Source organism: Rattus rattus, chromosome 16 (assembly GCF_011064425.1).
Source record: "Rattus rattus isolate New Zealand chromosome 16, Rrattus_CSIRO_v1, whole genome shotgun sequence".
Lineage (NCBI taxonomy): Eukaryota > Metazoa > Chordata > Mammalia > Rodentia > Muridae > Rattus > Rattus rattus.
This window is the reverse complement of record NC_046169.1, coordinates 5,465,662-5,609,840: the sequence shown is the minus strand read 5'-3', so window position 1 is coordinate 5,609,840 and position 144,179 is coordinate 5,465,662. Positions and strand designations below refer to the sequence as shown.

The 144,179-nt window shown below is 48.7% G+C and overlaps 2 protein-coding genes and 1 long non-coding RNA gene across 3 annotated transcripts; 1 reads left to right on the top strand and 2 right to left on the bottom strand.

The window, feature by feature from the left end:
• The first annotated feature begins 36,002 nt into the window (after nt 1–36,002).
• Mtus2 (microtubule associated scaffold protein 2) lies at nt 36,003–80,864 on the top strand. The gene is made up of 9 exons (XM_032886382.1): nt 36,003–36,221; nt 47,869–47,935; nt 58,867–59,081; nt 65,543–65,648; nt 68,234–68,307; nt 71,579–71,677; nt 73,434–73,553; nt 76,368–76,465; nt 78,089–80,864. The coding sequence occupies exons 1-9, from the start codon at nt 36,138–36,140 to the stop codon at nt 78,300–78,302; spliced, it is 1,077 nt and encodes a 358-aa protein (XP_032742273.1). The 5' UTR covers nt 36,003–36,137; the 3' UTR covers nt 78,303–80,864.
• Nucleotides 80,865–83,553: 2,689 nt separating this feature from the next.
• Nucleotides 83,554–86,169, bottom strand: LOC116885277. The gene is made up of 2 exons (XR_004386000.1): nt 85,622–86,169; nt 83,554–85,287 (listed from the first exon to the last, which is right to left on the bottom strand). It is a non-coding gene; the product is annotated as an uncharacterized LOC116885277 (long non-coding RNA).
• Nucleotides 86,170–86,598: 429 nt separating this feature from the next.
• Slc7a1 (solute carrier family 7 member 1) lies at nt 86,599–118,172 on the bottom strand. The gene is given in 13 exon segments (XM_032886507.1): nt 86,599–88,474; nt 89,815–89,923; nt 90,438–90,604; nt 90,865–91,082; nt 92,759–92,861; nt 95,770–95,909; nt 96,883–97,018; nt 97,021–97,104; nt 97,672–97,790; nt 100,479–100,641; nt 102,735–102,893; nt 106,852–107,239; nt 118,069–118,172. Coding segments are annotated over 12 exon segments (1,872 nt in total). The 5' UTR covers nt 107,222–107,239; nt 118,069–118,172; the 3' UTR covers nt 86,599–88,370.
• Nucleotides 118,173–144,179: the final 26,007 nt, after the last annotated feature.

Here is a 144,179-nt window from a genome sequence, read left to right as displayed (position 1 = left end):
GCCCTAACCTGATTTGTGCAGCCGGTAGGGTGGCTCGTAAGAAACTGTGACTGGGGCGAGATTCAGACCACGGGAGTGTATTCTGGATTTAGAGCAAACTCCTGGCCCTGACAGGTTCAGATTAGCCCCACACATGAGGGGATGGGAATCGGCCTGGGTAGAGAGGAACCAGAGGGCCCGGATGCTTCCCTCTTAGACAGCGATTGGCCAAAGATCAGCCATGAGCCCGATTCCTTGCTCACGTACTAACCATGTATGACACCAGACACAGAGAAAACGTTCGATAACAAGAATCAAGTATCTGGGGCTCTAAAAATCATGGCATGAATCATTCATTGAAAATCAGCTATCTGGCCAGGCAATGGTGGTGCACACCTTTAATCCCAGCACACGGGAGGCAGAGGAAGGCAGATGTCTGAGTTCCAAGACAGCCTGGTCTACAGAGTGAGTTCCGTGACAGCCAGGGCTACACAGAGAAACCCTGTCTTACAACAAAAAAGTAAATAAATAAGAAAGGAAGGAAGGAAGGAAAGAATGAAAGAAAGAAAGAAAGAAAGAAAGAAAGAAAGAAAGAAAGAAAGAAAGAGAAAGAAAGAGAGAAAGAAAGAAAGAGAGAAAGAAAGAAAATCAGCTAGCTGTATGTTGTGGCTAGCAAGTTACTCATGCAGTTCTTTGAAGACTGGGAATTTGGAAGTAGAGACCTCAGGGGAAAGCAGGATCCGTGCATGACACTGATAAAGTTGTCGGTGTGTGCAGCCACAGTGACCGTTGAGATCCACCACCACAAACCCTTTTAACTAGCAATAGCTAGTAACAGAGAACGCGGTCGCCCACCTTAGTGCTCGGGGCTTCCTTCCTAACGCCTCAGCCCTGGGGACTGGGATTTGGATAAACCCTGACAATGACTGAGGATTCAGGTGCAGTCAACCAGGAGTCCTGAACAAGGACCTTTTCACTGGGCCATTCAGTGTCACAAAGTAGCTAAGCTTATTCCGTTGGTGTTCTTGGGTGGCCTCTGACATGGATAAGGTTGTCAGTTGCTAGGTGCCCCCTAGAAGGGAACCGTGAGCTGACTGTGTGCATTAAATTAAATACTGGAATTTTGAGTACACGGATAAAGCAACATAATAATAATGCCAATTTAAAAGTGACTTTTATTGGTAGCATTTCACTGGCTCCTTTTATGGTATATATTTTTGGTGTGTATCATACTGAGTATAATGTTTTAACCTAATGATAACTACCCTGGATAGTTTTATGTCAACTTGACACAAGCTAGAATCAGTAGAAAGGAGGAAAAACCTTCCTTGAGAGAATGCCTCCATAAGATCCAGCTGTAGGGCATTTCCTTAATCAGTGATTGACAGGGGAGGGCCCCGCCCATTGTGGGCGTTCCTGGGTTCTGTAGGAAAGCAGGCAGAGTAAGCCATGAGGGGCAAATCAGTGAGCAGCATCCCTCCGTGGCCTCTGGATCAGCTCCTGCCTCCAGGCTCCTGCCTTGGTTGACTTCCCGTCCTGATTTCTTCCTTCAATGATAAAGTTTGGAAAATGTGGAAGTATAAGCCAAATAAACCCTTTCCTCCCAACTTACTTTTTGGCCACGGTGTGTCATTGTAGCAATAGAAACCCCAACTGAGATAACAACAACACTTTTAAATATGGTAGGTGCCAGGGTCGGAGAGATGGCTCAGCGCATATGAGCACTTGTTGCTCCTGCAGAGGACCTAGTTTGCCTTTCAGTCCCCACATGAGAGCTCGCGACCATCTGTAACTTCAGGTCTAGAGGACTGGCTGCCCTCTTGTGGCCTCTGTGAGCACTGCATGCATATGGTGCCTGTACCCATGCAGGCAAAACACCCACGCAATAAAAAATTTAAAATATATGTGGTAGGTTATGGAATCCTTTCCAGACAAGAGTAAATCTGACGGTTAAAAATATAAGACAGGAGGCCGGAGAAACGTCTCAGCAGTTAAAACAGAGAAAACAGTAGCAAAATAAAATAAAAAGCTTTATATATTTTATATGTTAAATATACAGGCATAGGGGTTGGGGATTTAGCTCAGTGGTTGAGCGCTTGCCTAGCAAACGCAAGGCCCTGGGTCCCCAGCTTAAATAAAGAAAAAGAAAAAAATATATAGGCATATAATTATATAGTAAATATATAATTATATTAATATGCATTTTATCTATGAAATAGATAAAATATATTAAATATATATTAAACGCATGCTCATGCATACACACACACACACAGAGCAGTGTGACAGCCTTAGTTTGCTGGTTTCCTTTCGCTTCTGAAGGAAGTGTCTTCTGTCAGACAGGCTCCAGGTGCCGCGTGCCACAGCTCATTAACTAAAGTACTAGGATGTCCGAAAAAGCCGCCAGCCATCTCACAACCGAGAGATGACAAACAGCCGTCTTGGGGGAAAGGGAGCCTTAGACCCAGTCTCTAGAGGGTCGCAGCAGTAACATCTCTCCGAGCCTCCTTCTCCGAGATTTTGAGAGAAACTGGGTTTTGCTTTCTAATACTGAGAATGCTCGGTGATGCATGTGCAATTCCAGATTGAGCGGTCTAAAACTCGTGCGCATACTTTTTTTGGAATAGAACATATTTTGATCACATGAAGACAATTTGGGAGGTGAAACTCCACCTGAGTTCCAGAAATTAAGGTATGTTGCCCATGAGGTCCCACCACAGTCTCTGATGACTTAAGGGAAGGAGGACCACATTACCATTGTAATGCTGAGCCTGAGTTACCTGGCGTGGGGGGCCAATCGTGCTTCACCTTGCCTTGGGTACCTCTGTGTCAGACACTGCATCTGGGTTTTGCATCTTGCTGACTGGGGCTTTGGAAAAGGGTGAAGATCAGAAGAGAAAGAAAGAGCCCCTAAAAGTCTTGAGGTGACACAGGGACATCTGCCTGTACACAGGAAGACCATGTCACAGACACCTGGACACCTGCAGGCTCTCTGGCTGCCTGTGGGGGCAGCGTGTCTCTGTGCCTCAGTGGAGGGATGGTAGTCCATGGGTCCTTGGCCACGATGGCCTTGTTTACCATGAGCTCTTTCCTGGGGCCTTTCCGTCCTTAAACTTCAGCCAAAAAGGCCCCTCTTCTGTACCTCCTTAGCCCCGCCCTCGGCCCCAGGAACCCAACTTCTGGGTCATTCTGTGAGCTATGTCACCTCCCATTTACCTCACAGGAGCCTTGTGAGCCGTGTGGGGAAGGACGGCTTCCTTCACACTGCCATGGGAACAGAAGGTGGCTTCCGGCAGGGGATGAACTGCCTCGCATCTCTGGAAAGATTACTCATTACGTAAAGAAGATTAGAAGCAGATGGAGCCGGTAGGGACCTTGGACCAAATCTGGTAGCCGTGGGCATGATATGACGTCACACTGGGGAACCCCCAAGACATTGGTGCAGTGAGAACTAAGCCCCAGGAATAGATGTTGTCGCTTGACCTTGACAGTGAAGAGCAAGGTCACGAGCGGAACCGTGTGAAGGGCAGGAAGGGGCTTGCAGGATTATTCTGATACCAAGGGAGGAGCCGCCATGTTCTCAGAAGCCTGACTTCTACCGGGTTGATGCTGGATTGATTTCCCGGTAGACACTTGTCTAAGTGTGATAAGTACATAAAACAGATTGCCTATAAAAAGCGTAAAATGTAATGTGAAACCCCACAGCCGATGCTAACTGTATGTAAGTTCATTGTGAGGAAACTGGCTGTCGGTCTGGCTGCTTTTGCTCCGGGATGCTTTTATTTACAGCGTCTTCAGAATAATGTGTATACATTGTTTCAATCCCCTCTAAGAAACAAGGAAGAAAGAAAAACTCCTCTCCTGGCAGGCCTAAAGAAATGGTGGAAGCTGAAAGAAATGGGCTGGTGTGTTTGTTATTGTTTTCTAAGCATACACTTTGGGCTTGAAACCAGGTAAACAAAATAAATAATTTAAGTCCCTGCCTATTTTGTCTGTTTAATACTTAAAACGACTAACCACGGGCAGCAGTTCCTTCCCTGTCCCACGGGCCTGGGGGAGCCTCCATGACAGGATGTAGTTGAATGGAATACCACCGGTGACTCCCTTCCTTTCTTTGTAGGTTACCCAAAGCAGAGGACCACGGCTCCCCGGAATGAGGTCCCACCCAAGCCTGACCTGCAGGCCCGAGAGGCCGAGCGGCAGCTGACCCAGCGACTGAGGGACAGATGTGAGTGGCAGGCCAGGCAGCTGGGTCTGGCTCGAAGGGAGCTGAAGAAAGCCATCCAGGGCTTCGACGCCATGGCCGTATCCGCTAAGCATTTCTTTGGAAAGGTGAGGCTTCGTCTGTGAATGTTAAAGGTCTTCTTAGCCCTTCGGGCGCTTGAGCTAACGATGGCTGTCGGAGAAGTGTGTGTGGTCTCATTAGGGTTTGGGGCTAGAGTCTTGTTGGTCCTATGGAATCTCCTGTAGCGTCCTAGAATATTCTGGGAGCCCAAAGCTAGCTAAATCACCTTGATTATGAAAGAGAAAGGTAGGCCAAAAAGGAAAGACGAGGAAACATGCAGAGGACTTAAGGAGCAGATGTTTTGCTGCTTATGGGAAATACACTTGGGCGGGCCTGAACAGCAAGCCCCTCTGAGCCCTACAGCATGGGCTCTAGAGAACACTTCCCTGAGCACTTTCTCCAGAAGTGTGGAATGTTGGTTTCGTGTGAGCATCAGCAGATGGCTGGCGTCACCTGGATGCCAAGGTGTGCCCGAGGATGAAGGTGAGTATTTACTTTGGAGATTTGACTAAGATGCTCACCCTTGTTGCTGTTGCTATAATAAAACAACTGAGAATGGGTAATTTACTTAGAAAAGAAAAAAGGAGAGAGCCAGTTCATTTTCCCTCAACAGCTCTAGAGGCTTGCAAAACCAAGAGCATGGTTCTAGCAGCTGCTGGGCGTCTGGGGTGGGAGTGGGGGGTTGCTCAGGGCACTTCACATCCTGGTGTAGACAGATGTGGCTGGGGAGGGGGCAGCATGTGGCAGAGAGGGAGCAGGACCAGGGAGCGGAACAGACACGCATTCTCTTTCAAGGCCCCACTTTGCAGTGCAAGGCCACCACATTTCAGCAGGAGGCTTTGGAGGACCAGCCATACTCAAAGCCTAGCAAGCCAGCGAGCATTCTGAGCTCCATGTGGACCGTCTGGTGTCTAGAAACGGGAAGAGGTACAAAACTACGGAATCAATGCCTCCCCCATAAGAAGGCAAAGGGGCTACAACTCTAATTTGAAGTCAGTAAAAGGGGACATTAAGTTCTGCGGTGTACACCGCTTCTTCCTTGGTCACCCGAGCTGCACCGTACTGGGGTTCTGTGCCCTTCTGTCCCCTCCCTGACCTCTTGTGCAGAAACCCAAACCTGCCCATTTTTTCCTCAGTCTTTTTGTTTTGTTGTTGTTGTTGTTGTTTGCTGAAAGCTGTTGTTAGCACAGCATCACCTGCTGATCTGTTGTTTAGAGGGTTGGTAAGCTGCAAACATTGGTTTGTACCAGGATCCCAGCCTCCTCCCCAGCTAAAAACCGCTGTACCAGCAATGAATGATCAGTTTAGAGTCCCCGTCTGTTTGGACTGGTCATATCGGTGTCAATGAAGAGTACCAAGTATCTACAGTCCATCCCTACAGGAATGATGAAAGTTATGAGTATCCCCAGGTGTCAGGAGGCATCTCGCCGTGGCACATGTGGGACGTTGGTCCTGCAGAAGGAGCCGTGTGTTCCCTTTGGTTGGATACAGACTTTTCAAGGACTGTCAAGTCCTCAGTGGAAAAAGAAGTAGGGTGTTTGCTGAGCTGGGTAGCTACAGTTACACCATGACACTACCTGCCTGTGACCCACGTGGCCTCCTCAGCGTCTAACCAAAGCCTTGATGTTTTCTATGATCGTGTCCCAGAGCACTGATAGATTCATTGGAAAGTTGAACCTTATAGCACCATAGCACATGAGAAGCCACTGTGCCAGAATTAAGGTTCCACTCACATAGTTTTGCAGTTCTGTGCCCCAGAAAACCTCCTCGCTGACCACAAGTTGCTTTCCTCCGTGGCACGCATAAGGCCGTTCAGTTAGACGCCCAGGAGGGCTATCCCCACAGAGCCCATAGCGGTCTGAGCAGCAAAGTGTGGCAGAACAGAGAGGCACCGTCCCGACCTGCAGAAATGCTACCTGTGCTTCTGGGGACCTAAACAGGGCCCTGCGCTTTCTCTCTCTCTCTCTCTCTCTCTCTCTCTCTCTCTCTCTCTCTCTCTCTCTTTCTCTCTCTCTCTCTCTCTCTCTCTGTGTGTGTGTGTGTGTGTGTGTGTGTGTGTGTGTGTGTTATCCCCCGTCTTTGTGTGTGGACTTCTGGCTACACACTTCTGGGCATCTCTCCCAAGTCTTGGCTCTCTCCACGTCTGATAGGACGGGTTCTGCTTCCTTGTAAGGTCACCATGAGGATGTAGTGAATTGATAGGTAAAGAAACGGCATGGGACTACTTGGGAATGGTCTTTTGTGAGTGACAGGAAAACCACCATGTGGCTTCTGCTCTCGGGAGGGATTAGACCTGTCCTGTATGTGGGGAGTGGACACTAAAGCTGGTCACTCAGATGCCCACACAGGCCGTGCGTCCCTGGTTTGACATCTGAAATATGAAATGTTCCGACACCTGAAACCTTTTGAGGACTGACAGGGCACCAGTGTGAAATTCCACACTGGAGCTTCTAAGACTGGCTGCACTTTTTAAATATTGTATAAACCTACCTCCTCCTTATGCTTAGAGAGTGAGAAAGAATCTTAAATGCATTTCATGTTCAGACTTGGATCCCATCCCCAAGAGAACTCATGTGCACCATAAAAACATTCCCGATGCTGGAGGATGAAAGGGAAATAGTTCCATCCCCAAGCATCTCGGGAAAGGAATACTGACTCTTTACGCTCGCCGGTGGTGTGGCTGGTCTAGTGAGTTCAGTCGCTATGGTAAGTTTTTCCTGAGTGTTGAATATATCTGGAAGGACATACTGGAAATTCATCTCACTCCTGGGAACAGAAAACCTCAGACAGACTCCCTGTCCTGGCAGAACAGTGGTGGGAATTGTCAGCTCTGAGAGCCTCAGCCCAGAGCCCAGGGATTCTGAGACTCAGGGGCCAACCCAGCCTCACACCTGCCTGCGCTAACAGCTCTGCACCCGCAGCCGCTCGTGTTCCTCACCAGGCCAAGCAGACCTGCCAAAAAACGGAAAGAAAAAAAACCCCATGGTCTCAAACCTCCAGAGGTGTGGTAATGAGTGTGACCCTCCTGGGCTCACTTCCCAGGGTTCCTCTGACATGCTGGAATCGGTCTTGTTTTGTTGTTCATCCAATTGCTGCCCTGTAGCACCCCCTGGTGGTGAACCTGTGAAATAGCCCAGACGGCAGTCCTGAGCAACACAGAATGTTTCACACCGTAACATGTTTTTCTCTAAGCTAGTTCCAAAGGATATAGTAATCTCATTACATTTACTGCCTTTTATTATGGAAACAAACTCTTGTTTTTAGTTAAAGTATTTATTTAAATTACTTTTTAACTTTTTCTCTCACAATATTACGTATCAACTGCATTGAAAACAAGCTCTTAATACAGAAAAGCGGAAGTAACAAGACCTCAAATCCCCATAGTTGTATTTAAAATTTATTAGTATTCTACTCTCCTAGCTTTGTGTATGTTTTTTTAAAGATTTATTTATTTTTATGTATGAGTGCTCTATCTGCATGTACACCCCAATGCCAGAGCGGACATCAGATCTTACTATAGATAGTTGTGAGCCACCATGTGGATGCTGGGATTTGAACTCAGGACCTCTGGAAGAGCAGCCAGTGCTCTTAACTGCTAAGCCATTTCTCCAGCCCAAATTTGTCTATGTTTTATTGTTAATACTTAGAGGTAAGTTTTGAACATATTCCACCTGCCACAGTGGAGGGGAGAGGCCCATGGACGGCTTGGAAATTTTGAAAGTAGGCTGGGTTCACAGGTAACAGCTGAGCCCCTGTTGACTGACTGACGGTCAGTGCCTGAGATTCTGGAGACAGTATTCCAACCCTCACCGAATTCTTCCGGCCGGTATAGCGGTCATCCTTGTGCGACATTTGGGGAAACTGAGGACAACATAATGAGAACAAAATGGAGCCAAGAGTCTTTGCACCCTATATTAAAGCCTCCCCACCCCCTCCCAGCCTCTCCCTGTGCCTCCATGAATGTGAGAAGGGGGCGGAGGAAACAGAATCACAGTGAGGTACTAATTAAAAGCTGGATAGTTATACCTGACGCTCACAGGAAATGCCCTAAGGCCATTTAGCCCTATTGCCCTTAAAACAGACCAAGCGAGAAATAGTGTTCCCGAGGAGTCATTGGGAATGGAGGGGCATGCAGGGGATAGGGAGAACCCTAAGATCTGGAGTGAGTATAGAGAAAAGCTGGACATACTTGTCTGCCTCCCAGGTGGGGAAACCCTCCCCCTCCCCCCTCCCCCTGTCCCCTCCCCTCTCCTTCCCTCTCCCCTCCCCCTCCCTCTTGTTCCAAGCTCTTGGTGAACCGTTGCTAACTTCTGAACACAGATTCAGCCTTGGGCGCTGTTTGAAAATACAGCATCCCTCAGTGAGGATGGCTGGCCCCTCAGGGAGGAGCCTCCCCAGTGTCTTCATTAAAGCCCCACAGCACCTGCTTCCTTCTCCAGTCTTCAGTCAAGCAGGCGAATGCCAGAGCAGAGGTTGGAGGAGTCGTCCCCTGACCAAATGTTTGCTAGCTCTCGCGATGTTCAATGCAGCAGGATTTTAAGTTGGGGCTTCATCGGATGAGCCGACCCTGAAGGCAAGAGAGAAGCTGTATTCCACAAGTTGAAGGACATCCTGTTCCGGGGGCTCCTCCCTCCCACTCCCCTGCCCCACCCCCAATGTGTTCTTGAGCTGAAGCAGCTCCTTCAGTCCTCGGTCTGTCACCACAGTGCTTTGCGCCTTCCACCTTGACAACAGTTCCCAGCCATCATCTTCTCGTTCTTTAATTTGTCTGAAGTCACTAAACCTTTAGAGAATGTGACGACTTTGGTTGGCCTGTCTGACATGGGCTGGCAGAGAGCATGGTGGGAGCTGTTAGCAAAGTGGTCCACACAGGCAGATTGATGACTGCCTAATGTGGCAATGCAGGAAGCCTGTGAAATACATGTGTCATGGAAGTAAGTCCCCTGCAGCGAGGTGCCTGCCTTTCCTCTTAGGAGTCCAGCTTAGAGGAATTTCACAGTCCGATCTTCAGATACTAAAACGTTCCCCTAAATCCAGAAGTAGAAATCCCCCTAAGAGACTCCTGTCCTAGGATGTCCGTCAGGACAGCAAGGAAATAAGCCCAGAGCAGGGTCCCTTGGGCCTGCTTGTGAAGCCCCTCAGTCCCATGCCTGACGTAACCTGCTACTACTGTTGATAGCGAAAACCTCATAGTTAGATAGAAATCAACACCAGACCACAGTACAAACCAGTTGCCTCGCTTACGTGTTGTTATTCATTCTTCCAATGAGATGATGTCCCGTTTAGCACAGATGAACCCTGTGTGGGGAGAGAAATGGGTTTCAGTGGCCACTTTAGAAACCTGGCTTGCCCGAGCAGCAAAAAGCTGCTCAGAGGAAAGCCTGTGCCTTTCAGATCGCCTGGGCTGTAGAACTGGGTGCCGTAGAGCAGCCAGAGTGTGGCCGGGCACACAGTCACGGGGCCGTTCTACCGGTTATAATCCGCATTAGGTAACTTCAGAGGGAACTGTCAGGCCTAGGGATGTAGTCCTGTCCAAAGTTCTACTACCTGGTAGGCTAAGACCAGAAGATTGACAGAGTTCAAGGCCAGTGGGGCTACATAGTGAGCTAGAGAGAGAGGGCTTGTCTCATGAGGTACAATACATGTCACCAACGGGTGGCTAAACAGAAATCATGAAAGAAACCAACTCCAGGGAGTTCCATGGACGTGCTTATCTAGAAATGACGGAAGAAAGGAAGAGTTGACAGCAGAGTGTACACAGAAGACCCAGGAGAAGCCGGGACAGGGTCTTAAGAGCCATGTCTGTTCCCTATGCAGGACCCAGGGTGTGAGCAAAGTCCTAAAGGAGAAGGGAGACATGGGAAAGGTTGAGAAAACAGGTGACACAACTCTGAGGAGACAAATTGGAGAGAGGATTCCAGGCCAGGTTCCAATTATTGGGTAAAAAGATGCAGAATTAGGAAGTGGCTAGAATTTTGTATCTGAGAGGCGTGTGGACAAAGAGAAAAGAGTTACTAAGTTTCCCTGGCTCCCAGCAGAGCCTCTCTTCCACCAAGCTAAGCCTGAGAGAAGTGGCAATGGCGCCACCTAGTGGACACTGTCTGGAAATGACCGTCTGTGCTCAGAAAAAGTCACATCTGGGCTACCTTTCAAAGGAATTGCAAGAGTGTCTTCTCTGTAGTCACTGACGGGCGACACAGACCTGCTTATCCCACACACTTACTTGTAACTAAGTTTGAAAGTGGAAACACACAGATTCTTTCCTCTTCCGTCTTGATCCTGGCAAATCACTAAGATATCAAGATGTGTGGACACCACATGCCGTTCGTCTAGGGGTCACTTTGTAAAAGTAGTTATGTATCGCGCAAAGCCAACCCCCAGTCAGAAGACCCACGCCTGTAATTCAGTATGTGGAGAGGGATGGAAAACATGTCACAGAGGTTAATTCAGCTATTATCAATAACCACTTTAAATCAGAGTAGCTTGAACACCAAAAGACGTGGGTGGTCAGAAGCTATTTAGCGAATCCAGCTATGTGATAATTACAAGAATCTCCGTCTCAATGAGGTAAAGGGGTGAGAAAGATTCACTATGCTAACACTATTAAAGAAGAGGCAGAATGGATATATAATTTAATACGTTTTTAAGTCTTCAAGAATTTCTTACAATGTCATTTGATCATTTACATGGGTACACTAATTCACACTAAACTGATGTCATGGCTTTTGTCCACTTGGTACAAGCCTAGACAAATGTAGGAGGAGAGAATCCCACCTGAGGAATTTCCACCATCAGATTGGCCTCCAGGCACATCTGGGAGCATTTTCTTGATTACCAATTGATGCAAGAGGCCCAGCCCACTGTGGGCGGTACCATCCCTAGGCAGATGAGCCTGAGGCTATATAAAGGAGGCAGCAGAATAAACTAGAGAAAACAAGCCGTTGAGCAGCATTCCTCCCTGGCCTCTGCTTCAGTTCCTGCCTTGGTTTTCCTTGATGATAGACTGTGATGTGGCCATGTAAGTCAAACAAACCCTTTTCATCCTCGTGCTGGGATGGGGGGTGCTTATCACAGAAACAGAAACCTCACTAGAACAGCTGCCTTGAAACCAAGATGACTGTACACAATCAGCACCTCAGTGAAAAAGTGTCAGTTACCCAGAACCCAGGGAGGGCATGAAGCTGGCTGCTTATATCACAGGCTGGCTCTATTGAGCTCCAGTGACATATGTGCACCCATAATGTTCAGTTAGTATGGACCCAAGAGCCGTGCCGCGTCAGACTAGAAACTGCTTTAAACATGTCTACAATTTAGGGGGAAGGTAAGAATAAGCCCAGTGTGTACTGGGCACACAGCCCTCCCCTTTGGGTGTGTGTGAACATGATTTCATGTAATCTTCATGGTGAAGGTATTTTGAACCCTGTTTTATAGATAACTTGGCTACCCTTCAATCAAATCATGTCTTATGTATTATTTTAGTCATCGTGCATTTAAGCAAATGCCTGCTAGGTCTCAGAATAATAAAATGGAAATGACACAGCATCTCTTTTAAGAAAGGCACATCCCCATGTAACACTCATGGAGCCCCTCACCCAACTCCTGCAGCAATGTTGGAAGGTAAGCAGGAAGCCAGAGATGTGGCCACATGACAGGAAAACACAGGGAAAGAGGATTTTACTCAACCGAGGCCAGTAAACAGGTACCTTAGGGTTTTATTGCTGTGAACAGATACCATGACGAAGGCAACTCTTATAAAGGACAGCATTTAGTTGGGGCTGGCTTACAGTTTCAGAGGTCCAGTCCATTATCATCACGGTGGGAAGCATGGCATTTTGTAGGCAGACATGGAGCTGGAGGACCCGAAAGTTCTACATCTTGATCCTTCAGAAGGAGACTCTCTTCTGCAGGCAGATAGGAAGATCTCTCTTCTGCACTGGGTGGAGCTTGAGCATAGAACCTCAAAGTCCACCCCCATGGTGACACACCCACTCCAACGAGGCCACACCCACTCCAACGAGGCCACACCCACTCCAACGAGGCCACACCTCCTAATAGAGCTAGTCCCTAGACCAAGCATATTCAAACCACCACAACAGGAAACTGGAGACTGTGCTGATAAACTCTGGAGACCCCCTAGAAAGAACGGTGAGTGTAGTTAGTTAATAGCTCGAATCGCATCGTTTGCACTTGCTAAGGTGGGTTAAAAGTGTCTCCCCAGATATCCACTAGAAAGGGAGCCATGTGAAGTTGTGGCTGCCTTAATTAGCTGGGTGGTAGTGATTACACTGTTCAGGCACAGATGTTAGATTGCACATGCTAATTTACAGTGTTTATCTGTCATTAATAATGAAGCTGAGGTGGGGATAAGACGCACAGCTCCTGCCTCCAAATGTGGTCTTCGCCTTCCGCTGCTCTGTGGTATTTTATGGACACTGATGGGCCACGTGGCACTTGCAGTGTGGTCAGAATGGCGAACAGGGGAGGTCTGTTGTCAACAGAATGTGTGAGTCACCGACTATAAGTCTCTACTTCTGGCCCAGGATTCATGGAAAACAATAGGTCTCTAAAAATGTCTTTAAAACGACGACTGGGATGGGCATGATGGTGTATGTCTTGAATCCCAGTAGGTGGGAAGCTGAGGTAAGTGGATCTCTGTGAGTTCAAAGCCAGCCTGACCTACATGCTGAGTTCCAGGACAGCCATGGTCACGTAGTCTCAAAAACACAAAGAAAGAACGATGAAAACTTCCCAGATGGGGTTGGAGAAATGTCTCAGGGTCAAGAGTGCTCGCTGTCTTCCCAGAGTACCAGAGTTTGGTTCCCGGCACCCATGTCAGAAAGGCTCACTGTTGTGGTAAAAATAAAAAAGCTGTGGAACCAGTTCCCACATGTACCCCGGCAGTCACTAGTTCTGGCTCCAATAGGCCCTTGGAACTATGGCTAATTCATCTCAGATTAGTGTCTCTCCAGGTGACTCTCTGCTAGCCGCAAACTCTCTGGTTCCAGCCACCCGGTAAAATCAAGACCCAACAACTATAACCCAACAATCAGATTTACTTGTTAAATTCTCAATCCACAGTACATCTACACAACTCACAACCAACTGATAAGGATATAAGGTACCTACCCAGATAAGATATAATTTGCCCATCTGGAAAACACAAAATTCTTTACACATCCGTCCCTTAAGAATAGTCATAGTAACCTGTAATATGTGTCGAGAGGAATCTTAACATCCACCGCCATGTTCTCTCGGCTGCCTCCTCCTTGCTCTGGTTCCTCTGCCTCTCTAAAACTTTTCTCCCGCCCATCCGTCCTTCTCATCCAATGACAGGCCCCGTTCTATCCTATGCCTGCCTTTACCTGCATAATGACATCAACCTACAGCTCACCACCGCCCATAACTGCAGAACCCAGCAGATCAGCCCAGTCTGGCCTCCGTATGAACCTGCACATACGTGTCATATGTCCAGATGATTTCTCGTAAATCACAGTGAATCTCTTTTAAAAAGAAAACCTACAGATTCAAGTTCTGTGTGCTTTACATGGCTCAAAGAAAGCTATACCCGTTTACCAAACTGATAAACATAGAAGAAAAAAATAAAGAAGAAAATGGTGGTGGTGTCAGCCACTAAGAAACACCCTTGAGGGCTGGAGAGATGGCTCAGTGGTTAAGAGCACTGACTGCTCTTCCAGAGGTCCTGAGTTCAAATCTCAGCAACCACATGGTGGCTCACAACCATCTGTAATGGGATCTGATGCCCTCTTCTGGTGTGTCTGAAGACAGTGATAATATACTCACATAAACTAAATAAATCTTTAAAAGTAAAACACCCTTGAGCCCCATAGTGGGCACTTTCTAAGAAGGTTCCTTACTTATGTGCATGGATTTTTTACCTGCATGTATGTCAGAGGGGCATACACACAATGCCGACAGAGGCCAAGAGAGGGCACCAGATCCAAGTACAGGTGGTTGTGAGTGAATTCTGGGAACCCGCCAGTGCTCGAACCCCTGAGCCACATCTCACTCTGAGAAGGAACTGCTAATGTCGCTAAAAGCATGCAATGTAAGCGTTTTCTGGGGACCCTTTTGGCCTCAGTGATAATCACTCATCAAGAGACTCAAATGATCATATGTAAACATCGAAATCATTGCCTTAGACGTCTTTTCATGACCAGTCAAATTTGTTCTCAACATGAGTAGTACTCCACAGACCTACCATGACAGGCACAAATATTGCCCCAAATTAGTCAGTGTGGCTGCAGCATTGGCATAGCTGATGAATATGCAAATTATCTTTATAAGTACAGGCAGATGATGCCGTCCCTGGAAGAGCTATCAAGAGACAGAGGCCAGGAGTGGTGGCTCAAGCCTTTTATCCCTGCTCTCAAGAGCCTAAGGCAAGAGGTTTACTTTATATTCAGGCCAGCCTGGGCTACGGAATTCGATCTAGGCCAGCCTAAGTTCTGTCTCAAAGAAACCAGGAAAGAAGAGATAGGATTTTAAGTACTTACAAAAAATTCATCAGTCTTTATCATGCTTGCCAAACATTGATCAAACATAAGGAATCTATCTACTTTCGCCTGGGTAACTAAACATTGGTAACTTCTCCTCCAGCCATACGGTGAGAGCGGATGGCGAGATGAGCCTTATGTGTTTGTGATTCTGTTTCTTGGGTGCGTGGATTATACGTATCTACCCTGGCAGGTTGAAGGTACTCCGGAGATTTTTGGGTGACCTTTGAATGGTCAGATCACCAGAATAGTCAGCTCCCAGATCCTGGCACGGTTCTAGATGTGAAGGATCTGTGTGAGAGGGAGGAGGAGGCTGCCAGTGCCTGCAGACTGTCAGACCCTGTGACTGAGCAAGCGACCGTGATGTGTTGAGAATGAATGTCCTGGACGTAGTCAGAACTAAAGTACTTATGAGTTTGCAGGGTGAAGGACTCCTGCATAGACACCAGCAGTCTGACTTGGGATAGAGTTTTGGCTTGCAGAATGCTAAAGAGATTGCATTTTCTGTGCTAAGCGAGAGAGATGCTTGGGTATGGGGAGATGGCTTGGTGGCTGAGAACATATCCCACTCTTAGACCCTGAGCTCAGTTCCCAGCACCCAAGTCCAGCACAACTCCATCAGAACCAGGGAATCTGACGCCCTCTTCTGACCTCCCTGGGCACTGCGCTCCCATGCACAAACCCATACACAGACACGAGTACAGGCAAAGAATTTAAAGTATTTTTTTGATCTTTAAAGAAAAGAGAGAGAGAGGTACCAAGGAGAACTCCCTTCTATCCAGGAAATTAGGGTACCAGAGGAGAAAGGGGAACAAGATCTGAGCAGGGAGTAGGGAACTGGTAGTAGGAATCTGGGGTCTTCAAAACCATCAAGATTTAATGAATTCTTCTGAAAAGAATATCTTGAGTTACCAAGGATCTGGGATGGTCATGATGCAATTTATTATTTGCTGAACGTATACAAGCCCGTGAGTTCTATCTCCAGCACAACACACACACACACACACACACACACACACACACACAGAACTGCTGGAGAACACGAGTGTGGAATTAAAAGTGAAAATGGGTGGATATTGGTGAAGAATCAAGTCTTAAAAAATTAAAAGTTGGGACTTGGGATGCAGGGAGCTGACGAGAAGGGTCAGCAGGCAGTTTTGGAAAATGAGGTGTGCAACCTTGGTGTCTTAGTCAGGGTTTCCATTACTGTGAAAAGACACCATGACCAAGGCAACTCATAAAGGACAACATTTAATTGGAGCTGGCTTACGGTTTCAGAGGTTCAGTCCATTATCATCATGGCAGGAAGCATCCAGGCATGCACGGTGCTGGAGGACCCAAGAGTTCTACATCTTCATCTGAAAGCAGCCAGGAGGAGGGTCTCTAAGGAGAAGACCCTACAGTGACACACTTCCTCTAGCAAGGGCACACCTCCTCAAATAAGGCCACATCTACTCCAATAAGGCCACACCTCCTAATAGTGCCACTTCCCATGGGTCAAGCGTATTCAAACCGCCACACTTGGTATCAACATGGGTGGCCACAGCAGTAGCCTAGCACAGGCTACTGTTGCTAGGAGTAGGGCATGTTAGTGGGAGAGGCTTAGAGTTCTCCCTCTCCCTCCACGGCCACACACAGCCTCTCCACATGAAGTCCATGCGATGTTTCCAGTCTTAGGGACACTAGAGTGGTGAGGAGACCCAAGTCCATAATGAGGAATGTTCAGGAAAAGATGAATCGCTTGGAGAAGGAGGGGAGGCAAGTCCATGCTTGATAGGAAACCCTAAGGTTTGCCTACTGATAGAGAAAATCTTGTAAAAGGGGCAGGAAGCAGCGTCTTCTGCAGTCTACCTAGTTTGGCTAAAGGACTAGAACTTATTTCTGAGTATGATATGGGTTGTGTATGGGGGGATGGGCATCAAATGAGTGGACTCATGGGCTAAATAAGTTCTCAACCTGTGGACCATGACCCCTTTCACAGGGGTCACCTGTCAGCTATCCTGCATATCGGACATGTACAATTCACAGCACTATCCATTTTACAATTATAAAGTAACAATGAAAATAATTTTATGGTTGTGGGTCACCACAACATGAGAAGCACATGTTAAGGGGTCACAGCATTAGACATTAGGAAGGTTGAGAACCATTGGTCTAAATGATAAAAATAATATTAATAATAATAATAATAATTAATAATAATAATAATAATAGCCTGTCTGTCGCTTTGCTAAAGAGAGTGGTTGACCCTAGATGCTCATAGGACCTTTGTGTCACCACGTGTTACAAATACTTTTAAAGACCACTTCTCTGCATCTGATGTGGTTTCTATTGCTGTGAACTTGCAGAAATAGATGCAGAACGTTGGCTGGGTTCTAGCGCATGAGGCCTCCGAGCTGTAACAGACAGCTAAGAGCACGAGAGGGTCTTCCAGACAGCGGGAGTTAAAGCCAGAGGCCAAGGGTGCTGGTGTAACGGTGGACGCACAGTTGGGATTTAGCATCCAGCTCTCCTCTGTTCCCTCTGTCCCACTGTTTATTATGTATAGAAGTGTTTGCCTGCGCGTATTCCTGTGAGCCGTGTGTTTACAGTGCTTGAGGAAGCCAGAAGGGGGCATCAGATTTCCCTGGAACTGAAGCCACAGACCATCATTGTAAGGTGCTGGGAATTAAACCTGCGTCCTCTACAAGAGTGCGCTTAACTGAGCCATCTCTCCAGCAGTCGCCTTCACTGTTCTTTATAGCGACCGTACCTCAGCCTTTCCTAAGGTGCCCCTTTGGAGGGACGGCCTCTGGCCTCTGGCATGTTGGGTATCAGACCAACTTGTTACTAGGACACTTGTTACTCTCAGCCGGTAGACGACGGTCTCAGAGGTGAACACATCCCTACTATCAGGCGTTTATTTTGTTATCTGAAGTGACGTGTCTTACACTGGCTTCATCTCTGTAGAGAGCACGTTCAAGGTGCAGATTTCCCGGGAGGAAGGGGATTCCTGCATCCGCATCCCTCCCGCTGGGAGTTGCTCTGATCCAGCGACTTGTGATGTGTTGATCTCCTCAGTAGCTTCCTTTTCTGATGGCTTACTTATTCTCCTAGAGAGAATGCCTGCGAGGAGATGGGTTCATGGATGCTCGGCCTTTACCACGGAGGGAGGAACGAATGGAGTTTACGTGTTAACGAGTAGCTTCCCACACCGGGGGAGATCTGTGCCTCTCCATGTGTGTAGTCTCTTCCAGGAAAATCAACATTGATTTTGAGAGGATTAGTGAAGAAAAGAGAGGGCGTGGAGCAATCCAAAATTAGCCTCTGTGGCTGGAGAGTCCTTTCTGCAGCCAGTGAGATGTAGCCAGAGTCCTAAAAGGACAGGCATCTGGGATTTTGTCCAGATTCTGGGGGAGCCGGTGCCAAGGGGCAGAGAGCAAGGAGCAAAGGCACGGAGTAATTATATGGCACACAAAGGAGCCTGGGCACACGGAGGTGACACTTAGAATTGTGACAAGGAAAAGGTGCAGAGGACTAAGTCTCCTATGTATAGGTTTATGCTGCGATGCTTGTACCACACACCAAAGTTCAGTGCATGCGCTTCCTGGGTCCATCCTAGCATCTGGGCAGGTGCTAATCACACACTGTTTTAACCCTGCCCTGACTCATGTCGCTCCCTTAGACAGATGAGCTCCTTTGGCTAAAGTAAACCGGAGCAGGGCTGGGAGTTGAGGCAGGGACGCTAACACTGCGGTCTGTGTTCTCCGTGGCATTCTGCAACCGTCTAGTGAACCGAACCGGGACTGAAACTTAGTCAGAGAGCGTGAGAAGAGACACAGTAGAGAGAGCACAGTCAGGCCTGCTCACTCCCCCGCACACAGCACCTTCTGTTTCAATGCCTTTGTCTGTAAAATCAGTCCATTAGGAGGGAAACTCGAGATAACACAGGGAAGTGGTTTGAAATACGGTCGCACCATGGGGATGACTATCTGTCCCAACTCCATCCAGTTCCTGCTCTGAGATGAAACTATTCAGGGCTGGGGATGTAGCACAGAGCCAGCGGGTTACCCCTTGTGCCCTCTTGTGAGGGGGTTGATCAGGTCACAGGTGCCAGTACGAAAAGCGATTCCGGGGAGGATGGCTCTCTATGGGAAGTGGAGTAGGAAGAAAGGGGTCCTGGAAAAACATTGCCAGAAGGCAGAGTCAGAGGGAAAAAACCACCACAGTGGGAAGAGTCCTAGCAGCTCTGTGGGATGGGAAAGCACCTAAGGAAAGTAGGTGGAGCCCTGGGCTGGGGAGTGGGGGTGGGGGGAGCAGGGCCTTGTAGAGCATGCACCATGATGGGGAGTGACAGGTCCTCTCCACCAATGAAACGAGCCATTTCAAGCCAGATTGGAGTCTAGAAAGACAGGTTTATTGGGAAGCAACTCTCAGGTGGTCCCAAGGAAGGAGGCCAGGGAAGTCGCCATGGGGTGGGAGGCAGAGGCGAGGGGAGAAAGAGCAGGAGAGAAAAGCTCAGGATCTGAATCCCAACAGGGAGTAGGGAGTCTGGTTGCTAAGAGGAGAAGAGAAGCCCTTGAGTGGAGGATGCCCTGAGCAACCATACATCTGGACAGCATCTGACAGAACCCAGAAAGGACCCACGGCAGGAGATTGCGTGGCTGCAGGTGCAGGGCCTGGACCCAAGCAGGGGTGTGGAGATGGGGGGAGTTGGTGGGCAGATGAAGTGATGTTTGGGAAGTAAGTTGGGTGGGTATGGGGCTATGGCTGGAGGAGAGGAGCAAAAGGAAGAGAGGTGATCTCTGCCTGGGGACCTCCACCAGAGAAGCATCCCACACTGAAGTGATTAGACTCTGGGCACATTGTTATTTGGGTTCCCGGAGTGCTCTGAGATATAGGAGACATGACGGCAGGTGGATAGGGACAGTGCCCTCAAAACCATCAGCTAGCACATTTCACCTGGCACGGAGTCTGGGAAGGACTGAGTCCCTGTTGTGGCCCCTCACGGGCCACATGTCATGAAGACACACAGCTCTTTCCCTAATGGAGTGGACCTCGTTTGTGAGATTAGATCAAGCCACAGCATGTCAGCAGAAGTAGATCCCCCAAACAAGGGCACACTCTAAACGAACGGCAAAGCCTCCTGGAAAAGGGCAGCCTCAAAGAAGAGAGGCCTGGCTGGGTAGAGACAGATGGAAGGGAGGACAGCAACCCAATACCCTGCGTAGGAGAACAATAGATCGCTGTGCTCTTCTGGGAGGCAGTGGGGTGTAGACCGACTGCTTGTACAGCGTATCAATGGGTGATGTTGGCTCTCTGAGTCCAGCCATGAGTGCAAACATTTGCTCTTGGGTTGGAGAGATGGCTCAGCAGTCAAGAGCACTTGTTGCTCTTACAGAGGTCCTGGGTTCAGTTCCCAGTGCCCACATGAAGGCTCACAACCCCGATAACTCCAGTTCCATGGAATCCAACGCCCCTTCTGACCTCCGTGGGCTCTAGGCATGGTGAATACGTATGGGTAAAAACACCCAGGCTGGTAAAATAATGTAAAACTACAAGTAGAAACAATGAGTTGACTTCCTATTCCATCAGCTCATTTTACTATCGTCCCAGACAGATACGGCAGGTGGCAACCATATGTCCAGGCGACATGAAAATTGTGTGTGTCTATCACTTCCCACCCCATGGAGGGCTTTGTAGTCAGAGCAACGTTGTTAAGTAGATGTGAGTACCCAAAGGAAAAGGAGAAAATGCATCTAATTCGGTTCTGTCTGGGGATACTGTAACAGAATACTTGAACCTGGGAAACTTACAATGAAGATAAATGTTTCTGTCAGTTTCGAAGGCTATCAGGGTGGTGGCATTAGTGTCTCCCATGAGCGTTTTTATTGTAGCACACAGGGAGGCCAAAAGAAAACCTACCTTGGAGAGCCTTTTATCACATTAATCCACCGTGACCTAAATACCGCCCGCTAAGTCCCCACATCCAAATTTGGTGGAGTTGTAGATTAAGTTTGCGATATCTGAATTTGGGAGAATCAAGCTCAAGCCAGAGTAGACTTTTTCATAATCTGAGGTATCCGAGTAGCCATCTGGATGCCCTGCTGCAGGAGAGAAAGGACAGTTTCCCCGGGGCAAGAATCGGGTAGGCGTACTGCAAGAGAGAGTGAATGAGTGACTCCTGAGACACTGCCCGTAGGCTTCAGTCACCGCTCTCTGTGAATCTCTGTGTCGTAGGATTCACCACGGCTCTCTGTGAGTCAGCGAAGGTTTATTTTGATTGGCAGCTTTAGAAGTCTCGGCCTTTGTGTGTTGCTGGGGGGCCTGGGGTGAGGGAACGCTTCATGGCAGAGAGAGCTTGTTGAAGCCAGTGGCTTAGCTCATGACTGCCAGAAAACAAAACAGAGAGGAAGGGGCTGGACCCCAGTGTCTGGTCAGCCTCTCGCCAAGGCTCCACCCCTCAAAAGTTCTACCACCTCCTCAGTCGCATGCTGGTTAGTTTCTGTCAGCTCCAGTCTGAGAAGAGGGAACCCCAACGGAGGAACCGCCTCTGTCAAAGGGACCTCCAGGCACAACTGTGAGGCATCGTCTTAACCAATGAGTAATATGAGAGGGTCCAGCTCTCTGTGGGTGGTACCACCGCTGGGCAGGCAAACTCAGGCTGTGTAAGAAAGCAGCTGAGCAAGCCATGGGGAGCAAGCCAGTGAGCAGCATCCCTCCATGGCCTCTGCATCGGCTCCTGCCTCCAGGTTCCTGCCTCCAGGTTCCTGCCTCCAGGTTCCTGCCTTCATGTTCCTGCCTCCAGGTTCCTGCCTCCAGGTTCCTGCCTCCAGGTTCCTGCCTTGTCTTCCTTCCACAATGGACTAGAAGCTGGAACCTGAAGTAGGTATTTCCCACCCCCAGCCCCAGCCCAGCTGCTTTTGGTCAGTGTTTTATAACAGCAACAGAAACCAAATGAGGACAATCCCCATGGGCTAGAGTGACACCTTCACCACTCAGACACAGGGCTGTTGAGTCTGACACTCTAACTCTGACAGCCTCCAGTCTAGGCTTTCTGCTTTGTGTCCCTGCCATGTCAGCCCCGCTGTCCAATTCCCCCCTCTTTAAGGTGACAGAAACAGCTCTCGGTCTGTGTTTTAGATCAATCCAAAGGTGCTTACACCAGGGGAGAGGGGGTGCACACTCCCCTGGAACACCCAACGAGGCCTGAGCTGATGAAGGGTTCCACCTTCTCCGTCTGTGAGAAGGAAAGGAACCACAGCCCCCGGGAGGCCCAGAAGCTCCCAGGTCCCTCAGCTCGTTACTGCCCTGCAGAACCGCGCACTGCCCACTTACAGAGAAAACACTGGTCCTTAGCATCCTTGCTTTGGGGCAACTTACCCATGGGGAACACACAAGTAGTTCAGGGGCAGATTCAAGGCTCCTCTTCAAGCAACGTAACCTACATTGTATATTATTAAACCTGGAAAGGAGATAGAGTTTGAAAAATGCTTTTAAGCTAATGAACATTTTTGGTGGTTCTTTTTTTTTTTTTTTTTTTTTTTTCTTCATGGGAAAATCCCCAAGGCAAAGGGGAAAAGTACTGGATGTCTTCATAAAGCATCTCCTTTGTGTGAGTATATTCCATGAGATGAAATGTGCCGGTAAAGAGAGCTTTTCTTCCGGTGGAAAAGAGGTTTTAAATAAAATGAAGCAACACTGAGTTACATTTCCTTGCTCAGGCCTGAGGGGGAAGCTATGCCCATAGCACTGCCCGTGTCGTCTGAACTTCATAAATCACCATCATGCCTCCCTCTTGGTAAAGTACACCACCTCTGTGACCCAGGGTCTGACCTGTTCCTCCCATTCTATCTGGAAGGCAATAGCTTTGGGTAGAGATCGCAATGTGTGCTTTTTATGCTTGGTGTGCTGTATTAGAGCACATAGCAAATTGAACATGGTAAGAGAGGGTCATAGTATGATACATATATGATATTGCAAGCCCATTAAAAACTGTCTGGATCCCCCCAGAAGCTTGGAGATTAAAATAAAGTCACACACACACACACACACACACACACACACACACACACACACACACACCTCTTATTCTCAGCAACAACTGTGTTCTGATTGGTTGGTTCCTCGTAAACCCTGACATTTGAGGACTTGAGGACCCTGCAAAGGTGCTGACATCTTGCTGGGGGCATCTTGCAACAGACAGGGCTTCCAAGAGACACAGCCTTGTCAGAGGCTGGGAGATCAAATGTGGCAGCTCCCAGCCCCAGTCCCAGCCATTTGTGCTGTCTTCATATAAGCCACTTGCCTATGACAGGTACTTCTAGCTGACAAAAGACCGGAATCTCTTGCTCTAGTAATGTTGGTAACCTAAAAATATCTAGCTGAAACAATACAGTTGGGGGCTGCCCTACTGGGCCATACCACTAGTGCTAAGACTCATTTAAATCCCTTTCCTGGTTAGAGTCATCTAAGTCTTAGTTTTCTTCAGGGATTCCTGGTGGCAGGGACACTTCTCTGGGCTTCAGGGTCCAGCAGGGAACATGATCAAAGACTTTGAGGTCACTGCTAGTTGCTATGAGAGACCATCTCCGGGACCTCCTAGAACAGGTTGCAGATGTGACCACCAGGTCATGCCCCCATATTCTCCCAGGGGTGACCCAGAAGGCCTCATCTTGTCTCACTTCTTCTGTGGCTGTAGAGTCTTCTCTGGGGACAGTTTCTGCTTCTTAAGTGCTAATGCTGCTAGCTGGCACAGGTGCCTGAGCTGTCCTGGTGACCTCACTTGTCCTGGCAGAGAAGATGGCCCAAAATCAAATGTGCCAGGGATAACTAAGAGGGTTGTACTGGCTGGTTTTGTGTCCACTTGACACGAGCTGGAGTTATCGCAGAGAACGGAGCCTCCCTTGAGGAAAAGCCTCCATGAGATCCAGCCGTAAGGCATTTTCTCATTAGTGATGAAGGGTGGGTGGTGCCATCCCTCGGCTGGTGGTCTTGGATTCTATAAGAGAGCAAGCTGAGCAAGCCAAGGGAAGCAAGCCAGTCAGCAGCATCTGCATCAGCTCCTGCCTCCCAAGTTCCTGACCTGCTTGAGTTCCAGTCATGACTTCCTTTGGTGATGAGCAGCAATGTGGAAGTGTGAGCTGAATAAACCCTTTCCTCCCCAACCTGCTTCTTGGCCATGATGTTTGTGCAGGAATAGAGACCCTGACTGAGACAGGGGCTCTCTTGTTGGCATTTTCTTCTTGTCTTTTTCTGTCCTTCAGAAAAAGGCAGGGCTAGAGAGCTCTCTTTGACTTTCCTCAGTTCCACACTATCTCCACAGTGGTCCGGCAGTGATCCCAGGATTCTCCATCACTGAGGTTGTGATATGGGCTGCTAGAACCCTCCGGCTACTGATGGCTGTTTATCCTCCTAAGCTTTAGGCCTGGAAGCATGCCTTAGTTCAGGGCTGCTGTGTGGGAGGTGAATCCATGGAGAAGCAACAGGACCCAGAAAACCACCCTGTCATTTAGGACGATGCTTAGCCCTCTGGAAAGAGACAGGGTCATCTGAGCCTTCTTGTCAAACCTTTCCTGGTACCCTGACAAGTCAGGCAGAGTGAACGCCATCCCTCTACCTCAGACACGGAGCCCATGTCATCGTCCTGGCAGGCACAGAGAGGCCCTTGGTAAATATGAGGGGGATAAAGGGATTACATGCAGAGGACGGCTTTGAATAAATGAATTGATTGAGCAAATTTAAAATTCAATTTGAATCATGCGAGAAAAATGAAGAAAGCAAACAAGACCGTGTCAAGGTTTGGGTTTCTGCCAGGTACAATCTGTCCTTCTGTTGAAGAAAAATCATCCTGACACTTACATGATAAGGTAGGCCTGTTGGGATAAGCATCAGGACTTCTGCAATAGGGAGAAAGATTAGCTCCCTCCATGACAGCACCCAGCTGAGGATTAATAGCCAGCGAGCCAATGGGTGACAGGGTGGAGGGGAGAAAGTCACTAGGAAGGGAGATCCCTACAGAAGGCAGGTTCGTGTGATCAGATATGAGGGGGTCGTGCTATAGCTCTCACCCAAGGACAAGACTCCATAGGCAGGACCCAGGCAAGGAGGTCAGTTAGAGTTTGTTCTGGTATCAAGCTGTATCTGTCACAGAGCGACAGATCTGTGTCTTTCTGAATGCAATGATGGGGTTGATGGAGGATATCAGAGAGGGATCTCATAAAGTACAGGAAGCAGAGGGCACCCTGAATGAGTGAAGCGCTGAGAGAATCTGTGTCGTGACATTGGCATAGCCATGTCAAGGAACCTCAAAGCCTCAGACCCACACAGAAATGGCAAAGTCTTCCTCCGGTCCATGTGAGAGTATTGACAGGGTGGTGTGTGGGAAAATGTCTACCATAGCTCTCCCTCCCCTTCCCCATGTTGACAGTGTGGGCTGAAAATTCCACTGTAGCTCCCCTTACACATACCTAACCCTATGGACTGGTGACTGCTCCCAAACAGAGATGGCTCCTACCCAATTAGCTAAACTTGCCCCCAGTTTTTGCCGTATATAATAACCCTGCCTCTGTGTTTTATGGGTGTGTAGTAATCCCCCCTCCTTGTCCAGATGTGTATAATAACCCTACCTCCCTGTCAACTCTATATAGACATGGTGAGCTTCCAGAGTGCTGTTGTTTCTCCAGCAGAGAGCTTAGACCAATCCCCTGTGGTCCTATCTCTTGCTTCTCTCCCTTTCTCCTCTTGCCTTTCTCTCCCCCTCTCTCTCCTCTCTCTCCTCCTCCCCCATCTTGTATATGTTTATTCTTTGTTCCCTTGCTTACCCCACCCCACCCCACCCAGGGCCAGGTCCAAGTCCCCGGAGGCTGTCCAGGATGCAGCAAGAGAGAGAGAGAAATATTGAAACTATTAACTTGAAATGTTAGAGATAAGGGGCTCAGTACCTCGATATACTCAGCAAATGGCCTCACCAATAGAATGCATCAAGCAGAAGACAGAACATTAGGGATGTAAGACAGAAGGAATGGGTTAGAACATTCAGACAATGACAAACGTAAAATAAAGAAGGAACTGACTTACAAGGTCAGTGGGGTTTTCTAAGCCAAGGAGAGGAGGAAAGAAGCCATGCAGGTACAGGAGATATTTTTAATGCCAAACTAGACCAGGCAAGAACTTTCAGGCATTGTATTATAGAGAGATCTCTACATGTTAATAATGTAGTGACCTAAATGCCAGTAGGCAAGTCAACCAGAACATACACACACACACCCAAAAATCAATGAAAAATCAGAGTTAAGTGACATCATAATTTAAGTGGACTCAAGAGTTATAAACAGATTGACACACATAGTAGGACTGGAGTAGACATCTACCAGGGAGATTGATACACATAGTAGGACATCTACCAGGGTATTTGACACAACAACCAAAAAGCATGCATTCATCCCAGCCGCCCAGGGCAACTTCCCTGAAGTAGCTCACATTTGAAAATATAAGCCAAGACTTAAACAAACACAAGAAAATTAGGGCTGGAAAGATGCCTTATTAATTAAGAGCACTGGCTGCTCTTACAGAGGACCTAGGTTCAATTCTTAGCACCTACATGGGCAGCTCACAACCATAGTTCTGAGGACCCTGATGCTCTCTCTGGGCTCCTAATGCACTACATATGTGCTTTGTAGCCATATAGACAAAGCACTCATGTGCATAAAAATAAAGAAATCAATATTCTTTTAAAAACCAGAGAAATCTCGGGGTTGGGGATTTAGCCCAGTGGTAGAGCGCTTGCCTAGCAAGCGCAAGGCCCTGGGTTCAGTCCCCAGCTCTGAAAAAAAAAGAAAAGGAGAAAAAAAAAAAAAAAAACAAAAAACCAGAGAAATCTCAAATGAAAACTCAATGCTTCTCAAGGTCTTCAAAATTAAGAACAAGTCAAACCAGTAATTGAAGAATCGGTAATAAGGATGAAAGCAGGGATTAATGAAATGGAAGTAAAAAGGGCAATTAAAAACACCAGCGAAGCACACACAGTTGGTCCTTTGGTAGGATAAACGAGATTGGTAAATTCTGCACTAACCAGAAGAAAGAGAAGATTCGACTCACTAAGGCTGTGGTGCAGAAGGAGGCATCACAACAGACACCGAGGGCAGTCAGAGCAGCATTAAAACATTATTTGAAAAGCTATTCCAGTAAACTTGGAAAAAAGAAAAAGATGGATGAGTTTCTAGATATACCCAGATTAAACTCAAGAGTTATAAACAGATTGATACACATAGTAGGGCTGGAATAGCAACAAAATGTCTTCTACCAAAAACAAACAAAAAACCGGAAGCTGTAGCCCAGATGGATTCACAGCTGAATTCTACCAGATGTTTAAATGGCTGACACCAGTGTTCCTTGAACTGGTTTGTAAAATAAAAGAGAAACAATACAAAGAAATGCTTCTAGGTTAATTTTATGAGGCCAGTATTTTCCTGCCATTAAAATAAGATAATGGCACAATAAAGGAAGAGGGGAAAGGAAGGAAAATAAAATTATAGGCCAATCTTCCTGATGCACAAAGAATCAAAAACTGTCAATAAAATACTTGCAAACTGAATTCAACTCCACATGAAAATCATCCACCACCACCACCACATGGGCCGCAATCCAGCAAGTATGACGGTTCAACGTACCCACTCAGCCATCTTGCTGGTCCCCCAGTTAAGTTTTATTTATCCTCAAAGAAGAATAAAATTAGCCAGATGTGGTGGTTTAGTCCCAGCACTCAGGAGGCAAAGGCAGACAGATCCCTGTGAGTTTGAGGCCAGCCTGGTCTACAGTCTATAGAAGTAGGTCCAGGACAGCCAAGGCTACACAGTGAGACCCTGTCTCAACCCCTCTCACCCCCCCCCATAAATTAAGAATATCATTTCAAAGAAGAGTGAATAAAACTGAAAATCATTGTACCAGTCAAACTCAGGACAAATCAAGCATGTTTTCATTGATTTGCAGACCCTGGATTTTCTATAAATAATAACAGTATTCGTGTGTCCATATAATCCAGTTGTGTGTGTGATGTGTAAGCTGAAAGGAGATTCAAGGGTTGAGTGGGGAGGGAGATGACTCAGGAGATGGGAACGGAATGGAAAAAGGGGAGGGGGAAAGGAAGGCCTGTCACTTGGACCTCCATGAATAAGGAGGGTGGAAGGGAAGGAAACTCAAACGCTGTGTTCACTCCCTGTTTGTGGAATGATGTCTTAACAACTGTAAATGCCATTTAATGGTGCTAGTACAGGACTCGATTTCCATATTCAGACATTCACCGTGGCAACTGGGTGGAGGATAGGATTGCAAGAGAGGCTCAAGGGAGTGACAGGTCAGTTTGGAGGCTGTTGATACACCCTTGACATGGTGACAGTGATGGGATGTGTTAGGTAGCGTTGCTGTCACATGACGAATACATTGGCATAAGAGGGACCTGGGGAGGAAAGGGTCCATTTGGCTTATGGGTTGCAGTCCATCACTGAGGGACACCAAAGCCGGAACTGAAGCAGAGACCATGGAGAAATGCTGTAGGCTTACTCGCTACATTTCTTATAGAAGCCAGGCCCACCTGCCTAGGGATGGTACCACCCACAGTGGGCTGAGCCCTCCTTCATCAATTAGCAATTAAGAAAGTGTTCCTCAGACATAAACATATTTGCTCTGGGCAATTCTTGAGGCCGGTTCTTCAAGCTGAGGTATCCTCTTCCCAGGTGACTCTAGGTTTGTTTTAAATTGACAGCTGAAGCTAACTATGACAGATACTTATCGTGAGGGTTGTGTCTGATAAACAGTGTAAGTTGAAAATATTGGCCTGGGGGTAAAATGTTCGTTACACTCCAGCACTATACACATGCTATTAAAGAATATCATAAACCAGCAGTGCATTTATCATACCTAACATAGGTGCCATCCTACATCATACCGTAGATGTGACTCCTGTCATGGCCATGGGGCTAACTGGAAGCTGGAGTCATTACCACTAGCCAGCATCACCCTGGAGGATTGAGCTGCATATGGCCAACTCAAGGAAAGATACAGATTCAAGAGACATAGTAAACAAAGTTTCTACTGAGTGTGTGTTGGTTTCATTTCGTTACAAAGTCAAAAACCTGTGAGTGGAGGCACTGTCCGTCAGGGAACACATACTTCTTAGGCCACCCATGGGAAAGCTGGTGAGAAATGAAAGCCGGGAGAGGGGAGGGCCCTCTTGGCTGTCAGTTCATGGCGAGTGAACTGACATGCTATGTCCTGGAACAAAGAAGACTGGGCCCACCCTCCGCTGAGGTACAGTCCAAGCCACAGGCATATTAAACATATTAAAACGTCGTCGTAGTAAACAAGCCTCCCATTCTCCACAGCAAGGCTGGGCTTATTAATCAGGTTGCCTGAAATCTGTGTTTTTAATGAGGCCACCAGCTATGCCGTGTGGCAACTCAATAACCCCTTTGGGGCTGCCCCTCCCCCTCCACACCTCGTTGTGCTTAACAGGCTGTGTTCAGAAGACAGGCCCATAACTCTTTTTGACAGAGTGTATGGATATATTCATCGTGTAGGGCGAATGTTGTCATGTCATGTTTGCAAAGTGTGATGGCTTTCTGGTCTTTGAAAAAAAAATTGGTACCTTGCAAAATTTATCATTAGTCTATCAGGAAAGAGAGCGAAAATGCCTTTGTTGGCGTCTCTTGCTGTCAGATGTGAAATGAAATAACCCAGTTTGTGCTTCTATCCTGACGGAGTTCAGAGTCTGTCTCTACAAGCTTCGGGAGACAAATCGGAGTTGTTTGCGGACTAACAACCACGTGGTGCTGTGTGGTTGTGCCCAGCGGTGGCGAGGGTGTCATTCAGACCTTGTACTAATTACTTTTCCGTGGCCGAGTTAAAAATACCAGGATGAGTATCTGTCATGCTCTGTCTTAAAAAAAAAAAATCAAACTTTTAGAAAGCTTGTTTTTCATGTGTATGAGTACCTGTATGTATGTGCACATGTATGTACAGTGCCTGTGGAGGCCAGAGAGGGAATCAGATCCCCTGGAACTGGAGCTTCAGAGGGTTGTGAGTCACCATGGGGGTGACAGGAACCAAACATGTTCTTCCCAAACATAGCTAGCTAGTGCTCTTGACTGCTTCCATCTTCCCGGAACCAGCAGCACAAGCCTTTTAAAGAGCCAAAGGCCAGCTTGTCCCTGCTTTCAGGAACCGGTGAAGCCACAGTTCCAGTTGTGTCAAATCCCAGCTGTCCAAGCCCTTTTCTGATTGCCTGGGAGCGGCTAAGCCTCCACAAATATGGAAGCATGTGGGGGTCCCTGGTGTTTTGTTTTATTTTGTTTGCTGTACTGGGGATTTGACTTTGGGCCTCACATAAACTAAGTGCTTGTGCTAGCATTGGGCTAGACTGGCAGACATGGAGAACTCTTATTCAGAATGTAACGCCTTTCAAGCTCCCCCACTTTGCCACCATTGTCGAGGACCAGTTTCTCTTCTAAGTTTCAGTGACACTGTTGCTCTATCCGGAGTCAAGCCCCAGCTTCCAAAGGTCCCAGAGAAGAAGCGGTCTCCTCCTTACCAGCCCAAGGCCACAGCCTGATTTCTTTCTCAAAGGATATTTTTCAATGGGAAGGATCTCATCCTTTAAGGGGCTCCTCCTTCCTCCCCAGGGTCCTCAGGAGATGACAATGGTGTTCATGCACAAGAATCTAATCGCCTTCCCCACCCAGAAGGAGTCCTTGCTCCTACCCAGCAAAGAGGATCGATCCAGATCTATGGCAGGAAACATGTATGAGAGCTGCTGATATCTTGAGCCAGATGGCAGGAAAGACAGACAGACGAGCTGTGTGTCAGAGGGCACGGGGCCAACATGGACTTACTCTGTGGGGTAAAGCTTCAGTACGCTGAGTCTCTGAAGAGGTTAAATGCCATTGACTGAAACGCTGGTGCTCGCCATCAGACAGCCAGAGAATGCAAGTGCCACCTTCCACAACAGTCTCCTTGGGTTCTACTGTAGTACCATGGTTTTATTCCAAATCAGCTCCCCAAAGCAAAGGGGTCAGCCTTTAGACTGCCTTTCCCAGGGAAAGTATATGGCCAGGAATTGAAATAATGAAGGAACTTATTACTATCCAGCCGAGGCTCAAACCCAGGCTCTCACGCATGTTGAATACCCAGCTGGGGAAAATAGTTGATATATAGATTTCAGCGAATAATTACAGAAGCCTAGACATCCTGTGCTTCCTGACACCCCCACAGTCACACATCTGCGGGACCGTTATCCCCCCATGATTGAACTCGAGCCCAAGCCAGACCTGAGAACAAATGACTGCAGATTAGAGAGAAGCCAAGAGGCAGATCCAGTTCCAGGTCTGCACAAGCCGGTGACCTGAGGGAGAGGATGGGGGTTGCTACCCAGATGGGGCAAGGTACTGGAACCTGATTGAACCCAAGAGCAAAGAAGGAAAAACAAAAGAGAGACCGGCAAAGTGTTCTCATGAATTAGGTATTGGAGGCAGAAGACACAGTGCCATTTTATTAAGTGTCTCTCTGGTGGCGTTGTAGCTAGATAAGGAGAGTCTGTAATTTTTACCAATATATACTAAACTAAGTAAGACTTTGCTTTAGAACACTTACGAGAAAGAGGGGGTAGTATTAAAGAGAGAGAAGAAAAAACAAGATGGCTTTTTGATTTCTTAAATTTTAACTCGAGCTGTGCAGGAGCCAGGCTAACCCTACCAATGAACCTTTCTTATTGTTCATTTTGAAAAGGGTTTTTGCCCAATTGACCAGGCCAGACTTTAATCTGCTCTCTAAACCAGGCCAGTTTCAAACTTGCAATCCTCCTGCCTCAGCCTCCCAAACACCTGGGTCCCTTGTCATCAACCCAACCAAAGACCTGATAATTACTAATCTGGGTGATGAAATCCTTGAGGAGACTGGCCCACACCTTTAGTCCCAGCACTCAGGAGGCAGAGGCAGGCAGATCTCTGAGTTTGAGGCTAGCCTGGTCTACAGAGCGAGTTCTGAGACAGCCATGGCTACACAGAGAAACTCTGTCTTGAAAAACCAAAAAGAAAGGGGGTGGGGGGCCGAAGAGATGGCTCAGCGGTTAAGAACATTGACTGTTCCTCCAGAGGATCTGGGTTCAATTCCCAGTGCCCCACATGGCAACTTACAATGTCCATAATTCCAATTCCAGGAGATATGATGCCCTCACACAGACATAAATGCAGGCAAAGCACCAATGTAAATAAAATAAAGATAAAAATAAATGATTTTTTAAAAATGGATAAAGCAAATAAATGTGCCCAGGTTTTTCTAACTGCACAGACTGTTTGCCTCCAAGAGAATACAAGCGGCCATTTTGATTGTGCTCTTAAAAATACACATAAACTTTTGCTATCGAAACTGTCTTTATCAGGGTCCTGGTTGCTGAGAGACAGAGTCTCACAGTGGAGCTCAGGCAGGTCTGGAACCTGCCAGCTTAAGTTGGCAGGAAACTTGCAATCCTCCTGCCTCAGCTTCCTGACAGCTAGAATTACAAGCATGTGCCACCATTCCTGGCTTTAACTGCATTAGCTCTCTTTAAATACATAGTTCAGTATTGTTAAATACATTTTGCTATTTTGCAATATCAATGTGTGTGCAAACTCAGGAAGGCGTGGGCCCCTACAGTGCCTTGTGATCTTGTAAAAGAAAGAGAGAGAGAGAGAGAGAGAGAGAGAGAGAGAGAGAGAGAGAGAGAGAGAGAACAACCTGAAACTCTGTGACTGCTGAACAGACATCCACCCTCTCCTCCTGCCAAAGCTGTTGCCATTTTGTCTCTGAATTTGCTGACTCCAGGTACCTCAAACAGCCCCACTCTCGTTGAGACCATTTGGGAGACATCGTTGGACATGTTTCTGTTACTCTTGGAATCTTTGGACTCCGTGGCATGACCTGGGCTTTCTATTACATGTTCTCACACATGATATAACTCCATATCTACATATAACTTCATGTCCCGATAATGTCCTAAATCGTAACCAGGGTGTGAGCTTAAGTTTCGTAATGGCTTCTGCTGTCCCTGTGCCTCAGCCTTGCAGAGACATTTCCAGCCTCCCCTTAGCCCCTAAGTCAGCTTATTTCCTTCCTAGGCTAATTATGGGCTCTCCCGGGCCCTGCTCTCCACCTCATTCCCCTGCTTCACCCCAGCCTGGGAACACAGATTTAGCTTGGCCCACATAACGTGTTCCCATGTGGGAATGGTCCCACGAAGGTCTTAAGAGTTGTGGAACAAAAGAAAGTCAGAACTCAGGGTGTTTTTCAAATTGAAAGCATCAGGGGTTCGCGTTAAAGGAGGGAAATCCCTGCTGTAGGTCTCAGATGTGACCTGGTGACAATCCCTAGCTTTCGAGTTGGGGGAAGCTGGGAGTTGGTTAGGACATTCCAGAAAGTCTCACCTGTTAGGCCAAGGTTATTGGGTCAGCCACAGAGATAGCTAAGGCTAGCTCAACGATTCGACTCCGGATCTGCAACATTCTGACTCAACCTGATTTCTAATCAGTCAACTAACCTTACAGAATCTTTAACATGGTTTTGGCTTTTTTTTTAAAGTATGTTTTATCCACAGTAATGTCCTCAACCATACTGTAATACGCATCAAATCTCCATTTGAAGTTGGTGGTGTGGCTCAGTGGTAGAATGCCTGGTGTGCCATGGATCTATTGTTCCAGCCCTCACCTTTTCTCTCAGTCAACTCCTTGTATTAAGCCAAGGTTTTTGCTTTTTTTTTTTTATATGTTTTATTCACATGTTCTTTTAACCTTCTTCCCAAATCTCCATTTGAAGGACCCTGGGGATGTGGTTTTGCCTCTTAACTCCTATCCACACTGCTTTTTCTTCCTTCTATTGTCCAAGACCACTGCTTCATTGATCTTTCTCCCCTGTTTTGAAAGTTCTTCAGGAAGGGGTTGGGGATTTGGCTCAGTGGTAGAGCCATACTGCTCTGACCTAGGTCCAAGACCAGGTCCTTTGTTCAATCCCCAGCCCCCAGGTTTTAAAAAAAAAAAAAAAAGTACCAGGAAGTCTCAGGTTCAAGGTCAAGGTATGTGAGCATCCCTCCCTCTGAGGGCCCGGCCCACCTCATCTCCACAGAAATCTCATGTCTCAGTTACTTTTTTATTGCTATGAGTAATCACTATGACCAAGGCAACTCATGAAAGAAAACATTGAATTGAGGGCGCGTTTACAGTTTCAGAGGATGGGAGGCTATAACCATCATGGCGGGGAGGCACAGCAGTAGGCAGGCAGGCGTGGTGCTAGAGCAGTACCTGAGAGTTTCCGTCTGACCCTGAAGCAGGAGATAGAGACTGTGTGAGACCAGGCCTGGAATGGGCTTTTGAAACCTCAACGCCCACTCTCAAATGGCACACTGCCTCCAACAAGGCCACACCCGCTAATCCTTCCCAAACAGTTCCACCATCTGTGGCACAGGCTTTCAGATATGAGCCCCTTGGGACCATTCTCATTCAAACCATCGCACCCTAGCTCACCACTCACCGTAGCCTGGACTGTGAACGTCTCTGCCTGTCCCATGGATGCTTCATTTGAAAGCAAACCAGAAAGTGCTGCTAATAAGAAAACACAGATGGAGAGAGTCAGAATGGAAGAGACCTCCTCTTCCTGCTTCCCACTCCATGAGCATTGGCTGCTGAGACAGAGTGTATCTCTAAAGCAACATTTTAAAGGTATGTGAGTGTGTGTATGCACATGCTGCGTCTGTGTGTGTGTGTTGTGTGTTTTACATGTCATGTGGATACCATGCCTGCAAAAAGGTCATTTTACCCCCTGGATCATAAAGAGGTCCAGCAGCCAGACCATGACACACCCAGGCCAACCATGGCACACAGGCGCTCACAGACTTTGTCCCTTTATCCTTCTCCCCCTGCTGAGCTGTTAGATCTCATTCCTGAAGCTCATCACCAAGGTCTGGCCCCTAATTTGGCCACTGGCTCATTCCTGAGACCGAACACCAAGGTCCAGCAATCAGAGTCCATTGTTTTGACTAACCTGATAACTAAAATACCCAGCCAGACCTCACCAGTGTGCCCTAGCTCATTCTAACACAGACCTCCCCTTTCCCCTGCTAAGCTGTTTGCTGATGCTTCCGCCCAGTGCCAATTCAGCCACCTTGTCCCTCTGCCTTGCTTAATCAAGGATCTCTTTGCGCTTGGCTTGTGCTTGGGAGGTGTTTGGGTGTGGTCTGTGCCTAACCGGGGCCCAGCGGGGAGCATCCCACAATGCTCAGGTCCCTTCAGACCTGGAGTTATGGTCGCTGTGAGCCGCCCCACGTAGGTTCGAGGAATAGAACTCAGGTCCTCCCTCGGAGCGCCAGGTTCCCAAGCCATCTTTTCAACTCTGTAGTCTTGTGGTTTTGTTGAGGATAAGTTCTAGGGTGGCTTGCACCAAGTTTTCTGTAGTTTCTCTACTGAAGAGCTGATCTTGTAAATATTTCTGCGTTTTATTCTCAGGGTTGCATAAATACATTTTAAAGTATGAGGTCTCCTCCTTTGTTTTTCTTTTGAAGAAAATTTTTGCCCCTGCCTCTCCTCCTCATTTTTGAATTACAAATTACAAGTTGACTAGGAAGTTCAAATTCCCTAAGACTTTTTGGCCATTTGCTTAGGGGGAAATAGCTGCCTTTCCCCACCCCCCAGTTTTAATACTTTAAGTACTAAAGATATGTGAATGGTTTGTGTAAGGCATGGTAATTATATTTTTACATTTAAAGATAATTTCAAATGAGGCCCAAGCAATTGTTCTAAGCATGAGGATTTGCACATGAGCCAAGAGCCCTCCTGTTGGCAGCGGACTGGGCTGAGAGACCTTGTCATTGGTCACGTTTATAAATGTGTTTACTCCTTGGCGAGACAGGCAGTCAGGGCTGGCACGCCTCAGCTAACCCTCCACCCTAGGATCCCCGAGGGTCTCCTTTTGTGTGTGCCCTGAGTCCTTTCTAGGCGTGTCTGCGCAGTACGGAGACAGTGCTGGGCTCAGAGCAGCCAGGCTGTCAGCTCAGGGAGATGCCACTGTCAAAGGCTAGGGGTCTGAGGATTCCCAGAAACTAGGTGGCCCTAGGTTTGCTGCTTCTGCTGCTGCTGCTGCCGCTGCCGCGCCGCCTGCCCAGCTCCCGCCCCACTCCCGCCCCTCCCTCGCAGGAGGATTTGCCAGCCGCCCCGCCCTCTCCTCCCGAGTCCTCTTCTCTGCAATCGCTGAAGTTATCAGGAGAAATAAGGTAGTCGGGAGACCACATGGAAGTTGTGACAGCTCCCCGGGGCGTCCCTTTGGGAGCCTGCACCTCGGCTTAGGGACCTCAGCTGACTCGGTGAATGCAGGTGCTGCGGAACCAGCCAGCCAGGATGGGCCACCACTGCTGCAAGCCTTATATTTGCCTTCAGTGCCTGGACAAAACGGTACTTGGCTCTTCCTCTCTTCTCCCCCCTACCCCCTCCTGGGTCTGGGCAGAGAAGGTGTGAGCATCCACCTCTGGCCCCCGCCTCCTCCTCGCATGCCTGTGTGCTTTGTTGGTGAGCAGGAAGCTCCGGGTTCTCCTTCCAGGGTGCTGGATCGTGAGTGGTGCTTACAGGAAAGCGTTTATCCTCCCGGGCTCTGCAGAGCCTTACATAATGTTATGTTCCCGCAGGCTCAGATAAAACTGTTGCATTTTGCAGACATAATAGGAAGGTCTTGAAATTCAAACTGCCAGGGGAATCCTGGGAAGGTTCTTAGTGCATTTTCTGTACCTGGGAAACCTAGGATGTTCTGGTGTGGGAGGGATATGGGTCAGCTTAGGCAAAATGTTTTTGCTGAGCCAGAGCGGAACTTTGAAAGTTTATCCTGCTGGGTTTAAAGAGCATCTCTCGTGGTTGCTAGATGGCCCCTGTGAGAGAGGAAGGCACAGGGGTCTAGGTTGTTTCATGGCTTTCCTGTCACAAAGGAGTGACACGGGGGCCAACACCTGATGAGCCAGGGAGTTTGAGGGTTCACTAGAAAGAAGATTCATAGGCAGAGAACCGAAATGGACTTAGGGAAAGCACTGTAGAGTCTGCAAAGTCTGGTTTTGCTGTCGGCTGCTTCCTGAGGGGTGTGATGTTTATAATTCCATCTCTAGATAACTACTATCAAAAGCTATTCTCTGTGATATATATTTCATCAAAGAGGCATGAAATGGAATCTCATGGGATACAGGAAGCCTGAAATTGCCTCCTTTTTACCAGGTGGCATCGACTAGGAGATAGCTTGGAGTCTAGTATGTGACCAGGTGAAAAGGAAATATATGGTTTAATTTAAAACTCATTACAGGGCAGTCCCTGGGGATCATCTCTGTCGGTTCTGCTCATGAACGCTGACCTCCTGTGGGCTCACACACCATCGAAGAAAACTAAACTTGAAGCTCACTTTTGTTCTGGGGCAGGCATTTCAGGGAAATTTGGCTTTTGTTGGCCAGAGTCAGAACTTAAGTTGTATTTGTGTGTGTGTGTGTGTGTGTGTGTGTGTGTGTGTGTGTGTGTGTGTGTGTGTGTGTGTTTTCAATAAATCAACATACTGGGAAGCATCTATACATTTCCCACCAAAGCCACTCTTTTCCAAGAGATGCAGCTGCAAGAAGAAGTCAGAGAGCTTTATGACAAGAGTTTGCTAAAGGCAAGGTAATATTCTAAAGGTGGTATTCCTAAACCCAGGTCCAAAAGTTCCAGAAATAAAGCCAGGCACAGAGATGGAGCCTCGACTCCTCAATGAGGTGGATAAGGTGGATAGACGCTGAATTCAAAGCCACAAGGACAGCATAATAAGATCCTATTACACACACACACACACACACACACACATATACATTATATATATATATATATATATAGAGAGAGAGAGAGAGAGAGAGAGAATGAGAGAGAATCTTTTAATCTTTTAGAATAGAGAATTTCCAGGTGTCATGGTGCACACCTTTAATCCCAGCACTCAGGAGGCAGGGGCAGGCAGACCTCTGTGGTTTTGTGGTTAGCCTGGTCTACAGAGCCAGTTCCAGGTTGGCCTGGACTACATAGTGAGACCCTAGAGAGAGAGAGATGGAGATCATCTTTTTGGTGTGAGAATAAGTGATCTTAAAGTGAGTCTGCCCTTGTTTTCTGTTAGATCAAATTCCTATAAATAATAATAATAATCATAATAGTAATAGTAATAAAAATAACCTTCCTTATATTGCTATTGTATTTAAGGATTTTGGAAAATAATTTGTTATTGATCTCTTTCAAAGCATGACGTTTGAGGAGCTGTCTTTTGTTTTAGCTTTGAAACCCCAAATTCAGTACTTCAGTTTTCTGTGACAAAAATGTAAAATGATAAACTGTGTTAATAGACCTTCTCATTACTCTCATGCCCATATTTCTTGATTTTTTTTTCTTTGCCATGTTTCAGAATAGTTTTCCAGCAAAATAGCTGCGTATTTGGGCGACTTTTAAAGGAGTGGGACTTCTTTTAAAACAAGAGAAGGCATTGTTTTGCTGTTGCTTGCTCTTCATCAGGATCACATCATAAGAAGTGTGCCCAAGTCCTTCCTTCACTCCATAGCTGTTATGCAGGCACTGTGATGTAGGAGACTAGGTATAGCATTTCATTCTGCCTCATGCTTTGGGCATAGCTGGCTGTGAGTCCTAGTAAACCTCACCCTCTGTTAGTCCTCCCACAGTAAGCCCCACCCTCTATTAGTCATCTCATAGTAAGCCCCGCCCTCTGTTAGTCCTCTCACAGTAAGCCCCGCCCTCTGTTAGTCCTCTCCTCTCACAGTAAGCCCCGCCCTCTGTTAGTCCTCTCACAGTAAGCCCCGCCCTCTGTTAGTCCTCTCACAGTAAGCCCTGCCCTCTATTAGTCCTTACCACCCAGCATCAACACAGTTTGAAAAGTGTTAGGGTGAAGTAAAGTCCGCAGGAAGTTTCCCTGATAGCTCTGGCCCAGCTTGTTATCCCTCCAAAAACAAACCTTTCCTATTGCATCACTTAACTGTGAGAGAGGACATTTGAACTTAAGAGATAACATTTTCTTTTTCAGTTTGATTACACAGTAGCTAAGGTGTTCACTGTAAGATGGTGAGATCTGAAAGTAACTTTGTAAGTCCTTTCCAAAAGGAGGGGAGAAAAGCAGCAGCATGGCTCTCCTCCTGATGGACCAGGAAAAACTGTACAACCTTCCTAGGGAGCAAAAGGAAAACAAAACTGCTAAACAAGAAAATGGTTTTTAAAAACTGTCCGTACTGGGGCTGGAGAGGTGGCTGAGTGGTTAGAGCACTGGCTGCTCTGCAGAGGACCTGGGTTCAATTCCCAGCACCCGCAGGGTGACACATAACCATATGTATAACTGTAGTTCCAGTAGATCCAATGCCCTTTTCTGACCTCTTCGGGCACTGCATGTAGGTTTTGAACATACATACATACATACATACATACATACAGTCAAATATACACCCGTATACATAAAAATAAACAAGTCTTTAAAAGCTATCCATGCCTGTTATCTTACCTCAAGCTCTCTGATCCGTCGTATACGTCACTACTGTCCTCCATGCTGTAGACTATCAAAGGATTTAGAAACATTAAAGGATTAGAAACCGGCCTTTTCCAGTCACTAATTCCCTTGCACTGCCATGTTTTCCAGAGAAATTGCAGGTCGTATAGACATCCATGACACACACATGTAACATAGAATTACACACTAAAGGATAATTAAGTGAAGGTCCTGGCTACCACATGACTGGGAAATAAGTAGGGAAAGAATCATAGGCGAGGCTTGTGGGGTTGAGGCGGAGTTTTTGAATCACTGTAAGGATGGGGTGGGTTCTGTTAGACTGACATGGAGCGGGAATGGAGCTCCGGGCAGAGCTCATCAGGACGGTGTGTTTGCTCTGACGTAATGAAGCACAAGAGGAGAGTTCTCTCTCACAGCGGACTCTGTGGAAAATACAATGCAGGGAGTGCAGAGAACTCTCCAGCCTGGAATCCAGCCTTGCGTTTTCTTAACTTGTATTAATGGAAAACGGTGGATGTGCCAGGGTTTTGTTACTGTTTGGTTTTGGTGCTGGGTTTCATTTTATTTGGGGGAAGGTTGTGTTTGGTTTTGTTGTTTGTTTTTATCAGAGATGCAATCTGACAGGGGAGATCATACTTTGGGGAAGGTAAATGAAAGGAATGGAGAATCCACAAAGAGCCAAAAAGTGTCTTAAGTGCAACACAAATGTATCAAAATTCCCTTTGCTGGCTTCTCGTTCTGCTGCTTGCACACCAGGATGCTCCTGCCTTGCCTGTTCGATTAGCATTCCTGCTCCTTGACCTCATCCGTCTCTGTTTCCAGTTGCTTGTTAGCCATCCAGATGTGGATACCCTTGTTATCTTCCTGCTAGGAAGATGTTCCCTCATTAGCCACCATCTCCCGGGTAAACAAGATGTTTCTTTTAACTAGTGATTCTCCCAGCATGCACAGGGACAAAGACTGGACCGACCTTTTAAGTTCAGTCCCTCCAGTTTCTTTTAACACAGGGTTTGACTACATTGTCCACACAATTAGATATTGAAGTGTATGGAAGAGTATTAAATATGAGTAGCACTTTGTGTCGAGTGGGCTTTTCTTTGTTTTTGTTGTTATATTTCATTTCACAGTAGAAAAGTGGGTCGTTATACAAACAACACCGTAGCTTCGTGTTAATTAGTCGGGAAAGAAATGAAGACTTATTGATCATCTCAACCATTGCGTCAGCACTATCTTGAAACTGTAGCAGAAGGAAAACTAAAGGTTGCCCCATATCTCTAGGGATCCCCTCCCAGAGCTCTGATATACAGAGCCACATTTTTTTTTTTTTAATATTCACACTGGAAAATGAATGAATGGTCCATGCACAGAAAACGGTGGAAATTGCTGCAAGGATACGTGTGTTCTGGGACTAGTTCTCCTGAAGATGCCGAGGAAAGTATCTTCCCAGTGGGACACATTTTACCAAGTTAAGCGAGACTTAAGGGTAAGAGGCGGGACTGTTTCCGGGAGAGCTCCCGGCTTCCTCCCAGCTTAGTTTGTAGGTGTGCCGTGCATGCCGTGTAATTCACAGTAGACAGGTCCCAGTTATGTCCTCACATACCAGAACACTAAGGAAGACCCCTCCCCCCTTTGTTCTCCGAGGCAGGGTCTTACTGGCCCAAGCTGGCCAGGAACCTGCAGCATCTGCCTCCACCTCCCAAATTGTGGGATCGCAGGTGTTTACCACCGCTCCTGACTGAGTCTTCATATTTCCTACTTATTTCCTTGTGTGCACCGGGGTCCACACCATATGGTCGGTGCCTGCGGTTAGCACTTACACAGACCGGGCTAGGACCGTTAAAGAAAGTGGAGATGGCTCAGCAGTTAAACGCACTTGGCTCTTAGGGCAGAAGACCTGGGTTTACTGCCCAGCGCCTACTTCAGGCGGCTCCAACTGCCTGTGATTCTAGCTCCGTGGGATCTGACCCTTCTGTCGGCCTCCACAGGCCCCGGCATTCACACGCATATACGCACACATATACACATAAGTGAATTGGATATAAATACTTCATTTTTAAAAATATAGCAAAGATTATTAGGAGTCCTTGGGCACAGACAGACAGACAGACAGACAGACACACACACACACACACACACACACACACACACACCAGGCTTAGAAGCATCCTCAGACTACAATGAATTTTCATCATTTGTCCTCCTTACCCCTTCCAGACAAACAAGAATTCTTACAGTGAGAATCACAGGACAGAATCAAAAGCTACACAGAACAAAGACTATGGGTTCATCTGGTAGGGTGACAAAGATTCCCAGAAGCCCCCTGGTGCCATTTCGTATCACTGTTTCTCCTGACCTCTACCTAAGGTGGTCCCTTCACAGGCCCTTTTTGTTTCTCCTCTGACCTCGGTTTAAATCTCCAAGACACCCTAGCCTCCGGGGCTATCTCACACTCCTCTGTAACTGCTGGTACACGGGCTTACTCTGAGATGCTGGTTTCTTAGAGGCCAAAACGCCATTCGCCTGGCACACAGTAGGCACTCGGTTAGTGTCTGGAGGTGAATAAGCTTTCTATTTCCAGATTCACTGGAGAGGAAGCCGTCCAGAAATACTGGGATACAGCCTTAGTTTTATGGATTGGTTGCTCATTCAAGAAGGGGCATGGATGGGCGATGCCCGAGTGTGGAGTCCCACGTGTGACGTCAACTAGGAGAGACTGTTTCACTTCCTATTACCACCAGGTCCCTGAGGTAGTGTCAGCCATCTGAACAGATAACACCAGACTAAGCAGGTTAAGGTAACAGAGTATGGCAGACTGGCTGGAGGCTTGGCCACTCGTCCAGTTGCTCCGTGTTACAGGAATGGGTGGCTTCTGGGAAAGAGGGATGGCTGAATTCTCAAGAGTCTGTGGCATGGGGAACCAAGTCTTCAGAAACTGGGAGGCTCTAGGGGATTAGACCTTCTATGGTACCTATGTTCAGGACTGGAGAAGAAGGGTGAATCAGGTGTTTCCTGGTCCCTGACCATCTTGGGTTCCACATTTAAGATTTTATACCACACTGAGATAACAGGAAAGCCGGGACCATGGAGGAGAGGTTCCAACAAAGTGGAAGATGACGCCCAGAAGCTGTGAGCACTGACTTGGGGAGATAAGTGCTCCACGAGTTCCCGTTTGAAGTGAAGCCTGTCTTAGACTAAACAGTCACCGGAGAGGACTGGCCTTCGCGGCCTCTGAAGTGCCTGGACTCTGTCACCAAGACAGCGTGGATGGTCGATGCATCTATATTTAGCGCTCTTGAGTGAACACAGGCGTTCACGGGCTTGGCCACAGTTAGGAATTTTCCACACATTCCCCGTTTAGGAATGTGTTGGTCCGGCCTCCTCCTATGCCAATCCTCCCAACTTGCCTTCATCCAGGGAGCAGTGCAAAGAGTGACTTGGAATCATCGCAGAAGAACTCTTAAGAGTCCCCAGAGCCCAGGGGCCTCTCAAGATCAAGACTTCTGCCAGCCTCTGCAGTTCCCCAAGGGGTGGGGGACACACGCACGCAGCAAACTGAAAACAAGTGGAAGTGGTCCTCGGTGTTCACCTAGACAATGCCGGTCCTAAGGTCACCGCCATTGCTGTCCACTGCAGCTGTCATGACGTCATTCTGGTTCAGCCTTCAGGAATCGCACAATAGCTCACTTGGTTCATAACGCAGAAGGGTTGATGTCATTTCAGAATCGAGCACTTAAGGAAGAAAGGCCCTGACCAGAAGAGGCAGAGCAGGCAGGTCGGCCTTGGCAAGCAGAGCCAACATCTTCAACAGGGATGTGCCCAGGGGCATCAGAAAGGTCCGTCTAGAACCGACAGCGGGGAGCAAACAGCTACCCTATCTGGAGTTACAAGCCCAGAAGGCCGAGGCACCAAACACTGGAAATGTCCCAACATGCAACCCACAAGTCAATTTCAAGGACAAACACGGGTAGCGTAAGCTGCCAGGATGGAGGCGGGGTCAGGAGCTACAGCTAGAGAATTTTCACAGAGCCATATCCAGTGGCAGCTGGCTGCCTCTCCTCCCTTCTGACGTGGGAAGTTACATGACCAAGAGTGCTACATCCAACCCATGTCCAACTTGGCTCTTGAGGTCACACCTACATGGGGAGGGGTGGGAAGAACATTGATGTGCATGGTGTTTGATAGTTGGGCCTGGGTTTTCTATTTCTAAGCCAGCTGGTCCCTTCCTCACAGAGCCCCTGTTGCCTCCCCATAAATAGAAAAACAGTCCAGGGCTCATTGAGAGTACTGGCGAGCCTCAGGACCTGTAGTTGCTACCACCATGTAGTACTCGATCAACTCGGTCTCAGTCAATCAACCACACATCCCACATCAACACTGAAAACATGTGGCACTTTGGTCTTTCTGTGTTTGTTGTGATTGTCCCCTGACTAGTACAGAGTAGCAACGAATCACAAGGAATTTACACCACAGTCAAGATTAGAAACAATGGAGATGTGGTTTTAAAGTCTGGGCATTGGTTTTCAACTGTGGATCGAGACCCCTTTGGGGGTTGCGTGTCAGATATACTGCGTATTCGGTATTTACATTAAGTTTCATAACAGTAGCGAATTATAGTTTTGAAGTAGCAACGAGAATAAGTTTATGGTTGGGGTCACCACACGAGGAACTGTATTAAGGGCTCGCAGCACTAGGAAGATTGAGATCCACTGCCCTAGGAAAATCAGAATGGGATCTCTGCAAATTGCACTGTTTTATAAAGGACTTGAGCATACATGGGTTCGGGTATCCTGGTTGGGAGGGCTCTTGTAATCAGCTCCCACAGACACAGAGGGACAGCTGTGTTTGAAGGCATGGGGAAAGGAGACAATTATTCTATGTGTGGCTAATAGAAAGTGTTTGGTGGAACCTTTATTAAAAAGCAAATAACTGAAAGCTCGACCATTTCCCTTCTGGGGTCCGTTTCCTTCCTGCCGGTCACCTAGAAGGTCCAGAGCTGTTTGCTGTGATGTGGGGGATCCCACCGTGGGACGGTGTTGTACACGTCAGGTGCCAGCTACAGTGAGAAACCAAGGAAAGCACTGGCTTTGGGTCTGAAGTTGGAGTGAGTAGTCTTGACAGTTCACTGTCCCATGCTCTCTGAGTCTTCACTGACAGAGTCTTTCTCGTGCTAGCCCTCAGCTGAGGAGATGCACCCAAGATTGCGTTCTCTGGCTGTGTTTGTAAAGTAATGGTTGTGACTTTTCCAAGTTATCCTTGACATAGTTTTCTTACTGTTTTGGTTTTGTTTGTTTGTTTGTTTGTTTGTTTGTTTTAAATAAAGCAACTACTGAAATGACCCCTCTCCAAAGTACTAAACTGGTCCAAGAGGTTGTCAAGCGGCCATTATAGGTTACAGTTAGAACAAGTTTGGAAGAAAAGAAAAAGTCCTGAGGGCTGGAGAGATGGCTCAGCGGTTAAGAGCACTGGCTGCTTTTCCAGAGGTCCTGAGTTCAATTCCCAGCACCCACGTGGTGGTTCACGACATCTATAAAGGAGTCTGATGCCCTCTTCTGGCCTGCAGGTGTACTTGGCAGACAGAGTACTCATACCAAAATAAATAAATAAATAAATAAATAAATAAATAAATAAATAAATAAATAAATAAATCCAGGTATCAGTCTGCTAGTTACAAATAAAATCATAGGTAACCAGGGATCTATAACACCACCAACCACTGACACAGGCACTGTTGCTGTATTCCATGATGTAACTCATTTAATTACCCCCCTCCCCCGCCACATTCTGACCCCGTGCAGTAGCCATGACACTTGAAATGGAGTTTTCTGAGGATTAGGAAGTCATACGCTCTGTCATTGCCTCCTGAATTCAGAGAAAGCAAAATTTCTGTGGGCTGAAGGAACGACCAAGCTTCACGGACAACCTGGGGAGCCTTCATTGATTCCCACTGATGTAGCAAAATGTCTCCAGCCACAAAGTTGATGTCTCAGAGCTGTGAGGCCGGAAAGCAACACAAAGGCAGTGTCTGACAGGGGCCTACACTCTCAGAGATGGCCCTTCTTCTCTCAGTTATAGAAGAGATATGGTACCCGTGCCATGAGTTTGCTCGTGGTAAATAGTAACTGGACCACCAAGTCACCTCTCCAGATCCCTATCTATGACGACAGAGTTTCATTCAAGCATTTGCAGTATCATAGCAGTACTTAGCAAAGGCCTTTTGGCTGCCCTGAGGCTCTCCCAGGAGCCCACAGTCAACCCTGCGAACCTTAGTCGAGATCAGTGGTTCTCAACCTTCCTAACACTGAGACCCTTTAATTCATGTTGTGCTGACCCCCAACCGTGAAATTATTTTTGTTGCTAATTCACAACTGTAATTTTGCTACTGTGATGAATTGTAATGTAAATATTTGTGTTTTCCAGTGGTCTCAGGTCCTTGTGAAAGGGTCACTGGACCCCCCCAAAGATCTTGACCCACAGGTTGAAAACCGTTGGCCTAGGTGCAGTTCACACACAAGCACAATTGTATGAACTGCCTCTGGTCCCACAGTGCACAGGACCATGAGAGGTGCTGTTCTAGTTCAGTTTCCTGCTGTGATCAAAACAAAACAAAACAAAAGAACTGACCAAAACCAACTTGGGGAGGAAAAGGTTTTACTTGGCTTACATGCTCTTGTCATTGTCCATTGTCCAGTGGATTTTTGAAAGTCCAGGAACTGAAACTCCTCATGAGCTTTTCTTTATGTGGAGATTGAACCAACCTGACCTGTGTGCATTAAACCTCATGGCACCTTAAATGAAATGAAAATGCCATCTGTTCTTTCTGTTTTTACTAGTTTTTCAGGTAGCCACTGTCCTTGTTGGCTTTCTGCTGCCTTGATAAATGAGGACCAAAAGGTGACCTGAGGAAGACAGAGTTTATTTAGCTCACAGTTTGTTTGGGTCACTCCATTGCTGAGCAAAGTTAAGGCATGGACCATAGAGAAATACTTTGCATCGGCTTGCTCCCCATGGCCTACTCAGTTTTCAATCTTAGACAACGCAAGACCATGTGTCCAGGGATGGAATCGCCTACCGTAGGCTAGGCCCTTACACTTCAATCAGTCAATTAACCAGTCAATCAAGAAAATGTCCTCACAGACACCCATGGGCCACTGTGAAGGAAACAATTCCTCAATGGAGGTTCTCTCTTCCTAGATGACCCTAGTCAATTTGACAAAGAAAACTGACCATGAAAAAAGCAAGGGAGGTCGGTAATGATGGGGCATTGCACTAGCCTTCCAACACTGTAACAAAATACCTGACACGATTAACTTAGAAACAGAAAAGGGTAGTCAGTGCTCGCTTTTTGGAAGTCCAAATTTTCAATCAGATGGGCCATTGCTTTGGGCCTCGGGAGGACGTCCTGGATGGCACCAGTGGGGACCTTGAGGCAGAACAAACTGACTGCTGCCTCATGGCTGGGAAGAAGAAGAAGCCAGGGTCCTACGGCTTCCTTAAAGCGCACACTCCCAGTGACTTACAGACTTCCCGTGAGACCCCACCTCTTAAAGATTCACAGTGCCTCCTGGTTGGGGGATCAATTCTCTCTAACACATGGACGTCTGTGGGACATTGACCATGCAGGCACTATATAGACAACAGTCAACTAACACAAGGCCTCAAAGATACCCATGTTGGGTGTTTGGTCCATATTTTAGTCAAAGGAAACTTTTCTGGACCATAGTTTGCATTACAAGTGCATTCTGTTGATGGCTGGGCACTTTCTCTGAAGAGCTCACATCTCTGATTTATGGGTAGTATTTCCTTATTATTAGCAGTAAAAATCTTAGGAATCCATCTGTGGTGAGTCATAGATGCAGACTGCATATGGAGTTTGTATTCCGGTGCTTAACTATTTTAGATCACAGATTGTAACTGATGTAAAAACAAGCAACCACTGAATTACAAGTAGCTTTTTTTGCCCTAGATAATACTTCTAGCATGCAGTACCTCCTATGCCTGGTAGTAATGCCCAGAGAGATTCCAAACCCAGAAGCCTCGGGGTCGGGTGTTATGATGGACAGACATGTTTCATACCAAGGCTTCTGCCTGGATTTTCTTTATTTGTTAGATAACTAACCAGTAATAGACAAAAAAGTAAGCGTAAGGGAACAATTGGTTTTAGAAAAATGAGCGTGTGTGTGTGTATAGTATCATGAGTTGTTCATGGGCAAGAATCACCATCATAAAAAAGCTGAATGAGAATCTGTAGTCTATAATAATACATGTTAGTATATGTAAGTGTAGTACAGAGACATACTTAGAATCATTCAGGGATGATGTAACAGTGTGATTCAGAGAAAAGATGGCTGCCGGCATTATTGTATATCAATGACGCAAATGAATGATTCTGACTTGGTTCTGTTACTTTTTATATAAGGAAAATGGTTCTCGTCTTCAGGAATAGACTTACGTGTTTAACGCGATTTCCTTATTAGACACATGACGATGCTTATGTAGCCTAGAACTAGGCAACTCTCATTTTTCTTTTTTCCTTTTTTTTTCCAGAGCGAAAGGGCCCTCGCAAAAGAGAAAGAGCTGTCGATCGAACTCGCCAACATCAGGGATGAAGTGGGTAAGTAGGGTAACTAACACGAACACCATGTACCGCCGTAGAGGTGGTGGGACCTGGGAGAAAGAAACCTAGCCTTGAGGCAGTCCATGCAATAACCGACTTTATTCAGAGCATCAGACAATTTATAGTCTGAGGGTTAAAAAGGTCACTTGAGTAGACTCACGAGTTTAAGCTATACGCGGTCACAAGCTGCAAATGTCAAAAACATGATTTTTTTCATAGAGGCATATGAACAATAGTATCCGGTTGTAGTGAGTAATCTAAAGTAAACTCCTACCTGCTACACATGGGAGGAGCAGGGAAGCATGCAAAGAACAATTCATGTTTCTTGAAGAAACGGAAGTCACAAGACTCTTTGTCTTGTTCTCCTGGAGTTTTCTCACAAGCACTCAGAATTCCCCTCGAAGGACTCTCCATTCTCAGCCTGCTTTCCGATAAAGACCGTGAAGAATGTCTTTCCCCCGTGTCTCGGTGTGGAACAAAAGCCACCGTGTTTTCTATAATAAGCCAGATCAAACCTGTCTAGGCCAGTGACGCAGGCATCCTTACAGCACAGTGGTAGGTCACTAGGCCTCACAGGGAGCCATAATTCTTACAAGTCCGTTATTACAGAGACAGTTTCTCGAAGTGAGCATTGAGACTAATCAGGTCTTGTTCTTCATGGATGACAGCACACACATCAGTCTCTATCTCGGGCTGTCACAAGCGTCCCTCCCTCTAGGCACCTCCAGAGCTGAGCTACTCTGAGTTATGTGAGATGCGTGTTGCGTGGCTTCCTACAGCTGTATGCACCTCTATGTGAGAGCACTGTCATTTCAAAAAGGGTTGGATCAAAATTACGAGGGATCATATTCAAATGTGTAATCTTTAGCTCATGGGATGGCCTAGTACATTCAGACACTTTGCCAAGATAAGGATGATCCCTAGACCCCCGGAATGTGATAGGAGTCAGTCTTCCCCTCTATGGGAGGTGCTGGCAAAGGTGTTTGCCATGCCCCACCCCTCCCCACGGATCCTTTTACTTTTTCTCTGGGACTGGGGATTAAACCAAGTGCTTTGCTAATGCCAAGTAGCCACTAGAACCCTGAGCTACAGACATTGTAAAAATGTTTTATCTGAGACACCATCTCATTAAGTTACCCAGGATGCTCTTGAGCTCACTCTGCAGCCCAGACTGGCCTGAAATGAGCCACTCTTTTACCTCAGTTTTCTGAGCAGCTAGACTTACAGGCCAGCGTCATGAGGGCCTGAGATGCTCTCCCTTCTCCGTGCCATTTTTTTCCTCTTGCCAACCCACCATTCCGTGTCCCCAGAAATCAGTTAGTGAAATCTAAACATGGCCTTTTCCCATTGGCCTGTTGTTCTATTCACAAGCCAGCATTTCCTCGTATACCTCGTATGATCATGGAAGCCTATCTCTGTGTGTAGGTGTGATTTCCTCCACTGAGTAAAAGAACTTGACCCATCAGGCTACCCTTGGCAGGTGGCTGGCCACACAGACTGTCAGCAGTCCAGCCTTCTGTAGGAGCTCTGGGTTCTCAGGCGAGCAGGACAGACAGGGCAGTAGGCCTCAGCTGTAGCTTTCCCCATTCTCCTTGTTATTGTATTATTTCTCTTCTGTAAGCTTTGGGGCTTCCTTTCTCATTGAAATGGCTCCGAAGTGGTTATTTCTCCTCTCCAAGGATAGCTGGGCCCTTTGAGAACACGGCAAATAGCACGCCATTCTATGCCTTGCCCTACCTCCATGGGATCTAAGCAGCAGGGTCTCCACCCCGAGAGTTGGAGGACTAACCCAGACATAGGTTTAACTGAGCAAGGCCAGCCCTGGCTAAGCCTGTGAGGGGCACTCCCAAAAACCTGAGGCCCATAGGATTGTCGCTGAAGCTGTTAGACAAGCAGCCACCGGAGAAGGAAAAGTATGTCACCCTCTGAGTTTGTTGTCACTGTTTCCATGGAGATTGAATCTCGTTCCTTGAAGCCATCGGGTTCTCTTCCAGTTCACTACTATGGGGTCTTCCTGCATAGACGATCTGTTGCAGCCCCTGCATGAGCAGCAGAGAGTGTCCTTGCTGGGGTCAGGAGCTGGTTTTATTCCTCACTGAAGAGGTCTTTGTTAGGTATTCCCTGAAGGAGCCCTGGGTTCCCCCAGACGATGTGTTTTTGTGCTGACACTTCCGAGAGACCTCCCCAAGGTGACCGGCCATGGTCTCTACAAGAACAGTGTTCCACAGACAGATCAAGTCTACACGATCAAAATGGCATTTCTTCTTCTCCAACTCTAACTGCCAAGATCCCCCTCCTCCACGCCACTCAGCCCCTGAACTCGGAGAGTCTGACCCACACTGTCCTGCAGGCCAGTTCCCGGGTGACAGGACCTGAGGACAGCTGCGAACCTTCAATTGCAACCCAGTCAGTCTCCCAAGGTGACTCCTTACTAAGTATCATGGAGGCAACTCGGGTAGAGAGAGGGATAGAATTCCAGAAAGTTCTGATTCATAGTGACAGCCACCTCATCAGATAGAGCCTTCACACTGACGCTTGGCAAGCAGACATAGCTTAAACTGAACTTTGTGTGCCCTAACACCTCACTAGCACGGTTACTTGGGAGAGAGATGTTTGGGCTGTTGGCCGGCACAGCTCTCCAACCTTAGAGTCAGGGTCGATAATACCACCCTCTGGGCTCTGTTTCACGGTGATTATCACTCTGTGCTTTTTATCAAGTATCAGCTGAAGCCCCGTTTCACCAGATACACTATCACAGAGAAGCATGAAATGTGACTAACGCCAGGCAAATGTCAAGGAACAAACAAGTGTTTCCCAACACCGGGGTGACCTTGGAGCTTTTAAGAGATCCTGGGGGCCCCGTGTGTTGGCTGATGTAGCTCACTTGTCTGGCTTAGCCCCACTCCCCTCCCCAGCTAAGAGGTTGGAGTATGAAGATGGATCTTTGGGGATCCAGGAACTGAAGTTACCGATAAGCCTTCCTTCATTCGGAGTGAACCAGCCTGACCAGCAGGAATCATACCTTGTAGTTTCCTTAAATGAAATCCAAGCAAACAAATGTAAATGAAAACTTCCCTCCCCTGACTGCCATTTGTGCTAGGTTTTTGGTTTTTTTTTTTTTTTTTTTTTTTTCCCGAGCTGGGGACCCAACCCAGGGCCTTGCGCTTCCTAGGCAAGCGCTCTACCACTGAGCTAAATCCCCAACCCCTTGTGCTAGGTTTTACAACTGTGAGAAACACCATGACCAAAAGCCACCTGGGAAGGAGAGGTTCCAGCTTATAGCCCTTCATTGAGAGAAGTCGGACAGGGAGGAGCTCAAGGCAGGAACTGAAGCAGAGCCCATGGAGGACTGCTGCTCACTGACTTGTTTCCAGACTCATGTTTGGCACCTTTCTTATATAGCTTAGGTCTATCTGCCTAGGGATGGCACCATCCACAGTGGGCTAGGCCCTCCTATGTCAATCATTAATCAAGAAAATGCCCCCAGGCCATCTGATGAAGGCATTTTCTTGGTTGAGGTTCTCCCTTCCCAGATGACTTTAGCTCACACCAAATTTACAAAATAAACAAGCTCCCTAGTCATTAAGCTGTTAGGACACACACCTTGGACAGACACACTATCCCTTAGGCATGAGGAAAACATGCGGGATTTGATCCTCTGTGGAGTCGCCCTGTGAGTGATATCGAGCTGGTACCCCAAGATGCAGAAGCCAGCCTGTGAATGTGCTTCTCCTGAATACGAGTATGTTTGTAGCTGGTGCCCAGGCTTTGGGGCTTCTCTGACTAATAGGAAGAGTAGGCTTGACCTTGTTGACCCTCAGGTTCCTCTTCCTCAGCCGATTCCTGAAGAAGCTGCTCACAAGGGGCTCCACAGAGGTGCAGCAGCTAACGTGTAGATACAGAGAGCAGAGATCTCTGCAGGCTGAGCATCTCCCCGGAGGGATGTCTGGCCTCCGGAGAGCAGGTTTTGGGTTGAGGACAGGCCATCTGATGCACTTGGGTTGGGGTGCCACCGCCTTTAGCGATCCCCGGAAACATCTAAATGCAGCCGGATTTGTTTAGTTTTGAGGCATTTGATTTCTGCATTAGTGCTAAGAATAGAAGCAGGGTTCATCTGCCAAACAGGAGGGGAAAACAAGCCCTAGCAGACAAAGCACAAGTCCCTGGCTGGGGTCCATTCATCTCAGCATTCATCCCAGGGGCCGCTCTGCTCCCCAAGCAGATTCTTGCTCCACTGTGGAGATCACCTTTGGGACGAAGAAAGGCAAAAGGGAACGTGGGGCTCTGTCCTCAGCTTATAAATTCTAGAGCTGTGGTCTGCACTTGCTCCCTCTTAAAGAAGAAAGCGAAGCCTTCAGACGTGACTCCTGAAGGGTCCAGGGAGAGAGCCTTGCCCTCAGGAGCGGCCCTGTTGTTCCTTATACCACTTATCCGTTGGGTCCTACGGGAGTCACAGGAGGCGGGGACCGGAAAGAAAGAGAGGGGGCCGGGGATGTTTCTAAAATGTCTAAAAATGCCGATGTTGCCAAAAGCAGGAATAGCTCAAATGTTACAGATTCTAGCATAGGATTGGCCATCTCTAGTCACTCCTGAAATTACTGTCCTAAAGTCCACCAGTAGCTGTTAAAAAGCCCCCATCTCCATCCTCATGCTTGGTCCCCGTGGTGTCTGGCACCCGGTCAGAATCAGCGCTTATGCGTGGACCTCTGCTGTAGTGCCTGTCGGCATCCCCTGGAGTGCCTCTCTCTGGGCAGCAGAAACAAAATATTGGAGACCAAATCCTGGGTAGGTTTTTAATCTCCCAGATGCGTGTTATGTGCAGTGAAAGTGGACAGTCACTCAGCACCCTGAAGAAGTTGAGTTTTGATTTGAATCTGAAGTAGGTGGAGGAGGGTTTGGGGAAATGAGGGAGGCTTGGGTACCCCCACTGTAGCCTAAGGAGGGACCTCCACTCGCATGAAGAACCCCAAGATGAGTGGCTGCATGTGGGGGAGGGTGTGCAGACGCCCACAGATGCCAAGGGCGTCCTATCCAGTTCCCCATAGAGCTGGAGTTACAGGCAGTTGTAAGCTACCCAACATGGATGCTAGAAGCTGAACTCAGATCCTTTTGCAATCTTCCTTACCGGCCCCTTAACAACATACTTTTAGAGAACACATTGGTCAAGAAAGCCAAAAATTAATTTAGAAAATAAAAACAGAACACATCAAAATTTGCTTTGCAGAATTCTCTGGTCAGCATAATTGAATCTTCCCATTCAATCTGCCCCACAAAATTTGGTAAGACACCCAAAATATTCCCACCCCTACGTAGGTAATCAAAAGGTGGTATGGGGAGTGTGTTTTGCTCCCAAAGGTCTTGTCTGCTGTCAGCAGTTTGAGCTTGTTGGTAGAGCTTCAGAGGGACAAATTTTCCTTTCGAGTTGTTCCGCCCAGCGTGACGAGATCTGGGAATCCTGCCCCTCTTACAGGAAAATGAGATGAGAAAAATTCAAATCAATGACCTCAGCCACTCTGATTAAATTTTAATCTAGGAAATGTCATTCCCAAAGTCATTTTGGTTTCTTTCCCAAACAGGTGCTTACTTACCCATGCACAGTTATATTGAACCTACCAGTTCCCTTCATACGCACCAGAGATGTGGTTGCCATGGAAAATACATTACAGCTACCACCACACACACACACACACACACACACACACACACACACACACACACACACACACCACTATACTATTTTTTAGACACTGATTTATTCCACATGGCAGCCATATCCTTTCTGATATTTATAAACTCCTGTTACATCTCTATGTTTAACACATTCTAACCAGCTTCCGGGAGATGTTTATGTTACAAAGGGGATTCATCACCCGGACTCCACGTCACTTTGCTTTTCTTCTTAGTTGCCCTTCTTCCTGGCCTCACATTCAAAAGCCCTTCAGTTGCACCTTGCACTTGACCAGCAATGACCCCAGTGAAGGGTGACTTTGATTCAGTCAGACGCCATGCTGGATGTTGGGGACATGAGTCTATTAATCCTAGCTACTTTTCTGTTGATGTGATTAAAGACTGGCCAAAAACAATTTGGGGAGGAGAGGGTTGATCTGGCTTATACTTCCTGATCCCAATCAAGGCAGGAGCTCAAGCAGAAACCTAGAAGGAGGACCAGAATGGTCTTCACTGGCTTGCTCCCCATGGCTTGCTCAGTTTGCCTAGGGTTGGGACCGCCCACAGTGGACCAACTCCTCCCACATCAATTTCGAATCAAGAAAATGACTCAAAGATTTCCCCACATGCCAATTTGATGGAGGTGGTTCATCAGCTGAGATGCTCGCTTCCCAGATGACTCCAGCCTTGTGTCAAGATGACCGAACAAAACAACAAAACAAAACCCAGCACACAACTAACTCCTGGCCCCATCCCCATGAGATGTAACCTTCATTTGAGAGTTGACGCTTACTCCTCAGTGTCCACCGTGTCATGGTGACTGGAAGTTAGAGCCATTTGCTTGTTGGCAGGAAGGTGGGTTTCTCAGAGAACCCCACACAATGGTGAAAGCAGTAGGGGGCCGTTCTGTCTAGTCTTGCAATGGTTATGAGAATCCATCAGCCAGAACAGTCACCATCTGGAGATGAGAATTCTCTAGCATCCTGACTGAGCGGGCTGTCCAATACCTTTGCCCCAGGCTGCCCACGAGAGAGCCTGTCTTCTCTAGCAGCTTGCCCTGAACTCTGCAGGAAGTAGTGTCCTGGCTTTCTTTAAGTTCAGTGACTGCATTGTTCTAAGTGCAGGGTCCTGGCAGCCCAGTCGCAAGTTCAGCCAGGGTATTGAATGGGCATTTCTGTTATGATGAATAACATTGATACTGCTCAGACTGTTGGTTGTAAAAATGTACAGTCAGGGCTAGAGAGATGGCTCGGCTGTGAGGAACATGCACTGTTCTCGCAGAGGACCACAGTGTGATTCCCAGCACCCACCCATCTGGTGCCTCACAACCAGCTTCAGCTGTAGGGGAACAGACACACTCACACGCCTATACACAGACACACACATATATAACTAAAAGTAAAAATAAATCTCTAAAAATTGACAATATATTAAATCATATATATGTATATATACACATATATAATCAATTATAAAATCCTATGGCATACCATACATATACATCCACACACATACACACATACGTGTATGCACACATGTACACTTGGGCTGTTGTCAACTGCCTGGACACCTGAAAAACCTTGATTCTTCCATGCATGTGTCTAACGTTAGTCAGTGGGAACAGGTCTATGTGGTCTGCTTTGTTCTTTGGTATGTTTAGGGATAGGGACATTGGGGTTAGTTGACGGGGAAATTCATGCCTCTCAGGTGAAATTATGTTCTGAAGGTTTAAAAATACAAATCCTTCATTCCATGCAAAACTAAAGGCAGTAAACACACACACATGTACACACACACACATATACACACAGACATGCACACACACGCGCGCGCACACACATGCACACATACATGCACACACAGACATGCACATGCATATACACGTGCACACACACACACAGACATGCACATGCACATACACATACACACACACACACACACACACACACACACACACACACACACACATACACACACACACACGCTTCGTGTCAGAGAAGAGTCTCCCAAGCCCCATGGCACACATTGAACTGAACAGCCTGGAAAAGAGCAAGACTGGGAGCCTGATGCCTTCATAAACAGTCATTTACTCTCTAGCAACTGCTTGACCTCCTCACTGGCTGGTACAAATTGGGGACAGGGTCACCAGAGCCATGGTAAGACTAAATTGGTGGTGACATATTGTAGGATGGGGGCTCTGTAAATTGTGAAGCACTGAAAATGACTGTGTCTTAGTTAACTTCTGCTTTAGTTAGGGTTTTACTGATCCAAACAGACACCATGACCAAGGCAAGTCTTACAAGGACAACATTTTATTGGCGCTGGCTTACAGGTTCAGAGATTCATTTGATTATCATCAAGGCAGGATCATGGCAGCATCTAGGCAGGCATGGTGCAGGAGGAGGTGAGAGTTCTACATCTTCATCTGAAGGCTGCTAGCAGAATACTGACATCCAGGCAGCTAGGGTGAGGGTCTTAAGTCCACACCCACAGTGACACACCTACCCCGAGGCCACACCTATTCCAAAAGGCCACACCCACCCTGACAAGGCCACACCCACTCCAACAAGGCCACACCTTCCAATAGTGCCACTCCCTGGGCCAAGCATATACAAACCATCACAGACTGGATCCAGGAAGTTTGTTTTCTAAAATTTACCATTGTACCTGGTGAAAGGGGCCCTGAAGTGAATGTTCACCGAAGTTGAAGGTTTTCAGTCCTTGAGTGAAAGCCCTTTCCAAAAACTGTGTTTATTATGGAGATGGATATGACCTGGGTCACTTACAGAACAAATCCTCCTGGTTAAATAGCCAAGCACTTCAGCCACACACAGCCTTTAGCTGCCCTTCCAGAGTCTGGGCACAGAAAGTCCAAGGGAATTAGTGATGTACATTGATGTCATCACGATGCCTTTAAAAGGCCAGGCACCCACATTAAATGTGCGAGGTGAAGGAGCAGGCTCCGTGCAGGCAGGCATCTATAGAAGCCCTTCCTTCCCGAGTATGCATGTGTGTTACCAGTTCTCACGTGGACGGCATAGTTTCTCTTTTCAGAAGCCTAAAACCACCTTGAATCAGTTCCCTTCTTCCCCCTTTCCCTGAAATTCATGTCTGTGACCCCCCTGACTCATACCACAGATACTGTCTCACACAGGACCGGCCATCATCCATCCACTGGCTTGTTCCTCTTAAAGAATACATCAAGCGACAAAAGGCATTTATGACTATCGGGAGACTTTAAATGAATTGGGACTTTTATCTTTATGTCTGCTCCTCCATATATCTCTTCATTCCTCTTCTTCTGAAATACAGGAACAACAGACTTGTTACTGATCCACTGAGCATCCCTGAGATTCAGGTCCCATAAGTGGATAACATTTTTCTCTATGATTGAAGCTTTCTTTTCTCGGGGGTATGTTTTGTAAGGAAATTCTAGAAAAAAAAAAAAAAAAAAAAAAGAAATGGCTTACCCAGGGCTGGAGAAATGGCTCAGCGGCTAAGAGCACTGACTGCTCTTGCAGAGGACCTGGGTTCATTTCCCAGCGCCCACAAGGCAGCTCACAGCCATCTGTAACTCTGGCTCTGGGGTGCCAGATGCCTCTCTGGCTTCCACAAGCCCCAGGCAATCAAGTAGTACACAGACATGCGTGCAGGAAAACCACCTCCACCCATGAAATGCGTTAAACGGAAATGAATAAATAAAGCAAAATGTCTTCTTCTCCAGTGAGGACAATGCAGTGCTCTGGGATGACCCAGCTCATTAGGAGAGCCACAGGATGCCAAGACAGGATGTGGACGTCAGAGATAGCTTTCAGTGACACCTGGTGACCAGCTTCTGTCACCTCCTCAAGGCTCTACAGCCTCCCAAAATAGCATAGCTAGGCCGAGAATGCTATGCAAAGTCTGAGATCGTGGAAGACATTTCTGACTCAAACCATAACAAGGACCGAGTGTGCGGTACAGCCGATGGCCTTCTTTGGCTGTTGTTAAGCTCAGGGGAGTCAGATGAGTTTGAGAAACTGGTGTTCTCTCACCTCAGAGACATTGTAATGGAGGCTGTCCAGGCTCCTGGCTCTGCCCTAGAGGACCTTGCCTTCACCTTGGACTAGTTGGTTACACTTCCTGCTCCTTGCTATCTACTCGACACATAGTAGGGCTACCTACTCGACACATAGTAGGGCTTTTGGGAGCAGCAGTCCATATCCAGGTGAGGGAAGGATACGAGTGCCAACTCCTATTTTCTCGGAGCCAGCTTTCAAACAGCCACAGTGCTCTAGAACTCCTCCCGAGTGTGTCTCCGAATGCGACCGGACAGGCCTCTGGTGGATTAGTCTCCCTCTGGGAACATCTCAAACTTCGCTTTCAGCCACTCCTTTTATTTTTACCTCCAACATTTTCACCAAAAAGAACTCTTAAAGAAGGTAAGTCCATACCAGGCAGTGTGTTCCCCGTCCCCGACATTTTGAAGCGCCATACCGCCCCCTGGTGGTCACAGTTTTATTAATCGCTAACTATGATCATTAAAGAAAGCATGAACCACTGGATGAGGACACCCATAGTCTTAAAAGCCATGGGACCTCCGCTTACAGGAGTTCATTTTAATGAAGAGTGACCCTGCACATGAATGAACATGCTTGTATTGTTTTAATTTTGTTTGCATCGGCAAGTCTTGGAAACAAATGTCAGCAATAAGGGGACAGAAGCTGTTATCAGTAGGAAAACATTGAGCCTTGACTGGGACAATTTCCACAGCTCTGAGCACTGGGTGGCGCCATTGTGTCACGGATCCCCTGAGCGAGCTGGCCCTGTGGGTAAATAGCTAATACACACTAGGAAATTGAGACATTAGTGGCACAGCCAACGAACAACGTAATGGTTCAGGGGGAGAGAGTCTTCTCTGACAATATATTATACTAAACGATTGAGGTGTTTGCGGTTTATTTAGTTCTCTGTTTACTTGTCTTTGAAACAGGGCCTCACTGTATAACCCTGAATGGCGTGGAACTTGCTATGTAGCCGAGGCTGACCTCAACCTCAGAGATCCCGTGCTTATGGTTTATTTGTTTACGTCTTTAATCCGTTTTTGGTGCTGGGAGGGTCTCGTGCATGCCAAGCCAAGCACTCTACTGCTGAGTTACTCTCCGGCCCAGTGGTTCCCAATTCAGTTTTATTCTTGAAAGCTTCAGGAGGGCTTCAGGGTGGGTGATCCCAGCGTCTGCTCCCCACAGTGCTAACATAAGCTTCTCTGTGTTCCCTCGCAGCCTTCAACACCGCCAAGTGTGAGAAGCTGCAGAAGGAGAAGGAGGCACTGGAGCGGCGGTTCGAGGAGGAGCTAAGGAGGTTGGGCTGGCAGCAGCAGGCTGAGGTACAGGAGCTGCAGGAGCGGCTGCAGCAGCAATTCCAAGCCGAGAGCGCGCGTCTGCAGGCAGAGCACCAGGACCAGATGCTGCGCATGCGCTGCCAACACCAGGAGCAGGTGAGAAGAGCCTGCGTCGCTTGCAGAATCACGAGGCTCATTCTGGTTTCTCTGCACCCTGGGATGCTGTCCCTGCGGGCACTATGGCTCCCTCTCATCAGGTCGTGTTAAGACAATCTTCTCAGTGAGAACTTACCTAAGATTGCACTTTTACACTTGCCCCTTCTCAGTCATCTGTTCTGCACGTATTCTTTATGGGCAGAGGGGCTATGCAAACATGTACATGGCGCTGGTTCTTCACCAGCCGCTACTTTAAATGTTTGATGTAGCCTGACTCCGTTACCCTTCCATAAGGCCATTCCTATCCCCGTTTTACAGATTAGAAGACAGAGTCTCAGGGTTAAGTAAGCTACCAGAATTCTCTTGCATGTAACATGAGCAGAAGTCCTCTGTCTTCCTTGAGAGTGCATTCCTGTGACTCCCAAACCCCGTCTCCATTTTTTTTTTTTTTTTTTTTTTTTTTTTTTTTTTTTTTTTTTTTTTTCGGGCTGGGGACCAAACCCAGGACCTTGCCATTTTCTAGGTAAAACTGAGCCAAATCCCCAACCCCTCCATTTTCTTTTTAAAAATCTCATCCTTGCCAGGCAAATGGCAGTCACAGTACTCCATGAGTAGCTTGAACAGGCAGAGACCACTCAGTCTGTCACCGTGTATTACATCTCCTTGGCCTGCCCAGCTAGTTCCCTCTTTCCTGCAGAGGACAGTCTACACAAACAGAATGAGGCCTGGGACCTCACGGTCTGGCACAGGAGCCCCTGTGCTAAGTGGAGATGATGCAGGGGAGATGGGGTCCTCGTGGACACCCACCCTTCAAGCTGAAGAGAAGGCCGCACTGGGAACCAGATGCAGTCATCTCTCTAATCCAGCCTGCTGCCTGTCCTGGGCTAACATCTAAGAAACTGGCATGGTGACGTAGAAGGGTGGGCTCCTGGCTCGGCAGGAGGGTGCTGGAGGGTTTAAGCCCAGGCTGGCTCCCTCCGGCTCCTCTAATGAGGATGCATGTCTGGCATGGGGGCAAATGGGAATTTAATCTGGTTTGAGTTTAATGAGAAAATATAGAGCACGTGATGCTCCATTCAAAATGCGTCTTCTGTAGGTGAATTGCCAAAGCCCCGGTTAACTGCGTCTGGCAGGTGGCTGAATGTAGAGCCTATAACTCCATCCTTGCTCATCTGAGAGACAGACAGCTTCCCACACTTGGTGCCTCTGCGTCCAGCCCCGCGGAGTAGCAAGCCAATTCCAGCATGGAGTCCTGCTCCAAGGAACAGCTGTTTCGCCAAACAACTGGGGCTGTCTGATGGGCAAACTGACAGCCTCCGCCATGGAAGAGCACAGCATCCTATCTCTGTGGAACGGGCAGGAGATAGGATGCTGTGGTCTAAGTGGGCTGTACCTAAGGCTGTAGCCAAACGAGAAAGATCTTAAGGCAGCAGAAGCTTGTTTAAATTGGTTGTTTTCCGGTTGATACGATGCAACACCAGGACCGAAACCAAAACAAACACACAAAAAACAGCTTATGGAAGACAGAATTTATTTTGGCTTAGGGTGACAAAGAGAACAGTCTTACCATGGCAGGAGAGGCACACAGCAAATAGCAGGCAAGATGGCGGCATTGAAAGCTGAGAGCTCACAACCCTAGCTGTACATAGGGAACGGAGTGAGCAGGAAGTGAGGCAAAGGGTTGGGGATTTAGCTCAGCGGTAGAGCGCCTGCCTAGGAAACACAAGACCCTGGGTTCGGGCCCCAGCTCCGAGAAAAAAAAAAAAAAAAAAAAGTGAGGCAAAGCTACAGAAACTCAAAGCCCACCCCCACACGCTTGCCACAGGCTAACAATGGAGGAAGACCTTTTCCTCTGGTTTTTTCATCTACAATACACAAAATCATCTTTTGTTCCCTATGGGAAAAATGGTCTAAACCCATGCAGATATCTTTAGAGGATTTTGACATCTCTTCGGACTGAGCATTCCTACTGGTTGCTTCGTTTCCGTGAGCCCCTGCCCTGAGGAGCCTGGTACCACAGGAAGGGAAGTCAAAGAGATCTCACTGGCAGGAGAGAGGATGCTCTTCAGTAGTCACCACCCCTTCCTACCTGAGGGGGGCGTTCTTTAAAGTCACAAAGAGACATGAAACCTAATTACTGAAAAGCAAAGGTTTGTTCAAACTGTAGCTCACAGGCTTCCGTTGATCTCTTCCTGAACATAATGGTCATTCCTTTAACTCCAATACGGTTTGTTGGAGTTTGGAGGTCAATATTTCATTCATAAAAGCACCTCCCAGAGGCTGAGATGGACAGCCTTACCATATTGATCATAGTAGTCCCTCAGCACTAAATCAAAGACCTGCTGCCCAGCACACCAAGGCACACACCTCGGCTGCAGACACAATGTCCTATTGCCAGTTGGGTCGTATTTACCACCAGGGACACGAGGATTCTTCTGGCATTTAGTCTTTCTGTCTATCCCTCTTTTCTGGAACTCCCCATAGAAATTCGCGTGAGAGATTAAATCCTACCAAGGGCCAGTGAGAGATTTTTCATTTGCCCTGGGCTGTATAAATACCAGGCCCCTAGATAATAATGGTGCCGCTCTTATTCTCACAGACGGTGCTGCGGCTTTCACCCACATTCTTAGTGGAGCAGAAAGGAGAGGTTTTTCCGTTTTTGAAAGATTTAATTTTTTATGTGTATATTGCACGCCTACATGTATTTATGCACTATTGTGCATCCTGATACCTGCAGAGACCTGAGGAGGGCGTCTGATCCCCTAGCGTTGAAGTTACAGGCAGTTGTGAACTTCCTGGTGTGGGTGCTGGTCAGTGAACCAAAGACTTCTGCAAGAGCAGGAAATGCTCTTACGAGCTGAGCCATAGCTCCAACCCCTTCCATTTTAACCATCGCCCCCCACCCCAGACTGAAAGGTTTTAGACAAAAGTTCCACTAGAACCTCATAGGAATAGGAATTGGGTGGTTGAACACCGTTCTGCTCAGCTCCTCCTCAGAGTGGATTCATAGCACTGAGCCATGAGAGATTTGAGGCTCGCTTCTCTTTAAGCAAGAAGGCCCCGTCAACAGAACGACATGTTGGCTCTAGAGAAAAAGAGAGAGAGAGAGAGAGAGAGAGAGAGAGAGAGAGAGAGAGAGAGAGAGAGAGAGAGGTGGCAAGGGAGAGAGAGGGAGGGAGGAAGGAGGGAGGGAGGGAGGGAGAATATGAGAATGAATATCTAGGAAGGTTGTTTAGTGGAGGAGAAGTGGGTTTCAAGCCATCAGTCCTTTGGGAGTTGAAGGACTCCTCTTTCCCAGGGGTCACACACCAGATATCCTGCATTTCAGATATTTACATTATGATTCATAATAGTAATAAAATGAGACTTATAAAGAAGTAACATCACAATAATGCTATGGTTGGGACCCCCACCATATAAGGAGCCTTATTAGGAAAGTCGAGAATTTGCCAAGCAGAAACAAGACTGATTTGTTCCCAGCACCGGAGGGTGGGTGGGGGTGGGGGTGGGGTATAGGTGCGGTGGTGGGGAGATGAGAGGTAAAGTTTCTCACCAAATGAGATTATTCCTCATGAGAACCAATTCCTCGTCGTTATTGTCGGGATGTAAAATGTCTCCCAGAGCCTCCTGTGTCAAACACTTGACTGGAGCTGGTGCAAGGTTTTGAGAAGGGGTGGGAGGGGCTTAAGAGCTCTGGCTGCTCTTGCAGGGGACCTGAGCTCCACCCCCACCACCCGGATCAGGCAGTTTATACCACCAGTTCCGGACAACCAATACCTCCTTCTGCTGATACCCACACACAGACACATGCACATACATACGAATAAAAATAAAATAAACAGGGGCTGGGGAGACGGCTCGGTGGTTAAGAGCACTACCAGCTGCTCTCCCAGAGAACCTTGCTCCGTTCCCAGCACCCACCTAGCGGCTCATTAGCCTCTGTAACTCCAGTTCCGGGAAATCAGACGCCCTCTGCTGGCCTCTACGGGCACTGCATATGTACAGCACACAGACATGCCTGCCGGCAAACATCATGAGAGAAGGCAGTGGTAGGCACTTCAGTGGCGGGAAGTGCAGGCCTTTGAAGATCTCTTCCTTTCTGCTTCCGGTCCACTGTGAGGTTTGTCCACAAACTCTTGCTGCTATGATATTCTGCCCAAGCATATAGGCTAAGTATTTGTAGACTGAACCCTCTGAAATTCTGAAGTACTGCTCTTTCTTCCTCTAAGTTGTTTCTTTCAGGCATTTGGTCACTGCATTGAAGAGTCTGAATGGTGCAAGTTCTAAATAAAAATACATTGGGGGCTGGAGAGAGGGTGCTCAGTGGTTAGCAATGCTAACTGCTCTTCCAGGGGACCTGTATTCCCTTCTCTGTGCCCACACACTGAGCAGTTCACAACCGCCTTCTCTGGGGGATCTAATGCCCTCTCATGGCCTTGTTGGGTACTACATACATACCTGTGCATTCACATGCTTGCCCTCCTAGGTGTGATCAAAGCAGGCTTCCTTTACTGAAAATAACACATATCTTCCTTCTATATTGTAGAGGACATATCTTCCTCTATATGAGATTTCTGCAAAAGTGGCCAAATATCGTCAGCCAGAAGCCATGTGTCCTTAATTGGTCCACCAAAGTCCTTGGGATCTAGACGTGGGTTTTTTTTTCTTTCTTTCTAGATTTGTGGTTTTAAAATGTCAGGTTTTCACACGATTGTAGGCCAGGAAGCACACTGGATTTTTAAATTACTTGCAAGGCAACATGGAACAGAAAAAGGTTTTGTGTTCCAGGTTTTTCCCAGTATTTCCGTTGCTGTAAACTGGTTTCAGATGTGAAGGCTTGGGTGCAGACAGATGTGCACACATAATCTATACACCACACTGTGTGGTGGCAGCATATGGGATTCTTGACGAGGAATTTGGATAAGCATCATATCATGTAATACATCTAGGAGAGGCCGTCACGGGGAGAGAACATCCTGAACAATGACTCCAATACGGCATATATTTGAAGTTAAAACAAAGACGGGAATCGTTTTTGCAGACAGTAAATGGATCAAGGTAATGATGGATCAGGAGGAGCCATTGGCAGGCCCAGGGTGGCGGTGCACACCTTTAGTCCCAGGACTCAGGAGACAGAGGCAGGAGGATCTCCGAGTCCAAGGCCAGCCTGGTCTACAGAGAGAGTTCCAGGACAGCCAGGGCTGCACAGAGAAACCCTGTCTCAAAAAAACCCTAAATAAGTAGTCAATAAACGGGGTAGGCAGTGCAGTCTTTGGGTAACGGATTCCGAAAACATGAAAATGAGGCTGGGCGTGTAGCTCATTGACAGAGCGGCCGCTCAGCACGTGCAAGACCCTGGGTTCAGTCGCCAGCACCAAAAAACCCAAAAGTGATGCCAGAAACATCTGGAGCAGGCTGCACACCAGTGAGAGTGGGAAACCCTTCACAGGAGCAGCCCCAGATGGCCTGGTCAGAGAGAGGCCCAGCAGGTGGCAGTCTGGAAGGCAAGCTTAGGTCTAGGCCCTCCGTTCAGGGGACATGTGTGAGCCTGCTGGCCTCCCCTGACGGCCTCCCCTGCTGGCCTCCCCTGCCGGCCTCCCCTGCTGGCCTCCCCTGCTGGCCTCGCCTGGGAACTGCGGAGAGGATCCAAAAGGTGCACTTGCTAATGGTACCTTGGGAGGAGGCTGTCACTGTGTATCTGGGAGAGCAGCACCATTGGGGTCAGACAGAGCCGGGGGCGGGGGGGGGGGACTGTTTATCTCTGCAACTTTCTAGCTGTTGGGTGAAATGTATTAAACTTAAGCCTCGGTTCCTTTATCTGCAAAATGGGCACAGAAACGCCTCCCTCCTGAGGGTAGAATGAGGTAGACTCTAACTGATAGCTTAGGGCAGAGGAGCTTCCACTCCCCGATACTGGGAAACTTTGAGAAGAATCATGGAGAACTCTTCTTCCTGCCCCACCACTACCTTTGAGGGTAAAGGAAGAGTGTGTGATGGCCCGGGGCTCTACAGAGGTGGCTGGAACAGCCCTTACTGAGTGGAACATCTTTTTTTGGAGGGGGGCAGTTTGAGGCAGGGTTTCTCTGTGCGGCCCTGGCTGTCTCTAGAGCTCACTCTATAAACCAGGCTGGCCTCGAACTCAGAGATCTGCCTGCCTCTGCCTCTGGAGTTCTGGAATTAAAGGCGAGCGCCACCACTGCCCAGCCAAGCGGAACGTCTGTCTTTCTGCAGTGAGCCAGGTTGTGGCAGTGACTCCAGGAAATACCGTGTCACCTGCAAATCCTGACTTTACCTTGGTACTAGACTGGGATCGTCTGTCATCCCAGCAGAGTGACTTGACACAGGTGGGGCCACTGACTTTCTCTTCCCATTAAGTTGCACCTACATTTCCCAAGCAACATGGATATTCCTGTCAGCCACCCCGGCTCTCTGCATAGCCAGTGACCATGCCTTTCCTTCAGGTGGAAGACATTACTGCCAGCCATGAGGCTGCCCTGCTGGAGATGGAAAATAACCACACCGTCGCCATCACCATCCTACAGGATGACCACGACCACAAAGTCCAAGGTATGCCTGGGTGCATTGGGGACAAGTAAGCAAGGCTTCAGGCAGGGCTGGGGAGTCGTGCCTAGCATGCAGCAGGCCCTGGGTTCTAGCCCCAGCCCCAGGCCTCTATTTCTCTCCTCCAAAAGAGTTATCAGAACCTCGAGTCAATTTTAAAATCCCCTTTAAAGTTCTTACCAGCCTTGAGTCCACATGCAATGAGGACGTGAGGTGTTTTAGAGCTCCTTGGAGGACTCGAGGTGGAGTCAGACTCAGGGGCCATTCTTCTACAGGAAAGACAACTTAGGCCTTTTCCTGCTTATGGCTTGATAAAATGAAGTGTCTTCGTGATGTTCATAGGCAGGAGCAGTGTCTCTGGAGTTTGACTCTTTGTCCACAATAGTCATGAAGCAAATTTAAGTGTACAGAGTCTTGTTGTTGTTGTTGTTATTGTTGTTGTTGTTGTTATTGTTGTTGTTGTTGTTATTGTTGTTGTTTGGAGACAGGGGTTCTCTGGGTAGCCCTGGCTGTCCTTGAACTGGATCTATAGACCAGGCTGGCCTCAAATTCAGAGATCCCCTTTCTTCTTCTTCCCTAATGCTAGGAATAAAGGCCTGTGCCACCACCACAGGTTTTATTGTTTTAAAAACACTCTTTTTAGCAACAAACTCACCGTACGGTATTTGATACCTGTGCTGTAACCTCTTTCCAGAACCTTTCCCAGCAGCCCAAAGTGGAGACAAGAGTTCTCTCTTGAGAACTGGCTTAGTACAGCACCTGAGTCCTGACCCTAAGCTTCAAATTTAAAGCGACCTCAAAACCCGTTGTTGTCTTTAGACGATTGGCACATAGATCCTAAGCTCCGAAAATCTGACTTGGTTTGTCCCACTCATCAGGACTTTCCAAAAACTCTAATGTGCAGGAAGAATCACTTTAGAGAGCCGACAGCACAGAGTTCTGTGGCCTTGATATAAAGAAATGGATTATAGGAAGCTAATATTGTGTAGTAAACAGTCGTATTCAATGACCCTCAGGGTGTTGGGAGCCTCTGGCAGTGCCCGTTCCAAAGCAACAGACACGGTGCCTTAGGGACTTTGAGGTACGGATTCCATAAATTATAACATCCCCTCCCTTCCCCCACACATTAAGCCTGGTAGACTTTTTGTTGTTGTTGTTCTGACAAATGAAATCTTGCTTAGATTCCACACCCCAGACCTTTGGATTATATACGATGCTGAGATAATGTGGTCCGTACAATAGGGCCTTAACATTCATTGTAATATGGTGATGATCTCAGGAACCACTGGAACTAATCATAAACAGAGGCAGGTAGGCAAGGCTTTTTATATAAAGTCAATAGAATCAGGGGCCGAAGAGATGGCTCAATGGTTAACAGCACTTGCTGACTTTGCGGAGGACTCAGCCTCAGTGGCCAGCACCCACTTACCACCGTCTATAACTCCAGTGCTTCCGACCTCCTTGGACACTAGGCGTGCACATGGCACATACACACACACGTATGCAAACTCACAGACACGGAATAAGTGTAAAAAAACATGAAGCCAGTGAAATAGACACAAACTTTATTTCTTTTCACGGGTGTAAAGCTTGGCTATGAAAACTGGATTCTAGACCACCCCAGTCACCGCTAGCTAAAGTTTTGAGCTGAGGGAAACCACACAGATTTTCCTAATTACAGCTCATGGCAACCCAGACGGTAATTGTTGCTTTTTCAAACTCCCTCACTCCAAGAAAGGGATCTAGGCTGATTAAGGAGACCGTTCACCCTTCTAGTCAGACCACAAAAACAAACCGCTGGTCTAGCCAGGATGATATGAGCTTCATCCAGCTAATAAGACTCTTCCGTCCAGAGGGGAACAGACAGCATTTGCCTAAACGCTTACATCACTCCATCTGTGTAACTTACCATTATTGCTGGGATGAGGCTTTTCACAGAGCAGGGTGACCCCCCAACCCAGATCCCCCAAGAAATAGCAGAGCAGTTGATCTTTTCCTTCTGGCCAAGTGTCTTATAGCTGATCTCTATTCAAGCAAATCCCGGGCATCCCTAGTCCTCGGGGTGTGGCCCAGAGGTCACCAGGATGCCCTCCATGACACAGCACTGATTCCTTGTCCACAGCATGAACTCAACATCAAGTATGGTTGGCTAGGTGTCTTCTCCGATTCCACCTTGAGAAGCTCCTTCCTCAGCCCCAGGTGGATGCTTTGAAGTGGCGTGGGCAAATCCTGGGAACGGAAGAAAATCAACTGTTTCACCTTTAGGAAAGGTGGGACATTCAGCCAGCACTGTTCGCAAAGGTTCTCACGGGGCCAAGACTGTGCAGGATACAGAAGAGCTTGGACGCACTCTCTCCCTCTTTTCTTTCTTTTCCCCCTCGTCGCCCTGTCCCCTGATCACCTCTCTCTCTCAGAATTCACGGTCTGATCATCACAGTCAATTTCACAGGAGCGGAGGAACCGGAAGTCTGCTGTAGACGTCCAGCATGACCGGAAGTCACGTTGTCCTCCCCTGGACCAAACAGCACTGTTTTATGCTTTTGAAAAGAAAGACCCACTTAGCGATCTGATGTCATCTCTCTTCTTCCCAGAACTGATGTCTACCCATGAATTTGAGAAGAAGGAGCTGGAAGAAAACTTTGAAAAGCTGAGGCTGTCGTTACAGGTCAGTGTTGTTTCCCCTGCTTCCGGAGCTGGTGTCGGAACAGCCACAGCAGCGTTATGCTCACTTGCAAACATTTATCTGACCCCTGCTGCGTATTAGAACCTGGAGACAAAGGAGACATATTCCCTCTCTCTTCACAGCTCCGAGAAGCCGCTGTGCCTCGTGAATATTGCAGTCAGAGAACACTAAGTTAGTAGGGCATTTGCTGGGTCAGAGGTATCTGGATAAAAGGGATAGGGTGGGAGGAGAACGTTCTAGAGAACAATGAGGTTATGAAGGCTGGAATTGGTAGACCACACCCTGGGAGGTTTTCTTAAGACAGGATTTCTCCGTGTAGCCCTGGTTGTCCTAGAACTCACTCCATAGACCAGGCTGGCCTCAAACGCAGAGATCTGCCTGCCTCTGCCTCTGAGTGCTGGGATTAAAGGCCTGTGCCCCCACTGCCTGGCTCACCCTGGTGGTGTTTTTTAAGAGGGACTTAGGTTACCTGGAGATGGGTGGGATGAAAAATCACCCATTCTGCTTTCCCTGGTCCTCAAGGGGATAGTGTGGGGTCTCCCAGGCACATTCGTCTCCTTCCTGCCTTCTGAGACCCGCCAGTCTCGCTGTTAAAGAGCCGAAAGCAGCCCCAGTACTAGAGGGAGCTCCCTGGGGTCCCACAGGGATGTGACAGCCCAGCTGTGATCCCAGCTCCAGTGACTCTGACTCCAGAGAAGACAGGGCTTTTTCAATGTCGTGATCACCCATGTCTGAAAATCGGGAAGATTGTTCCCATGACTGTAACGTGTGTGCAGGGATCTTGCCTATTTGATGACATCTCTGTCATAATGAGCCCATCCCAAAAGGAAGCCAGGGTCATAGCGAGAACACTGCAGGAAACATAGAGCCACACAACAGCAGTGTGCTCGTCTGTCACGTCCCCGAGTCCTCTCCTGTCATCAGCCAAAGGCCATGTAATTCTCTATGCTCTAATTCTCCACCCAGCAGAAACCTTTTGAGCTGGGTGTGGGGTGTGGGAGGGTAGAGTCGCCAAAGCCAACTTCCGAGTTGCCACTGGGCAGCTAGAGAGATTGCTAGTTTGGGTAGGTAGAGGTTCAGATCCCCACCCTTCCAGTTCTTACTAGCTTTGAGATCTGGGGTAACGATGCAACCTCTGCCCACCTCAGTTATTTACCTGTAAAATGGGGATAATAGCTTTCTCCAGATGTGAGCAGATGAAGGAGAGCAGAGTGTGGGGTGGAATTAACATCGGCCTGGCTTGTAGCGAGAGGCAAAGAGGGCAACAACTTCAATGAGGAACTCCTGGCAGTGTGAGATCTATTCTTAGCCTGCCATTTGTTGACCTCTGAGGGACCCAAGACGGGTCCATCACTCGAATGACGTCAAGTAGCCATCAAGGGTTGAAAACCATTCTGCCCTGCCCTGACTGCTGTAACGGTCCTTTGTGGATCTGTTCTGAAGAGTGAACAAGGCCGAAAGATGTTGGTTGGATTATTTAAATTCCGGGTAGTCATTATTGATGTGGGAGTCGGGTAGCACCAGGTATTTTATAGTCCATTTTGGAAGGTGAGGGCAGTGGTGACGTAGCCCAGTGCTGCCCCTGAGGAGCCTCTCCAAACTGACATTCTCCACTCCTTAGCGCTCATGAGCACAAAGTCCCACTGACAGCTATGCTGTCCCTGTGTCAGTACTAGCATTTAATAGCAATATGGGGACTTTTGTTTCTCAAAAGGAAAAGGCAGGCAAGTGGTGGTGGCCCACAAGCCTTTAATCCCAGCACTTGGGAGGCAGAGGCGGGCAGATCTCTGAGTTCGAGGCCAGCATGGCCTGCAGAGTGAGTTTCAGGACAGCCAGGGCTGCAAAGGAAGTGTGAAAACCGAAGCCTTCTGCTGTGGTGAATGAAGGAAGCAGCCTGGCAAGCAGGCTCATATGTGGGCCTGTCGTGCAAAGTCACCTCAGTTACGAGTCCCATCTCCTTCCAGTCACGGCTAAGGCCAGAGGAGTTTCTGAGAGCCACTTGCCCCTGTTTTAATACAGCAGAAACAGGGTGGTTGGTTAGGGTAACCGTGGACTCCTCAGTGAATGATCTGTGGAGGAAGAGGTGCTCTTTAGTCACGGAGAGCTCAAATTTGATGGCAGCACACTTCATTGCTATAGTGACATTGTCACCGCGGTTGAGGTTGGGTGTCTCCTTAGCCACAGTTGCCGTGAGGCTGAACAGGAAGGAGCCCTGTGTGCCACAGGCACGCCATTATTCCTTTAGCACACACAGACCGCTGCCCAAGATGGGGCTGGTCTAATGGGGAGAGTGTTAAACTGGATGAGAACGGGTGGCTCCCCTCCCTCATAGGACAGCCCAGCCCTGAGGTCAAAAGGTCAGCAGTGAGCCTGGGATGAGAGTCTGGAGAAGGGGAGACGGCCTTCTCTTTTTTTTTTTTTTTTTTTTTTTTTTTTTTTTTGGAGCTGGGGACTGAACCCAGGGCCTTGCGTTGCTAGGCAATCGCTCTACCACTGAGCTAAATCCCCAACCCCTTTCTTTTTTTTTTTTTTTTTTTTTTTTTTTTTTTTTTTTTTTGGAGCTGGGGATCAACCCAGGGCCTTGCGCTTGCTAGGCAAGCGCTCTAACCACTGAGCTAAATCCCCCAACCCGAGGCGGCCTTCTCTTTTTGGGGTCCTAGTTTACTTCCCTGTCTCTGTGAGCCAGCGCTGGAGAGATGGCTCAGTGGTTAAGAGCACTGACTGCTCTTCCAGAGGTCCTGAGTTCTATTCCCAGCAACCACATGGTGGCTCACAACCATCTGTAATGAGATCCGATGCCCTCTTCTGGTGTGTCTGCAGACAGCTAAAGCGTACTTAAATACAGAAAATAAATAAGTAAATAAAAATAAAAAACACTGACCCAAAGCAACTTAGAGGGGAAAGGGTTTATCTGACTGACAGGTTGTAGCTCAACATTGAGGGAAGCCAAGGCAGGACTCTAGAGGTAGGAACTGATGCAGAGACCACAGGAGTACTGCTGTACAGGCTTACTCAGCTACTTTACTTACACAGCCCGGGACCACCTGCCTAGGGATGGTGCCGCCCACAGTGGGCTGAGCATACCCACCGTGGAGAAAATACCACACAGACAATCTGATAGAGGCAGTTCCCTAATGAAGAGTCCCTCTTCCCAGCTCCTGACAGGTCAAGGAAAACTAACCTACACACCCCCAGCTGCCACTACGTCCATCCATGTGGCCCCTGGAGGAACATCTCTTGTTGTCACTTGCAGGACCAAGTGGACACACTAACCTTTCAGAGCCAATCTCTGCGGGACAGAGCCCAGCGCTTTGAGGAAGCTCTAAGGAAAACCACGGAGGAGCAACTGGAGGTAGTCGTGACTGCCCAGGCCACCCAGTGCATGGGGACGTGAGCTGGCTTCCTCTGCAGTCTTGCCCAAGGATGAGGGCTCCACCCCGAGCCGCTGCTGCCGCAGGGAGGGCTCCCAACATCCCCGGGATATGTGTTCAGGGCCTGACAGTGCCTCTCCCCAAGACAGACCGTAACTCTGGGTCTCTCCAGCACCCGAAATTTCTGCCAAATCCCATAGCACCCCTCAGGCAGAGTCACTGGGTACCTATGATGTAACTTCCTCTCTGGCTGGAGACGGTCCACACCCTGCTTTCCCAGATGTGCTTTAGGCTGGCACTGCACAGGGCCAGCTAAGAGGTCAGTTATAAGAAGTTTTTTTTTTTTTTTTTTCAAAAATAGCTAGAAAACCTACCATCTAATGCAATGTTGGAGAGAGGTGAATCTTAAAGATGTGCACCTTGCATTGAAATATACTGTTTTTACCCTGTTGGGGAGTGAATTGAACCCAGGGCTTCGTGTGTGCTAGGCTAGTTCTCTAGCACTGAGCCAAAGCCTTAACCCCCTCCCCCTGCCTCCTTCTCACTTTGAGAGAGTCTTGTGAATTTGTAAAATCGCCTAGGCTGGCTTTGAACTTCCCACCCTCCTGCCTCTCTTGCACTCTCTTACATGCCTGAGCTGCCCCAGCTAGCTTGGATCTTTTTCAATGTTGCCTCTCTGAAATTCAAATTGATGTCCCACCCTTTACTGCTCATGTCCCCCAGCCGCACTGGTCATACTCATAAACGGCTTTTAAAAAGAAACAGGGAACTAGGTGAGAGTGTAGTGGCTCGCGCCTTTAATCCCAGCATCTGGGAGGCAGAGGCAGGCAGATCTCTGTGAGTACGAGGCCAGCCTGGTCTACAAAGTGAGTACCAGGAGAGCCAGGGCTACACAGAGAAACCCTGGCTCTAAGAAAAAAGGTGGGGGAGGATGGAGAGGACAGATGGAGCTGGAGAGATAGCTCAGGGGTTAAGAGCACTGACTGCTCTTCCAGAGGTCCTGAGTTCAATTCCCAGCACCCACATGGTGGCTCACAACCATCTGTAACTGCCTTGCCAGGGGATCTGATGCCCTCATGCAGACATACTCACAGGCAAAACACCAATGCATATAACAAATAAACAAACAACAAACAAATAAGAAAGATAGTTCCTTCTAAAAAAAAAAATAAGGATTGGCATCTTTAATACAATGAGCCCACATTCTTCCCTGTCATCTTCTCCATGGCCCCTCTCTTAGCCTCATGACCTCTTCCTTGATTATTATCATGGCAAATGGATGGATGGACGGATGGACGGACACACAGACAGACAGGACCGGCTGAGCCCGTTTAATGCTTTTCATATGTGCACGTGTTCATTAGGGCTGACCACTGGGGATTGGGTAACCAACCAATCCACGAGAAGACTGATCCTCCCTCCCTTGGTAGCCAGTGATTACCCATAGTTCTTCACCTGTGGGTGGAGCCTTGAGAGATTCCCTCCATCCCCATCGCTTTGTGAAGCACTTGGTTTATCGCCTATGCATGAGCTTACGGACGCAGGCGTGTGAGGCATGTGAAACCCCTCTGTGAATCAAGTCCTCTGGGAGGGCGGTCAGAGCCTGCGTCACCCCAGGATTTCTCCTCGGAGGCACTGGCACCTGCTACATTGGGTAACATCGCACCAGGCGGGTTCGTAGCCTTGGGTCATGGCGTGTTGCGCCGGGAATGAAGCGCACTCTCTCCGCCCTTGTAGATCGCGCTGGCTCCATATCAGCACCTGGAGGAAGACATGCAGAGCCTGAAGCAGGTGCTGGAGATGAAGAACCAGCAAATCCACCTGCAGGAGAAGAAGATTATCGAGCTGGAGAAGCTGGTGAGTTGGCCTTGCTCGCTCCAGAGAGAGGGTGCCGCGACTCTCACTGTGGGCAGTGTTCGGTGAGGTACGCCCATCCCTGCCTGTGGCTCACAGGTGAACAGGACACTCATACCTGAGCCAGGAAGCCCTTCTCACAAAGCCAGGGCTTCTGACAAGGTGTCCCGGTGGCCTCCTTTGGTTACTTCACCAGTCTTTGCCATGTCCTTCCACCACTAAGGCTATCTATCCACGACTGCTGTGCACCAGGCATGGGCAGAGCTCTGTCCTCCCATCCCAACAGCTAACCTGGGCAATCGGTGCTGCCACAGCCCAAGAGAGAAGCCTAGGAAGGGGGACACTTGCACCTCTGTGAGTGGCTGAGCCTGCAGGGCAACCCTGGCAGAGTGCCCCCCAAATTATCACGTGACAGAAAGATCAGAGATCTCAGTCATAGGGGCGGGGCAGGGGCTCCACCTTCATGAGCTAATCACCTCCAAAGACGCCATGTCCTGGTACTGCACCTGGGGGAGAGGGGTTCAACATGGCTCCTTTGTAGGGACAGGAGCATCCAGTTCAAAACAAAGACTTTGCACCTCGGTTCTCAGCTGGGTTCCTGGGAACTAGCCTCAGGAAACAGAGCAGTGTTTGCCCCCTCCTGGAAGCCCAAGACCCAGATAAGAGCTTTTCAAAACTATGTATGTGTGTGCATGTCTGTGTGTAGGTGTGTGCAGGTAGGTGTAGTACCCACTGAGGCCAGAAGAGGGCGCCAGATCCCCCTGGAGCTGGAGTTACCGGAAATCATGAACTGCCTGGCATGTGTGCTGGGAACCAAATTCAGGTCCACAAGAGCCATGCATGTTTTCAATAGCTGAGTCCTCTCTCCAGCCCCATTTGTTGTTGTGACTTTTTAAATGTTTGCTACAATGAAAGAGGAAGAGAGAATGTATACAAGATAGGAAATTATAAAATATGATAAATGAAAATACGAAAATTAAAATATCATATGCCTCCTACTGCTAACACTTCACAGAGATGTGTCTTAATACCCCTGTCCCCTACACACACACACACACACACACACACATACACACACACACACCCCAAATTTTATCTTGTACAGTGTTCTATAGCCCTCTTCCAATGAACAGGTTTCCCCCACCCTCACCCCCAGTTAGGGGCTTGCTATGTAGCCCATGCTGGTCTGAAACTTGTGATCCCCCTGCCTCCACCACCAGCGTGCTGAGATTATAGACGTGTATCACACCTATGAGTTAGTTACTAGACATCTCAGCCCTGTTTATCTTTGAAACATCCTTTGCGAACGGCTTACCCAAACCAGGAGCCGACCCGGCAGCGCCTGCTGCATTTGGTCCATGTTCCTCTCCGTTGCTGGCGTCTCTTGTTGCGCAGGCTCATTCCAGGCAGTGGGAAGACAGGTGCGTCTGTTGCCACTCTCCTGGACACTAGGAGCCACGTAGCTCATCCCAGCAACCCAGCACTTACCCCGGACCCAGGGGCTGCACAGACCTGATCTTGCCATATTCTTCTGGCTAGGATGATGCTTGAAGCAGCCATCCAACTTCCTGTCTGCTTAGGGCCACCCACAAGCCCCTGGGCTGGGCTGGCTATGTTACACCATGTTCTGGCTTTGCAAAAGGCCTACATGACTACCTGTCCTGGGAATCCATTATTTCCTACTTCCTGGGACCAAAGATGAAGGCCAGGTAGGGTGCCTTGCTACCCTATCTGTCCTTGACAAGGATTCCTAAGCCCTACTCGAGGGTTAGGAATTAGTTGTAGTGTTCTTTAAAGATTAGCTACAGGAACAGTCATTGCACCACCCTCTTTCACGGGGCAATCCAGGCATGTGGTTCATCCCAGTAATTGCAGGGGGCAGCTGGGAAGCTAACGCAGGAAGATTGACATGTATTCCAGGGCACCCTGAGTCACACAGCGAGTTCCGGCCAGCATGAGCTACAGAGTAAAGCCTCTAAAAAATATCCTAAAGTCAGAAGGACCGCACTCATCAGCTGGATCCCACAGTGAAGGAGAGATGACCTAAACTGGAGAAAGGTTCACTGTGAAAGGCTTTCCCAATAGGGCGCCAAGGCTTCCTCTCTCTGCTTTACAGAACTGACCTTCGCCTCTGTATCTTCAAAAACAAAGAAGTTCATCTAGACCTGTAGATGTCTAGGCTTCTTGGCTTTGTTGTTCTGTCGGGAAAGGAACAAAATATGCCCACTATCCTTGGCTCTCTAGCCCTGATCATTCAGAAGCACCTGAGCAGGGCCGAATACATGTGCAAGGAACAGGAATTCCCTGAAGTTGACCACAGACCCACTGGTCAAACTGGGATCCACAGCCTGATTCTGACCATGAAAGTGACCTGTAATATTCATTGTAAAAGAAACATATGTTCTCTGCCTCTGTCTCTCTGTCTCTGTCTCTCTCTGTCTCTCTGTCTCTGTCTCTGTTTCTCTGTCTCCATCTCTCTCTGTCTCTCTGTCTCTCTCTGTCTCTGTCTCTCTCTCTTTCACACACACACACAGACAGAGAGAGAGAGAGAGAGAGAGAGAGAGAGAGAGAGAGAGAGAGAGTGTCTAACTATGTACCACAGTGCTTTTTACTACCTACAGAGCACACTCTGGCATTTTCTGTTCTGTCTTTCCGAAAAGAGCAGTGCTGGTCCCTCATCCATCTCCCCTGACTTTCCTGCCCACAAAAGCTTTGCACAGAGCGGTTAGCAAAGTCCTGTTCCTGGAAACCCTCCAAAGTGCAAAAGCCAAGGCCACTGATCCAGTGGGAGTTTCTTCACTGGTGTCTCTTTCCTAGGTGGAAAAGAACATCATCCTGGAAGAAAAGATCCAGGTACTCCAGCAGCAGAACGAAGACCTCAAAGCAAGGATCGACCAGAACACGGTTGTTACCAGGTGGGTGAGCCCGGTTTCTCACTACATCCTTCTCAAAGTGGCTTTCCCGGAACATCTGCATGTCCCAGCATCCAGTCTGAACAATCTCCTGGCGCCTCTCAGTTGATCAGAAGAAAAGCAGATGGCTGCGACCCCATGGTACACATCCCAGCTCTGCATCCCAGCCGGCCCCGTTCCCCAGAAGTGAGTGAGGACCACAAGCCCAGGAAGCAGGGGCCCCAGAGCAGGAAGATTTCATCCTAGAGATTAGGAGAAGAGCATCAGCTAAAGTCCCCAGCTAAAGAGAATCATGGCTAGGTAACCCCAATATTCCAGAAACTCGGGTCAGCTCTTCCCTACAGGCTCCTTCCTCAGGAGCCCTGCTTTCAAGGAAGGATTGGGTCACCCTTGACCCCAGCTCAGAGTGCAGTGAAAATGTCTGTGGCGTCTGTGGCTGGCTGCAGGTTATTATACTGGGCAAGGCTAAGTCGCCCGAGTGAGATGGAGGCCTTCGCCTTTTCCCACTCTGTTGGCAGACTCCTCAGTGTGGTTATGATATGTTATCCTGTGTACGCCCACGCCTATGTGCACACACTCATGTATATATCCATTCACGCGTGCTCACACATGCTCACACTTACACATACACTGATGCACGTGCATGCTTATACACTGGCATGCCACTTGTTCACACGCCCACACATACCCAGCCACCTTTCCTCAGACAGCAAGTGCAGGCGTCAGCCCAGAGTACCTTTCTGGGACTTTAGCCCATCCAGTTGTAAAATGTATTTGTACTTACTCTGGCCGATTCCTGAAAGCAGCGATCACCCTCTAAAACACAAGTTGAAATAGACAGATGACTCGTGGTTAAGAGCACTGGCTGCTCTTCCAGAAGACCCAAGTTTGATTCCCCGCACCTACCTGACAGCACACAGCTATCTGTTAGAGTTAACAGTTCCAGGAGACCCGCGCCCTCTTCTGGCCTCCACAGGCATTGCATGCAATGATTCTTGGGTATGCATGCAGCCAAAACACACACATAAAGTACAAAAATTACTGAAAGCACACAGCAAAGCCAGCGATTTAAGCACCATGACATCACACACACACACACACACACACACACACACACGATTGCTTTCTCTCCCTCCCCCACCCCCGTTATCAGCCGATGGTGCTCAAACATCTATTTTTCTGGATGCCATGCTGAACGCCAGCCAAGAACATAACAGAGTCTTGACCCCTGCCCTCTAGGACTTGTGGTCCAGCAGACAGACATGTAGACAGACCGACTCTACAGCCAAGCTAATGACTTCAATCGCAGAGGCGCGTACTCAGGGCTGGAGGTAACGGGAAAATATTCCCGGCTGATTGGCGCTGTTAGTCAGTACCCTGACCACAGCCATAAGCAATCTCCATAAGCAACCCCTCCTATGGGCCGTAGCAGCAGCCCACGTGGCCTACCATCTCCCCGCTTCCTACTCCAGCCTCTAGCCTTTCTTTGCTCTGTGCACAACTGCCCCCTAACCCAGCAGAGAGACCTGTGAGCCATGGGGAATTGCCCCCGGCCTCCGCCTATCAGCCTCTGTCACTAGTACGCCCAATGGTTCCCGCTGCTAACTACGGTTCTCCTCCACGCAGACAACTGTCGGAGGAAAATGCTAATCTCCAGGAATACGTGGAGAAAGAGACCCAGGAAAAGAAGAGACTGAGCCGAACCAACGAGGAACTACTTTGGAAGCTCCAGACTGGGGACCCGACCAGCCCGATTAAACTCTCCCCGACATCTCCGGTGTACAGGGGCTCCTCCTCTGGACCCTCCTCTCCAGCCAGAGTCAGTACCACACCTAGATGACATCACCCTGCCACCCACAGGAGCTCAAGCTTCTGTCCGTCCGAGGGAGTGCTGGCCGGTGCTGGTGGCTGCCCTGTGCGCATGCTCAGTAGCTGCATACTGCATCTTAGGCAGAGTCCTCTCTGACCCTCGTGTGAGACCGTCCTGGTATTGGCGCTTAGGAAGGCGTGAGCAGCAGAGTCTGGTGTCCAAAAGCAAAACACAAAAACAAAACCAAAATGCTTTAGTATAGTTAGAAGCAAAAGAGAAACAGCTCCAATTGTTCATGAGAGACGGAGTTCCGCAGCGGAACTTTAGGTCAGCCACAAACAGCTCCGTTTTTCGAATACTCGAAACCCTCCTTGCACCGCCGCGGGTGTGTATTCAGATGCGTGGGTACACACCTGCGGCGTCTCCGAATTGCTTTTTTTTTTATATATATATACATATATAACACACGATGTGCTGACATATTTTAGCGACGGTCAGCAGTTTTCTAACTTGTGCCTAAGAATTATTGGGAAATGAAAAATGCATTTCTATCTAGTTTCCTGGAGATATTTCTACCCAAAATAGAAAAAAAAAAAAAAAAAAAAAAAAGAAAAATCAAGCAAGCAAGCAAGCATGAGACCAAGTGGTACCCTGCTTACCCTAAACACCAGCGATTTGTAGATGGTAACTGCCTTTGGAGCAACTAGCTTCTTAGTCCAACGCGAGGTGGGGTCACTCTCAGCCCATTGCAGGATTTAATTATGACTTCTCCCATCCCAAGGAGGTAAAATGTCGCAGGGTGTGGGGGAGGGGGGGACCGGAGGGATCACATGGTCTGGCCAATGTTTTTCCCCTTATCAATTCATTATAATCTTGAAAACACCAGTTTTGCTCCCCGCCCCCAAACCCAAATGGCACCTTGCAAATCCACCATTAAGATATTATTGCATCCTCAGGAAAACACGGACGCATGCGACCTTTGCGATGAGGGTAAGCATGAACTCGGAGACTATCTAGACCATGCATGACCCATCCTCATGGAGGAGGAGTTCCGGTAGGGGCCGACATGGCCCTAACCATCGCCTCTCATAGGCAACACCCCCATTTTTCAGTTTGGTTCTATGACTCGACCCCATCACTGCACATCAAGATGGCTCAGGGGTTCTAGTCAAGGCTTCCGGAAACCAGCCTTTCTCTCTTGGGGAAAGGGTGGGGTGAGGAAGCCAGTTCTAAAGGTGCTAGATCATGTCCCTTCTGCTGGAGGGTCACCAGGGCTGCACCTGGCTGTGGTCCCGTCTTAGCCCCAGAAGGCTCTCCCAAACAAGGGAACGCAGTGAAACGGCCAGTCAGCATCCATCAGCCACTGGACTGGCCTTCGTCTCTAATGAGGTAGAGTTAGAACATGAAAGGTATTCATGTAGTGCTGTGGAAGATTAGAAGCATGACCCACAAAAGAGAAGTAGTTTTAACGGGCAGTACCGTGCCGCGCTGAATGATGCCTTTGTTTCCTGTATGTGACAAGAGACCCTCCGTTTTCTAAGCATGGGCCTGTCTGTCTGGAGCAGGCCCAAGATGAGGAGAGCCACGGAGCCAAGAAGACGGTGTCAGGCACTCCAAGGACACACATACCTGACACCGAGACAAGTGTGGTCAACATCCCTCCTGTGGCTCCAAGCTGGGCTTCCTTGGTCTCGGGTGCATCTGACTGTAGTCACCCTCCGCGGGTCTCGCCCATTCTGGAGGCATGCACGGTAGATACACAGAGAAGAAACAGGTCTTTTTTTCCCTTTGGCTCTGCATGATCCTGGGATACCAAGCTGGGCATCCCCTAAGAGTAGCTCATGCCATGTCAGTTCAACACACACAACTATTTGTTCTTTTAGCAGGCACAGCCTGCGGACGTTACGTTCGGTTGGCCGCTTAGCTCTCCGAGTTAGGACCCGCCTCCTCAGCTGTGCCCGCCGACGGCAGGTTCTCAGCAATACAGAGTTCGATGTGATTATAGGATGTGGTACAGTACGTTAGGCTGTTGTGCTTGAAGTGGTAGCGATGTTAGATCTGTGTACCCTCATTAGGTGGACTAGAGCTTTGCCCTAATCAGCCTCGACCTTGGGCACTTGAATACATCTCCCCATGGCCCTGGCTTTGTTTCTCCATCCCAGACACCCATCAAGTATGGTGCCCCATTTGAATTAAGTTCTGAGATCCAGGTGGCCAGAGCTGCTATGGCCTCTCCCATGATTCCTCTGTCTCCATGCTGGTACCATCCGGACCTCTCGGCGTGGAAACCCCGCGTCTGTCTTCCTTCCCAGGTTGGGACACCGCGTCCTCCCGTCCTGCCACAGACAGGCCTGCCAAACAGCTAGGTTCTTCATGGAGTCAGGAGGTCCCGCTGGCTGGCACTAACTCAGTTGCCTCGGGCTGGGGCTACATTCCTGCGATGTCAGGGCGGGTTTGGGGCTTGAGGTCAGGTACTCTGGGATTAGTTGAAGGGGGCACAGTGTTCTTTGTCCTGCCCCCTTCCAGTTAACTGTTCCATATTTGTGTTGAACTCTAAAGATTATTAAAATGAACCTGGGGGACTTCCCATGATGTTCATGTGGTCTGTGTAACTTAGAGACGAATCTTGTTCAGTCTTGAGATGGCAACAAGGAAGCCAAAGGCATGCGCGTACCCTCTCCTGTGTGTGCTAGGGTTGATTGGAACCAAGAAAAGTCTAGAGACGCCTCTGCTCCCAGACTCGGCAAGTCCAAAGCTGTGCACCAGTCTTTCCGGTATCCTCCCAACAGTGTGCCAACTGGGAACGAAGCATGCAAATACACGATCCTATGGGCTTACCCGTGTTCAAACCACCACAGGGGCTGAGATACACGTTAGCTCCTTCCAATCTGGAATCAGCCACTCTCCCTATCCTGCCAGCCACTCTTGTGGATTATGGCCAGTTTGTCCAACCTCACCTGGCCCTAGCATGTCCCACAGGTGCCCAGCCTTGCTTGGGGGGGGGGATCACGAGGAAGACCTGAGTTTTCCACTTCCTGTGCTCACATTGGTGGAGTGCGTGGGGACGTAAGGAGGATCTCAACCAATCTGTTTGTGTGAACAGCCCAGTAGCAGCCCCCGAGTTCATGTCACTCTCTGGTCCCATGATGCCCCTGTGATGTCCTGCAGATCACCCAAGCTTCCAAAATTATGGATAGGGAATGCTGATCAATGCATCAATGGTCAGTATATTCTAACCTTAGTTTTTCCTGGGATATCGAGTTCCCTCACAGTATGGTAGCCACCGAGCATTGTCCTCAGCACCACCCCATGTGGTAAACAGTCTGATGCCTGCACCAGCATTTTTAAAGGAGTTGGAGGCTCACCCGGCCCCTGGTGTATTCAGAAAATGAGAAGCAGAAAGGAACGATGTTCCCTCCCACAGGGGAATCAGTGAGGGCAGAGGAACCTTAGGAATTCAACCCTTCATCACCACCTCCGCACCAAGGAGTCTTGAGGACCCCAGCTCACCTATACGGGAGATCTGTATCATCTCAAGTAGGAACCCAGGCATCAGAAGGCACCCTCCCTAGAGTTAGCCTTGAAGGTCACCCTCATAGCAGATCCTACATCAGTACATGGTATCAATGAACAGCTGGGGTGTCTTCTGTCTCTCTCCCTGCATTCTCATGAACGGTGGGTGACCAGGTCCAGAGTCTGCCCAGCCTAGGGTCTGCATCGACTGTGCATGTGTGTACCTGTCTGTTTACCCTATGTTCTAGCCTGGTAGGCAAGTTTAACTCAGTGGAACAAAATGGCTCCTTTTGAGCAGGGACCGATAAGGTTACACACCATTTCTAGTCCTCCTGGCGGCAGCCTCACATTCTGCCCAGCTCTGTGTCGCTGGCAGATGGCAGATGTGGCTGAAAGACAAGGCTATGGGACCACATGAATTCTTCTACCCCTAGAATACTGAGCCACAAGGGGACAGATTTGGCTCACTGAAAGTGTTTCATAGCCGAACAGGATGAGGGGAGGTTTGCAGCCCAGGACATCCCCTCAGAACCCCACAATGGAGAGGATATTCTGAAAATTGCTGATGGCCTTTACAGGCTAACAGCATAGCATCCAATGTCACCCACTAGATGGCACGGTGGAGCTGCAGGAACCGTGGTCTGGATTGTACTTGGCCCAAAATGAGCTGACTGGAATGGTAGCCTCCTCCTTTTTTATTTTTCCAGACAGGGTTTCTCTGTGTAGCCCTGGCTGTTGATTAGGGGCATCAAGTTCCTTGGGAGGCAAAGTCTGATCTTCACTGTCAGGATATCTAATTTCTTCTTGTTGTATCTTTACGCACGACTACTTAACAAACCACAACCGACCGCCAACCCACACTGCCTCTCGGGGGGGGTGGGGGGGAGTCCCCGGAATTCCAAACATCACCTAATGTCAGAAACAGAGCAGCCGGCAAAATCATGCCCCTGCTAGAGCATGAGGCAAAACATAGTCAGCTGCTGTGGACAATCTGAAGCAGCCGCACATCCCACACCTGGGATTACAATGGAAACATACTCTTAGAACATCCCTAAGTCTGTAAAAGAAACCCAGATCCCCAAATTGCTACTACCCCCAACACTGCACATCACTATTTTCACACCGAAGCTCAGGGATCTGCGCCCCCAGGTGGTCAGGTGTGTGACGTGTACCCTTATTCCTGACACTTATTTCTGATCTGGCCCATGCCAGGGAGCCAGAATTGTACTCCTGAGTGTCTGCCACCACTGCCCCTATCAAGCTGTCTGAACCTCTCTCCTGTGCTACAAGTGAATGAATGAATAAAGGAATGAATGAGTGTCCCCTTCCGTAGAGTGCATGGGAATGTATATAACCATCCTTGGATGAACTCCAATCTCATCCCTGGCCTGTCCTCTGCTTTAACCTGTGTCCTCCAAGATCGTGTGTGTGTGACAGCAAGGGCAAATCTCCCGTGCCTGTGGACTGAGGGGTTTTGCTGAGACCCAAGTCGTCTGGTTCAATTAAGTCCAATGGCTGATGAACTCTGTAGCCCCAACCCCAGGGGAGTCTGGAGGGATGGGGTAGGGAGACAGCTGGGATCTAGAAGTACAGGCCTAAAGCCTTTCCCAAATGGCTTCTAGAAAAATCCACACCATAGAAATAAAGCCACCGGCTGTGTCCCACGCAGTGGAAAGATGCTAAAGATGTCAAACAGACCGTTGCCCCTTCGGAATGAACACTCTTGGGAAGCAGGCAAGAGCGCCAGCCCACTTGAGATCACACAGTGTGCATGGAAGCCAGACAGGATTTATTAGCATCTGCAGAAGCATGACACAATGTACCACAAAATAGCTCTGACACACAGGGATGGGAGGGGGTTTGCCAGTGTACAATGTATTCAGCCACGAGGGGAGACACAAGTTTCACATTTCTTAAAAGGGTGATGGATGACACCTGCACTTGGCCTTAAAATAAAATAGAATTAATCCACGGGAATCCAACAGAGACCAGCTTGATTTACAGTTAGTATCGGACTTAATCTAATGTCATTGTAAGAAACTGTAAGAAGACTATTAGAAAAATAGAACCTCGAACAAGCAAAAAAATATATACAATTTACATAATGAAAATCCACACATAACTCTTTTAATAATGGCTCCGTGTTCAGTAGAAGTAAAAAAATTGTCCTGGAGAAACCACTTAACTGCTCAGGTTTGCTAATAAACCAGCCCTCATTAGTATCATGACCCTCTGTGAACCTTAAACCCATCGAAGCTGCAAGGCACAAACAAAGCAGTAAATACCTTAAATACAAAGATATATTATAACTTCTCAAATGGTTAAATAAGTCCCAAACGCAAAAAAGCTTGTCAAGGAACACAAAGGTAACACTTGTCAATAAATTAGTTTGCATGATGTCTCTTCCTAAATCTCGCTTCCTGACCCTGCTGGACACGCCAGCGCCCTGAGAACATTTCTGGACGTGGTCTTTTCATCCCCCCCGGGCTCGTTTGCTAGCCATTCAGCACATGTAACAGGATGGTCCAGGAAGGCTCCTTGGTCACCATGTCCCAAGACCCTTGGCCACACCATATTCTTCCAGTTCAATGGAGCAGCGGATATGGCCAGACCGGGCTAGAATAAGGGAGGTGAAAACCAGCTGATTTTTTTTTTCTTTTTGCCTTAAAATTTTCATCCTAACCACATTGGACTGGTGCACATTTCACCTGCACATTTCACACACCAAAATGAGCTGAAGGGATGGACCGTTCACTCTCCCCCAGGAGCCTCACTACAATCTTCTCATGAGGCCAAACAGACAGGACGGTTTGAACTCCATAAAATAACCGCACACAACATACATTCACCGCTGACTTTGACTTCTGTAGCAGTTCCATGGCTCATGTACTCTCTGTTGGCCACTCACTTGGCTACCTCAACCATACCTGGACTCAAGTATCCTGGCACTGAGATCCCCACTAAGATTCCTTAGTGTTTGGGTACCAAGAAAACAGTAAGCTTTTATTAGAATGAAATAAGTGTCTGTGGGGACATGCGACATTCAAGTCAGAAAGGATGAGCCCCGGCGAGAGCCAGCCATGTTTTCATTGTACGTAGGTGCACAGGCCAGCGGTGCCCGTGGCTTGGCCGGTAGATATGAGGGGTCTGTGGGACTTGTCCACGCTTATCCCAGGAACCCAGTCTCTGCTGTTTCTAAGCTTCTTCCAGCATTGGGCAAGTTCCTTGTTAGAGGAGACTATGAACACTACCCAACTCAGAATGTCTGCCTGGGGTTAGGGCCAACCCACAAACATAGCCACTGGTATTCCCAGCCCTGTGCATGAGAGTGGCAGGTAGTGGACAGGGTGGAGTGTGTCATATATTCCCTTTGGTGTGCACACATTGGCTGTGCTCAGGAGTGGGGGTTTGGGAGGGGGGATGTCCAACCCTTGCCCACTAGGGGCAGGTGGAGGAGCCTGATGTCCTGCCATGGTCCTGCAGTCACTTCTGGCCACCAAGCCTCAGGTAGGTGGTTGGCATGTGGTGTCTGGAGCCAAATCCTCAGCACAGGGGAACTGGATGGCTGACGGTCAGATGCAGGTATGAGATGACGGGCAAAATTTGCATTCTGTAAAGCCAAACTGTGAGCAACTGAGAATAGTATAAGCCCAGCAAACATCCAGAAACTGCCCGGGGCCAGACCCTTACTTTTTCTTTGTTTGCAAAATAAATCCACAAAGGTCTGGCTGTAGGGTATGGGCAGGGATGGGGGATGGGCATAGGTGTGCACCCCCTTCCAAGCATATACACAGGGGCCTAATGTCTATAGACACCACCCCTACCACCACCACCACCACCACTGGGGCCACCTTCTGAAAGGTGGAGACATCTTGGGCCCCACTCCTAAGCACAGCTCCCTGGGTATTGGCTTCTTCATGAACTTCGACCCAGAGACAAGAAGGAAGGGCACAGGCTCCTGAGAAAATAGGTCTTTCCAATGTGAACACTCTAGTTGAAGGTAAGGCATGGGAAGTTGTCTTTAGAATGTTTAAGTCCCAACCAGGTAGGAAATACTGGCCACGCTTTGAAATCCAATGGGACTCTTCTTTGGATGGGAGGCTAGGAGACGCGACCCTACCTACTGTGGGTCCGGAGGGATGTGTGTATGTGTTGTCTGGGTTTGGGGGCTTCTGTTTTCCTTTCAGGAGAAGGAACTGGGGGCGTAATAAAAAAGCATATTAGGGGCTCCCTCCAAGCTTCATTGTTCCCGTGCACCCCAAAAGAGCTTCCCTGGTAACTGTCCACACTTAGTAAAAGCTCAGTGGCCGATCGACTAACTAGGCAAGTCACCCCCGCGTATCTTATCTTGACTAGGAAATGGGTATAGGATGTCACCTCCACCCCCACCCCCACCCCCAGCCAAGGCCTGTGTTTGCTCCTGTGTCACACAGTCAAACACACAGAGCAGATCTGCCACCACTGCTGTCGGCGGATCAAACATATATATATATATCTTTCCCCTTGGTGGGATCCAGGCTGCTGGCTGAAATGTCAACTGTAAACACATTGTTCAGCTGCCTTAGACAGGAAAGTTTCATCCAGAAAGCGAGGAGACAGTTTAGCAGGAGGAGAGGAGGCTCACACCTACGACCTTAGCACTCAGGAGCCTGAGGCAGAGGCTAGACTAGGGCAGCTACAGAGTGAAACCTAATTCTCCCAACACCTCACTGGGCCCTCCCTCTCTGCCTATGTAAGTAACAAGGGGGGGAAAAAACCAACCCAGACATAACTAACAGGCCCTAAGAAGACAACAGGTAATTAAGACCCGAACGAAATAAGTTAATATTTATCAAAATATTTTACAGCACCAATCTACATAACTTTAAATACCTTTAGAAACTCAACGTTTAGGGTCTTATAATACTCCCTTTGAAGTTTTCTCAGACAGCCTATGAGACAAAGTGCCTGGATGGGGGTCAGGGCCCGGCACGATGCCTGGCTCTTGGCTGCTCTGCTGCCCTCCACTGGCTGACACAGCAACCGGGCGGTTTCTCTAATTTTCCGGAGCACTGGGGCCCTGCATATGCTAGGCAAGTGCTCCACCACTAGGCTCTGTGCCAGGCCAGTTCCACCAACTCCGGCCATTCCCAAGAACCTTCCAGAGCAGAGGGGAAGACAGTGTCATCAGTTTACCCGGCCGGTTTCCACCAGACATGGGTCAAAGGCCAGACAGGAAAGAAAGCTAGGCTTTAAAAACAGCATTAACATTAGTCTAAGACACCAGCCTTCCCCGCCCTGTCGTCTTGGCGTGGGTGTGGAGGAGGGGCGCCCTGCTGGTTCCCGGAATCCACCAGCACTCACTCGCCATCCTTTCTATCTACACAGAGTAAGTGAAGAGGTGTAGGCCCTAGGGCCTCACCCAGAGAGATAAGGAGCATGGGGGAGGGGAAATGAAGGCAGACTCGGGAGCAGAAGGTCCAGGCCAGGGTAGAAATCTTACCAGTAGCACGGCAGGCAAAGGCACCACAGCTACAGGAGGGATAGCGGTAGGACCCCAAGCCACCTCTTGTGCAGAGTGCACATCACGAACCACAAGCTGATATGGCACTCGGTAATTATTTGACCATCTCCCAAGGTTGTTACATTAACAACAATGAGCCCCAAGTTAATCCAGTGGAGTGATTCACAGCAAGCGACTGGAGGACCCCCACAGCAGTCCTTCGCGTCAGCGGTTAGAAGAGCGTCACCACCCCGTATTGGGTGCCACCTGTCCGAAGAACCTTGGAAGACCTGAGAGAATGACAATCCTACTGATACAGCCTCGTGTTCCAGTGACTCAGGACAGGGAGGACAGATACCAAGGGCAGCAGAAGCTGACCCAGGCCTGCTAAGCATAAGGCTAGAGAATGTCGCTCGTCCACGTGAGCAGAGCTGGCCATCCAGTCTTGATACAATCGATCACTCCAGGGACCTCCCGTTTTCTGCGCCTGAGAACGGCTCACACTGTGCTGGGCTTGGTCCAGAAGCCTCTATGCGGATCAGGGCCCCATCCTAATACCCCAGCTGAAAGCAGTAAGATGCGGGCCTGTTGGTCCTCTGGGTATAGTTGATGGGCTGTCGGGTTGCACTGCTGGGAGGCAGCTTCCTCACGGGGCTGGTCTCGCATCTTGGGGTCAGGTGGCTGTCCTGGCTGGGTTGACAGGGAGATAGACGCCCACTAACCCTCTGGAGTGTACGCATGAGTGTACGCAGGGTGGTCCCAGGGAGGGAGGGAGGTCTGCTTCCCGAATAAGAGGAGAAGGGGGCCTCCCTTCTGCTGGGGCCGAAGCAGCATAGCGCCCAGCTGGCAGGGAGAAGGGCTGCTTTCTTTGTTCAGAGGGAGAGGAGAAAAACCAAGGAACTGTCCAGAAGTGACCAGGATCTCTGGAGCTGGCTGCAGGGCTGTCTGACCAGGCCATGTCAGCTATGGCTGAGGCTACAAACCAGCTTTGGTGACATTGGGGGCGTGAGCTGGTCCCGAGGCATGAGGGGAGAGAGTGTGAGGGTCCCAGGCCTCTGCCGGCACCCGTCAACCGCTGTCACCTTGGTGGGTGGGGCTGCGGGTCATTTGCACTGGTCCAAGTTGCTGTCAGGAGTCTTTGCCTGGCCGGCAGCCAGGGATGCTTCCTCACTGTGCCAGACCCCATAGCCAAAGTAGATGGCAAAGCCTATGGGAAAAGAGAACAGAGGAATGAACGAGTGGGCGGGGATGACAGACCCACAGGGGGGCTGCCCAGGAGAGGCACCCCAAGACCCCAGCACCTGGAGAGGCAACACAAGGCCCCAGATGAGATTAGCCAAGGTCACTGTCCCCCTTCCACTGCAGTAAAGCTACTTACATCCTGCCTCCCTGCGCAGCGGAATAGGCGGAAGGTCTCGGAAGATGTTGAGCTGCTGCCCACCACTAGGTGGCCTCAGAGTACCAGAGAGACACTGTTTCACTTCCCAGGTTGGGACTTCAAGCTGGTCCTCTGCCTACACTGGCTTAGTAGCTCTGCTTTTTCTAAGCAACCCACTAGACTGAAGGAGACAGTCAACGGCAAGGGACGTAGCGTCACAGGACAACGCCCAGTACTGACCCAGCATCCAGGGCTCGCTGCATCTGCAGCAATGCTTCAAACAACCGGACCCCCAAGGGACTGGGAGCACATGGCTAAGTGAGGGTCACCTGTGCAGCATACACAGGAGTGCAGTCCTGAGAGCTCAGCAGCCTAGGCAAGAGGGGTTCAGGTAAAGACCCCACACCTCCACCACCAAGAAATGGGTCACAGTGAGCTATGGACACCTCTCTAGATTTTAAAGCCAACGAGGACTGGTCCCTGGAATGTACAAAGAAATAATGCAAGACTTTTCTCATAAGCTCCCAGGGTCCCAGGGCTAGTCCCCCGGGCCACCATACACGGGAATGAGAAGGACTGAAACCAGCTCCTACAGCCCCAGCGTCAGATGCCTGGGGTGGGGGCTGGGGACAGGGTGGCGTGCTGGCGGTAGGGAAAGACACAAGATCAGCCCTAGTGTGGGCTGGCCAGCACCCGAGCAGACAACACGGACTAAACTGTACCCAATCCCCAAGTTGCCTCAAGCCCCGATTGTCTTGTGTCAGGAACAAGGGAGCTGCCGTTCCATCCAGAGCTTCTCAGCACCTCCCACACACTCAGAGGAGCCTAGAGCTCACACGGCCCAGGTACTGGCCACGTAGGTGCTTTGTTAATAACTATCTCTCTTACCTCATGCGTTTATAACTTCAAGATAAGCCTGGAGAGAGAACTATCTTGGGCCTATGAAATGTATCTAAAGGAAGATTTCACAACACATCAGGAGTTTTAGAGCAAGCCACTGACTACTCAGATTTCTTCGTGTTATCTAAGGTGAGAGGAGGCAGGTTCTGCAACATTAACTAGCCAGTCAGGAAGCAGGAGGGGAAAATGTGCGGCCTTATAGAGTAGACCCCGAGAGAAGCCAGGATACCGAATGGGAATCACTCAGCAAGACACACAGCATCACCTACCTATCAGCATCCACACTGCGAACCGGACCCACGTGCCCTGGTCCAGTTGCATCATGAGATAGATGTTCACAAAGATGCTTAAGACAGGAAGTACGGGGACAAAGGGTACCTGCAGAGACAGGAGGGGGCATCAGGTCTGTTGGCAAACTCAACAACCCACTCCAAACAGAATTGACCAAACACTCTTTGTAGAGAGACTAGAAGAGGGCTATCCATTTTCTCCCCAAGGTCAAACTATTCTGCTGTTGCTGTTGATATTGTTGTTGTTGTTATTATTATTATTATTATTATTATTATTATTATTATTATTATTATTATTCTGAAGTTGCCTTGGTCCCCTCCACGGCCAAGCAATGCCAGGCATATTTAACAAGAGGTCCTTAGAGACAAAGTATGCTGTACTAACTGAGGACCGGGAAGACATAGGGGCTCCTGCTTCTAGAGACAGGCCCTGTCTTAACAAGACATTTTATGCTCTGAGGGCCCCTGAGGTTAGCAGGCAAAAGCTGCCCACCCCCTGAAACTCCCAGGACTGGCCGAGCCACAAAGGTTCAGCTCCCTGGCAGAGATAGTACGCTTGTGACCCATCAGTACATTTTCTACAGGCCTGCCAAGCTGCTCACCTTAAACGAGAGCTTGGTCTTGCTCTCAGGCTGCCTCCAGATGATGCCCGTCACCAGCATGCAGAGGAGGACTGACCCTGTCATTACAAAGACTGCCCACAGCGTCCCTTCAGCCAGGGCCTCTCTTCCAAGCACGGCCACGATGCACACCGTGATGATAAGAACGGCTGTGAGACAGAAAAGGATTGGAGAAATTCCCCGTGTATAATATTTATATATATTCCTATAAATCTTCAAATCTTCCAAAAGGAGACTACGTCTGTATCATGAACTCCATGGGAATTCATGGGAAAAGCTGATGTCACAGCTGGGTACCAAACAGACACCTCCCCCATCCCTACCCTACTCTCATTCCTGAGGACCAGAAGCCACACAGCACCACAGAGGCAGACTCCAAACCCTTCCCAGGAAAAACGGGAACTCTTACCTAGAAGGCCGGCTGAAATGTTCACAATTAGCCCTGAGAATTTGGATGGCTCCATGTTCTTGGGTGAGAGTATGGTTTTCAGAGAAAACTTCTCAGCTGCTGGTAAAAAGCCTGTCTGGGACTCACTGGCACTGACCATCTCATTCTGGTCTACCTGGTCTAGCTCATCGGTGGTTCTGGCCATCTGGTATACCAGATTAGGTTGTTCTGGCTGGTACCTGGAAAGACACGCCCACAACATGAGTGCTGTTGTCTGCTTTTGTGAAGGAAGGACACACACATTAGTCTGATATTCAGCGAGCATTCGAAGGTAAGCCTGGGACACGGGACATACACGGGTAGAATGGTACAATCTCTAGCAATGCAAGAGCAAAGGACTGATCAAGTCCTTCCTACTTTGGGCTAATTCTCTCTCTCTTTTTTTTTTTTTTTTTTTTTTTTTTGAGCTGGGGACCGAACCCAGGGGCCTTGTGCTTGCTAGGCAAGCGCTCTACCACTGAGCTAAATCCCCAACCCGTGAGCTAATTCTCAACCTTGGTGTCCTTCCTTTGGGTAGATCGATGGGGGAACCCCCAAGAGGCAGTCCAGTGAAATGTCCAGAGAGGGAATGTCTTGAACGGGAAGTAGGAGTGGTCCTTGGGTGTGACAATGTTAGGACACTCCTCACCATTGTTGTCAAGAACGAAGCTTATCAGTAGCGCTAGGATTCTGCTTGCTGCAGGAAGCTGAGGAACCACTGACTAGAAGCCGGAGGGTGGGTAAGCTCGGCCTGCATGACCTAATTGGATAAACCTCTTCTAAAACTCCTAAATGCCTTGGAGTGAGTATCGACAGAGCTGGGTGAAGAACTGAGCCTGCGGAATGACTCAGGCAACCCACAGATAAAGCATGCGTTTACGTGAGGGCAGTTCCTTGCCTTCCCAACCAGACCATCCTCAACAGCTTTTGAAAGCAGCATACCTTCTGAATTGTTTTGAAGATAACCAAGACCAGGCACAAGAAGTGTGTGTAGCAAGTGTAGCAAGCTAGTTCTTCCCACGACTCACAATATGCATGGGAATTTGGCCAACTAAGAAAGCAGGTGGATCTCAAAGAGCACGTTAGGGTTGAGCCTCTCGAGTGGAATAGAGAGGCCCAAGAATTAGTTTAGGATGAGTCTTCAGTCACTAGCAGGAAACAGCCCAGGTTTTATGGAAATCAGGTGCCGGAAAAATGAAGTTATTTGCCTTCTAAGAGGAAAGGAAGCTATGTCTGTATGACAAACGGTCACAATGCATGTTCTCATGACAAATGCCACCTCAGGCCATCCCTAGACCAGATGCCTGTTCCTCCTTGACCAAACCAAGATGGAGCCCAGGCATGTGCTTTGGGAAGGCTCTGCGTGGGTGAGACACTACAGCACCAAGCTTCAGTTGCCCTAAAGCCACTTTAATGCTATTGTCCTCAAAAGAAAATCAGTTAGAATCCAGTATCCCTGAGAGCTACGTCATGATGATTCACTCAGAAGCATCGTACTGACCTGGCTTCATAGGCCGTAGGTTCTTCTGATGCAGTCTTGGGATCCTCTACCCCAACAACTGGGCCAACTGAAGCCATTGTCCTAAGCCTTCTAAGTTTCTGATCCCAGACTCCGACCAATGCTAGTGCTTAGGACATTTAAGCCAGAAAACTAGGGAGCATGGCAGGAGAAACCGGTGGAGGGGATGAGGGGGGTAGGGGAGAGGGATGGGTTAGAGGTGCTTGATGAACCACTAGACCACATCCCACCTTCTACTCTGCATCCTCCAATTCAGCTAGCATGGCCTGAAAATCATGAACTTAAAACCCCACTTGTTAGAACAGCCACAAGTGTCTGTTTACCATTTGTCATTGAACTCAGGGACGTCATACATACCGTAAGACCAAAACACAGGCAGCCACCAAAGAGTAAGCCAGGAGAGTACCAATGGACATGAGGTCCACCAGATCCTTCAGTTCAAAGAGGAAGGCCATCACAGCTGGGGAGAAGACAGACATCAGGGTTGGTGAGTGACCCTCTGGCCGTCCACTCACCTGTAATCCGGGTACTCCCAGGCCTACCCTCACTCAGCCAGTCCATGAGAGACATTGCTCAATTGAGGACAGGCTCAGGGTTGAAAGAGAGTTCTCAAGAAATAACATTAAAATCTGCATAGAATGCTGTGTGTGTGTGTGTGTGTGTGTGTGTGTGTAACCACACTACAGCAGTTCACCTAAGGTAATTCAGGTAGTTAATGGAAGAGCTGGGATCTCTATCAGATTCTTGTAACTCCAACCCCACTGTGACTTCTGCCACATGTTGGCGGTGCATAGACAGCCACATCCATGCATCCCTCCACACATCTATCTCCACCATTCACCTATTTCATCCATCTGTGTTCCATCCATCCATCTGCCACCCACCCATCCCTCCTCCACCCACCAGTCCCTCCTCCACCCAACCATCCCTTCTCCATCCACCTTCCTTCACCCAGCCAGGCAGCACTGACCGAAAGTGTGCCAGTCACTAAGTTCTAGGTACTCAGGCTTGAAGCAGGCAGGCCAGTGTCTGACTCCTAGCCTATCGTCTAAAGACACATCTATCCAGGGATAACAGTGATGGGGAGATCCGCTGCTCTGGGAAGACGCACAGGGCCTCCTGCTCCTGACAGCTAAGTAGGGAAAGGTTGTTCCTCACATATGAAAAGTCCAAAGTTATTCCTAAATGGTGACATCCCTATCACCAAACCAACCTTCCCATCCTGCCACGCAGTTCTGGGCTTTAGAAGAATTGAACACACGTGCTTGGGAGGTCCTGGTCAGTGGTAGAGCACCGGCTTACTCTATGCAAGATCTAGGTTCGATGCCCAGTGGTACTACAAACATGTGTTGGTTTAAAAATTCCCTGTGTTGCCTATTTGTCAGTGTAATACTGATCTTCTCCATTTAAAAAAATAATTGGGTAAGATCTGCTTTGGGCTGTTTTCAAATCACGTGCAAATCAATACAAATTAAAGCAGGGTCACGAGACTGTCCACAAACATCTCTGCGGCCCGCCAGATCAATGCGAGCCAAACAGGTTTAAGTCGGTGATAAACAATACGGTTAGAGAGCAGAGAAGGCCTTCCATGTCACTGGAACACCTTCCAACCGCACATGCCACTCTGCCTCCATCACTACCTGCATCCCTGCCCGCAGAGAAAACCCAGACAAACCGCTTCTGTGGGAGACGGTCTTCAGAGTACCAAGCTCGAATCTCACCAAAGGGGAAAAAGAAACCACTCGGTTTGGCGAGTGTCGTGTACTTTCTAGACATCTCGAAAATTATTTGTGAGCACGGGAAGGAAACTAAATCAAACTATGTGGAAACACTGAACAAATTCCTCCGTGACTTAATTCTGCGGGTCACACTGTAACCTCCCTGCTACAGTCACTGATTACAGGCAGAGATGTTGCTAAATAACTTGAAACTTGTTTTCTTTTCTTTAATATGATAGTCACAAAACCAAAACACTTTAATAGAGCAAAGACACTAATACAGCTAGTAAGGAACTGGTTCATCTAAGATGGCCCACTAGAAATCACCAAGATACACGTTGTGTGGTACCATGTGTTCCAGTGGATCAAACAAGACCCCTGGCTCTGTTCGATCCTGCAAGAAACCACCTCCAGTGGGAACACAAACGGATCAAGAGCGTCCCTGCCTCCCTGGGAGTGACCCTGAGACTCTCCAGGTCTCTACTTCTCCAGCTGGACAGTGGGCTCTAACCTCAGTCGTGAAGGGAAGGAATAACAGACCACGAAACAAATGGCAGTGCGCACCCCAGCTTCCTCTCAGGTCTCTGGTACTGTCACGTGGTCCTTTAGTTTACCAAGTTCATCTAGCACAGCTGTCCTCTTGGGGATGAACATGATCTCCTCAGAAAACTTCTTCTGCTCTGGGTCTACCACTGTTTGAGGGCAAACAAGAACTCCTAAAGATGCCCCCAAGAAAGAGATGGTATATGGTATTTGGTTGTTTTTTTTTTTTCCCAACTGACTGAGGGACATTCATTTTTCCGGGGAATCTATGAGCTAAGATACACAGACACAGGACTTGCGGACGATACCCAAAAGTCCCCTTGGTCAACCTGCCAAATTCTACATAAGGAAACATTCAAGGGGCAGGGAAGGTGGTGGCTCTGAAGGGATGGCTGTGTGTGTGTGTGTGTGTGTGTGTGTGTGTGTGTGTGTGTGTGTGTGTGTGACAGAGAGAGACAAAAGAGACAGAGAGAGAGACAGAGAGACAGAGAGAGACAGAGAGAGAGACTGAGAGAGACAGAGAGACAGAGAGACGGAGAGAGAGAGAGAGAGCCCTGCCCATGGAGATGACAATAAGAGTTAAACTCTAAGAATAATTCTATCTTATCCTCTGTAAATCTGCTTTGTCTTTTCTTTTCAAAAAGTATAGGTATCTAGAACTGGAGAGATGGCTTAGCTGTTAAGAGCACTGGCTGCTGCTCTCATAGAGGATTTGAGCTTGCTTACCAACAGCCATGTGTGGGCTCACAACCATCTGTAACTCTAGTTTTGGGAAACCTGGCTCCCTCTTCTGGCTTCCATAGGTACCAGCCGGACACTTGGCGTGCGTGCACACACACACACACACACACACACACACACACACACACACACACACACACACACAGAGCCAAACGCCCATACACACAGAATTAAAAAAATCTATACAGTTATTTTTTAGTAACTGAACCCAGGTCTGAATGTGGAAAGCAGTAGTTGGACAAAGCTCAAAGGCATGAGGTGCAGCTTTTCACAGTTCACAGACAGGTAAAATTGGAGATGCGCTCCCCTGGGAATGCCGATTCGGTTGTTCAAACAGCAGCACGGGGAATGAATTACAACACTTACCAGCGATGGCGCCTGAGGTCACAGTAGCGATTATTGGTGTTTTGGTCCTATCGTTGATTTTGGCCAAAAATTTAAACAGTAGTCCATCTTCAGCCATGGCATAGATAACTCGGGGCATGGGGAACATGGAACCTAGGAGACTGGGTGAGAGAAAGGCAAAACAGACAAAAAAAGGTCACTGGGAAACAAGGCCTCAGATGACCCATGCGTGGCCGCTACCAAGGAGGGGCGTCTGCTCTCACCAAGATCAACTCCCCTCCATACTGCTTGGCACCCAGGGCTACAAGGCTCTGCACATCACCAAGGTAACATGACAGTGATGAGACCAGGGGCATCTGACATAAGAGAGATGCGGGTCCAGGAGCAACTCCATAAGAGTTTTCACATTTGTGTCTGCAGTTACTCCTAGCTGAGGCCGATCATTGGTAATGGTTCCTGTTTATACAAGGGTGTGTGTGTGTGTGTGTGTGTGTGTGTGTGTGTGTGTGTGTGGAGTATGTGTCTCATTAAAAGACACCCACTCCTTTAAGCAAAAGAGTTCCTGCCTTGCAGCCAAACTAAAGGCCAAAACTACAGTGGTCAAAGAGAGGGCTTGATTCAGAAGCCAAAGTCAGGAGCAGAAAACCCTTTCATGTACAGACTCTGGCTCCAGTTCTTCACAAGACCGTGGCGGTTTTCCCTTCCCTAGTTTCACATTCTGGAGCTCGTAACCCATGTCAACTATAGAATGACGTGTATATTAGATGGAAAATTCCAGTAATAAGCAACTGATCATTCTGCCTTTTAAAATGTCAGTACATAATAATGCCTTCATTTTACCCTTAGCTACTGCTCAATCTTACCGTGCCAAATTTTATATATTAAACTTTACCGTGTGTGTGCGTGTGTGCGTGTGCACGTGTACGTGTGCATGTTGTGTAAAAGGGAATACAGGGTTCGGAATGGTCTACTGTTTCAGGCACCCAGTGGAAGCCTCAGAGTGTAGCTCCCTATGGATAAAAGGGAGCATCTTTTATAGCACAACACAGTTGTATAACATTACACGGGGCCGAGACACACCGCTGGTGTTGGCTGGGGTGCTGGGCCTGGGGGCGCTCAGGAAGCTGCTCTCACCTGGTGGAGAGTGCGCAGAGGGAGCCCACGGCCACCGCATACTTAGCTTCTTCCCAGCCCCTGTACTTGAAGGCGCCAGGCAGCGGGCTGTCGGTGTCCAGGCAGAAGTAGGGCATCATGAGGGTGAGAGCAGCGACACCCCAAAGTAAGCTATGAAGCAAATGAGGAGGGACGCCACGATGCCCACAGGAATGGCCTTCTGGGGGTTCTTGACTTCTTCCCCTAGAAGCAGAGAGGGGGTGTCAGCCAATGAGAGGAAGCCGGGCAGCGTCAGTCACATCCTCTACACAATCACACTAAAGCACACGCCCCACAGGGTTCAGCCCGCAGGAACTCGGGTCTCCTGCCCTCCCATGACGGAGCAGGGCCCTTGGTAACACCCACCACACAACTGCAGCCCAGGAGGGTGTTCCCCACCTTCCTATCATGGTTCAGCTAAGGGAGAGGCTTGTTTCCTTTGGCTGAGAGGCTTAAGGGAGCTGACCCATGCAACCCACCCGGCTGTCGTTATCATAAAGCCCTGCATGTGCAGATATGAAATCAGGCTACAGATACACTGTCATTGTCCCAGTCCAGCGACAGAGCCCTTGTTATGTTAATGATGTAATTTCCTGTCAGGCACCGTTCCTAGGGGATATGGGGAGGTGAGAAGCCACCGGCAGGAAGTGACAAATCTCTGCAGTCACTCCCACGGAACCAGAGCGGCAAGTGGCATGTGCCAAGGGGAAAAGGCATGGCTGGCAGTGGGTGCAAGGAAGCGGGGCCCCACCAGTGCGAGAGTCTACGGACCTGTGGTGGCGATGCAGTCAAAGCCCACGAAGGCATAAAAGCAGGTCGCTGCCCCTGACAGGACACCAGAGAATCCAAAGGGCATGAACCCTCCCTCACCATATTTCACGTTTGTGTCACTAGGAGAAAGAAAAACAAAACAGCAAAGCTTAGACCACCTGCTGCACAGTTTCATTTTGGGGATGGCACTGCTCTGAAGAGAGCAACAATACTTCAGTCTCTCTGGCCATAGTCCCTAGACTTCTAGTGAGGACACTCAGTGGGTGGCAGGCCTCTCTGCTCCAGGGCCTGGAACCCCAATGACACCATTAACCCTTCCAGAAGCATTTTCTATGTAGAGAATGGTAGAGAGAGGAAGGAGTCTGAGGGGACACAGGACACAGGCGGGAAAGGTCTCTTCTCACCTTTCCCCAGGCCATGTATGTACCAGGAGCTTAAGTCTAAAAACAGGTATTTCTAAACAAATCAAAGTATTAGAGCAGCAGACTGTTTATAGTCGACCGCTATCTCCCTTAAGCACCCTCATACATGAGGGGGATATGGCTGCAGGCAAAAGTGTGGAAGTCGCCACTGAAGGTTTGCTTTGAAGAAGCATCAGGCAGGAGCTTCTGCTGAGTGAGAGCCTGTGCCTACAAAGTTGAGCAAAGTCCAGTATTAAATGAGGGTGGAGGGCTGGAGAGATGGCTCAGTGGTCAAGAGCACTAACTGCTCTTCCAGAGGTCCTGAGTTCAAATCCCAGCAACCACATGGTGGCTTGAGACCCTCTGTAATGGGATCCAGTGTCCTCTTCTGGTTAGGGTAGAGGAGACGGGACCCACAGAAGACAGCAAAGGACTAGTCATGTGGACGGTGCAGATAAATGACCAGAAACAGAAAAGAGAGTTTTGGATGGCTTGCTGAAGAGAAATGCACTGACCGCAACAAGGGGCTCACACACCCTTCTCCAACTGATGGAATGGGGTACAACACCCAAGAGCAAGGATAAACCAGTCCACAGAGAGCCTGCCCCACTTCTCCTCAGAACCCCGGCAGCACCTCCCTCCTCCTGCCCCACCCCCACACTTTTGCTGTCAGGCCTCTAGGTTCCTGCCTTACGTTTCTGCCCTGACTTCCATCAATGATGAACTGTGACCCGGAAGTATAAAGCAAAAAAAAAAAAAAAATCCTTTCCTCCCTAGGTTGATTTAGTCAGCGTTTACTACAGCCACGGAGAAGTAATCAGGATAACATCCCCCAGCACGATCCCCGGAACTCCTCATTGTTATAGGGTTAGGGAGGAAAGTGTGGGCTCCCCACTGAGGGACAAGCAACTTCACACATACGTACCCAGGGCTATTGGAGGAAATAGAAATCTACAGCTGGAAAAGGGGAAACGAGTAAATAAAACAAGGCCATTTGTAGACTTTAATAAAAACTAAAGAGCCGGCTAGGCTCCGGGCTGGTAGAACTTTGCCCCTAAAGTGGCAGGTTGTCCTGTGGCCCAGCGGAAGTGTCTCTGGTCTTCAGATGGACTTAAGGGCCACACCTGGGCAACAAATGTCACCTTGTGTAGGAGACCAGTGCTGTATAAACCATCCCTTAAGGCGGCCAGTGAGGGATGACGGAGAATTACCGCTGCTGGCCCAGGCAATCCGCAATAACAAAATTAAATCTCAGCTGACCACCAGGAAACAAGCGGGGCCTCTGTGTTTCACTCTTGTCTGTAAACAGCAACCAGTGACACACGCCCTGTAGCGTTTCCAAAGTCTACTGTGGAACTTCAAAACGTCCTGGGAGTTGTCTCCGCTCTGCCATAAATTCATGGGGACTAAAACATTTGGCATAAATACAAGTAACTCCAGAACGCTCAAGCACAAGCCAGTAAAAGCCCTCATTTCTCCATGGCAGAATTTAGGAAAAGAAATGATACTTTTATTTGGACCGATAATTCTAATTCTAATTTGCCAATGACAAATGTGGCTTGGGTGACAGCGCTGCTCGGACCCCCTGGCACAGGACGACACTTCTCAGATTCCCTTGGAGGTTCCCGTGGCTACTCAATGGGCTCTGGTAAAGGAAAGAAGATGGGGCTAGAGGGGCATGATCAAGTCAGGGTGGGGACCTGGAAGATGTGTTGCGGGCCAACCTTCAGACACCCTGGGCTTATCCCCTACCTTATTCTAATTCCCCCTCTGGAAAAACTGCGGTGTGCCCCACACCCGGTCCAGCGCTAACCAGACAAGAGGACAGCAAAAGTTGTCATCGGGCAGAAAAGGAAGATACCTGGGATTCCAAAGTGGACTGCCACCACCATAAAAAAGCCCCCTTTGCCTTACAAAGGTCCCCTCACCACGGCCATTCAAGCATTACCCTTAATGAGGATAGACTCAGACAATTTGCAATGTGTCCTGGGACATCAAGATTCACCTGAACACCTGACCAAGAAGATTAAAATGACATCGCAACGATTCGCCCATTTTCCTAAATAATTAGAAGGCAGTGAAGATGCTGTAGGACAATGTGGCGGTGCACATTAGTCCCAGCACCCGGGAGGCAAAGGCAGGTAGATGTCTATGAGCAGGAGGCCAGCCAGGTCTACATAGTAAATAAACACATTAGCCAATTAGGTTTTAAAAAGAAAACTCTCTGGATACCTCACTGGGGAAAGAAAAGCAGGTGAAGGCAAATTTACAAAATAAATTAAAAGCACATGATATTTTAAGGTGTGTGTTATCCTATGAACTGTATCACCCAATACCCATCTGTGAGCTAAAACAGCAAATACGGAGAACTGTCGCATGCCAAAGGGACACAGGAAATAAACTCACTTGTTCCCACAGAGAGGACTGGATTTATTCTCCGTGAGCTGCCAGTTCTCAATGGAGCCTTTCACGAATCCCGACACCATGATGAAACACAAGACCAGGACATTGATACAGGTGAAGATTTTGTTGACCATGGCTGATTCTTTCACACCGAGAGTTAACAGTCCTAAGAAAAAGCCACAAGCAGAAAATCATGTGGAAGCCTTAGCCGTACACCAGCTTAGTTCATTCAGGGACCCAGGGCAAAAGGTGAGGGGAGAGAGTAACCAATGGGCATGGGTTCTCCAAAGTTCTCTGTGAGCCTCAGGGATCACGGCCGAGCCAACTGTTACCCTGGAGCCAAAATCAAGACCACCACAGACGGCAGGGGAGCCCACATCCTGGATTCCCAGGGATCAGAGGGTGTCACCATGGTGCCCTGAAGGCCTGCAGACGTCAGGACCATGGCAGTCATTATTCCACAAAGGGCAGCCCTTGGATGAGGACGGACAGAGCCTTGATCCAGGCACCAAGCAGAAGAAAGATATTACAAAGAAGTTAAAAAGAGACAATTCTCTCTGGGGATATGTCACGTGGCTCAGGGACATGTCACGTGGCTCAGTGTCATGATAGGATGAGAGGTTTCAGGTGAGGAATGACACAGGTGTACTTGGAGATACTGGTCATGTTGTTAGGAACAATGATTAGTGTTCTGGGAAATACTAGCATGCCCAGTGAGGATGGGACTGGCACTCGCGTAGAAAAGGTTTATTCCACTAGGTGGTGCTACTACAGGGAGGCAGACCTTGTTTTTCTTTCTCTTTCCAGCCATGAATGAACATTTGGCTCCGACTCATGTTCCCATCACAATATTCTGCCAGCCCACAGGCCCAAAGTAAAGGGCAGAAAGCCTCAAGCACCGTGAGTCTAAGTAAACCTTTTTTCTTGATACCACGTGAATCCCGGCATTTGTTACAGTGAAGGAAAGAAGGTTAACATTTGTTACAGTGACAGAATAGAAGGTTAACATGTGGCTAAATCCCCATGGACCTGAAAAGGGGAGCAGAGTCACCCAGGAACCAGTAGAGCTGGGTAATATGACCTTCCCATTCTACACATCTGTAAATAAAACACCGTACATATCAGGTGAATTATGAAATACTGAATAATTAATTAACCAGAAGGAAGATGCCACTATGCTCTGAAGTATTGTTTTCTTTTCTTTTCTTTTTTTTTTTTTCCAGAGCTGGGGACCGAACCCAGGGCCTTGTGCTTCCTAGGCAAGCGCTCTACCACTGAGCTAAATCCCCAACTCCGAAGTATTGTTTTCTTTAGTGTCCCTTCTGCTCGGGTTTAGGAAAATAAAAATCTAACCACAGTTGTACGGACTTATTTCCGGATATAGGTTTCTGCTAATGGAACCAAAAATATTGCCAAGCCTGGCCCCAGTGGGGAGGCAGGGGGATGAGTTCAATTACACAGAAATACGTGTGTGGCGTTCAAGATTCATCCAAGTCTTTCTGACTTCTAATGTTTGATGAGGACTACCTGTGTTGAGGCTCTACCTGTGTCTGCTAAAATATTCCTGGAGAAAGGCGCCTGCCTGAGCATCAGAGGCACCAGTGCAGCTAACGAGAAGCCGCTACCATTGACTGTGTCCTGCAGTGCCCGGGATTTTCAAATTCTGCTACTTATGTATGGAAAGGGTGTTTTCACGGCTATGCCGCTGTGAAGTAAAACCACCGAGATGCCTGAGAAAGCCCAGGCATACATTCTTCTTCTAGAGGGGGGCGTCCACTGCTCCCCAATTTCCTGGCAGACAAACTTGTAGTTTTCTTCCAGCATGGTCGTCCACTGAGTCAAAAGGACAAAAGGCATTCAGTGCTACCAGACCTCACTCCAAGAGCACTAGATACTCTGACATCTGAGACGCTCTCTTTAACCGAAGGTCGCAGACCTCAGCAGCGACTACATCAGCCAATCCTGGGAGGATCTGGAAGTAACCATTGGGGCAGGGAGAAGGCATAACATTGTCTATATGTTTATAAAAGAAACCAAGGAAATGGGGAGAGACACCAAAGAGGCCAGAAAGCAAGAGGGGCTGGGGGTCTGCTTGGCAGTAAAAGCACTGGTCAGACACGGTGAGGAGGCTCTGGGCTCTATCCCAGTAGCACCGATAAGTGACTGAACAGACAGATAGATAAAAGAAACGGTGTAAGCTCCCAACAGGAGCTTTACCCACGGCTCCAACACAGCGTTTCCATCCAGATGGGGCTTTACCTGTCAGGATGATAATTATAATCACAGCAAATATATCCGGGGTTTGGGCCAGCACCCCAGGGGCGTTCAGGGCCATGTGTTGACGCGAGAACTCTCCGATGGGTTTGCCTATCAGCTCGTCAAAAGTCGCACTCCAGGCTCTTGCCACGCTGGATGTACCTGCCGCAAAACACACGGGGACAATTAGAGCGGCGGTTAACGGACGGTCCCTGCCCCCGGATGTTATAGCACCCGTGCGGCTTCGAGGACCGCACGCTGTCTTCTTGCTACAGCAGCTGAACTGCAGTGTAGACTGTGAACAGAAGCGGGTGGCTCCACAGTGTACTCGGTGAAGCCAAAGGGACTGCTAGAGCTTGGGAAGAGCTACGCTTTATCCTTAGCTAAGATCTATAGTGTGTATTTAGGGGGAGGTGTGGAGTGTGTGTGTGTGTGTGTGTCTGTGTGTGTGTGTGTGTGTGAGAGAGAGAGAGAGAGAGAGAGAGAGAGAGAGAGAGAGAGAGACTGGTATAGAAGAGTCCATCTTGACCACAAATTGAAACTTACGAGTTTGCGACTGTTACTAGCAATAACAATAACGCATTCAGTAGAAGCTGCACTTTGAATTCACTTCTTTCCATGGTCTAGCAATCGTTATCTGAGTTGATCCTCTGTAGTGATGCCGGAGAGCGTCAACAACCAGTCGGCCCCGCCCATGACCATGAGGGAGACTCTCTGTCCTGCTCCTGGGCTAGGGCACGTGAGGTCGCGGCATATCGCCTGCACTTTGTATTGCCCACATTTTTATTGCTTTGTGTTTTCAGGGGTGAGGGTGGGGAGGGGAGCAGGTGTGGCTTTTCTGAGATGGGGTCTTGCCATACAGCCTGGCCTGGCCTCAAACTTGCCATCCTCCAGTCGGTATGTAACTCTGAGAAGTTTCAGAAGCTTCTGGATGTGCACTTGAAACGCAACACGCATGTGTGAGCATAAATGTATGTAGTCGCATGTGTATTGTGTGTATCGCAATAAAAACTTACAAATAAATAACCTTATGAACTGATGCCCTCCGATGCCTCCAGTCAGATCTACTCATTCGATTCACTCAAGTGACAAGTCAGGAACCTGACTTCAGAGCGCACAGGGAGGGGGAGGGGGACTAACTGGTCGATCTGGTAAACACTGCTTGGGAAGTCCCCCTCCCCCATGAACCCTCGGCAGCAGGGACAACAGTATCCATACCTGAGAACTCATCTCAAAGGTGATCGATAAACGGGCTGACCCCATCTCAGGGCCAAGCCTACCACTAACCCTGGTCAGCCAGCTTTGCCACTTTGTACCTGAACCCAGAGGCACCCCCAGAGTGCAGATCCGCAATGGAGGCCCCACGGAACCACCATGCACCAGTCCCAAGTCCCCAGTCACACAGAACACAAGAAGGGGCTGTGTGCCAACGGCTGGCAGTACTGGCCGCCCACACCCTCCCTCCCTTTCTCCTTTCCTTCTGAAGACACTGGAGACCCAATATTTGCCCCTGACATTTTCCTTTTGTTTCAGACAGCCCAGTCCATGACTATGGTCTGAATTCTCCATAGAACGCCAGAGGGACCCACGCAAGGATTCAATTTCATTGTTTGCTCTCATGCTAAGTGTTTTCCCGACAACTTAGACATTTAACCTCATTTTTCACCTAGTTATTAGAGACTCTGTCCAGGAAGGCCACGAGCCTAAGGAAGAAAAATGGCTTTCCTGCCTGTCTGCCTGCCCTGCCTGCTTCAAGAAGCCGGCTTGCTGCCGTGACATTGCAAACCCCACCCTGCTGGATACCGCAGCCTTTCTTCCCAGGCCACCCTGTTCTCATTTCAGAATCACAGTTTTTTTTTTTTAAATGCATAAACATAGACTTATGTTTACAACTGAAACACTCTCCTCCCTCAGTAGCAGAGGCTGAGTGTAGGTTTCCATATCGATTTCGTGCGTCCTACACAGGCACACAGCACTCCAGGAAAGACTATTATGTTGTTGGTCTAACAGCAGCCAACTGTTGGAGCTCACTGTATTTCACGCCCAGGTGAACCCACTGGAAACGTAACAGCCCATTTACAAAAGCTACATCCCCACTGAGAAGCTTCGGGACCTGAGTCATCTGTGGTCACAAGTCTGCAGGCTGAACAGGAACGAAAGATCGTTATGAATTTTACATTAGAACCATTAGAACAAGATCCGCTGACTCCCAGCCACCACGGCTGCTAAAAGAGAGGCTGCCTGTCTACTGGACCTCTGTCTCTGCCTGATAGCCTGAGGGGGTGGCTATGGAGTCCGCCATGCAGGCACAAGGCTGGCAGGACCGGGAGGTCCCTGGAGGCAGCTCACAGGACCATGTCCACGTTTCCTTGTGGGCTTAGAATTCATGGGTGGTTGTGTTTAATGCTAGTGTTCAGTGGGATGGAGCGACAGAGGGAACAACGGTTTTAAATCAGGCAGGGATTCTGATGGAGACATTCTGCCTCTGAAGTCGTTTCAGGGGGAAGAAAGTGTGGCTCTGATCTGCGATTACACAAAGTAATCCTTTAGGAGGACAACAGATGTGACGCCAACAGCACAGAAGGACACGCAGTAAGTTATTCCGAATTCATAAACCTATGCAGGCGATGACAGTCGCGAGCAACATCACCATGGAGCAGTCACCATGACGTCTGGGGTTATAAGATTAAAAATGTATTACTCAGGGGTCGTGAGTATGACTAAGTGGAAAGACGTAGATGCAAAGCCCTGAGCTCCATCCCCGGAATCTCTTCCCAACCCTGTTAACAACAGGACATCCCTAACTGTTCAGACAACTGTCCTGTCCTGCATCTCCAATAAAATGGCTAGCCCGAAACTCAGTAAATGCTATTTTCGTTAGTTATCAGGTTGGGTGTTTCTCCTCCCTTTGTGCTTTTCTGTGTTTCCTGAAGTGCCCTCTACCATGACAGGTTTACAGTAATTATAGGTGTGTGATGGTGTGCATAGGCTTAGCCCAGGGCTCTATTAGGTGTGGTCCTCTTGGAGTGGGCGTGGCCTTGTTGGAGTAGGTGTTGTCCTCTTGGAGTGGGTGTGGCCTTGTTGGAGTGGGCGTGGCCTTGTTGGAGTAGGTGTGGTCCTCTTGGAGTGGGTGTGGCCTTGTTGGAGTGAGTGTGGTCTTCTTGGAGTGGGTGTGGCCTTGTTGGAGTAGGTGTGTCCCTGTGGGTGTGTGCTTTAGGACCCTCATCCTAGCTGCCTGGAAGCAGCCTTCAGATGAAGATGTAGAACTCTCAGCTTCTCCCACACCACGCCTGCCTGGAAGCTGCCATGCTCCCACCATGATGATAATGGACTGAACCTCTGAACCTGAAAGCCAGCCCCAATTAAATGCTGTCCTTATAAGAGTTGCCTTGGTCACGGTGTCTGTTCATAGCAGTAAAACCCTAAGACAAGGTGGGAACATACTAACAGAAACGACGCTACTTCTTAAAATTAGAATGATCCTAAGAGCCATGTATCCGTTGTGTTAACAAGAATGGTCACAGTTGGCCCGGCTTGGTCCTTCTCACAGGTGCCATGCTGGCTAACTTTTTCTCAACCTCACTCACGTTGGAGTCATCTGGGAGGAGGGGACCCTAGCCAAAGGATCATCTCCTCCAGGATGACCTGTGGGCAGCTCTGTGGGGGCATTTCCTTGATAAATGGTTGATGTGGGGGGACTGGGCTGACCGTGGGTGCCAGCCACCCCTGTGTTGGTATGGCCTGGGCTACATAAGAAAGCAGGCTTCAGTAAGCCATGAGAGAAAGCCAGAGAGAAGTGTTCTGCCGTGTTCTCTGTTTCAGTCCCTGCCTCTAGGTTCCTACCCTGGCTTCCCTGCCTGGTGGAGTGTAACAAACCCTCTCCTCCCAAGTTGCTTTTAGTCTTGGTGTTTATCGTAGCAATAGAAAGCAAACTAGAACAGAGGCAAAATGAGAAAAGTCACAACAGGGACTCCTAAAGGCACCTCAATCCCTGTTAAAAGGGAGAGGCAAGAGAAGAGAAGGCCCTGAAGATATACTCAATCAGTCTTTGGGGAGCAGAGCGTCCCTAACAGATGGGTCAGAGGACAGACCGCAGTCTGGAGAGGACCGGAGGACTTACCGATGATGTAGGAGAGAATCAGGTTCCAGCCAGTGATGAAGGCCCAGAGCTCCCCCACTGTCACATAGCTGTAGAGGTAGGCTGAGCCCGTCTTGGGGACACGGGCACCAAACTCGCCATAGCACAGGCCGGCCAGCACTGAGGCAAGAGCAGCGATCAGGAAGGAGATGACGATGGCAGGACCAGCATTCTCACGGGCCACTGCACCGGCTAGGACGTAGACACCAGCGCCCAAGGTGCTGCCCACCCCAAGAGCTACCAGATCATAGGTGTTGAGGCAGCGGGACAGCCGGCTCTCCTCCCGGCTGCAGTCCACCACTTTCCGGCGCAGCATCTGCTGACCCAGGCTCAACAGGTTTTTGCAGCCCATCTCGCTGAGCAAATCTGTCTGAAACGAGAAGAAAAAAAAAATGGCGTTCCATTCAGTCACTGCCACAGGTCTCTCTCCTTCAAACCTCAGTTTGTTGCAGGATGGAAACACGGGGATAAGGCCCTTTATAAAGTCACCTACGGCTAAAATGTTTTCAGTTTAGCATTCCACAGCGACTGTGGTTCCCCAGTCTTGGGGCTCTCCAGGACATACAGAAACGTAGAGTTGTCCTGCCAGGGTCTCTGGCTTCCACATTCATTTTAGTTCTTGGCTCTACGTAGACTGTGACTTAGCAGGACCAACAAGATGTAATTTCAAGCACACCGAATCATAATGAAAGGCAAACCAAACTGAATCGCGATTAGTAAAACGTAGAAGCCTAGGCTGTGGCTCAGCAGTTTGCGGCCAGTGGGTCATGACCCCTTCGCAGGTCACGACCCCTTCGCAGGTCACGACCCCTTCGCAGGCCACACGTCAGAGAGCCTGCACATCAGCTATTTACATTACGATTTCGAACAGCAGCAGCGAAGTAGCAATGAAACAACTTTACGGTTGGGGTGGCCACAACGTGAGGAGCTGTATTAAAGGGTCGCAGCATTAGGAAGGTTAAGCACCACTGACCTAGACATGAGATCCATCCCCAGAATAAATAAATACATGTAAGAGAAGAAACCAGACACAGGACTTATGAGGGGTCTCTCAACTATCTTCTACCATTTTTCTAAATATAAAACTCTTCTCAGGTGAGGAGTTTAGACCAACAACAGCCAGCGATGCAGACAAGGGGTGGGGGTGAGGGTAGGGGCACAATGACTCAGGGCTGCTACAGTGTTTTCATTTGTTTTTGTTTTGTTATTTTAACCACTCTGTGTCCATCTGTATCATCCAAACTTAGACCAACAATGAAGCCACTGATAAACGAAGAAATAGTCCCGGACCGGGAAAATAGTCACAGATCTGAAAGTCTTTTCCTAGCTATCGGAAACACTGTGTTATCTGCCTGTCTCTGTCCCCACCCCTTCCCTGGGCCTTCTGGTCACTAAGGAACTGTGGGCCTTTCTTCCTGTGTTTTATCTGCCAGCCCTATAGAAGACAGTATTATCAAGATGCAAAAAAAAAAAAAAAAAACGTTTGTTTAGTGCGGACTGGGAATCCCCGTTACTCCACCCATGGTCAAGCAACCTTGTCACAAAGCTCTCCTCCGCTCCTCAACTGGAATCCTGACAGCCCTGCAGGTGGGAAGGAAGTGTACCCCACCCCACCCCCAACCCTGGAGGGTGGGTGAGGGGGGATGTTAAAGAAATAAGAAACAGAGACCTGTCACTAAGAAGGAAAGTCCCAGAACCCCAGAGTTTGAAGATGGAGGAAGAGAGTATAGCAGCTTTCCAATGTCTCACGCTGTACAAGGGAAAGACTGTTTTTGGAAGGACTCAAGACAGGCGCAAATGTTGGAGTGTGTCCAGGAGAAGCAGGAATTACAGAGGCCTGCTACTGTTGCTTACCTGGAGCACATGGACAGAAACAGCTGACTAGCCAATAGGTACTTGAGTTACCGTGCTCTTCACGAAGAAGGTTTAGCTTTGACCAATCAGCCTGGGCCCAGAGGGCTGTGGTAGAAAATGTTCTTTTTATAAAAAGAAGTCGCAGGCTGAAGAATGGGACTCCGAGCTAGTGCACTTGCCTAGTGCGCATGTTGTTCTAGCCCCAGCTTGTTTTAAAAAGTACAGAAACTTCTCAACATGGCCTCTTGAGAGCCACACCCAAGGAATAGATTTCTGAACTTCCGTAAGGCAGAAAGTGAACTCGGAGACCTCAGGCTAGGACGAAATGGCTCTCTTAGCCATGCCTGGGTGCAAAATACTTAGGCACAGACATACCTGTGCTGTCACCAGCACGGACAAGACGCCAACCAGTACCCACTCTAAGAACCAACTTACAGATGTTGAAGGGACTTCAACGCCCCCTTCAGAAGGAAGATCGTGAAGAGAGATCTTGGTTTTCAGGCATCATGTGAAGAGGTTAAGGTAGTGTAGCCACAGGCATTAGCCTAGCCCTGGTGACAGGGGAGTGAGAGGGGGCACAACTGGGGCCAAGGCACTAGAATAAAAGTGTGCCAGGTGCTGTGAGCTACTGAGGGGGACCCACGCCTCAGTCAGGTGTCCACTTCCGCTTCGTGAGGTGAGAGGAGACGTGACATTAATTCATCATACCCAGGGTTTATTTTAAGAAGATATACCCCATACATCTCGGCAGACGTATTTTAAAATTCTCAGAAAGGTGCTGTCTGCGGTTTCTAGACCTCAGTCCATCTCTTCTACCCAGGCCAGGCCTCCAAATGGGCCTGTGTCTTTCAACCAGCAGTTTTGCAAAAGATGAGGTTTCTCTGTGCAAACCGAATCTACCCATCCCAGCAGTAGATGGAGGCAGTAGACGGAGGCCAATCTCCTGCAACTGGGACTTACACAGGAAGCCGCCAGCTGTGGAAAACAGAATCTGGGGACTAGGTTCCATGTTTCCTGCAGTGAAGGATGAATACATCCAGTCCCCACTGGTTTGTATTGATAAGATATTGGTAAGACTCTTCACGACCGAGAGCCTTGGCCCCATAACGTCCATACTCACTGACTTTTATAGACTGCTTGCCTCACAAGAGTGATCTGTTCCTTTCTCACACAAATTCTAACTCCAAACGAACCCTACAAAAACAGAAATGAGGGGTTGGGGATTTAGCTCAGTGGTAGAGCACTTGCCTAGCAAGCGCAAGGCCCTGGGTTCGGTCCCCAGTTCTGAAAAAAAGGAAAACAACAACAACAACAACAACAACAACAACAACAACAAAAAAAAAAAAAAAAACCAGAAGTGAAACAGAACTGGAAGGAAGGCTCCGGGGTTAAAACCATGTACCGCTTGTGCAGAAGACCCGAGTTCAAATCCCATTACCTACATTAAAGTGCTCACAAATGCCTATAACTCCATGCTTGGGAGACTTGGAACCCCTGGCCTCCGTGGGCACTGTGTGTGTGTGTATGCGTGCGCTCATGTGTGTGTGAGATACACAATTAAAAACAATAAAAATATATCTTTAAATAAAATAGAAATGACCAGGTGTGGTGGCTCATGCCTTTAATCCCAATGCTTGGGAGGCAGAGGCAGGAGGATCTGTGTGAGTTTGAGACCAGCCTGAGTGAGTTCCAGGACAGCCAGGACTACACAGAGAAACCTTGTCTCAAAAAACAAAACAAGTAATTAATAATAATAATAATAATAATAATAATAATAATAATAATAATAAATAAAGAATTAAAATGGTTCCTATTGGGGTTCAGAAAGCCTTCTTCGAGCTCTCTATTTAGAATCTTTAATGGCAGTAGGGAGCTTTGGATGATGGGACATTTTCGGTCTCAGATTTAATCACCGATTCCTTCCAGTTTAATGGATTGGGGGAGATATCGGTCAGAAAGCAGCTATTAGACACAGTGCTCAAATACCATTCTTTAAAAGCGTACCATGCTGAAATCTTCCCTGGGTTTTCAGAAAGGCCTGTCCCCTAACGGCCAGCTCCTGCCTGTAGGCCAGGGTGAAGCACAGTAGGAACCCAAGACAGCCTGCGTTTGTAAGGGGTCCAAGAAACCACGGCACAGTCGCTAGAGACAACCCAGGAGGTGACAACCTGGGAATGAATGCCGGCTGTGGTAGGCTCAGCGAAGCACCGAGCCTGCCCATGAAGATCCAATGTCCTCTTCTGGCCACTCGGGCACAGGTGTGCGCGCACGCGGAAACACACACACACACACACACACACACACACACACACACACACACACACACACACACGACCCTGTCTCACCAGTGCAGGTCTTGTGAGACCCCAGTGAGAGCCTTAGGAGACAGGATGAAAAGCCAACTGGGATAGTCACTTGCTAATCTTTCTCCTCCTCTGCCTCAGCCCTTTCTTCTCCTTTTAAATCCTAATTACAAAACAAGCCATCGAGTCGGCACCGGCTTTTGAACTTGCCTTGCCACAGAGCCCACTGATTCTGTCTGCTTCACCACACAGGAACTTTTTCAAAGCTGCGTACTCAAATCATAGACCACCCACCCTGGGTGTGGAAAGGCACCAACCAGGACAGCGAGTCCTCTCAGGGACACCTGAAATACCTTTCAAAGGTAAATACAAGAACTCCCACGCTTCCCAGGGACAGTCCCAAGTGAGCAGGGCTAACTGGGGTCTGAGCCCAAGGAGCAGGACTGTCCGTTAGATAGGCTTCATTCATGGTCCCTCGAGATGGAATGCTGGCATTTGACTTCCCTGGGCCTTGAGGCATCCTGAAAGGTGAACGCACTTTTTTTTTTAGCTCCTTCTAGAAACATCTTTGACAGAGGACCAGGACCAAGGATAAGGCAAAGGATTCCACGCCAAAGCTCACTTCACTTCCAGTTGACCAGTCAGCTAACACTTTTCCAGCTTGTCCACTGGCCCAGTCCACAGAACCTTTAATGAACCTGGGCTGGTCACCAACACCCACCCGAGCCAGGGACTACACCTTACCTTCCAGACTTCTAGAAATGTCTCAGCCCTCCACTTGGTGACCAAAACACTCAATTCCTATGACCTCCAATGATTTGAAAGTAGACAAAGAAAAGAAGCTATGGAAAAACGAGGGAACAGACAAGGGAACTGGAGTCCGGGGATTAAAACCAACTCGGTGAGCCGGGTCTGCTAGCAAAAAGTTGAGACAGCCACCAGAGCCAGGCCAGGTCCGTGCAGAGGCTCCTCAACCATCCCCAAAGTCAGGGAAGTTGCAACTGTCTGCTCTTATAGGGACAGAAGGGTGGGGTTTTGATGGTGCATTGCTCAACTCACATAACTCGAAAGAAGCAGGGCCGGGATACGAACTCAAGTCACCTAGCATCAAAAGCTGTGTTCCCTGCCAGCTGTGTTAAACTGGCTCAATTTTTGGGTTTTTTTTTTTTTTTTTTTTTTTTTTTTTTTTTTTTTTTGGTTGTTTGATTGTTTTGGAATTACTGTTTTTTTTTTTCTTTTTTGTCAAGGGTCAAACCCACAGCTTCAAGCATGATAATCACACCCCCAGCCACCTAACTGCCCTGTAACAGGGTCAGGCTGACTGACCTGGATCTCGCCCTCCACCAACTTAAGAATCCCAAGCAGCAGGGCAGTCATGTGCAGCTTTTCTCTCATTCCTGGCCTGCTGGACACAATATTGTCCAAACATGCCTCCCGCTGCCTGACAACCTTTACCTTGTGATTCCATCGGACATCTACAAGTACAAGGTGATTGATTCGAATTTAATGACAACTACTTCCTGAATGCAAAATTTCATTGGTCACTCCTAACACAAAGAGAGTGACTCAAGGTAACTAACACATACACACACACACACACACACACACACACACACACACACACACACACACACACACACAGCCCCGCTGCTGGCTTTGAAGTGTAGAAAACCAGAGGGTGGAGGTAAAAGTGGGAAAACCAGAGGGCGGAGGTAAAAGTGAGCCATTTCAGTTGCATGAACCACCCAGGGCTGTGGTAGGAACATTCTAGAAATCATACAGACAGCAGGGGCTTGGAAAACGTATATAGAGGGAACTCTGGACAAGTCAGAGAGATTAAATATGATGATGGAAATATTACATGTCTATAAAAGTATCAAAAAACAGTATAGACAAAGAATTTCTAGGGCAGGGTGATTGAGACCATCACCCCTCTTAAAGGATATTAGAGCTCTTTCATTTCCTGTATTTTTATTGTCTTTCCGTCTATACTGAGCACACAATGCCTTTGAATTAGCGGGAGCACAATCTCTCCAGTGAAATCAACAAACAGGACAGGGGCATAAAGAAGATGAGAGGTCCCTGGCAAGGTCAGCCCATCTCCTGTCTACGTAGGAAATGGTGGTGATTAGCTCCGTGGGATTTTGTTGTTTTTCTCTGTCTCTGTGCGGGTCTGTCTGGAATTTTCCAAAATTAAAGGCAAAAAGAAACAAATTCACCTACAACTGACCCGGAAATGTGTGTGCGCCCTACACCAGGCCCCACTGCACACCCCAGGGCCTGGACAAGCTTCAAATGTTATTAAGCCATTGTGACGGGCTGAGAGAAACAGTCTTTTTTATAGAATCAAGTTGAATGATATGGAATTATTAATACTGAACTTGGCTTTATAAAAAGATAGTTGAGAGTTTTTTTTAAAAAAAAAAAAAAAGCAAAAAACAAATGACCAGGCCGGCATCTCTAGCTGTGATTTCGGGTATTTCTCTCTGGGGCTTGCTGGTGCTGGAAGAGCCCACATGAATTCTAAAGATTAGATGTGGGGGAAAGGAATAATTCACAGAGCGTTCAGAAGCTCGTGGGTGCTGACCTAGAGAGGTGGACGGAAGAGGAGGGCGGAGGAGGGCATTTCTAAGAACGCATTTGTGGATGCGTGTACTGCGAGGGACACGGTGACGTTTACTCTCCAGCAGGTACAGGGGAGAACCAGCACACCCCTGCAGCTGCGGCTGGCACAGGGGACAGGGGACAACTGAAACTATACTGCTGGTCAGAGGCCAAGGAGAAGCAGGAGGGCAAACCGCATCTAGAGGGGTCCAGCCTGGCCAAGAGTGACTGCGGTTGCTGGGGTATACATGGGCTCCGGTTTGGGCACCTTCTTGTACAGTATTTTAATCTGATTGGCAAAAGTACCTTTGCATAAACAAATATCAGAGCCTGTTGTATTTACCTGCCGTCTGTTCCGGCCCTGTCTTCTCAAACAGCCCTCAGGCACACAGAACCCACGCCCCTGGTTGCCATAGGTATTATCTAGGCAGAAGAGGTCATGCACAAGTAATCCCTACACAGGAAATGCCACATCTTATGCTCGGTCTTCCTGGCCTACTCCAAGTCACAGTTCACTGGTGGCCAAAATCTCAGATGCTCGCTCCAGAAGGAAAGCGTTTATAATCTGAAACACTCATCCAGGCCAAGCCTGTTCCCGGTCTTTAAAAACGGCTAGCCATGTTTGTCCCTGCCACAAGGTTTCCTCCTGTGTGACACACATATAAACAGGTGGACACCCTGGGAGGTAGGGACAGGATAGCCTCGGATTGAGAGCAGAAAGAAAATGTCCAGTTACACGAAGGTCTTCAAAGACCGGAATGTTTATCTGACCAATCTTCGACCAGCACAGAGGACAGGTGGAGGTGGGGAAAGCCACCCACAACGCTGGAATAATTCTAAAGGAATGACAAATTGCCCCGTGGGAGAGCACCGTGGTCACAAGCAGTGGATTTCCTCATAGCTGGGTCAACTGCTTGCTTTAACGGTTCCAATGTGATAGTGTAGCCACTCCTGGATCTGAACCTGACCCACTGCCTCAAAGGCTTTAGGCCCAAATAGCCGAACCTGCTTCCTTCTTTCTGACAGTCTGCTCTGCATCTGAGAAGAAGGCCGTAGGGCCCGTCTACTATTTTTTTAAGGCTGTGTGTGTGGCGCTGGGTTAACGGATGGAAAGAGCTCTAAACACGCCCACTGCTGAGCTACACTCTGAGCCCTTTAAAGAAGGCCTAGAAGCTGAATCCAGGCATTTCAACTTACGTCTCAAGCAAGACCCACCATAGACCCCCCCCACCATCACCTGACAACCTATTTCAAGGTCGCCTTGCTTGCTACAGCAAAGAGAGAGTCCTTCAAGAGTGTAGAACACGTTCTCTTATACTTCAGTTCTGAAGAGTAACTGAAGCCACCATGCTCCCCACAAGGCTGTGTACTGAGGAACGAGCCCTCCAGACAGCACACTCACAGGACCCAGAGGTCCCCACACAGCCAGAGTTTTTTTCCATGACACCCACTTGGATGGCTTGAAGCATCCTCGGAACCCAGAGAATATGCAAGGTGATGGGCCGGGTGTCACCCGCAGGGAGGTCAGTTATACAGGGCTATATCTTGTTGGTAACCCCTCCACACTGGCTTGTCAGAGCAAGCGGCCATGCTGGGAAAGCCCCCTTGACAACAAGCCGCAGATGATGTCTAGGCTGAGTAGGCTCACCCTTCCTGGCCAGCAGCTCTGCCCAGTCCTACACTATGAGGAAAGGAGTCACAATACATTACAAATGTGTGTGTGTGTGGGGGGGGGGGGGGGGAGACTGGCAAAGAGAGAGGTGGGGGGGAGACTGGCAAAAAAAAATCAAGCCAACTGAAATTTTAAAAACAAAACTACCTATAGTAACATCAAAAATATGTCTCCAGCCAAGTATTAAGGCACAAACCTTTAACCCCAACACTTGAGGGGCAGAGTTGAGTGGATCTCTTTGAGTCTGGGGCCAGCCTGCTCTACATATGGAGGGAGCTGCAGGCCATCCCGGACTATATAATAAGGTCCCGTCTCTACAATGGGCCACCATCACTGTAGGATTTCAGAGCCCACAGAAGATGAGCCCCTCACTGCCCCGGCCTCACGGTGCTCATTTCTACATGGGGAGAAGAAAGCAAGAACTGTTCAGATCCAACACAACAGATACTTATTGAGCACCGGCTGTATACTACAAGCCCTCTCCTGCGGGTGGAAGAGAATCAGTGATAGCTTACAGGCCATTCCGCTAGACTCCTCCCAGGGACCCAACAAGGCTTACAGTGTCACCTGCTGCCATTACCTGCCTCCGCCAGGAGTGGTACCATCCCAGTTCTCTCTCTTCGCTCCTCTCTCTGTCTCTGTCTCTCTCTCTCTCTCCTCTCTCTGTGTCTCTCTTCTCTTTCTCTCTTGTGTCTCTCTTCTTTCTCTCTTCTCTCTCTGAGTCTCTCTTCTCTCTCTCTTCTCTCTCTGTCGCTCTCTCTTCTCTGTCTCTGTCTCTCCCCCCCCTACATGTTCCCAGCAAGTCTTTCTCCCCCCTTTCTGTCCTCCTCTGTCCCCCTTCTCTGCCTTCACAGCTCTGTCTGCCTTTACCCCTCCTCCATGTTCTCACTCTCTCCTTCCTCAAAAAAACTTCCTTTATATTAGGTCTGTTGCAGAGCACGACTCTCAGGGAGACTCCTTGGCACAGGCCCACCAGGTGCGCATGCACCCACGCGCGCACACACGCACACACACACACACACACACACACACACACCCTCAGCCACCGTGTCATATTTTATAACAATCACACTACACGAAGTCCCTTGTCCCTTGTCCTACATGATGTCCTGTGCCGACGACTGGATATGATGAAGTAGGAGGCACGAACATGGCTGGCCAAGACAGGAAGGCCTCCTGGTGATGTGCCACAGACACCATCACCTGGCCTGTATCTCTTACCCCGAAAAGGGACGGGGTAAGCTGGCCTGTGGGCTTTCGCTGTGAATTCCCAGTGGAGGCGTTTGTTGCTCAGGACCCTGGACTGAGGACCAACCAATGGCGTGCCCTATACTTTGGCACAGCATTTGCCAAACCCAAGGCACGGAAGCTAGATCCGGCTGTCTGGCCGCCAGCACCCTCCTGTTAGGTAAGGAGAAGCTGTTCTCCCCCGGATTGTTAGGGAAGCAGAAACACTTGTGACTGGTGCACGAAGACCAAGCTCACGGAAAGAGCTCCTTTCATTTGACTACATGAGCACCTGAATGAGGCCAGGGCCGCCCAGGCTTGGGCCCAGGCAGAGCACTCTCCCCATCGCCTCATCTGATTTCACTAGGCATTGGGATGGGACACCTCGCAATTCTACACCTCTGTCCCTGTCCCCTGACATTATTATGGAGGCCACATGGACTTCATCAACTGTTACTGCTTGTAGCCTGATCCTCCCTACAGAGCTACCCTCCCTGGCCCCTTCCTCCTTCCTTCCTAATCCTTGCTGAAAGGCCGCTCACATAGTCACTCACATGTGACATAGGTCCCAGGCTGTGTCTTCTGATTAAGGACTCGTGTGGTCTGCTGACCCTGATTATGAGGGCATTTTTAATATAACAAAGACAGAGAAGGCTGTGAACGGCCATAAATGACTGAAAGAATGTGTAAGGTCCACTGTACGTACACACACACACACACACACACACACACACACACACACACACACACACACACACACACCTCCTCACCCCTGAATACCCACTAAACACCCACTCTTTATACTGAAGGCTTTACCCTTCGGCGTTTTCTGACAATAACAGAACAAGAAAAATAATCAAATCAAAATCAAATCTTCACAGCCAGGGACCCTTTGTAACTTAATAGACAACAGCTAGGCAGTGATTTTTTTCAAAGTATTTATATTTTATTAACTAACATATATATATACATATATATATGTATATATATATATATATGGAGAGGGGGGGAGGGAGGGAGGGAATGAGGGCGGGAGGGAGGGGGAGGGAGAGGGAGAGGGAGGAGTCAGGATCTCTCATCTCTCTATGCAGCCCTGGCTGTCCTGGAACTCCCTATGTAGACCAGGTTAGACTTGCTACATAGACCAGGCTGGCCCTGCCTCTGTCCCCCGAGTGCATGGCCACACTCAGCTAGAGCAATACATTTTTAAAGTATACGCTCAGTGGCACCTTTTCCTATGCAGAACCCAAGCATAAGAATCAGTAAAGTGAGCTAGTTTTACTTAAAAAGAAAAGTCAAGACAGTCTCACTGACCGGCCTTGACCGCTACCCTCCCACCCCCTACCCCCACCCCCACCACTGCATGCTCTGCTCAGAACTCTCAAGTCTAAAAAGGAACAAGTGTTGGTTATGTTAAAGAGAGCTCAGGTCCCTTTCCACCAAGAGCACGGAGGCCAAAGTTATCAGTTAGGTTCGGGTTGAAATGAATGATGCCTACTAGAGCAAGAAGGTTCTGGGGGCCCAACCCGGGTACGGTACCTGCAGTAAGATTCGTGGACCTTCTCACCGGGGAGGATCGGCGCCTGGCAGCCAAGTCGTCACAGCAGAGTCTGAAGTAGCTTCACGCCCCTGCAAGGCCAAGAAGAAAGGGTTGTCACACAGCTGCGTTTGGACACCAGAGCCTCCAAGTCGGGGCTGACAGGGGAAGGAATGGTTCCACGCAGCCCTGCTGAGGTAAGCAGGGCACCATCACTGAAGGAGTCCACAGGTGGGCGCTGACGAGGCTAGGCATGGGGTGGCATGAAGGACTGGGAGTCACTCAAGGACAGTCTGTGCTGGGACCGCTGAGCCATCACTCCGGCCTAACGATTTTTTTTTAAGGGCATATTGCAACATGCCGACACTCTCTACCTGTATCAGTGAAACCAGGACCATACCTGAGTCAAAGCGTGAACACTTCCCGTCTCAGGGTTTAAAAGCACACAGAGCTTTGGTGTCATCTCCAAAAGCAAGGAGGTCCCACCGACTATGGCTTGTGAGGTGGTGCTCACCAAGCACGCAAACAGCCCTGGGGTCAGTCCCCAAGACTGAAAAGGACCGGAGAGGAGGTTCAGCAGGGGGCTCTAAATAGCTGTTTGGGGGGCTTGCTCTGGTCACATTTTTCTGCTGTAGTATGTAAAACAATTAATGCTAAGTTGAAGAGAAAGGACGCATGCCATTCTTTAATCCAAGGCGAACCTATTGGGATTAGTGGCCTGGAACGCATAGTGAATAAATTCATTAGGATGGCATTTATTTCCCTAATCCAGGGAAAGCTCCAACCCGCTCATTCTAACTCACTGGACTTGCAGATTCCTTTGCTAAAAGCAAAATAATGGAAACGCCATACTCCCAATACAGGATGAATTCAACACCAGTTATCCCAGAGCAAGGCAGGCAGGGTTTAACCGCCATCCTTCAAGGCCTTCAGGGGTGAGGAGCTGAAGCTGTGTTCTATCTATCGATAGTGGACGCCTGGCCCGCCCAGGGGAAATACGCACTGGAAATATTAGCTAGCCCCTGCCCAACGTATAAGTCAAAAGGAGTCAGATCGTTACTTTTCATAGAGACAGGAACTCAGTATGAGAACACCTAGGACCTGTAGCGCACACACACTGACAGCTATGCTGACCGCCGGCCGCCATCTTAAGGCTACGTTGATAGGCATGCCAAGAGTCCATTCTTTTCTTTTAAAAATTTCTTGAGAATTTCATACAAAATTCTCAAGTTGGATCAGATTGACCCAACTCCCCCACTCTCCCACCCCTTTTTTTTTCTTTTTCTTTTTCTTTTTTTTTTTCGGAACTGGGGACTGAACCCAGGGCCTTGTGCTTGCTAGGCAAGCGCTCTACCACTGAGCTAAGTCCCCAACCCCACCCACCCCTTTCTAAAAATAACCTATCAATCCCAAGCTTTGCTTCCCATATATTCCTGGGTGTGGGGCCCCAGAGGGTGGCTGACCTAGGATGAGTCACTCCCTAAATGAAACCTGTCTCCCCCTCCCCAGAAGCCAACCACTGTCTATGTAGTTCCTCAGATAGAGGTAAGGGCTGGTGAAACCCCCCACCCCGTCATGCCTGGCTACATCTTGTGTAGGCGGCCACAGCTGCCTTTGAGTCTGTGAGCCCAATAGTCCTGTTGTGTCCCTCACTCTGGTCCTCTGGTTCCTGCCCAGAGGGGGCCATCCTGAAAGGGTCTACTGAGTCACAAAACCTAGAATTCCTTCCACCCTTCAGCCTGCTAGTCTTGAAACATTATGCTATAGTTTCCATTCTAATGTCCCCTAGGGGCCCGTATGGTGAAGATCATTCCTCATCCTATAGGCTCCTGGGAGCTTGTAGAACTTTTAAGAAGCGGGGTCTAGGGGGCTGGAGAGAAGGCTCAGAGGCTAAGAGCACTGACTGCTCTTCCAGAGGTCCTGAGTTCAAATCCCAGCAACCACATTGGTGACTCACAACCATCTGTAATGAGATCTGATGCCCTCTTCTGGTGTGTCTGAGGACAGCTACAGTGTACTTATAATAAATAAATAAATAAATAAACCTTTAAAAAAAAAAAAAAAGAAGCGGGATCTAATGAGGGAAAGTTAGGCCATCGAGCGGGTCCTTGAAAGAAACAGTGGATACAAGCAACCATTGAAGGCAGGTAGATCCTTGAAGGAGACAACAGGTACATGTCCTTCCAGGTACATGTCTCTTGTGCTATCTAGTGAGGAGTGGGGAGTTTTGCTTCTTTCCTGTTTCTGACCCAGTGAACCTCTCCTCAGGCAGGCGGGCCAGCACCGCTAGCTGATCAGGCCAGGAGCTAAGCGGGGAAGCAGTGTCCCCCTGGTTTCTCCTTCAGTCCCTGCTGAGGCTTCTCTCAGCAATGGACCTGTAAGATGACCCAGACCCATTTCCTCCCGAAGCTGCTCGTGACCAGTGTTTCATCACAGCAACAGAAAGCACACAAGGACAGCTACGTGTTTCTATCCACTCCCTGCGGGCCGCCGTAAAACTGAGCTGTAAAAGTTCTCTCAGAGGCCACACCACCGAGACGGATGCTGCCTGAGGTTCTACAGAAGTGTATTTGGATGGGTGGGTGGGGTTAAAATTGAAAAACTCAAAATGAAACACAGTCAACCAAGAATGCCCTAGCCTCACCCTTCCTATTTATTTAGTATTTAGTTATTTATTTGCACCCAAAATGCTGTCCTCCCTCCTCCCATGTCCCCAAAGTCCCTCCCTTCCCCCCATACCCTCTCCTTTTCTGCAGTAGGAGAGGGTGCTCCCTGGGTATCCCCCAACCCTAGCGCACCGTCTCCCACTGCAGCCAGACAGGGGTCTGGGGGCCTCGGTCCAGCCCGTGTATGCTCTTTGGCTGGTGGCTGAGTCTCTGAGACGACCCCCGACTCCCCAAGGGTCCAGGTTAGTTGACTGTTTAGCCTCAGCCTTTCACTCATTAAATCACCCCACCCGTTCTGTACCAAGATCACTTGGCTCAAAATTTGATGATTCATCAACGGAGTCCCCACAACCTCGAGACGGAGGCTGCTTTGCCCTTCATTGCTGAACACTGAAGAAAGCCAATGAGAGAGCCTTCCCCATGGGCAGAAACCAAATGATGGCTCCAAACCGAAGAAGCTGGGGTGGGAGATGTATGGGTGACGCTGGGCTGCGCCCCCCACCCCCATACATCTGGGGATGTCTAGAGCACAGGTTCTCAACCTCCCAAATGCGGTGACCCTTGAAATACAGTTCCTCATGTTGTGGTGACCCCACCACCACCATAAAATTAATTTCATTGCCACTTCATAACTGCGATTTTTTTGCTACTGTTATGAATTACAATGTAAATATTTGTGTTTTCAGATGGTCTTTTGCAACCTTGTGAAAGGGTCATTACACACACACACACACACACACACACACACACACACACACACACGTCTTGACCCACAGACCTCTTCGGTGGCCACACTAAGGAGTATCGGTTAACTAGCTGGGAGGTCAAGGATGTTACTTAGCAACCTGAGCAGTGGAGAAACCGTGCCTTGACCTGCGGGTTGGAGAAGGCTCGACTACCTAAATTCCAAGACCAAGAAGCATGGATCAGATCTGCAAATGAGCATGTATTCTCAAGAATCCAAAACCCGTTGCCACATCCTGTGAGAAACCTGGCTGTCCCCAAACCATAAGACAGGAAGTCAACGCATCAAAGCATAGAAAGATGAGGGGTGGAGAGACGCAGGCTCAGGAATTAATCTACAGACATCGGGCAAGGTCTGGAGAATCGAGATTGCTGGGTGCCTACTCTGCCCTACAAGTCTGCCAGGTGACTTCCAAGACCCTGGCTGGGCATATGGTTCCTGTGTCATAGACGTGCAGAGGCTCACAAACGGTGACTCCATATTGAAATCCAGGCCCCAGTGGCATAGGTTAAGAGCACTGGCTGCTCTTGCAGAGGACCTTGCTGCAGTTCTCGGCACCCACATGGTGGCTCACAACCGTAACTCCAGTCCGGGGAGCTGCCCTCTTCTGGTTTCTGCAGGTACTACATCTACATGGTGCTCATGGGTGCACACTCACAAGTTTCTCACCCGGACAAAGAGTCTGAGTGTTTCCAAGGCAGCCATCTTTTTACCTGCAAGGAATCAGGTCTATTTGAATAGGGAGGGTAGCTTGGCCCTCTCTCCTAGCCAACAAGCACGAACCTACCACCCAATAATCTTAAAAACAAAATCAGGAACTCTTACGAGTAAAGGAACCAACTCGCCTCATAAAAAGAATCAACACTCAAGACTCTAAAAGGAGAGGCTGATGAGAGCCAAAAAGCACTGAAGAAAGGAAGAGAGAGCCAGGGTATAGCATGGGGAGGCATGGACGGATAGACACACCAGACACACAGACTTCCCATTCAGGCACTTCCTTCCCCACACTGGCATGCACTCTCTCTCTGCTGCCTCTTAATTCTGCATCTGGCCCAACGGAACTAAATCAATGATGGTCCCCTGACAATAATAGACTAGCCGATGTATTAAGCCCACACCGTGTACCAGGCCCTCACGTAAGGCACAGGTGCATGATCTCATTTAAAAGGCACAGGAACAATCCTCCTAGCGCATTCAGAATGGGAAAAGGGAGCAGAGGTTTAAAGGGAAATCTGGTCCCAGCTCCTGATGACCAGGGAGGCAGAATGAGCTTAGACACAGAGTTCCCAACCCTGGCATATTCCGTCCCCCAGAGCACAAAGAATTGGTTAAAAAAAAAAAAAATCAAAAAGCATCAATGCCTGCTCGTAACCTCAGAGCGCCGGGGCAACTACAGCAAGAGCCTCGGGTTCAAAGCCAGCCTGTGTTACACGGTGAGACCCTGTCATGACAGATGATTGACTGACTGATAGATGATAGAGAGGCAGAAGTCAATCCTAGCTACACGATGGCTCCCTCTTGCAGTCTAGATTGACTGACTGATAGAAATCTGTTAAGGCTTTTTTTTTTTTTAATTTAATACATGCATTCTTGGAAGACTTCTTGAAATAAAGGTCACGGGCCCACAAATGCTTTCCCTCTGTCTCATTCTGTCCTCCAACCCTGGGAGCCCGTTCTCAGCGAGCATAGTGCTCTCTCTGCCAAAGGGCTGATGAGCTACCCAGGTAAATGCAGCTGCTACTTACATACAGCAGCTCGGCTGAAGAACTGTTGGATGGATGACAAATCAGCCCTTAATCACGCGGTTCATCTTCCAAAATTAAAAGAATTAGCTCATTAACAAGGTGCTCGAGGGGACCGTGGGACCCACCCCGAATTTGAACGCGCAACATGTCTGTCTGCCGGTCTACAAAATACAGCCCCGGCCAGTGAAGAAGTAAGGGTCTGATGGGAAAAGGGCTACTCTTTGGTTGTTGCGATCGTGGGTTTTCTTTACTTTTTTTCATTCCGTGTGGGTATTTTGCCTGTGTGGCTGAATATCTGTGAGTGTTCTGCCTGCCTGTGCCTCTGCGCCACACACATGCAGTACCGACAGAGGCCAGCAGAGGGCGAGGAATCCCACGGACTTGGAGTTACATCTGGTTATGAGGTGCCTGTTGGGTGCTGGGAATCACCGCCCTCGGAAAGAGCAGCCAGTGCTCTTAACCTGAGCCATCCCTCCAGTTCCTAGAGGGCTAGTCTTGCCACCCACAAACACAAAACACACACTGTGGGACACACAAATACCATACACACGCTACGAGTTACCAACAAAATGAGCAGGTAAAAGGAAGGAAGTCTGGAAAACCAGACTTTATGACTCACACCTATAACCCCAGCACTCAGAAGTCTGAGACAGGAGGATGGAGAGTTTGAGGACAGTCTGACCTACGATGCCCTTGTCTCAAAAATCCCAAATCAGCAAAGAAAAGGGCATGGGGAAATATTTAACGTAGGCCCAAAGATCCAACCCAGAGCAGCTCAAAAGGCCTGAGAAGGCACAGCATGTGTCTCCCAGCAGAGAGTACAGTGTGGTGATCAAAGCCTGCCTCTGGAGGCTCTACGCCACCCTTAAGGGCGTCTTCAAGCTACATGTGACTTCCCCTAAAAACCCAAGGCACACTCTGACCCTTCGCCTGCAGGTTCTCACACAGCTCAGTGATCACTTTCCAGAGCCCTTTATCCCTGAGATCTGCTTCTGCCAACTGCCAGGGCCCACGTAGATCGGTAGAAAACTAACCAGATGAAAACAGGACCCCTTTGCACGTGTGTGTGCCCCGGAGTGGTACCTGGGAAGGACGGTGGCCTAGGGACATGCTCAGTGGGTCCCCCAACAGCGAGCAGGCAGAACTTGCTATCTCTCACCCTGAAGCACAGAACATGCTCCCAGGACTTGCCTTTCTGTACACCTTTGACCCAGTGCCTGCTGGAGAGTGGAGCTGACCCAAATTACATTCCTCACCCCACTTGGATCCTTCCAGTTGTTTCCCTGCTGGCCTTGAGACTGGCAGGATCAGGACACCAGCCTAAAAAAAGACCTGAACAGTAAAACAGAGGTTTGACTCAGGTGTGGCTCATGACTTAGCCACTCCACTCAAAGGTACTGAAGGGACTCCATCCAGCATGGACACTCTGGCTGGCCTTGCCCTTTTCCTGATTCTCTCTTCCTTGCTAAAGAAAGATTAGATCACATTCCTGAGGCTAGCCACCAAAGTCTATCCTTTATTTAGCCACTTCCTCCTTCTGAGGCGGAGCACGCTTCGGATCGCCTAATTAACATGCCCAATCGGAACACACCACCACATGCTAGCCCATTCGAACCCAGCCCTCCCCTCCCTTCCTCTTACAGATGACACCTGCGAAGTCCTGTGCTGCTGTTTTCCTGCCCGAGTCTGAGGGCAGCCACGTTAACTTCTCTTCCCTGCTTCATGAAAGGTCTCTGTGAAAATAGGTTTAGGTGTAGTTTGTGCCTAGTCCTGGGTCAAGAGAGAACCCATGCTGTGCAGGGTTGTCCTGACAGGAGCACACCCCAAAATTTATAATAGCAAAAAGCGAAAACAGCCCAAATGCCTGTGTTGTGAACTATTACCCATCCATAAAAAGTTATGAGGTACTGACCCACACAACAACATGGACAGGCTAACACCGTGCTGAGGGAAAGAAGCCCGCCATGAATTCGTTGGGCGGGTTTGTATGAAATGTCTGGAATCCAGACAGAAAGAGCGTATTGCTTGCCTGGAACTGGAGGAGTAGAAGAGAGAGGAACGAGGAGCAAACACGCGCAGGTTACGTAGGGGTGAGTAATGGAAATTCTACAATCCCCGTGATGGCCAGATAAGCCTTCGTATTCACTGAAAAAACACCAAGTTCCACTCAAACCGATGAACATCACAGCACATGCATGACATTTGAAGATGCTGATGGGGAAAAAAAAAACCTGAGAGAAAGGCTGATGACGATCCATTTCACCATGAGGGAACTGGAAATGCTCGTGCCAGCAGCCCCTCTGCCACAGACTTCAGTTCTGCTTTGAGTGTAAGCCCTCATCTCTGCCCCTCCAGATCAAGGAGCAGCCTCCATCTGCAGCCAGCGAGCACTCTCCACCATGTTCACAGGACCATTAGTTACACGGAACGGCCGTTCTGCTCTGAGAGAGTCAGGAACACGCAATCAGCTCCTGCCTAATAAACGCACTCAGCCCGTGCACGGCAGCTCGGGCCGTTCCCTTACGGTGGGGACACAAAACCCAACCTCAGCTCGATGCTTGCACAGAGCCATGTCAGGGCACAGAATAAGGTTAAGGAAGACGTTTGCTTATGACGTTGCTAAATACGACCATATACATGGTTTCTAGGCCTTCAGCTCCAAACTGAGGGCAGAGTAGGAACTCCTCTACTTAGGGTGTGTGTGTGTGTGTGTGTGTGTGTGTGTGTGTGTGTGTGTGTGTGTGTGTGTGGTCCAGGACCCGAGAAGACGGCAAGACTTCAGGAAGCGATCATGAAGTTTTTTTTCCTCCTTAAAGTTTGACGGCAAAGCTTTGGAAGTAAGCCCAGGTCAGGGAGGGAGGCAGAGGCGAAGTGGGAGATGCATTCCCAGCAACGTTCGCAAACGGCATGGTCTTTGGCTTTCGGCTGCCAAAACGCAAGCCAGGTGACCTCCCGTGATACTATGGGATGTACGCATGACGATAAGGAACGGCTCCTGGCCGGTGACGTCAGCCGTCTTTTCCTTCCCATAGTTGGTGTCTGGAACCAACCCTAAAGGCAAATGAATCTGGGACGTGGCCTGGAGCCTGCGGGTCTGAATTAAGAAACTCTGTAAGAAGGCTGTCCGTGCTAGCCCCGCAATCACCCAGGAAATTAGGCAAGCATTGGCAAGCCTAGGCCTTGCTGTACTTATGGACTTGCGAGTAATTTGTTCTTCTGGAGCTAAATTGCCAGCTGGCTGGCTACTTCAAATCCTAAATGCAAAGAGAGGGTATGGGGTGAGCATCTAGTGAGCTGCCCGCCTCAGAATTACCCCGGCACACAGGACAGTCCTCCTCCCTAGAAGGGACATTCCACATGCCGGGCTGTTGAGGATTTCGAGAAGGATCGCAAAAAGCTACACAAGAAATAAAGAATGTTTTGCCTGGAAGGGCGGAAACCAAGCTAATCCATCGGAAAACACAGCCTGTGTCTCGGGCGCCGAGGTCCCCTGAAAGGAATCTTGTCTTTTGTTATCGTTTAAACAATGCTGTCAAATCTATGGATAACACTCGAGAGATTCACATCGAAATTACTGGAAGTCAGACACCGAACTCACCCAATCTAGGAGCCAGATAGCTCCTCTCTGGGGACACGGAAAGCTGCACCGGACGGATGTTCCAATGCCTACCTGCTTAACGGCATCTTGGGGACCGAACAGCAGTCAGAACGCTTAGAGAAACCGTACTAACCACGATCTGCTCCAGGAGTTGACAAGAAAGAACACCTTGGGGGCCGAAGCCATGGCTCAGTAGTTAAGAGCACACATTGTTCTTCCAGATGACCCAAGTTCCGTTCCCAGAACGCATGTCAAGTGGCTCACAACCCTTGCAACTCCAGGGTAGGGAAATGACAACTCCGTCTGGCCTCTGTGGGCACTCCCTCACAGATCACCCCCCCACACACACACACACACACACACACACACACCACACACCAGAGAGAGAGAGAGAGAGAGAGAGAGACGCATACACATTACACATGAATAAAAATCTTAAGGGGAAAGAAAGGTACCTAGTCCATTTTTTTGTGAGACCTGAGTTAGGAATGGTTTCGTGTTAAAATCATCATGAAAGAATAAATAAGGAAGGGAAAAAGGAGAGGAAGGGGAGGCTCAGATCATATGGGGCCCTCTCGGGACTAAAATGTTTAAAGTACACTCTGGCCCCTTCAGAAGCTGGCGTCACAAGCCTGAGTCACCCTGCACCTCCTCCATCTGAGCCTCTAAAGTCACGGACTGCAACCCGTAAGTTGAAATAAACCCTTTCTCCCTAAGGCAGTGTCTCATCGCAGCAACACAGCAGACTAAGGCAGTCCCCAAACCTTTTCATCTGAACGATGCCAGCTGCTGCCCTAGGAGCGGTGACGTCCACTGGGCTCTGACAACATCTTCCTCCAGGATGCCCCTTCCAAATTCTATCAGACTACTAGCGCGGTCCCCTGATACCCAGGCTACCCAGCCACATAAACCAAGTGCCGTGGTTAGCCTGCAAAACAGACCAGTTGCGGGTTGGGGATTTAGCTCAGTGGTAGAGCCGCCACCTAGCAAGCACAAGGCCCTGTTGGGTCCCCAGCTCTGAAAAAAAAAAAAAACAAAACAAAACAAAATCCCAAAACAGATCAGTTGCGTGTAAGGACAGGTGCCCTTGGGGAGAGAGCAGAGGTACTGGTTGGATGTCCCGGAAGCAGCAGTTTCAGACTGCTGTGGTGCCGTGGGATGTGGGTGCTGGGAACCACACGCAGCTCCTCTAGAAAAAACGGTAATTGCTCTAAACCCTGAGTCTCCAGACTCCAAAGTTGGTTGAAGAGGTGTGGGGACACCTCCAGTTCCAGAGGATCTGACACTGCTTCTGGTCTCCTTGGGTTCAGCACTAATGGGTTATGTAGATAGACACAGCTGCTGGCAAAATATTTATACCCATATAAGTAAATGATGATGATGATGATGATGATGATAATAATAATTTGGAGTCAAAGTATGCAGGAATCCTCTGGGTCCCTAGTTCTTCCCATTTGAAGAGGTTTCCACATCAGAATGTGCTTGGCGTGACATCAGCACTGTCGGTTTACAATGCCATTCATCCCTTAACTTGTGGGAGACCTGATCAACAGTTAACTTATAAAGTGCTGTGGGGATTAAGTACCCAGAATCACTCCTATAACGCAACAGTATTTTGTAACTGAGAAATCACCATACAAACATACAGCTTAAAAACTAATCGCTTCTGGGCCTTTTGGCTAAGATCAAGTGTAAAAACTAAACTTCTGGAACTGAAGGGATGGCTCAGTGGTTCGGAGCACCGGCTGCTCTTGCAGAGGACCTGGGTTCAGTTCTCAGCGCCCACATGGCGGCTTGCAACCACCTGTAACTCCACTTCCGGGGGATCTGACGCCCTCTTCTGGCCTCTGGGGGCATTGCACACATGTGGTGCAAGGCACACATGCAGGCAGAACACCCACCCATACTCTTAAAGGCCTTGTCTGTGTTCAGGAAGGCATGACTCATCTCAGCTCATCACACAAGCGCATGGGACTGAGCTCAATCCCACGCCCACAAAAGCCGATGCTGGAGAGACAGGTGGACCCCTGGAGCTCCCTGGCCAGGCAGCCACACAGAAGTAGTGACCCCCAAGTTCAGTGAGCTCCCTTGTCTCCAAACCTGGGTAGAGTCAGACGGTGGTGATGTCCACCTTTAGTCCCAGCACTGGGGAGGCATGGGCACACTCTTTTTGAGTTCCAGGCCAGCCAGGGTTCCGGGGTTAGACTCCGTCTCAAAAGAATAGAAGGGTGTAGAGCAGTTGAGGAAGATACCCAGTGTCTACATTTCTACACACATACGCACACACCCCCCAAATCCACACAAAACCATCAAATGCTCAGGCCCTGCTGACTCTATCATGCGGCCATTCTTCTGGTCTGAACTTAGGCAAAAATTTTTAAAAATTAAAAAATGTGCCTAACGAAAGGAAGCTACTTTCCTCTGTCCGGGAGGTCTGACGGTCACAGGGCTCCATTATGTGTTCGGCCAACGTGTATATACACACACGGACTAGAAATGTTTGTTCTCCACATCCTGCTTTAGGACTCTAAAGAAAAATAACTAAAGAATTAAAGAATAATTTCAAGGACACTTTTTTTTAAACCAACCTGATTGTATAAAGCCACTTCACTTCCTGCCTTTTAACTTATATTTCTGTTAACGGATCATCTACTCTTTTTTTTTCTTCTTCTGACCTTTACACACAGGCCAATCTCACTTTGGAAACCTCTTCAAAGGAAAAGTCAAAGTGAAATGTCACCAGAAAAGACGACAGGTGGCCAACAGCCAGGAAGGCACCCACGGCTCGGCCTGGAGGCTGTGACAAGTCGGGACCCAGGCTCCAGGTGGGTGGACCAAGCACGGCAGCTGCCTGCAGGCTCCTGAAGGCGTCTAAACTTTCCATCTGGCACCGGTCCTACTTCCGTCACTCCTGTCCCAGTGAGCCACTCCTGTCCCGGGGTCCACACAAGGAAAGCCAGGATCCCTCCTCCAAGATATACTTACTAGATTCTCTTCACCAACAGAATAGGAGGTCCAAACCCTGAGAGGGAGAGGAGCCATCGCATGTGAACAGTTTCTGCGTGTGGCAGAAGCAAAAAGGGTAGTCTCTAGTCTGGATGGCTGAGAGGAACCCTCAATTTGGATATAGAGATAATTATGTTTGCAGGGCTAATTAGCACATGCCTTTCTCCTAGTGTTCAGGAGGCAGAAGCGGGTGAATCTCTGTGAGTTCAAGACCAGCCTGGTTTATAGTTCAAGTTCTGGGCCGGCCAGGAAGTACTGAGTTTTGAGCTGATGCAATGCTTAGTAAAACGTGTGGTTCTGCCATCTGGACCCCGACCACAACACATTCTGCTCTGGGTTATAACGTAGAGATCGATGGGAAGATAATAATAAAAGTTACTGATCCTTTACCTGGCACTGGGAAGGGGCTGCTCTTAGCCTTCCCAGACCTCCCGGACCAGCAAGCGAAGCAATGGAATCAAAGCAAAGGCCTGCTCCATGTGAGACTGGTCAACGAAATCTTCACAGGACAAAGCTGGAGGCCCACCAAAGGCTTTGCTATTGAAATGACTAAGGTAACACCTTGCACCTGTCTTCGATGCCCCCGACAGTGACATTCACCTTGGCAATGCTTCTGGGATGGTCCGTGGCCTTGATCATGATCCACACACATTATGTGGTATCTGGAAGGTGCTGAAGATGTTACCAGGCAACCAGCTCCAAATCCTTCACTATGTGAACACCCTCCCCCGCCATACCTCTGCTCAGGCACTGATGTATTTCCGTTTTGTCTTTTAAAACACTGTTCTCTGAGCTTGAGCACCAAGACACCTTCCAGAGGAGAGGCCCATTCTTGCTATGTCCATTAATAAAGGACTCAAGGGGCTGGAGAGATGGCTCAGTGGTTAAGAGTACCGCCCGCTCTTCCAGAGGTCCAGAGTTCAATTCCCAGGAACCACATGGTGGCTCACAGCCATCTGTAATGGGATCTAATGCCCTCTTCTGGTGTGTCTGAAGACAGCTACAGTGTACTCACATACATAAGATAAATAAATAAATCTTAAAAAAAAAAAAAAGACTCAAAAGTTCCAATTGGCTTAATAAGTGTAATTGTCTAAAACTCTCTTGAGTGAATCATTTCCCCATAGACAGCAGGCTGGAAAGGACCTATCTGTGCTGTGAAAACTTGAAGACTTGAGACAAAGTTGACTTGAGAAACTTTTCCTGAAGAATTCATTGGCGATGGCATATTTGTAATAATTTAAAAAAAATACTATGTCCTAAATTGTTAAAGTCAAAATAGCCTTAGGTCAAAACAACGCTGGCACGCTAGGTCTATAATGCAAGCCTTCAGGAGGCTGAAACGGGAACACGGTGAGTTTGAGCCAGCCTGGGCTACTGAATGAAAAACTCTCTCAAATGAAACAGAATGCGTTTTCCCCAATATCAGGTGTCCCCAAGACAAATGGAAACACTCAGCACCCAGTTGGGGATATGAAACTTGGAACTGAAAACTAGAGGTCTGTGTTCACCAAGAATCAAGCGTTGCCCGCCAGGGTTCTCCAGAAGACATGAACCGTGCCAACAGGTCATCGACATGCACTTAAGAGGCAATGGCGGTACAGCATTAACAAAGGGATGTTTTAAAGAGTCCAAAGGCAGAGGGACCTCACCTGTCTTCCGTGGGCCCCACACCCTCTCCTTCATGCCAGGTTAGCATGATATGACGGTGCCAAATCAAACGTGAGCTCGATTTCACGTGAACAGTAAGATATTGTTTGACATTAACTATGCCCTGAATGTATCATCATCGTGTTCCAAGTATTACCCAAAATAAATACATAAATAAATCATTAAAGTTATTCTGGGTACCGGATGGTAGTAGAGCGATACTGGGCTTTACTTCACCGACTGTTGTCAAGGAAGAAAAATACAGTCACTGCAAATTTAACTGGGCGCCGGGGGTTTTAACTTGATATATGTTGCTGGCAAGCCTGGCCTCGCCCCACCTTGCAAGGCCTAGACCCAGAGCCAGTGCCAGCTGCCTCCGGCAAAGGTACTTCCCCCAGAAAAAGCAAGTGACCAGCGACTTCCTCCTTTGACTGGTGGGGTGTGGAGAGGGAAGCACCACACACGTGGTACAGGAGCCTACTTCAGCGAATCCGGATTCCGAGGAGAGGAGGTCGAACCAAGCATCAGGAACGAAAGCCAATGCCACAGTGTGTCACTCCCGAAAGCTCACTTGATCTACGGAAATGGGGTGCACGCCAACTGCTTGTGTTATCTCAATATCCGCAGAGCCCCAGAACTACCTAAGGCCATGAGGGGCAGACATTTGCTAGCTAAGAGCGTCACCTTGGGGCACCGACAAAATCCCATGATGGAAGCCATTTAAGAATGAATGGCTTAGGGGTTGGGGATTTAGCTCAGTGGTAGAGCGCTTGCCTAGGAAGGGCAAGGCCCTGGGTTCAATCCCCAGCTCCGAAAAAAAAAAGAACCAAAAAAAAAAAAAAAAAAAAAGAATGAATGGCTTATTGGCACATAATTTGGGGGTACAGTCCACCATAGTGGGGAAGGCTCGATGGCAAGAATGGAAGGAGGGGGTCAGAGTCCACAGTCAGGAGGCAAAGAGGGATGGGTTTTAAGTGTTTTGCCTGTGTTGTCTGCGCGGCATGCAATTCCTACAGAGGCCAGAAGAGGGCGTTGAATCACCTGGAACTGGAGTTGCAGAACTTTATGAACAGCCATGTGGGTGCTGGAAATTGAGCACAGGTCCTCTGCAAGAGCAACCAGCGTTACGTTTTTTGTTTGTTTTGTTTTTTCTTTTGTGGTTTTTCGAGACAGGGCTTCTCTATGTATAGCTCTGGCTGTCCTGGAACTCAGTTTGTAGACCAGGCTGGCCTCGAACCCACAAATATACGCCCACCTTTGCCTCCTGTGAGCACACACACCACGGCCTGGCCACGGTGTTCTTAATCCCTGAGTCATCTCTCCAGTCCTCCCCTCCTTTCTCAGTTATCCAGTCAGGCCCCCAGGTCACAGAATGGTGCTATCCACATCTAGGGTGAGTCTCCCCTCACAGTTAAACCTTTCTAGAAATGCCCTTCATGACATGTCTCTTAGGTGATCCAGTCAAGCTGGTGGAGACCAACAGTCAGATTCCCCCACCCCCCCACCCCGGAGCTGAGGACTGAACCCAGGACCTTGCGCTTGCTAGGCAAGTGCTCTACCACTGAGCTAAATCCCCAACCCCAACACTCAGATTCTTAACCGTTATTTGCTGTAGTAACAAACACAGGAATAGGTGCTCTTCTCCTTAAGAGAGGGGTCTTGAAACCTGACACCTGACTAGAAGGGAGAGGAACTCTTACCACCTCCAAGGACTCCTGTAAGAATTACTTTCTTGCTAAGGTTTATCTGCAATACAAATCACGAATGCCTATAAATAAAACCAAATAAACAGAACCCTTGCTCACCACACCTGAGGGAGCTGGGAGTAAGGTCCTCAGAGATAAAGGAAGAGCAAAGCCGGCAGCCAACCCCCCACCGCCCAAACTCCGCCAACCCCCTGCAGCAAAGCTGGGCACAGTAGCTTCCTCTTTCCCTTCATCTGAAGGCTGCAACTGTTCTTAAGTTGGGGGAGCAGGCGTGTCCAACCATGTAAACATCAAAGGACACTTCGATTTTTTTTTTTAATTTATGTTTTTATACAACCCACAGCCAAGATCTCTTGATCTTTGTTGGAAAGATTCCCAGAAATGCCTTATCAAGACAACGATGTGCAAAGGGAGCTTGGACACAGGGAAAAGGAGGAAGGGAAGAAAGGGGGAGGAGGGAGGAGGAGGAGGAGGGAGTTTAAGATAATGCTCTGTGTAGGGGCTGGGGATTTAGCTCAGTGGTAGAGCGCTTACCTAGGAAGCGCAAGGCCCTGGGTTCGGTCCCCAGCTCCGAAAAAAAAAAAAAAAAAAAAAAAAAAAAAAGATAATGCTCTGTACTGTGGTCAAGCCCCAGAATATTTTCCATTTGCTTTGCTTTTCTTCTTCTGTGGAGACCAGTCTCAGCGTGTAACCCTGAAAACTCACTATGTAGACCAGGCTGGTCTCGAACTCACAGAAATGCGGCTCCAGAAGTGCTGGTTTGACACCATATGATGTGTTTATAAGAAGATAAAGAGAGAGGGGAATGTTCTATGGAGGGATAGTCAGGTATGGGGGAAGGGCGTAGCTCCACCAGCCCAAGCTTAGGCATCCCCTCCCCCTGAGGGACCAGCCATACGATGGTATATATAGAATAGAGTTTATTTAGGGCATGGGGGTAGGGGTGGGGATGGGGGTGGAGTTAGGAGGGTAGAGGCAGAGAAAGGCAGAGAGTAGAGGGGTAGAGAAGTCGAGGCTGGCCATGAGTCTGTGGAGAGAGAGGGGAAAGGAAATGGGGAGAGAGAGAGAGAGTAGGAAGGCAAGAACAAGTACAAGAGAGGAACAAGAGAGAGCAAGAGAGAGAGGAGGGGGCCAGCGGCCCCTTTTATAGTGAGTCAGGCCTACCTGGCTGCTGCCAACTGTTGAGTGGAGTTTAGACAGAAGGCTAACACTGGGATTAAAGGTACGTGCCACCATACCCACCTCTCAATGTATGAATGAATGTATGAATGAATGAATGAATGAATGAATGAATGAATGAATAAATTAGACATCTTTGGCTCCCCAGCATTGGAGAGGCAGAAGCAGGCAGATCTCTGTGAGTTCGAGGCCAATCTGATCTACACAGCGAGGTCCAGGACAGTCAGGGCTACGTAATAGAGAGACCACAGTCTGAAAAAGAAGACAAAATGAAAGACACTTCTGCCTGTTTCGCTACTGTGAACTGTGCAGGCTCCCAAAGAACTCAGAATTTAGGAACAACGTGACAATGACGCACTGAAGCACACTACTCCCCAAACACCACCCGGCACAAACCAACCAGCCACAGTCTGCGTCCTATGTTGTCGTGGTGTCCGTGACAGCTGTGTCGCGCTGTCCAGGTGAGTCTATATGCAAACTAACGAGTGAGGTTTTCTTACCGTGGGCCGGACAGCTGACCTTCCACACGAGTCTCCGTCCTCACAGCCGCCACCTTTCTCCTATTGACCTAGCACCTATGCTGTGAGGGCGAAGGGTCCCGGGTCTATCGATCCTTTTCTTGGGCTTTTAAAGCTTAGCTTACACCGTGCTCCCATGAATGCGCCTGGACTTGCAGGACACAGCTTTCTGCAGATGAAGAAGAGACATTTTCTAACAGCGGGGACCCTGTTCGTGTAAGCCATACACTCTCCAAACTGGGGACTGTCACTTGTCCTCTGTCACTGCTCCTTATGGCCACAGATCTCCCCTTGTCTCTGACACCAGTAAAACCAACTGCAAATCAAACCTGGGTTGAAACTGGACAGAGGAGAGAAGCCAGATGTTCTGAAGGTGCACGTGTTGTACGTTTAAGTAGATAGGACTGTTTGCCTCTGCCCTAGCAGGGAACCTGGGATACGGGAAGAGTGCCTGGGAGACTTTAGAACAAGCAAAGCCCTATCCCCAGCACCACTGAGACTGGAACAGAAGGGCTGGAGAGATGGCACAGTGGTCAAGAGCACAGATTATCTTCCAGAGGACTCGGCTTCCTTTCCCGGCACCCACATGGTGGCTCATGATCGTCTGTGACTCCAGCTCCAGAGGATCTGATGCCCTCCTCTGACTTCTGAGGGCACCAAGTACAAATGTAGTGCATGTGCGTGTGCGTGCACACACGCGTGCGCACATGCACACACACACACACACACACACACACACACACACACACACACGACCTACAAAACATTCACACATAAAATGAATTTTTTAAAAAATTTAAATTTAAAAAAATTTTTAAAGGTACTTAAAAAAAAAAAAGTGAAACAGTGCCAGGTAGACTGAAGCAAGATAAACGCCAGGTACAAGGCCGGCTGGGGCTACACAGTGAAACCCTGTGAGAGACAATACAGAGGGAATAGGTTGCTGTCCAGTTGCTACACACATGGATCTGTGCTAAGATCTAAAAACCAAGCCCTGCAGTGGGCTAGCCTAATGCTGCTTGTAGTCTAGTGCCCCGGAGAAGACAGCGTCCCCATGGAAGACGCTGAGTAACTCTGCCCTCAGTTAACTGTGACTGGTGACTAAAGATGTCATCAGCCAATAGCTGGGCAGAAGAGACATAGGTGGGGTTAAGGTTGGGCAGGCTTGGGAGAGAGAGAGAAGCCACCATGGGATAGAAGAAGAACTTGTAGGGGAGAACTTAGAACTTGTAGGGGAAGAGAAAGGGCAGCCGCCATGGTTTAGCTGAGCCATAAAAGGTGGCCCTGTGGGCTGGCCGACTGGAGCTACCAGCAGCCCAGATAAAACATCGTAAGCCATAACTTGAGTTATCAGAAGGAAAAGTAGCCTGGAGGGTAGACAGCAAGCTCTTGGGCTGTTCAAGGCTTATTATAGACATAAAGGCCATGTGTGGTTTTCATCCAAGAACATAAATGATCAAAGGTGGGTAGAAACCCCGCATTGGGATTTTTTAAATTAATTTTTACTCCAAAAGCCCTCTGTACTCAGGACCCTAAAGATGGTGGAAGAGGTCAAGAAGCCAATCCCTGTGCTCTGTCTGTCAAGGCCAAAGCTGGAACTCTGTCACTCTGACACCAGAAGCCCATGTCCGCTTACACCCTCACCAGGTAGCTCTAAGTCAAAGGTGACCTGACACCTTCCTGTTGGCTGGCCAGGCCGCTGGCTCTTTGAATTACCCTGGATTTCAGCATCAATATGGAAGGTCACAAGTCACTCTATCCAACCGGGGTAATCATCTCCATACATATGAGTAAATAAATACACAAACAAAAGTCCCCATAGGGGTGTGAGGTGTCTAACTGCACGGCCTGTCGGCAGCCAGGTGAGCTGAGGGTTCCCTGGCCTTGCAGCTCAGAGGTCACCTCCCCTCCAGCAGACTTGACTCCAGACGGAGCCTCAGGCTTTCTCTTCTGCAACTCCATCTGATGGTCTGGCTGGAATCCAGGCCCTTCTCTACTTCCGCCAGTCACCAGGGTCAAGGTGCTATTTCTACAGGCTTCCATTGTGGGAACCAAAGCACCTTACTAGGGGAACCTTGGGGACAGCAACCCTAACTGCAACCTAGGGATGAACCCTTAGGGCATGGTCATTCATGGGAGAAGGAAATACCCTAGAGTGCTGGTTCTCCTTGGGGACATTTCTAAATCAGACAACAGCTGGGACCAGCATACCCTGTTCTTCCCTGCCAGCACCCTCCATGCTGCCTGTGCCGGGGAGCCAAGAACATAAGAAATACTACCCCAGGGAAACGATGTCTACTCCAGCCAAGTGTCCTGCCTTGGGAGAGGCTCACAAAGCAACCTTTGTGAGCAGGCGTGTCTCATGATAGCATAGTCCAAAGACTCGTGACAAACTCCAAAATACCTCGTCCCTTGTGGGCCAGAGAAGTGTCAATCACCAGGGCCACTCCCACTTTCCTTTCCTCACAATCAGTCATGCAAAGACTTAATTGCTATTTAAATTTATTTCAAAACACGGTCAGGCCTGAGAGGAACGCTGACTTCTGCAGCTTCTTGGGAATCTGTGTCTCGCCTCACTGGGGACTGTGACTCTCTGAAACCCTGAGCCTTGGTGCAGCGGCCTTCTTGGGCACACACCCTGCCATCCCCAAACAAAAGAAAAAGGCTTCTTTGGAGCTGGCTACCTAGAACTTTCCCCCTTCTGTGGTGCAGCCTTTATCGGATTTCTGTCCAGGGAGCAGATATTGAAGACATCTGAACACGAACTGCGCTAAAGTCTTATTTCTGCAAATCTGGTTCTCTGCCATGTCCTGTCCTCTTGTGAACCCTGAGAACCAGGGATATGATTCAAGGGCAAGGGGGTGGGGGTAGGGGTAGGGGGTGGGGGTGGGGGTGGGGGTAGGGGGTGGGGATGCGCTTCAGAGCCTGCTGCTCAATCCAAGGGTCACAGGGTACACTGCTTTGATATCCACACATCAGTGCACCGCCTGCCTTAACCAGATCACACCTGCTCAGGCGAATGTCAAGGATCCCGAGGAAGCACCGGAATGAGGGTTCACACTCTGCTCCTCGGGTCTGCACACCTCTTGCCAGCTGACCCGGTGACCAGGGAAAGCGAGGTGAAGCAGGTGCAGCGGTGAACTGGGCACGATCTACTGGAAAACAGGGAGTCAACAGTAGGCATCCCAGACAGGCTCTCATCCTTCGATCCCTGAGGCACACCAGGGCTGGACAGTGACCCTTCCCTGCCCTTTCTAGAGCCCTCTCCTTCTTAGTTCCAGAATCCTGTCCCGATCTTAGCCCACCTCTCTGCATGCCGTGCCTTGCAGACAAGAACCTCCCCTCAACTCTTCATCTGGCTCCTTGCTTTAGTCTGCTACAGCAGGTCTGCATCTCAGGAAGGCAGGAAGTGCACGGAGCACGGTGGAGAGCTAACCCAAACACATACGCCTGTAGAGAGATTTTTTTCCAGATCTCTTCTAGAGCCTCTCGGCTGGGCTTGGCTACTGTTCATTGCCCAAATGCTATCCCCGCAAAATCCAAACACAGTGGGGTTGCACCGGCAAAAATACATGTTTATAAAAGTCCTTTCATTTCCCTTTGATGGGAGCTGTATGCATTTGATGTGTATGGTTAGCTAATAACTTTTTGAAAAATAATCTCGGGTTTCCTCCTAGGTGAGGTAGCTGGGGACCCAGACTTCTCATGGCCTATCTCGACATTCCAATCTTCCCCCAGAGACTCCCCACACAACAGGACATGGCTGACACCGGCCTGACACCAGGAAATACCCGGTCCTGCCATGACTGGAAAAGCATCCAATGGTGCTTTGTTGGGCATGGAACGCTGGGCATAAGGCTTCTCACTCTTTCCACAGCTGGGATAAAGAGATTGCTCTAATTGGCAGAACCTCTTCTGGAATATTAATTTGAGGAGCACAGATCTGGTGGACCATGTGGAGATGGATGGTGGAGGCCATTCTGCCCCTTACAGTCATACCTGCTGGTCATTTCTGAACTGAAACAGGCAGGGGATGGCTTCTAGATGGCCATCTCCGTTATCGTCCTCACCCCAGACACCGTGTCACTCTCTACCACACACAGTCACCACCGTTCCCGTTTGACACAGGATTTCACAGTCTCACCTAACTGCACAGTGCTCTCTGGTGGCTCCACAGTCACAAAAGGTCACCATTTCCTGATTAGAACTGGAAATCCTCACAGAAAGTCATTCTTGCAACGCTCCGTTACAAGTCCCAAAGCAGAGGCACTGGCCCAGCCAGCGTCTGAACTCCTTGCCCACAGTCTGCACTGAGAGACAGCCAAGTCTTAGACATGCATGGAGTCTGCCTAACCTGCAGGGGAGGGCGGGATGAATACCCAGCAGGAACTGCTTTCCTGTGGGGAGCAGGGGACAACAGAGGTGACCTCCCGGCATCTTCAAGTGGAAGGCTCTTTCAAGGCACTTGAGAGCCCAGGGTTCCCACACTTGACATAGTCACATCCCTTCAGACCCATCTAACTCGGGCAATGCTGTAATACTGCTAACGGGTGGCACACGCCATCTATCATGCAATCTTCCTACACCTCCACCTTGTTTGATCATCGTCAACCCTGCACAAGCTAGAGTGATCTGGGAAGAGGAGTCTCAACTGGGAGAACGCATCCATTAGGTTGGCCTGTAGTGGGCATTATCTTGATTAATGATGACTATGAAAGGACCCACCTTTACCATAGGTGATGCCACTCCTGGGCAAGTGGTCCTGGGCTGTCAGACAAAGTAACTGAGCAAGCCAGTAAGCGGTGTTCCTTCACAGTCTCTGCTTCTATTCCTGCCTCCTGGTTCCTGCCATGAACTCCTGCCCTGACTTCTCTTCCAGACGGACTATAATTAGGCTGATATGAACCCTCGCTTCCCCAAGTTGCTTTTTTGGTCATGGTCTTTACCAGAGCAGTAGTAACCATATAAGGACACCCTCTGAGCTCATACGAATACTTTCACCTGGCTGTGACCCATCAGGACACAGACCCACCTCTTTCCGTCCTCTGAAAGGGGTGAGTGTTGTTAGCGCGGCTGCAGACTCGCCGTCATAATGCGCTGTCAGCCACAATGCCTGCTAAGCCAAACGAAGACTGTGTGTATATCAGTGACCACACCACGTAAGAAGATGATTATAAATGACCCCTAGGTCCCCGCAAGAAGGACCATAAACCCACCTGGTTTCTCTCAAAACAATCAATGATTGACTTTTTCCTAAGCAAAATTTACAAACTATCCAGGGGGAACAGAGCAAGGTACGTCCTCTCAATCCACTGCCCAGCCAAACCATGACAACAACCCATGGCTGCTCATTCATCTACAGAGGTGACCACACGCCCCAGATTAGGGGGGCAGGTGTGTGTGTGTGTGTGTGTGTGTGTGTGACATTTGTTGTTTGTGTGTTTAAAATAACATTTTTTGTTTGTATTTAAAAAAAGCCTTTTTTTAGCTTTGGTAGAGCGCTTGCTAAAGAAAGCCTGGTGACCCCAGCTCCGGAAAAAAAAGAAAAAAAAAAAGCCTGGTGACAAGCGTATGAATGAATTTGTGAGACACAGCCGGGCATGGTGGCACACACCTTTAGTCCCTGCATTCAAGAGGCAAAGGCTGGTGGGTCTCTGAGTTTGAGGCCAGCCTGGTCTAAAGAGTGAGTTCCAGGACAGCCCAGTCTACACAGAGAAACCCTGTGTTGAAAAAGAAAGGAAGGTGTGAGGCAGCCATTGTGGTACCTAACTTTAATCTTAGTGCACAAGAGGCGGAGACAGGTGATCTCTGTGAGTTCAAGGGCTGCCTGGTCTACAAAGTGAGTTGTAGCCCACACTGTTTTTTTGTTTTGTTTTAATCATGCGGCACACGTACCCTTCTTGAGGAGGACCAGGATTCAGTTTGCAGCACCCAGGCCAGCAGCTCCCGCTCACAACTGCGACTCCAGCTCACAACCACACGACCACCTGCAGACTGATGCCCTCTATTGGCTTCGGAGGGCAATGCACTCACATCCACGTTCCCACCCACATAGACACATACAGATAAAAATTAAAATCAAAAACAAAGGAAGATCACATAATGCCTTCCATTTCATAACACCCCATTCCTATTGTGATCTCATTTCTCTTCCTATGAGGAGGTCAAAGGAAACCGTTTTAATAAAGGAGTCCTCTCTACTGGGGTCACTGCACAGTAAGCGGTGAGACCCTTGGGAAGGCAGAGGACCGTGACGTGGCTCTTAGAGAAGTGGATGGGCTTCACAGCCTCTTTTCTCACGTCGAATTCCCCTCTGCCACATCCTGCACCCGACAGACAGCTTTGAACTGGATAAGAGGCAAACACAGCCAAGGTTTAGTCTGGCGCTTCAGAGCCAAATCCTTCCTCTTGGCAAGGTTTCATCACCCCTGGGGAGGTAGTGGTGGGTGGGACCTGTGTTTGAACACCCCCTTCCCTAGCCACCCTTCCTGAGACCTTAAGAATCAAGATACGTGGGTTGGGGGATTTAGCTCAGTGGTAGGCGCTTGCCTAGCAAGTGCAAGGCCCTGGGTTTGGTCCCCAGCTCCAAAAAAAAAAAAAAAAAAAGAATCAAGATACGTAAGTTATAAGGAGACCTAATCGTTCAAGCATACTCCAGATGCTATGCTAAGTGGCACCCTGGTTTAAGGTCCTCTGAGCAGGGGACCTGGGAACTTGGCATCCCATGCCAACTCTGACAGTGCCAAGCTTGGCTCATCTTCCCCATGCCTGCTCTTAATGAGAAAGCTGACATCTGCCTCTTCTGTGGAGAATTTCCTGACAAAGAGGGAACAAGCCTTGGCCCATCTCTTCTGCTCAGTCTTCTGGAAACATCTCTATGCACGTTAACCAACCCCTCATCTTCTAACAGCAAGGCAAGGACACATGTACGTGCCAGCAGGGAATGGGACTCCTGGAGAATCCCCTTGGGGGTCTAAAGTTTTAAACCCTGTGCACACACTCGACAAACAAGGACAGCTTGCCTTTACTGAGCCTCCCGCAAACCCTAAGCTTTAATCCTCAAAGTGAGACTTGTGACTTCAAAGGTCAAAGCTGCGTCAGAGCTGCAGCTGGTCATGCTGCACCAGACACCCGACCTCCAGCAAGGAGGATGGCTTCTCACCCAAAACAGCCCTCCTTCGGTGGCTAAGTTCTTGCATCTTGTTCTATATATTCTGTCCCCTCCTGCCCACCAGGCCCTTGGCTATCATTTTAGCTGCACTGCCAGGAGCCCCACCTCTGCAGAAGTTCTGTCCTATCTGCATGTCGGCTGAGAACAGATAACCACCCGGAATAGAAATGACTGCACGGACTGGGCAGGGAACCACCAGTCAGTGAGGGCGAGGAGTTTGAAGCCTCTTCTCTGGGCCAGCTAGCTTTTCAATCCAGAGCTCCTGCAATCATCCCGGATACAGCACCTTCTAGAGGGCTCGCTCCTCCAACTGTTCCTAAAAATGGGTTAGAAAGGCGATCTTGCAGACCCACCCTCTGGAATGAGATGATGTTCACAAGTTCCCCAGGAAGAAGGGTTTTTGTGTATATACAGATGCCTACACACCGTAAAGATACTCAAAGTTGGACTTCCCAGATAGGAAAGGTACAAGCATGTTATGCAAAATTCTTAGTTCACGTTTGCAGACTTTCCCTTCCTTCTATCTTTATTGCTATCCCCTACTGGCACAGTGTGCCCCCCAATTGCTCTGGGTGTCCCTGTTGGTAAGCTTTTTAGAAAGATGGAAATCAGCAGAAATACTGTGGCCTTGACAGTGGAGACGCTTCCTGTGACGTCCCTTACACTTCTCCTGGGTGTTCGTGTTCCCTAGTACACTGCGGTATCTGTAGGCACAGGCCCTTCCTGGGGACGTGTTCCAGCAGGGATGAACTGTCCTTAAGCCATGCCTTGTAGGCAAGAGAGCATGCCAGACTCTGAAGTTCTGCAAAAAGGGACACGCTAAAATCCTGGACCCTACTCTTACAATGCAGCTGTGCAGAACTGCACAGGGCTTCTCAGAATAAAACTCCACTTGCTCAGCACATCTGAACCCCTGGCTGGCCCCATAGAGGTCTGAAGACCCTCCCCCAAGACTCTCGCTAACTCACAGCAGCTCTGCAAGACTCCCCAGAAGACACTCACCACAGGGCAGAAAGGGACAATCCCAGAGTTCGAAAAAAGACTCTTGTATGGAGTGTTGCTCTCCCTAGCACTGCCCCCTACTTAAATCATCCAGAAAAGGCAAGGCAGCTACACCTTGCTGGCTAGTATAAACCCTTAGCAATTAGGTGTGAAGCCACTATGGACGAATTAGACACTGTTATTCTAAAATTCTGACTGCATCAAACTCTGATACCAATGAGGCATCCCTTCCTTCCAGCTCAACACAAGTACTCAAAGAATTCATGAGGCCTCTTGCTTAGTGCCTCTCAAGATGTCCCTTTAGGGAGAAAGCGAAAAAGAAGTGTCTGCCAGCAAAAGTTTATTCGACAAAACCAAACGTGGGGCTAAGACTTCAAGGTCATGCCTATTGAGGTGGCTCAGGGGGTCAAGGTGCTTGCTGCCAAGCCTGCTGACCGGTGTTCGAGGCCCGGTACCCACATAGCAGGAGAGAACTAACTCCAGAAAGTTGTCTTCTGACCTCTGCAAGAATGTTGTGTGTGAGTGCCCTCCCACACACTAAAATAAATGTAAAAAACAATGAGTTTTTGTATTCTAATTTGAGGTAATAGATGTATGGAAAATTCTTCTAATTTGTATATTAGCCCTCATACATATAGAAAAGTAAGCACACGCATGCGCTCGCACACACACACACACACGTGCACACACACACACGTGCACACACACACACACACACACACACACACACACACACACACACACACACACCCCAAATCCCACAGACTTTCTTTTCAAAGGCTCACAGTGTTGGCAATACTTAGAACTTCTACATACCAACCCTAGGACGTTGTCAATTAACTCCTATGAATTCCTACAGAAACCTCCTTTTGAGAAGCAAGTTTTTGTTTTAAGCCGCCAACGAACAAGGACAGATAATTGTACATTGTTTCAATAAGCTGGGCTGTTGGTCCTATTAGTCTGTGTGCTATGCTAGAGACAATTGATCCCACTAGTTAGGATTATTTTAAGAATAGTGTATGCAGACAAGGTATTTATTTGCTAAGTAAGGTGCAAGGAAAACTTTAAACCCTCAAGTAAGAACTCCAGTCTCCGAAAGAACTACTTAAGGGTGTGGCTGCCCTGCC

What these genes read in the sequence shown, in the direction of transcription:
- Mtus2 (XM_032886382.1), top strand. Translation starts at nt 36,138, where the DNA reads ATGCAGGTGCTGCGGAACCAGCCAGCCAGGATGGGCCACCACTGCTGC. An exon ending in TTCAGTGCCTGGACAAAACG is followed by an intron (nt 36,222 to 47,868) that starts GTACTTGGCTCT and finishes TTTTTTTTCCAG; the next exon opens with AGCGAAAGGGCCCTCGCAAA. An exon ending in GCTGCCAACACCAGGAGCAG is followed by an intron (nt 59,082 to 65,542) that starts GTGAGAAGAGCC and finishes CCTTTCCTTCAG; the next exon opens with GTGGAAGACATTACTGCCAG.